Raw genomic sequence first — 143,585 nt, 5'->3', positions numbered from 1 at the left:
CGTCCCTAGAACATTTGAGGATCCACCTGTATGGACAAGAGCCCGAGATTTCTGGTCAGTGGCCAAGAAGAGCCTTCAATGAATTCAAAAGAATATTTTTCAGCCTTAGCGAAGCAGTCATGTGACTACGACCCAGATACATGACGGCTGACTTGTAGGAAAGTCTGAGATAAAGACACCTGGATAGAGAGCTACACTGATACAGCCACGGCAAGCTCTTGGGAGATACCTCAATAATCTAAGCAAGGGTTGAAGAGACAGATACAGCTGAGCTGTGGGGAGCCCGCCTAGCTCACACAAAGTCTGTTTTTGATCAACAGGAGAACATAAGTCCTAGTGGCACACACCTAGAATGCCAGCACTCAGGAGGCAGATGACCTAATCAGGTCATCCTTGGCTATGTGGTGAGTTCGAGGCAAGTCTGAGACTCAGTCTACAAATAAATAAATGAAAAGTACTTTAAGAGTGAAACTCACAGGGCTGGAGAGATGGCTCAGTGGTTAAGAGCACTGACTGCTCCTCCGAAGGTCCTGAGTTCAATTCCCAGCAACCACATGGTGGCTCACAACCATCTGTAATGAGACCTGATGCCCTCTTCTGGTGCTGTCTGAAGACAGCTACAGTGTACTTACATATAATAATAAATAAATCTTTAGATCAGAGTGAGCTGGGCCGACTGGAGCAAGCAGAGGTCCTGATTCAAATTCCCAGCAACCACATGATGGCTCACAACCGTCAGTACAGCTACAGTGTACTTGTACACTGTACATACAAATAAATATGTGTACATACAAATAAATAAATAAATCTTTAAAAAAAGAGAGAGAGTGAGTGAATCTCGTAGAGTGAAATGGAAGCTGCCAGAGACTGAGGGTGTGAGGCTCGAGGTGTGACCAAGAAGAACAAACCATCAGCTAGAAGGTGAGTGAGTTCTGAGCTCCATGCATGGCATGGAGACGAGAGTCAGTGCTGCTGCTGTTTTTTACAGCTCGTATTATTTGCTAGGAGTAGATGCTGCTGTTGTTTAGGGCTGGGTTCACACTCGGGGTTCATACATGTTAGGCAACATACTACTGTTCAGCTGTGCCCTCATTCCTCTTACACACACACACATAAAAACACACACAGACACAGACATATGTGCACATACAAGTGTGCACATACATACTCAGACACAGTGCACATACAAGTGTGCACACGCTCACACATGCTCACACACTCAGGCACACACATGTACGTGCACATATGCTTACACATTCATGTGCACACACAAGCGCAAACATACACACACTCACACACATGTGCATACACGCTACATACTCACCCACGTGCATGAACACACATGATATGGTGTGTATGGTGATGGTGGGTTGACTTAGTTTTGTCAATCATCTCACAATATGCAGAGTGTACATCCAGTCATCATGGTGTACACCTCTAGTACACAAGTTTTGTCAGTTCTATCTTACAAAGTCTAGAAAAGAGCATTCCCAGCAATGTCACCTGTGGTTACTGACTTAAACTGTGATGTAATTACAGTTACAGTTTCAAGCTGCTAGCTGGGGGCGGGGGGCTGACTTTTTGTATTGAAACACATGGCTGCTGCCTTCTCTGATTTTGGTATGTTACACTATACAGGACTTGGGGGTGATGGAAATGTAGAATATTGGCTTGCCTCTCCTGAAAAATAAGTCAGTTCCATGTAGGAAAGATTAACTTGTGCTCCAGAGGGTCTAAGGTATGAGTTCATGGGTTCTCCTTTTGTTGTTCCTGTCAGCTTGAGACCAGTGGGGGTCAGTCCTAGGGTCTCGTCCTGGGCGAACCTGCTGAAGCCCCACCTGCAGCCAGAAGCATACCTCCCCTTTCCCTATTTTAATGCACCATTTTGGGTTTGGAGTTTTTAGTTGTTTGTTTGCTTGAGACAAAGTGTCACTGTGTAGGTTTGGCTGGCCTGGAATTCACAGTGCAGACCAGACTGGCCTCAGACTCCGAGATCTGCCTCCTGAGTGTGGAATTAAAGACATGCACCATGTAATTACGTTTTTTAGTTAGCACAAAAAAGTTCCAGGACAGCAAGGGCCTCACAGAGAAACCCTGTCTAGTAAAAACCAGTTTCATTACAGCCTTTCACTTGTTCCTGTTATTGTTACTGTTGTTACTGTTGCTGTTGTTACTGTTGCTGTTGTTACTGTTACTGTTGTTACTGTTACTGTTGTTACTGTTATTGTTATTGTTGTTCATGTCTGTCCCCAGCTGCCCACCAACCTCTTTCTCTTCTCCTCCTCCTTCTCCTCTATGCTCCTTCCTAAGGAGTCTCCCCTTTTATGTCATCCATGTATAAATATATAATTTTTTTCCTATGAAAAATAGTGATATTCATCTACTTGTCTTTCTGTCTCTAGCATGCTTTGTTTAACACAATGATGGCTGGGTTCCTTTCTTTTCCTGAAAATGACATCTGCGTTCTCACCATTGAGTAACTGCTGTTAAGGGACCAGCCTGTAGCTCATGTGGGAGAGCGCTTCTCTAACAGGACAAAGCTCTGGGCTTAGTCACCAGCCTCAGATAAGCTGGGTGTGGTTCTGCAACTCTAACACCACAGAGGCTGAGGCAGAAAAAGAAGACTCCCAAGGCCATCCTCCACTACACAGAGGATTTGAAGACAGTTTGGGCTACTGAGACTCAGAGTCAAAAGCAAGAATGAAAAAGTTCCATTGTGCATGTGCACTACATTTTATTCATTCACTCTACTTCAATTGGGCATCGAAGCCATTTTCATATTTTGACTGTGGTGAAACAAACAGCAATAAACCTGATACACAGCATCTCTGTGGAATGCCGTCACAGACCACCACACACACCAGTGTGTCTTTTGTGTGCAGGGCTAGGGATTGGCCCTAGGGCTTCTGTATTAGTCAGGGTTCTCTAGAGTCACAGAACTTATATATTAAGGGAATTTGTTGCTGACTTACAGTCTGTAGTCCAATCCCCAACAATGATCAGCAGCAGCTGTGGATGGAAGTCCAAGTATCTAGCAGTTTCTCAGTCCCACAAGGTAAGCAGACAAAGAAGAGAGAGTGAATCTTCCTTCTTCCAATGTCCTTATGTAGGTCTCCAGCAGAGGGTGTGGCCCAGATTAAAGGTGCATGCCACCACGCCTGGATATGGTACTTGCTTTGTCCCAGTTTACCTTGAACTCAGAGATCTCTGGGTTTTAATCTTCTGGGATTCATAGCCACTATGCCTCCAGATCTCCAAGCCAAGATCCAGGTCAGAAACTTGTATCTCCCAGCCTCCATTTTAGGATCACAGGTGAGTCTTTCGATTCTGGATTGTAGCTCATTCCAGATAGAGTCAGGTTGACTCTGCACTTCACTACATAGCCACTACAGCTTCCTACACGTTAGGCAAATACTCTATCAATTGAGCCACAGGAAGTCTCTATGCCTTCCTTACTGGGCTAGCAGATGCTATGATAGGTGTTGAGAGCCATGGTCTCAGGCTTTGTAGAGATGGCCTTCTAGAATAAATAATGTTGATTATGAAAGACACACATCATGACTAGTCTCTGAACATGAGATTGTCACTGTGCCACGGTTGAGGACACACAGAGCTGGCAAGTTCCCAAGTGAGTGGTCAGCTCAGTTGCACAAGACTTGGAGAGGAAGCCATGACAGATTCTGAGACCTCAGAGGATTATCTACCTCTGGCCTATGAGAGAGGTGGGAGAGTTTGCAAGGTGGGGGAGGGGCACAGAGTGCAGTTTAGTGGGTGGTGGTGCGTGGCTCCCCAGGAGCCCATGGGGCAGAAGAGGCAGCGGAGGGCCTAGAGGAGAGCGTCTGGAGCCTTTGGAATGTGGAGTTTAGAATGCTGTGTGCTTCAGGCCTGCAAATGAAGGGCTGTAGGCCGGGAGGTTACAACTGGGGAAGGACGTTTCCTCCAGGTCAGGTCAGCGGAACATGGACATCCTGACAGTGTACAGATGCTGGAACAGTGTGCTGTGGGCTGACTAGCAAAATCCTCCTTAACGGGATTTTGCTCTCAAGGTCTGGTCCACAATTCTCCCAGCAGAGACACTCTTAAGGATAGGCTACAGTAAGAGTCAAGGGCCAGTGGCCAGGTGAGGGTGCTGGGCTGCAGGAGGTGAGCCCACAGGAGGTGAGCCCAGGAGCGGGGTCTCCTGGGCATCTCTGAGATGGGCAGAGAAAGGGCTCAGTTGCGTGTTGCCCAGACTAGTGAAGAAGTGTGGGACCATGTAAGGCAGTCTGTGGCCTGGTTGAGCAAGGCTTACTCCAGTCACCCAGTAGAACATTCTACAAGAGATGGAACCAGTGAGCCATGCTCCCACACTCCTGGCTTCTCAACTCCATAATCCTGTGGCCATCTTTCTGGCTGGACTCCACCCCTACAGTCACCTGGCTACTGCCAGGTTTTCCCCGCCCCACGGTTACCTGGCAACAGCGATGTAACCCAGTTCACTATAAAAGGAGGCTTCTTGCCCCTCCTCACGCTCTCTGGTTCTTCTCTTGTCTTTGCACCTGTCTCTCTGTTCCCCCTCTCTCCCCATTCTTTCCCCTCTTTCCACATGGTCATGGCCAGCTCTCATCCCTTTATCTTTTCTTTCTCTCTTTATTTCTCTATCTTCTTTTCTCTTCCTACTTTTCTATAATAAAGCATTGAAACTATGAACTGTCTCTTCTTATCAAACCTACCGAGTAGGAGCATGGACGCCACCAGGAAAGGACCCAGCCTCTCAGCCAAGCTTTCTCAACACGTACCTGGGAGGCCCATGCCGGAACAGCACGGCCTTCTCAGCAAGGACCCCCTCGCTGCTAGCCAGGCAGCCTCTCTCTATATATAGGTACTCGGGCGCCCACCGTCTCTACCCGGTGCAGTGTGTGGCTGGCCAGTTTTCCCTTATGCAGGCGTGGCTGGCCAGTTTTCTCTATTCGGGCTCTGCCTGCCAGTCTTCTCCAGCCTGTCCTGCAGACCTCCCAAGGCCACCCCACCTTTTGTTCCCACAAATAAGTACTAGCAGATATTCTCAGCCCCTTTGCCTCATTTTCTCTTTAAGTACAGTAGAGGTCAGAGGTTACCCTGGCAGCTGAGCGGTGGAATTGCTGTCAGAGCAGAAGCTAAACACAGCCTGCCTTCCTTTGGCCTTCCCAACCACAGTGGGCTAAGTCTTAATGATTCGTGATTTTTATTATTCCTCTGGGCTGGGAACAGTTAATTACTGCTGTAGTTTGTATCTTTAATGTCTCCCCTAAGACTTAGTGTTTAAGGCTTGGTCTCCACAATGGTGCTATTGAGAAGGCAGTGGGCCCTTGGGAAGTGGAGCCTGGGAGGAGGTCTCTGGGACATAGGAAGGCTGCCTACTGGCTTCTGTACTTCATATGATAAGCTGTTTCGGTGGTTCCATGCACACTAGTTTGGGCAGCTTTGTTCTGGAGCAGGAAACTTCATCCATTCATGGTCTAGAAGGACCACCATGAGGTGAGCACTTGTTTGTAAATATCCCTTTTTTTTTTTGAGTCCACAAGGTACTGTCATATTTGTCTCCAGGAGTATGGAAGGAGACACTGAGGATTACACTGAGCTGATGGGCTAAGGCAGCTGTCATGGGGCCAGTCCGTCCCCTGTGTGTGTGTGTGGGGGGGGGGGGACTTCCTGATGGGGGATTGTGTGACTAAAGATCAAAGCCAGTTTACATAAGGTAGAGTGAACGTGGAAGGAGCAAGCAGAGATACAGCCCAGGTTTCTTCACTCTGGCTTTGCTTATTGGATGAGAGACACACTGCCCAGACCACTCCTGTAGCCAAAGCCACTGGTATTTACTGGGTGTGACCTGGCCCTAGCATGAACTCTCAAATAACCTGTTCCATCTCCAGAGCCTTTGTATAAACCAAACCATATTTAAAGCTGGTTGTTTGGTTGGTTTGGGGTTTTGTTTGTTTGTGTTTGAGACACAGTCTTACATCCATCTGCCTCTGCCTCCCAAGTGCTGGGATCAAAGCCAGGCACCATGATTATGATTATGAATTAATTCTCATGACTATTCCAACTTGATGTCCCTAGGAAAGATCCTGGGGCCGAGGACATACCTCACTTTGCATAGTCCTTACTGGTGTGCATGAAGCCAGGGGCCATCCTCAGAAACTCACACATGAGGTGGGGCGGGGTGAGGGTGGGGTGGGGGGTGGGGGTGGATCCGTATATAACCCAGCACTGAGGAAGACAAGAGGACCTGGGATTGAAGGTCATCATCAGAGACAGAGCAAGTTCAAGGCTAACCTGGGCTTATTGAACTGTCTCAAGAGGAAAAAGTACTCTATGAGCGGGTCACAGTGGCACCAGCTTTAATCAAAGCACGAAGGAGGATGGCCTGGAGTTGGCAAGTACCTGGATGAGACCCTGATTCAGTAAACATCTGAGTCCATTTTGAAAGGATGGGTCATGGTTGTTCTGTTGACAGTAGTGGGTGGGCGGGGGTGTTCTGCTGTGTTAGCTCAGCTGCAAGAATGTTTGCCTAGCACGCGAGGAGCCTTGGGTTCGGTCCTGAGCACCACAGGCTTAGGATCGCCCACTACGCAGTAGGTTGAGGGGCAGCTTGGGATATGGGATACTCTGTCTCAAAAGGAAATAAATAAATAAACGGAAATCACAATTCTTGAGGGTTTCCCATAAGTCACACTGGAATAAGGATGCTTCGGGGCGGTGGACTGTGGAGCGAGACGCGACGGTGAAGGCGGCCTGTTCCAGGGGACTTCTTTGGGGTGCAGAAAGAGGCCATGGGAGGCCTGAGCAAAGCTTGGACACTTTTCTGCTCCAGTGTCCCACGCACGTCACCGCTGTGCTGCCATCAAATGCCACTGTCTGGTCACTAAGGCTCGAAATGAATGCCTATCATGCTAAGTACAGCGCTGGTGGAAATCCTCATTTTTAAAGCAAGAGAAATGTGGGCAGAATGAGCCAGCTCATCACCACCTCAGATGCTGCACCTGCTCTTCACAGGCGCCTCACGGTAGCCAGGGAGACGACTGTAGAAAGAAAGGTGGGGTCAGAGACTCTAGTCAGCATTGTTCCGAAACCTGAGCCCTTCCCTTCGGTCGGCACAGGTTGGAAGCTGATTTTACACAATATAGACAAGAACCAGGCCATGAGGTGCCCCAGAGATGCAGAAGGCCCTTCACCATCTGCTCTGTGAATGCTCCGGACAAGACGGCTAACTCCCAGGAGGCACCTGTCTCTGTTGTTTATGCAAACCTTCACCAGAGACAGGAGACACAGCTGGGCAGCCAAATTGAACAAGATTTAAATCACCAACAGCTTTCTGGCTTGGACAGTGCTTGAACAGTTTCACTAGGCTACAAGTTAGAATTCGTTTTTAGTTTGAGTGTGTGTGTGTGCGGTATGTGCACAAATATGTGTGTAATGTAGCAATGTGTATGTGTGTGTACATGCATGTGTGTGAAATGTGGTATGTGCACACACATGCATGTGTAATGTGGCATATGCACAGATGTGTATTGCATGTGTGATGTGGAATATCCATACATGTGTATGAGATGTGGTATATACACACATGTATATACATAATGTGATCATGCACATGCATGTATGCGTAATGTGGTATACGCACGTGTGTGCAAGAATGTGTGAGATGTGGTATATGCATACATGTGTTTGCATAATGTGATATATGTGTGTGTAATGTGGCATACCCACATATGTGTACATGTATATGCGTGCAGTACAGTATATGCACACACATGTGTGTAATGTGATATATGCACAGATATGTTATATGTACATGTGTGTGGTATATGCACAAATGTGTGTATATGTACAGATGTGTATGTGCATGTGTGTATGATGTGGAATATTCACATATATATGTGTGAGATGTGGTATATTCACACATGTGTGTATGCATAATGTGATATATACATACCCATGTGTGTAATGTGGCATACGCACACATGTGTGCATGTACGTGTGTATTGGGGTATATGCACAGATGTGTGTGCACGTGTGTGTGCGGTGTGTGTGTGTGCGGTGTGTGTGTGTGTTCAGGTATGCATTCTCACCCCTGAGTAGTATTACTCTCCCCGTTACTTCCTCCAGGCCTCATCCCCCCCTGAGCTGTGCTAGACTATCAGCTCTCGAGCTCCATGATCCTCCTGTCTCTGCAGACAGATTGGGTCACAGGCACATGAGCCACCGCACTCAGCTTCTCCTGTGGGGGTTGAGGATTTGAACTCAAGTTTGTGCTTGTACAGCTCGTCTACTGAGCTATCTCCCGACTGCAGCTTCTACATCTGTGGTTCTAATTTGTGGGTCTCGACAACTTTGGGATGGAACGACCTTTTCACGGGGTCACCTAAGACCATCAGAAAACACATTACAATTCACAATAGTAAAACTAGTTATGAAGTAGCAACAACAACAACAAAAAACCCATGAGGGACTGTATTAAAGGGTTGCAGCATTAGGACAGGCGAGAACCACTGCTCTATATATTTCTTATTAATGCGCACAATAATGGTGATCTAGGCCTCTAAACTAAACTTCTGCTTAAGTAAAGACAAAATTAGGATATGTCTGTTTTCTATACACTATTTGGAAAAATTAGACTAGCACACGATCTATTTCAGCACCTTGTATTTCTGTAGCGCCTTACAGCTTTTGAGAACATTTTAACAGATTGTTTGTGGGTTCTGCTCTCATAAATGGTTCCTTATTCCATTGCTGTTGTAAAGGGCCTGATGAAACTAACTTAAGGAGGAAAGGGTTTCCTTCGGCTGGCGCTGGAGAGAGCAGTCCATGAAGAGCGGGAGCGCTGTGAGAAGCGGCTGTCGGTGTGGCTGCTGAGGAAGCCGGCACAGAGAAGCACCCAGGCCCCCCTCACAGCCTCGGGCCCATTTGTCCTGGAACCCCAGCTGCCCAAGGTCAGGAAGGGTCTTCCTCCTCAGTTAAACTCTCTGAAAAACAAATCAGCTTTCCCCCAGGAGGTCTGTTTCCATGGTGATCTTAAAGCCAATCAAGTTGACTGTGAAGACAAACAAAGGCTGTGACCCAGGAGACCTTTCCCTGACCTCTGAGGAAACGGAAGTCTAGACAGGTTAAATACTTCATGGAGATTCCAGCACTAATAAACACACAAGCAACCACAACCACAAGCGTGCGACCTTCCTGGGTGTGGCGTGCGTGCCTTTCACCCTAGGGCCTAGGAGATGGGGGGGCAAGAGAATCTCTAAGGGTTCCAGGCCTGTTAGCGATAATCTGTGAGACCTTTGTTACAACCAACCAAGCAAACAAAACCAGCCATGACTGGGTGTGCTGACACAGGTCTTTATGCCCAGCGCTTGGGAGGCAGAGGCAGGCCCGTCACTGTTAGGTCAAGGCCATTCTGGTCCACATAGTGAGTTACAAGCCAGCAGGGATACACAGTGAGACCCTGTGTACAAACAACAAAAATAAAACAACAACAACAACAGCTAAGACGCCATTTTGTGGGGCAGAGGATGTAGCTCAGTTGGTAAGAATCGTTAAGAGTGCTGGCCCAGCATGCACGAAGCCTGGAGTTCAAACTCCAGTACTGCTTAGCACCCGATGTGCTGGCATGTGACTAGAATCCCAGCACTTGGGAGGTAGACACAGGAGGACCAGAAGTTCAAGGCCACTGTCTGCTGCATGACACCTGTCACAAATAAACACTTAATTTTTAAAAGATGTTAGTTTGAGGGACGTAGCTCAGTCGTCAGCGTAATTGCCTAGCAAGCACGAAGCACTGGGTTCCACTCCCAGCCTCCCATGGTGGGGTAAGCCTGTCATCCCAGCACTTGGGAGATAGAGGCAGGAAGGTCAGAACTTCAAGGACTTCTGTTTGGTTTACGCGATACCCTGCTGCAAAATGCTGTCTTTAATATTATTTATAAAATAGCACTTTTAATTATTATTTATTATTACTAAATAGCGTTATCACAGACGGTTTCTTTGTAAATCAGAATCCTCGTTCACATTTAGATTTAGATAAGTCATTGAAGCATTCGACACTAGAGGGCGCTCCGCGAGAAGGCTGGCTACACGGCTGCCCAGAAAGCCTGCTGGAGCTAGACGCCGGCAACACGGAAATGAAACAGGAAATGAGCAATAAAAAACTACAGATAGCATCTCCAGGCCAAAAGTCACGATCTGCTTGACGGGTTGTGAACGAGTGCTCTCCACTCACCCCACCCCCACCTCATCCCACCCTCACCCCAGCCCCACCCTAGTAATGGGAAAGACCTTTCTTTTTTGTTTTTTGTTTTGTTTTTTAGAGACAGGATTATTCTGTGTAGCCCTGACTGTCCTGGAACTCACTCTGTAGACCAGGCTGGCCTCGAACTTAGAAATCCGCCTGCCTCTGCCTCCTGAGGGCTGGGAATAAAGACGTGCACCACCATGCCTGGCCCTGGGAATGATCTTTCAAATATATACCATTTGACCATTTAGTCTCAGGTCTCGGTAAAGCAGGAGTAGGTATAATTATCTCTGCTTTATAGATTAAGAAACTGAAGTTTAGGGGCTGGAGAGATGGCTCAGCAGTTAAGAGCACTGACTGTTCTTCCGAAAGTCCTGAGTTCAAATCCCAGCACCCACATGGTGGTTCACAATCATCTGATGCCCTCTTCTGGGGTGTCTGAAGACAGCCACAGTGTACTTACATATAATAAATAAATAAATCTTAGAAAGAAAGAAAGAGAGAGAGAGAGAGAAAGAAAGAAAAGGAAGGAAGAAAGGAAGGAAGGAAGGAAGGAAGGAAGAAAGAAAGAAAGAAAGAAAGAAAGAAAGAAAGAAAGAAAGAAAGAAAGAAAGAAAAAAACAAGTTTACTAAAAGCAAGCGATGTTTCCAAAGTCCTAAGTACAGGAGCATTTTCCTGTCTGCCTCCTTCAAAAGGCCTGTTCAGAGCCTGGGACTTTTGATGTTTGATTCAGCGCCTGAATTTGCAAAACTCTTTAGGATTCCTGCTTTGAAACTCCCTTGGTCCTCACTTTTGTCTCCAAGCCAGCCAATCTCCCTGCAGTGTAAACACCTTTCTAAATTCCTCCCTTACTCCATTACACACTTGCTTTCTGGAAGTGCCTTCCCCCTTCTCTCTCCATCTCTGAAGCCAGTGAGCTCCCCACACACTCCACCCCACCCCGCCCAAGGTCTTCTTTGCACTCCTCTGTGTGTCTTTAGAGGATTCTGTATTGACCCTGACCCTGGGGCTCCCTTTGCTGCAAGGAAGGCTCCTAAATACTGCCTCACACTGGCTCATAACTCATCGCAGGGGTCAGAAACACCTCCTATTTGTAGGCGCCCAGGGGGTATGCGCAGTGTGATCCCAAGGCTGGGTAAACATCCTGTCCTATTTACTGCGCATCCTGAGTGGTTATATGGTGTTATGATTGCGGTGTGGGTAGCTGGTGAGCTCTGGGTGCACCGGTAGCTCTGCTTGCGTTCATTTGAATGTCTTCACACTTTGTATTATGTCATCCACCCAGATTTGCATTTGTTACTGTTGCTTCAAACATCTTCTCGGGATGCTTCATTTCGACACATTTGTTTCTCAAGAGTGGCAGTTGTGGGACTGGGGATGTCGTTGAAAGGCAGCTTGCCTAGAGTGCACAAGGCTCTAATTCCAGAACCTCATAAAACCTGCTGGAGAGAGAGCTAAGTGGTTAAAGGGACTTGCTGCCAAGCTTGGCAATCTGAGTTCAAACCCAGGCCCACATGGTGGAAGGAAAGAGCCAACCCCCACAAGTTGTGCTCTTTTCCTCACCTGTGCACTGTCTTACACACACACATGAAAAAATATCAGTGCTGGAAAAATTAGGTGAGACGGTGCAAGCCTATAAGCCCAGCACTTAGGAAGAAGAAACAAGAAAAGCAAAAGCAAAAACAAAAACAAAGCCATTTTTTGGCCATGTAGGGAGTCTAGGGCAAGCCCTGGATACAGGAGACCCTGTTAAAAAGCCGAAATGAACTATCTTGATTTATATAAGTACAGAAACTGTGCCACCCCTGTGGTCAGGGTGGGGCCCCCAGAGGAGCTGTGACATCATAGTTATTGACGTCACAGCTTTCATTTTCCCTGTCGATCTAGGGTTGTTGAGCTGGACTCTTCTTCCTGGTTGTCCTTGGATGGTCAGATGCTACGCTGGACCCTGGAGGATCAGGATGTGTATGCAAGTGAGACCACAGTTCACTGACAAAGCAGTTGCCTGCTGTGTGTCCTGGTTTGGATCCCTTGCATTAAAGAAAAATAATCAGGGGCTGGAGATATGGCTCAGCGGTTAAGAGCACTGACTGGGGCTGGAGAGATGGCTCAGTGGTTAAGAGCACTGACTGCTCTTCTGAAGATCCTGAGTTCAAATCCCAGCAACCACACGGTGGCTCACAACCATCCTTAATGAGATCTGACGCCCTCTTCTGGAGTGTCTGAAAACAGCTACAGTGTACTTACATATAATAAATAAATAAATCTTAAAAAAAAAAAAAAAGAGCACTGACTGGTCTTCCGAAGGTTCTGAGTTCAAATCCCAGCAACCACATGATGGCTCACACCCATCACCATTGGTAATGAGATCCCATGCCTTCTTCTGGGGTGTCTGAAGACAGCTACAGTGTAATTACACATAATAAATAGAGAAAGAAAGAAAGAAAGTGGTAGCGCACGCCTGTAATCCCAGCACTCTGGGAGGCAGAGGCAGGCGGATTTCTGAGTTCGAGGCCAGCCTGGTCTACAGAGTGAGTTCCAGGACAGCCAGGGCTATACAGAGAAACCCTGTCTCGAAAAAACCAAAAAAAAAAAAAAAAAAAAAAAAAAAAAAGAAAGAAAGAAAGAAAGAAAGAAAGAAAAGAAAAATAATAAAGTCACATGCAGTTCCTGAACTGAATGTGCAATGGTTATGATGGAAGCCATCTCAAGATCTATATGACGTTGTGTTTAACTGTTAGCAAGAAAGAAGAAATGACGCTGGTCCACTCTTAGGAGAATTCAGATGACTCTGGGTCTTATTGTTAGTACATTGTGTGAGGATGTAGCTTGGTCAATAGAGTGTTTGCTCAGGTTGCGGGAAGCCTGAGTTTGATCCCCACATTAAGTGTTGTGTGTATAAAAAGGCCTTCGGAAGCCCTGAAGCATGATGGGACAAACCATGCTGTAGCGTTCACAGAGCTTCTGCTGGGGTGCCTTAGCCTCTTGCTAATGATGCTACTGAGAGTCTGGGCTGCGTGTTCCTGGGTAGACTCAGACCATCGTCTGGACAATGTTCTGTGCCAGGGCCTCTGCTGAGCTCTCTGCTCATGTTACCGAGTTCAGTTCTCCCCAAATGTCAAGCGCCAGTCATTTCCATTTTACTGCAAAAGAACCTACTCATTATGCTAAATGCTTATGCCCCGCCCCCAGTTCCTACTCGGAAGTCCGAATCTCCACCAGTGTGCGGGTGTTTGAAGAAGGAATCTCTAGCAGAAGAACTGAGGCTAAACGAGGCTGTAAGGGTAGGACTAGTGTCCTCAGATGAGGCATCAGAGAACACCTCATGGCCAAAGGCCGTGTGGGGACACAGGGAAAAGCAAACATCAGCAACCTAAGGGTAGCGATGTCACAAGACCACAAGCCTCCTAGCAGGTTGATCTTGGACTTCGCCTTCAAAACTTCAAGACAGCCCGAGCCTGCTGTCAGGGCAGCCTTGTTTACGGCTGACTTTCTGTTCTAGCACCTGGAGCTAATTACAACTTAACCTGGGAGGGTAGTTTGCCTGACACAGATAACAGTGCTCTGCTTGCACTTAGGACTGCTAGGGAGTAAATAAGATAATGCAGATAAGTCAAAGCTGAGGCAGGAGGATTGCCAGGCTGAAAAGCTATGTAGCAAAATCCTTTCTCGAAATCAAAGCAAACGAACTTAAAAAAAAAAAAAAATCAAACACACACAGATACATTAGCACAACAATTTATATTGGAATACTTGTTACTCTTAAGTTCTAGAACCAATGTAGGTACCCAGCAACAGTGGGTGCATAAAGAAAATATGCTCTATATACACAGGTGGATTTTTTTTACATCAAAAAGAAGAGAAAAGTTAGAGGCAGAGAGATAGTTCAGCAGTTAAGGGCACTTGCTGTCCTTCCAGACTGAGTTTGGCTCCCACACCTACATCAGACAACTTGCAACTAACTCCTGTAATGCCAGAGGACCTTCTTCTGGTCACCAAGGGCACCCAAATACACACACACACACACACACACAAATACACATAAGTTTTGGTTACTTTGTCTTTTGTTTGCATGTTTTCTGTGTGTGTGGCTTTATTTTTATTTTATTATTTTTTTTTTATTGACATAGTATCTCTCTATGTAGCCCTCGTTGTCCTAGAACCTGATATGTAAACCAGGCTATTCTCAGACTCACAGAGTTCTGCCTACCTCTGTCTACTAAGTGCTGGGATTAAACCATCCTGACTCACATTTAGAAAAAAAAAATCTGGACGCTTATAACTGCCTAGAGAGACAAGGGGACACATGGATTGGAGAAACAGCAGAGTGACAGAATATGGGTGAGAATATGTTAAACGTACAATGAACACTTAGATGAAAACTTTAAAATGATTTAATTAAAGAGATACCCCAAGGGGCTGGAGAGATGGCTCAGTGGTTAAGAGCACTGGCAGCTCTTCCAGAGGTCCTGAGTTCAATTCCCAGCAACCACATGGTGGCTCACAAAGAAGGATGTCATGCCTTCTTCTGGTATACATGAAGAGTGCTCATAAACATAATATACATACATATATATTATATATATATATATTCATATAGGAGCTGCAGCCACTTGGGACTGGAGTCATATATGTGTATATATACATATATATGCCATATATATAATATATGAGTATATATGTGTGTGTATGTATATATATATATATATATAGAGAGAGAGAGAGAGAGAGAGAGAGAGAGAGACGGACAGACAGTTATCAATAAAATCCTGGCATGATATAATAAATTATAAGCACTTAAAATGGTTTCTAATATACTCACTTCAGTGGAAGTTGCACCCACAAGATTATAACTGTTGGGGTGAGTTACTCCGCAAGCCATCAAGGGGCCTGTGGCACAAGCCAGAGGCAAAAGGAGGTTGGGCTCCAGTCCCACCAGGCTGCAGCCCCTGCCTTCTGCTTCCAGAGACCCAGGAGCCAGCTCCTCTGGCACTGACGCCTACTTGGTGCAAGCAGAGTCTGCTGGGGCTCCAAGGACTCCCAGGCTCCCAGATGGGTCCCCAGACTGGCACAGGCACCCCCCCATCCCATCTGTCAAATGGCCGCCCCTGTTTAAATCATGACCTGCTGGGATAACATTGCTTGCTCTCTGGTAAGGAAGGCAGGGGTTGACTAGACCTTGGGTCACAGAAGTTAACCCTGGACACTTGAAAAATCTACACAACAACTCTGTCATAACTGTGCTGCAAAGAGGAAGACCCTAGACCTAGGGGACTACTGTGGGGGCTGGCATCACTACCAAGAGGCGACAACTGTCAGAGGAGAGCTGGATCATGAGGCTGCGTATGTACAGATTTGAGGCCACTCAGTCCAAGTGCCCTGGGTTCAGACCCTAGTGCGCTATACCACAGAGGCCTGGGGATGTGGCTCAGTTTGTAGGGTGCTTACTAACATGCAGAGTCCTGGGTTTGATCATTAGCACTGTACACAACGGCATAGGGGTACATACCTGTGATCTCAGCACTGCAGGTAAGAGGGTCGGAGTCTCATCCTTTACTACATGTGAGTTTAAGGCCTGCTTGGGAAACATCATGAGAACCAGAACCAGTCTCAGAGAGAGGTGGGGGGGAGGGAGAGGGAGAGAGAGAGAGGGAGGGAGGGAGGGAGAGAGAGAAAGAGAGAGAGAGAGAGAGAGAGAGAGAGAGAGAGAGAGAGAGAGAGAGAGAGAGAGAGAGAAGACAGGGGGAGAAGAGAAAGAAGACAGAGAAGGGAAAACAGGAGGGGAGAGGAGAGGAGGGGAGAGGAAGGAACAGGAGAAGATGGAGAGAGGGAAGAAAGACAGAGCAGTTTCCCAGTGTGACCTGGAAGCAGTACTCTACACTTGTGTGTGTGTGTGTGTGTGTGTGTGTGTGTATGGGGGGCTTTGTCCCATCCAGCAGGTGTGAATGGTGATTATGAAGCTGCCGCAGGCCTCGTCCTCACTTCCTCCTGACAGCTCTAAGCTTCTAGGACTTGTTCTTAGGCTATTTTTAACTTGTCCTTTCTTTTTAAAAATTACACTAGAGAAGCTTAATCAGCCCCATTTGGCTTTGTGCAGAGAAAGAAAATTTGCAGACATTACCCAAGAGCTGCTACAGAACCCCATGGCTGGCTGGCAGGCCTATTCAAGCAGCCCTCTGCCTCGGTGGTGGTGATAGTTTATTTTTGGATGGCGGCCTCCACACATCACACTCATGCCACACAGGGGTTCATTGTGAATCTAAAAGAAACTGGAGATGTAGGTGAGAGAGTCAGGAAAGTGGTCCCAGCTTCAGATGGCAAGGGAGCGGGGAGGGGCCTAGCACAGGGAGTTAGCACCGGGAGTGCCTGGCGCTGGCAGCTCCAAGCACCCCACACCTGCAGGTCGGGCAGCCCCAGGAATGGCGGGAGGCCACAGGAAGAGGCAACTGGCACCTCTGAATTTTGCTCACCAAAATACCAAGTGAAACTCACACATCTAAACAACCCTGACATCACCAACAAAGCCAATGAGAGAAAGAGTTTGTGTGCTCTTACAAAGGGTCAGACACTGTGACAACAAACACTGCAGAGCCCCCATCTGCCCAAACTCTGGAATCCACCCTGGTCAAAGCTGAATGACCTAGGATCCAAGTCACGAACTGCACTGCTACCCCCTGGATTGGCTTGCCACCTGACATGGGCACTTGCTCTCTGGACTTCGGCTGGAGTGTCCTCCAGCTCTTGCTGGGTAGGTTGCTAAAGCCCAATTGTTGTTCGTGCTCAGACTGTTCCAAAGTCCTCCGGCCACTCTTGCCATCGGCAGCTCCCCGTGCTTAACAGGGCCTGAAGTTGCTGACTGCAGTGTGTGATAGAAGATAGTGTGTATCAGCTCATGGGGTGTGTGAGGTCTGGGGAGAGGGATTTCCTTTCGTCATTGGAGGGAAGGCTGGAATAAACAGCCCATCCTTTGGGGACCGTGCTGGCATTACAAAGCAGCCAGCAGGACTTGTCTTCAGAATCCATGCTATTCTGAACACTCTTGTGCAGAAATGGGTTGCTCGCCACAAGGAGGCTGAAGGCTGCCTGCCTGGACCGTCTTGTTTAAAAGAAATGACTTTCAGAACGCTGAGAAATAAGGAGATGTCTGTGAGGGACGTTTGTGAGGGACAGTGTCGTTTTAAAGTTTGTGCCTGGAAGGCAGAGCTTCTCTGATGGGGTGCATGAAGTACGAATTACTAATGCATACAACTCTTCTATTTTTATTTTTTTTTAGATTTATTTATTTATTATATGCAAGTACACTGTAGCTGTCTTCAGACACACCAGAAGAGGGCATCAGATTTCATTACGGATGGTTGTGAGCCACCCTGTGGTTGCTGGGATTTGAACTCAGGACCTTTGGAAGAGCTGTCGGTGCTTTTAACCGCTGAGCCATCTCTCCAGCCCCAGTGCATACAACTCGAATAGTTAATAAACTGTTCGAAAGTAGATGGGATTAGGGAAGTAAAGGAAAAAGAAAAGTTTGTTTAGACTTTTGGTGATAGATTAAACAGTTAAAACAACAACAACAACAACAACAGAAACCCCTGGGCCTGGAGAGGGACATAGCTCAGTAGGTAGAGTGCAGTCTAGCACACACCAAGCCCTGGATTTGATCCCCAGAACTTTGTGAACTAGATGTGCGTCTCCCAGCACTGGGGGAGAAGAGGCTGAAAGACCACAACCACAAGTCCCTCTTGCCCATGTGGGGAGTTCAAGGCCAGCCAGAATCTGTAAGTCTCCATAAATGAGTGTCCTGAAGACCAGGTTTCAGGAGCTGACACAGGGCAACACAGAACCCAAACTCTGTTTCCCTAGACCCCCACTCAGTCAACACAAGAGTCATGTGACCTCACAGGAGTGGGAATCCCTCCACGAGCTAAAAAAATAAACGGCAATTACTTCTGCAGAGGGTCCCATGGATCAATGATCCCATTCAACTCACCCTGAGAGAATCTACACAGGTAGCACAGGATCCCAGAGGTTGGGGGCCCAGTTCCAAGGCTGCCTTGTGTAACTCTGGATGTCAGTAGCAAGTCTAGGGTTGTGGTCCATGCTGCTGTTGCTTCTTCTTCTTCTTCTTCTTCTTCTTCTTCTTCTTCTTCTTCTTCTTCTTCTTCTTCTTCTTCTTCTTCTTCTTCTTCTTCTTCTTCTTCCTCTTCCTCCTCCTCCTCCTCCTCCTCCTCCTCCCCCCTTCTCTTTTTTCTTTCTTTTTTTTTTTTTTCTTTTTGAAACAGGGTTTCTCTGTGCAGCACTGGCTGTCCTGGAATTCACTCTGTAGACCAGGCTGGCCTTGAACTCAGAACTCTGCCTGCCTAAACTGGGATTAAAGGCATGTGCCACCATTACCCAGCTGTGGTCCATGCTTCTAACTGAGCAGCTACAGGCTAGGACCTGTAGCTTGAGTTTAATTTGCCAGGACTCATGGACCTTGGGAATGTACTTAGTGGTGTATTGTGGAGGCAAAAATCCTATAACAACAGAGATTCATGGGGCAGAGTGGAGAAGTACAGGATCAGAACTTCTAGACCTCTGTAGGCATGCCGCCTTGATCCGGGAGCTCTCAGAGGAGTGTTTCTCTGGAGTTGGGGGTGGCTTGAGACTCTAGCCACACAGGTTTGTGGTTCAGCCATTGATCATTAGTGGGCATGCCACCTCTAGCTTCACTCGCCGACGTCAGGAAACACCAAGAGCGGAGTTCCAGCCCTCTAATTCTAACTTTCTTCCAGGTGACCAGCCCCCCATTTGGAAAGCTACTTAAAACCTCCCAATTGTCAGCTCACATCCCAGCATTGGCACAGAAGGAATGAAAGGCATCAGTAGGACTTCCAAGATTCCAAATGCTGTGGGTTGTGATCGAGGCCAAAGATGAAATACCTGTTTCATAATATCACACAGGTGGTTAGCATAGGCTATGACAGACTCCCAGAAAAAGGGACTTTCCTGGGCCTTTCTTGTGTATGAGTGGTTTAGACTCCTCTTTAACTCCATAAAACCTCGGTAAGACCATGTCTTTAACTCCTTAAGGCCCTATTAAGATCTTCCAGAGAGTTATGCACCATGGGCCACAGACAGATGGATAGATTAGGCAATGCATATAGCTAATTGATGGCAAATAAATATAGACAGATGACATAAGCATACAGATATGAGCATGCAGGGGTTGATTATGGGAGTTGGCTCATGTGACTTCGGAGGCTGAAAAGCCCCACGCACCACCTCTGCACAGGAGAGCAACACGGGGATCCACATGTAATTAGTCTTTTTTTGTATTGTCTTGTTTTGTTTTGAAGACAGGGTTTCTCTGTTCCTGGCTATCCTGGAACTCACTCTGTAGACCAGGCTGGCCTCGAACTCAGAAATCTGCCTGCCTTTGCCTCCCAAGTCCTGGGATTAAATGCATGTGCCACCACTGCCTGGCTTGTAAATTAGTCTTGAGTCTAAAGGTCTGAGAGCTTTCCATGTGTTGTATGACACTATTTCTGGGAAGATGTGCACACACATCTACTCCTCCCAGATAGGGTGCTGTCAACAGACCACAGTAAGGTCACCAAGAAAGTCCACATTGGTGAATCAGTTAAGTTTTATTGGGGTTTCCTTACAGAAATATGAGGTATTACCTACAGAAGCAGAAATGACTCAAAGATGGCTGTATCACCAAAGACCACCCCAGCATGGGCTCACAAAGGCCAGAACCTGGAGCACACTGCACAGCCTGCAGGAAGCTCAGCGGGCTGGCCTCTCCCAGACAGCCGGGCTGGTGTGAGTCTTCCAGGTCTGATCTGGAGTCTTCTCTGCAGCTTGGCTTGTCTGTGAGGGGTTCTTTGCTGCTCACGCTGGGAGGGAGGGGCCTGGTGACCCTGGACTTCTAGAAGCTATTCTGAGTGCTTACCTTCTGCTTCAAGGGGCTTCCTGGTAGGATGGAGTATTTCTAGAAGGAAACTTCGGCACAAGGGGATGGTACGTGAGGTCAGCATGGTGTCTGAGGAAGTGCTGCCCAGACACTCTGAGAAATGCTTTGTCAATTGTGTTACTGCACAAAGTGGTGTTTGTTGAGCTAAAATGCCTACAGGCGATAAAGTCTCAGGGAGTGGCTATTATTCATTCAGTTCGCTGTTGCTGCTTTACAGCCTAAGACTAGTTAGAAGGCAGAGGTAGGGGTGTGTGTGTGTGTGTGTGTGTGTGTGTGTGTGAGGGAGGGAGGAGGAGGGAGAGAATATCTGTTGCCGTGACAAGTATGTGAAGTTGTTTGAAGAAGGAAAGATTTGTTTTGGCTCAGGGTTCCAGACATGCATGCCTTGGTCATGTGGATCTGCTGCTGTGGGTTGGCGATAAAACAGAGCATCATGGGATAGCACAGATAGTAGAACAGAGGAGCATCATGGGATAGTAGAACAGAGCATCATGGGATAGCAGGGATAGTAAAACTTAGCTGTTTACCTCATGAGTGCTGGAGGACAGTAGAGGGACCGTAAGGAAGCCCAGATATTCCACAAGTGCATGTCCCCAGTGACCTACTTTCTCCAACAATGTCCCATCTGTTAAAGTCCCCACAAGCCTCCCAGAAGAATGTCACAGCTGCAGACCAAGGTCTCAGGGCACGAGCCTGCGTGGAACAGTTCATATTCCAGCCATGACAAGAACTAACAGATTTCCTGACTCTTCAGATATACACGGTGAGAGGAAATGTGGAGAGCCTGCGGTCCACGCAACACCGAGGGCTGACTTGCCATTTACTGAGAAGTGAAGAAAGCTCCGAGGAGGAATGGGCTCCGGAGGGAAACCAAAAGCGAGGTTTCAGGAAAAAAAAAATCAAGAGGAAAATGGGTAGCGTCGGGTATAGAGAAGCTCTTGAGGCGTTCAGATGCAAATGTGAAAAGAGAAACAGGTAGAGGAGGTAATGAGGAAACGTTTTATGCTCTGAACTGGTGTACAACAAGTGCATGTTCTTACTGAAAGCCTCTGCTGCCCCAGTTCCCACCTGGTCTCAGTGGCTATCTGTGACCAGGATCACCCTTCTGTTCCCCTCTCCACTCCAGTTTGCCACCACGCCACCATTCTTTCTTAGGGTGGTAGCAGGCAGGAAGTCAGAACCTGCAGGGATAGAACTGCAGGTGTCGGAATTTCTTCTGTTTTCTTGATGTGTTGTTTTCCTCTTAATTTACTGAAACAGTCTATTTACTTCAGGACTACAACTAAGAAGTGCCTGTTGGGGCTGGAGAGATGGATCAGGGGTTAAGAGCAATGGGTATTCTTCCAGAGGTCCTGAGTTCAAATCCCGACAACCACATGATAGCTCATGACCATCTATAGTGAGATCTGGTGCCCTTCTTGTGATCCACAGGCATGCACACATGCAGGCAGAATACTGTATACATGATAAGTAAATAAATCTTTAAAAAACAAAGTGCCCGTCCACCTAGACAGGCTGGCTGAAACCTGCCCATCTCGGAATCCCTTTGAGAAGGGCACAAATCCACTTCTCATTGTCTCTGGCTAAGACCCGTGCCTTAGTTTTTCTGGTTTCAATTTCAACACATTCTTTCTAACTATAGCAGTCAGGCAATGTGTTGCATCATAGGAAGTTACCCACCATGGTCCACACAGGCCCTCTTCCTTTCTGCCTCGGTCACAGCTACTCCGGCCTCCATCTCTGAACTGTCCTCAGCTGTGAAAACAGGAGGGGGTTTGTCACCTGCTTCAAGGCTAAGAGTTTATTTATGTAAATCTAAGAAGTGAGATGGTTTAAATCCACTTAAAGAAAAGTTAAGAAGAAAGAAGAGCTACCTCCAACAAGGAGAGCCCTGAGATAAAGGCAGGGGCGGTGGCCCTCGCCTTCCATCCCAGCTAGGGAGCCGTGGATGGGAGGATCAGAAGATGAAGGCCGCCCTTGGCTACCTGGGAAGTTTGAGGTCAGCATGGGCTATCTGTGTCCATCCGAGGAACTGGAGGTCTCGCTTTACCATTGGCTGAGGCTAAGCTCTCAGTGTGACAGCAACATCTGTATGTCTCCGTGGTGGTTTCTGCCATGGAGATCTACACATTAGCAGTGCTGTGAGGAGACTCACAACAGAGCAGACATTTTGTCACACTTCTGCTATGTAGAAATACATATACTAGATAACGCCCATGTTCTAGGCACCTGGCTAAGCCCTTCCACACATACTCTCACTCTCATAAATCACACCTCTGCCAAGGTCTACGACGTTTGTATGTGAACACCCAGGCATAGCCGGATTCAACCCTTTGCCCCAGCGTTCTTTTTCCAGCACATGTGGGACAAATCTGTAAAGTTTGATTTCCACATATTTTTTTTTAAAAGCCTGTAGATCATTAGTGTGTCTGTGGCCTATCACATTAGGATTTTTACTTGGTAACGGAAAAACAATATGAAAATCTCCCCTCTAAGGTGTGGGGGTGCCTTCTCTGGTCAGAAGGTCACTCACTCAGTGTTGCTGAGTCTTCAAGCATACTGCAGCACAGGTAAGGACAAATTACCTTTATAATTTAAACGAGGGGGGGGGAGAGATGTACATGGAATAGTAGGCTTACTATTACAGTCTCTCTCTGAGACAATGTTTCATGCGTGCTAGGCTCTTAGCCAAGAATGCCCTTCTATTTCTGATTCTGTCTTCTATCTCACAGATGCTAGGAGTACAGGCATGTGCCACCATACCTGGTATATTTAAGATCAAATCCCAAACTTCCTACATGCTAGTTAAACACAATTAAGCTATGTCTCCAGATGCTGCATGTTAAATATTTTTGACACGTATAACTTTTGCATATACGTACTGAAAGCAAAAATTCCTAGATGTGGAATTGTGCCGTCAAAAATGTTCATATGACTTTAATCCCAGCACCTGGGAGGCAGAGGTAGGCTGATCTCTATGAGTTCCAGGACAGCCAGAGCTATGCATAAACTGTCTCAAACAAACAAAACAAAAAATGTCCACATTGAGGGTCTGGGGAGATGGCTCAGTGGTTGCTTTCTCAGAGGACCAGAGTTTGATTCCCAGCACCTATGCCAGGCAGCGCGCAGCTGCCTGTAATTAGCTCCAGGCAGATCCGACAGCTCTGGCCTTCGTGGGCACTTGCCTCACATGTATAAAACCACACACAGACTACACGATGCACATAATTAAAAATAAATCTTTAATTGTTTTTCATGGCTTTGGCTGGGCATGGTGACTCACTTTCCTGCATCTTCAGCAAGAGCTGGAGGTGAAGTCAGGAGTCCCAGATACACCGTGAGTTCAAGGTCAGCCTGGCCTACGGGGACCTGCTCTCAAAATCAAAAACACAAATTTCCAAATTGTATTTCAGAAGAATTTGTCAAATTTGATCTCACATTCAGCGTGTGACAGTGTGTTCTTTCTTTCTGTGGTGTGTACATAGACTGGCTGCCTGAACGTCAGTTCTTTGCTTTCTCAGTTTATATCAGTTTTTTTTGGGGGGGGGGCAATTGGGTGAGAGTGGTTTTTTTGAGATAGGACCTCACATAACCTATGCTTGTAACCTCAAACTGGGTATGCAGCCAAGGGTAATCTTGATCCTTCTCCTGACTCCATTCTCCTGCTGAGATTATAATAGGCCTGAGTTGAGCCCCCATGCCTACCTAGCTTTTAATTTGGATTTGTTTTGGTTTTTTTTTGTTTGTTTGTTTTTTTTTTTTTTTTTTTTGTTTTTCGAGACAGGGTTTCTCTGTATAGCCCTGGCTGTCCTGGAACTCACTCTGTAGACCAGGCTGGCCTCGAACTCAGAAATCCGCCTGCCTCTGCCTCCCAGAGTGCTGGAATTACAGGCGTGCGCCACCACCGCCCGGCTTAGCTTTTAATTTATATCAATAATAAAGCCATTAAAAAAACCCAACTCTAGAATCAGCTTGAAGAAAAGAGAAGACAGGAAAAGCAAGTGGCTGTTCTGTAAGGGGAGAAACTTTTCCTTAATGTGTATATATATGCATATTTAATTAATGTATATATAAATATATAGTATATACACACATATATACATACATACATATACATACATACACACACACACACACACACACACTGTAGTGTACTGTACTGATGGTTGTGAACCATCATATGGTTGCTGGGAATTTGAATTCAGGACCTCTGCTTGCTCTGGTCAACCCTGCTTGCTCCAGCCTAAAGATTTATTTATTATATCTAAGTACACTGTACCTGTCTGAAGAGGAGGGCGTTAGGTCCCTTAACAGGTGATTGTGAGCCACCATGTGGTTGCTGGGATTTGAACTCAGGACCTTCATAAGAGCACTCAATGCTCTTAAGCACTGAGCCATCTCTCCAGCCAGGGAGAAAATTTTCTAAACTGATTTTAACAGCAGGACATTTTTCATCCAGGCATCTCATCACTAGCTGTCAGGAGCATGAGAGCCTCTAACCTCCTGGATCAGCAAACCCAGGACTGTAATTAGATCACCTGCCACACACTGGCTGCCCACACACTTCCTCCTTGGCAGGGTGTGGGGAATTGGAGAGGCTGCACTCCGGGAGGGTCCTGGAAGGAAACAGAAGGCAGAGAGTCCATCTTAAACTGTCCGGGCTGCTCAGCGGGAGGGTGTTGGCCCTCAAGGCTGGCCTCCTTGTCTGGGCGACCTACTTCCACCTTTTAGGGGCCTCTGTCACCATCTGGGAACCAATGAAAAACATTCTTCCTTTTGCCTCTCTGTAGAACCCTGGCCTTCCTTGTGTGGTGCTGGCTCCGTAAGAGCGTTGGATGATAAATGAATCTTGAGGGCATCTTTCTGGGGATGGCTTCCCAGAAGCACGGGGTTTTGGATGAAAGGATAAACTGAAGTATGGGGAGGAACCGTTTGCTTTGACTGAACCAAAATAATTACCCTGCCTGACTTGGTGTTCTGGCCCGTCTCTCCACAGAGAAAAAACAAACACTAACAAAACTTCACCAGCACGGCAACAAAAAACACACGGGAAAGCTATCAAGTTGAGAAACTTTTACAACAACTTCCCAAGTGCCTGTTTCGTAGCACGACCTTTTTTGGCTTAAAGAATTGGGACTGGGAAGTCCTGCTTCAGCTGAAAACAAAACCAGCGAGATAAGGCTTTGATGGCAGAGGTAGCTGTTCCCGCAGACATTCAGTTAGTTTCACGTGCCCTAAATCTTTCTACCTGTTGGAAGGCACTGGACGACTTTTAAATGCCCACTCCGCATCCTTTCTCCTAATCTCAACGATCAGCTTCTGGTGGTCAGAACGGTCTCCTGAAACTGAAGCACAGACGAAGCCTCCTGGCCCAGCCCGGTTGCTAACAGGGGAACAGACAGCTTGGCACCAAGCCCTGCCCAGGTGCGCTGGGAGGAGATAAGCCCTGCGCCTCCAGCGACGTTAGGCGGCCATTCTTCTCCGCCCAGTGCACCTGCTGAGCTTCAAGCAACCAGTCCAGGATCCAAGCCACCTCCCCGTCACCCAGCCCCTCGGGCCAGCCCGACGGACCCCCTAGGCAGGCGCGGCGGGGCGCGCGGGCACAGCGCAGGCAATCACATGGAGGCCCGGGCCCGCCCCATTGGCTGCAACCCGGCCAGTCGCGGCGCTCGCAGGCTGCGGTTGGTCCCAGAGCTGCGGCGCCTGCACGGGCCCGGAGTCCATGTTACGCTTTGTCTAATTCCCCTCGTTACAGAGTCATGTGCTGCTGCTCCCGTCGCCGCCGCTGCCGCCGCCCGGGGTGCCCCGGCTCCTCCGCCGCGCTTCGAGGTGGCAGCCGCGGGCGGGGCCGCGGACTCAGGGTCCAGGGCGCCGCGCGCCTCCGGGGCGCGTCCCGGTGCAGCCGCCGCCCGCCGCAGGTGATGCCGCCGCCTCCCGCCTCCGCCTAAGCTCCGGCACGCGCGGCCCGGGCTGCCCGCGAAGGTGGGTGCGCGTCGGTCCACCCTGGCCGGGAGGGCGCAGGTGGAGCGGCCCCGGGGCGCTCAGGCGTCCGGCCTCTCTGCGCGCGGCGCCGCGGGGGAGCACGGGCTGTCCCCGGGGCCGCGATCGGGAACTCTGGAGGGCTTCGGGATACCGGGGCGGGGAACGCGCCCAAGACCCCCACCCCGTGCCGGGACATTGTTTCGCTTTGGGCCCTGCGCGGGCCGGGTGCCGGCTGCCGCGCTCCCGCCTCGGCCTCCGTGCGCGCGATCGCAGGGGCGGAGATTGCCTATCGCGGCGGCTCCGAGTCCTCCCGGAGGTGGGTGTCTGGTGTCTGGCCTGGTTGGCCCGGAGCCGGCGAGAGGAGCCCTTGAACTTCTGCTGAAAAGCTTCGCCATCCGCCTCCGTCCCGCTCCGGGTGGGCCGCGCGGGGTGCTCGCGGGTTGGGGCGGGGAAGGGAGGGGAGCCCTGTGCCCCGCCCTCCGCGCCCGGGGGGAGGGCACTGGGGCCGCAGGTGCACCCTGCGCGCCGCGGGCCATCTCCGGGTTGGGTACCGGTATAATCCGCTTCTAGCTTGTTTGGAAGCGTGGGCTCTTGGGAACGGGACTTCTGCTTGATTCTGGTTTAGGGGCTTGAAAAAGGAGAACTGGGGTGCCTTCCCAGAGGACTGTCACCTCCAGTTACTGGAGAGTCGATGGGGGACTTTCTCTTTCTGTCCCCCTTTATGTGGGGTATCCCTAACAGATGAGGAAATGAGATTTTTTTTGTTGTTGTTCTTTGATTTTTTTTAAGCCATCCGCAGTGAAGGAGAACTGCTTCGGGTCGAGGGGAGGAGAGGTAGGTCCCTCTGGAGAGGGTTGGGGTATAAGGTCTCGCGGTTCCCACGCAGCTGGGGTGTGTGTGTGGCAGAAAGTGGGAAGGTAGGATTGCAGAACAGAAAAAGCAGGGTAAAGAAATGGGAGCAGAAGGAAGAAGGTGAAGAGATGAGACCAATACGGGCGTCCTTGCGGAACCGGAGCCCCAACTTGAGACTTTGGGGCTCCTGTCTGGTTTGTGTTTCCTCCCACGATTTCCTTCTCCTTGACTTTGAAAGTTTTCTTTTATCTTTAATTTTTTTGTATTGGGCAAGACCGCTGTGAAGACATGGTTTTTTGGAAGAGATAAGAAGTGAAGCACTGATTTCCAGAAACTTTACTTGGTCATTTAAATAATAAAATCCCACCCAGGCAGCGTTCATTGGGCACCTAATACACTCGCTCCGCGCTGGAGTGTGGAAGGAGTCCCGGCGGCAGAGCATGGAGTCTGGTCTCAGTAAGGGTGAGGGCTGTTTACTTAAAAGCCAGCCGGGGAGAGCATGATTCAGGCTTCCCTCCCTAAAGTTTCTGGGGCCTTGTAGGGGTCATGCAGACCTGGGGTCGGGGGAAATCGCTCTGTCTGTGAGGCCTTCAGACACCATCTGTTTTTTACAGCTCATGAACACAGCATATATATTATCAGCTAGGTCAGGGGAAGAGCTGACCTGACACCAACTGGAGTTAAAATCCCATGGCTGGACATGAAAAAGAATTGAAGATTAAAATAAGGTAGAGAGCCTGAGAGTGCTGACTGCCCCTGATTATTTAGGGAGCCCTCCAGAAAAAACCGAGGAAGTCAGTCAACAGTGCTGGACGGGATTCCACAGTGGTGGAGCGTTCCCAGCTCTGGCCACAGGAACATACTATATTACCTTAGGTTCCTCTAGTTTTTATTGAAGGTGTGTAAACTTTGTTGATTGAAACCTAATAGATTAAGAGGTCAGAGTGTGAGCTGTCCTCAGGTGACCCACGGTCCCCTCCCGCACTCCACACTGGGGGAGGGCGGAGTGCTTCTGATGCAACCAAGTATTGAGCCACGCCACAGCTTTCTTTGCCTACAGCATTGAAAACACTCAGTCAACATGTGGCCTTTCCCCTCCACCGAAGTTAAATCGTATATTTTATAGAGATTTCTGAGCTTTTCAACCCCCCTTCTTTTTTCTTAAAAATTTAAACTTTTTCTTTAATTTTTAGAACAGTTTGATGTGTTTGGGTTGTCTAAATAGTTTAACTGTTTTGTGAGCACACTCTGTTTTGGAAATTGGACTTTTCCTGATATTGTGGGCAAGTTGTAGATAAATTGGCGCAGACCATAAGGAGGTTAAGGTTTGGACGCATCTTTGTATTTATGGTCCTGTATGTTCTTTGCCATGGCGGGAGGTCTCACACAGGTTGGCCCGGAGCTCTCGGCTATCCTCTGTATAGCTCCCTGTGTGCTGGGATTGCAGACATGGCCCACCTTACACAGACACGTATGTTGCTGACATGGTCATTGGAAGGGATTTCTCATGCTGCTGGAGCTGCTGTGTTTGACCTAAGACCCTGGATAGTAGTGGCAATGCGCAGCGACCAGAGTGGATGCCGCGTGAACTTAAGGGGGCTGCGATCTCTGTGCTGCAAGGGCAGAGAAACACGCAGGAGTCCAATGGTCCAGTGTGTGTCTGGCAGAGGCGGGGATCCCAGTAGACTTTTGACAGTAGTTAGGGGTGGGGTTGCCTTAAAGGAGGGGATCAAGGGGCACACACACTTTAGTGGAAGCTTTGAGAAGCCTAGCTGGAGCAGGAAACACTAACCTATTAACTAGTTAGCAGAGTCTCGAGTGTTGTTAATTGTTTGCCTTAACCCAAGGTTCTACCATTCTACCTCATTTGGCAGTTGGCAATATGTGGAGAATGTGTGCTTATCATTGCCTGTGGGCAGGTGCCACTGGCTTCTTTCTGGTGGTTAGAAATGCCATTTAAACAGCCTTCGGGCCCTGGAGATCACTCAGCATCAACAGTGTTTAGTACCTGGAACCCACACACAGGGTGGAATTTGAGACTAATTCTTGTTTGATACATACCCTTCCCCCTAAGTAACTAATATAAAACAGAAGACAGGTATTCAATACATAGGACAGTGCTTCTAGGCCAAGGAATGAACTTGTCTATAATGTCAGGAGGGCCAAACCCAGGGCTGGGGGAAAATTAGTGGGTTAAACTCTGGGTACACAGGTACAAGGAAGCAAGTTCAGATCTCTGGCAGGCACCTTGGGAAGAGCTGGGAGTGGCACATGTTTATAGCCCCAGGTTTGGAGAAGGAGAGACTGGGGGATTCCTGGGTGCACAGCCCAGCCAGATTGAGATGGTGAGTCCAGGCTCTACCAGAGACCCTAATCTCAGAGTGGAGAGGGATAGAGTATGTGATTCCTATGCACGCACAGGCACACACTCACAAGTAGTGCCAGTGTTGACAGCGTCTGCTCTCTGCAGTGAGCAGGCGTGTTGGGGTCGCCTTCCCAGACGTGAAATTACGCCTCTGAGTGGAGGGCGGTGGTTCGAGACTTGTGAAGAAAAACACCAGGAAGGCCGGAAGCCAGTCTAGGAGAGCAGGTCTGCTTAGGCCTGAAATGACAGGGGTCTGAGCAAATGCTGATCAGGACACAGATCGTTCTGAGAGTGATTAATAGATGATCTTGTGTGCAGGGTAGCGCTGAGGTCAGTGGGGTGTCACCAGACAGCTGGTTTAGAGAGCCTCAGTCTGATTCCTTTGGCAAATTCTCACACTTGGTAAGTAGCTAATTTAAAAAACTTTTTTTTGTTTTGTTTTGTTTTTGTTTTTTCAAGACAGGGTTTCTCTGTGTAGCCCTGGCTATCCTGGAACTCACTTTGTAGACTAGGCTGGCCTTGAACTCAGAAATCCTCCTGCCTCTGCCTCCCAAGTACTTGGATTAAAGCAGTGTACCACCTGGCTGGTAAGTAGCTAATTTAAATATCCTACAGGGAGCTCCCCTTCTGAAGAGGATCGCTGTCTTTGGACCGTTTGGTTATTCTTGGATCTAAAAGCAGCTCCCTCCCATGGTTTCGTAGGAGTTTCTGGAGTGGTTCCTGTTCCCAGGGTGAGGTCTCCTTTCCCCTGATTAAATTTCACAGTGAAGTCTCCAGTTCCAGTCAGTCTTGCAGGGGACACTAACCCTTCATGTATGTTGTCAGCCTGCTCTGGAAGAGCCTGGGTTCAGTGTGGTGATTGAGATCGGAGACCAGCAGGCTGCTCAGGAGACCTACTCCATGTAGACTTCTGTCCTTGCTTCACCTCCCAACTGCCTTTCTGATAAGCAGCACCTACTGCAGACTCCGGGCTATAGGTAATCGGAGCTGCAGGAGTGGTTTCGGGAACTGCTGTGTGTTTGTGTGCATGGGACAGCATTTTTCTTTTCTTCTTGGGAAGTCGAGTTAAGCTTTCTGTTGTTACCTCACCAACCTTCTTGAATTTTGGTTCCATCTTGTATCCTGACAGGGAAAAGAAATAGGCCTCAGTGGAAATCCCAAAATGCCAGTTGCCATTTATCTGGTTGTAGTGAGACTCACAGAATTGGGGTACTCCCGGTTTTTGAGATCAGAGTGTGCTAGGGGTAGAGGGGGTTTAGAGGTTGATTAACCCTTTGGTGTGGGGTGTATGGGAGTCCGTTGTCCACCCGGCTGGCTTTGGACTTTCTCAGCATGCGCACCTTGCATTGCCATTTTGCTGCTGTCTGTCACAGGCCTCCAAGAGGCCGACTTTGTCCTCTGGGATTCCTGCCATTCTGCGTGGACATATGGAGGAGAGCTGCTGATGTTTTTCATGGGTTGGAAGCTTGCCAGATCGAAGTTGGCTTTTGAGCCTGTGAGGAGGTTGACGGTGTGGACTTGGTTCCCTCTCAAGCTCTGTCTCGTTTTCCTCTTCACCTAGAACACTGCAGACAGCTTTACGTCATGGGAGAAGAGACAACTGGGGTTTGGAACCGAATGTCTGTCCTGCCGCTGAGCTTTCAGAGGCACTGCGATTCTGTGTGTGAGGGGGGGCTTCATGGCTTTAAAGGAAAACAGGTCAGAAAACCTGGGGATTTAGTGCCAGGTCCTTCAGATATTTTGGATCTACCCAGCAATATTGACTGACTGATTGATAGAGACAGATTCATATATTTCAGGCTGGTCTGTCTCAAATCCCAATTCATTTTCTAGCTCCAGGATGACCTTCAACACCTGATCTCCTGGCTTCCACTTTTCCTAGTGCATTACAGGCATGCACCACCATGGCTGATGTGTGCTGTGCTGGGGACTTAACCCAGGGCTTTGCACGTGCCAGACAGGCACTCTACCAGCCAAACTAAATCCCCAGCCCCTAAATTGTGTGGTAGCCATCCCATAGTATCGAAGGCGCAAAATTCCAGATCTGATGCCCATATATGTAGCTTCTTTGTTATGCGTGTTCATTGTGTTCTGTCCCTCCCTGTGGTCACATCTATCCAAATAGTATAATTCCTTGCATCTCGATTCTGTTCTGGTCCACAGGGGAAACCTCTGTACAACTTCTGGGGATCAGGGATAATTCTATAAGAAGCACTATTTTGTGAACATACGGCGTAGGATATTGAAACCCCTTTGATACTGTCCGACATTGCTGGGGCTGTAGCTTGGGGTAGCTCAGGGCTTGTTTAGCGTGTTTGAGACCCTAGAGCCAGTTTTCTGGATAACTGGAAAAAGGAAGGAATAAAACCAGAATGGGCCAACCTTTGGATGTTAACGGATGCTGATGCCCAGCCAGGGAAGGTGGTTTAATGAAGCTTGCATTCGTAGTCTTAGGCCCCAGAGTCTTTCTTAAAGAAGACAAAGGCTCAGAAGAAAGATTTCTCCTCTGCACCGAGGTGTGTAAACAATTGAGGTCCCTCGGGTCTTATTTATATAATTGAACCAAAAGAAGGCGTGTGCAGTGGGATGTCTAGCTTCACAGGTGACGCGAAGCTCTCCTGGATTGTAAAATCTCTAACTAGGAGGGATTTGCTCTGGGGAAACCACACAGGCTGTGTTAGTCATGGGAAGGCTTGTAGGTGAGCTACAGGGCTGCACATAGATGGAGCTTCTAAGGAGAACTGGGCGCTGCCACAGGGCAGTGTTTTGCTGGTTTGTTTTTCGAGGGGGTGGCCATGAGGGAGCTGTGGGAAGAATTGCAGGGCACTGCCCTGCCCTTCCATGCAAGGGGGCAGAAATGCTGCTTTCAGAAAAGAGATTTGGGGAAAACACAACAGTCTTTATATATATTTATATATTTTGAGACAGTTGCAAAGTACGATCTGGCCTCAAATTCTGGTCATCCTCCTGCCTCCATCTTCCAAGGGCTAGAATTACTGGTGTGTACCACCAAGGCCAAAAAATGTCATAGTTTGAATTTCATTCCTATGAAATTCTTCCTTTTGGGTCATGGTCACTCTGCCTCAGGAAACACAAAGGTGTGATTCCCAGAAAGACTCAGAGGTCTTGGTGGAGCGGAAGCCCCATGGAGACAGGCTTCTGGCACAGCTTGAGGGGCGTTGTCAACGCCCGGTAGTGAGGATTCAGGAAGGAGCAGTCATGTGATTACAGTAAGTTTGTCAGTGGAGAGGAGACAGGGCCATTGCTATTTGTGTCTCAAGATTTTGTCTTTGTCTTGTGCCATGCGTGTGAGGGCCTGAAAGAATGAAGACAGGGAGTTTACCTTCAAATCTGTAAGACAGACATGAATTAATTCAGACCAAACGTTAAGAAATCAGGGTTCTCTGGGCAGTGGTGGCACACGCCTTTAATCCCAGCACTTGAGAGGCAGAGGCAGGTGAATTTCTGAGTTCCAGGACAACCAGGCCTATACAGAAAAATCTTGTCTTGACAAAACCAACCCCCACCCCCCAAAAAAGAAGAAATGACATTTCTATGAGGACCTGAGTTTGATCCCAGAGCCAGCTGTGGTAGTGTGAGCTCGGAACTTGCTTTCTGGGGAGGTATAGGTGGATTCCTGGCCAGCGGACCTAACCTTGTTGGCATACGCCAGGTCCCAGCACAAGAAAAACAGCAAAACCAAGATGGGGCTGGTGAGGTGGCTTAGTGGGAAAAGGAACTTGGTGGGCATGCCTAGTGACCAGCATGGGTCCCACAACATGCACTGTAGAAAAAGATAACCTAGTAGACAAAGTCACTCTCTGATTCCTATGTCTGTGTACAACCCCCCACACATTTCACACACAAACACATATGCACGCGCACATGTGTGCATGCCCCAATAATAATATAAAGTTTTGAAAAAACAAGGTGTTTAGGGAGTGACATGTATGTTGACTTGTAGCCTACACATGCATGTGCACACACAGGACACAGACATGCACACATACCAGAGACCCGTCCACATCCTTCACCACGTCTGGTGAGTCAGAATCTCTGGAGGTGGAGTTGTTTGTTTTTAGTTTTGATGTTATTTTATGGAGGTCATTCAGATGAAAGCCTTCCTTGCCTCCAAGTAGCTCTGATGTGCAGCCATGGTGGGCATCAGTGGGCTGAGGACACTGTAGGGTGTGGCTGGTGAGCTGTACGGTTAGGAGGGACTTGGAGGCAGCATTAGGTTCCTTGCATCGTGAGGACCAGGACAGCATATGGCCCTAGTGTGGCTCTTGGTGCTGCTATGACATAGGAGCCCTGGGCAGGATGGCTCCCGTGGTCCCTTCTCCACAGATTTTAATCTCCATAGTGAGGCTGTAGTTGGCCCAACCCTTGGGAAGCCAAGACTAGACAGGATGCAACAAGCTTTTCCTTTTAATTTTACTGCTAAGTGTATTCAGTTCCAAGAGGGCTTTGATTTTAAGTGCTCTTTCTGTTTCTCCGGTTGTTTTTCCTGCCAGTCGTATTGTTACTATTGTTTCTTGTGTGAAAGGATGATCAGGATTTGATTCTTGATGTTGCATAGCTACCCCCTTATCTATGTGTCTGTCTATCCGTCTATACATCCATCCATCCACCTATCTACCTTATTTCGAGTGTGTCGTGCAGCCTCTGCTGGCCCCCAAGTCAGCACGTAGCCAGGGGGGGCCTTGAACCTGTCACGTTCACATTTCTGTTTTTCCAAGTATTGGCATTATAACACTTTTAATTCGGTGCTGGAGATCAAACTCAGGAAGCATTCGACTACCTGAGAGTCATCACTTCCTTGATTTCTTCTTTTGGCCAAGGTCTTACTGTGTACATTAGTACAGGCTGGCCTCTAACCCAAGATCCTCCTGCCTCAGTCTCTCCACCATACCCAAGCCTTGGTCAGGTTTTAATCTGGCAGTGTCAGGATGGTCTTCTGAAATTATACTGGCATATGAAACCAAAGGTCTGAGAATTAGTTTCCAAGATGTCTACAGCCTTCTCTGACAGCTGCTATTCTCACAAAATGCTGGTGGTTTCTATTAAGTCTTTCAGGAAAGACAGTGTTTGCTGGTAATAGTGCCTTAGTCTGATCCTGTTGCTGTGAAGAGACACCATGACCAAGGTCTTTCACAAAAGAAAGCATTTAATTGGAGCTTGCTTGTAGTTTCAGAGGCTTAAGTCCCTTATCCTCATAGTGGGGAGACTGGGTGGTGTGCAGGCAGACATGGTGCTGGAGGTGTAGCTGAGAGCTATATCCTGATCTGTAGTTAGAGAGAGAGAGGGAGGGAGGGAGGAAGGAAGAGGAGGAGGAGGAGGAGGAGGAGGAGGAGGAGGAGGAGGAGGAGGAGGAGGAGGAGGAGGAGGAACTGGGCCTGCCTTGGGCTCCAGCAAGGCTGCACCCTCTAATCCTTTCAGACAGTTGCACTGCCTGGTGACTAAGCCTGTGGGGGCCGTTCTCACTCAGACCACCACAGTCTGGAGAAGTCTGCACTCCACACTACACAGAGACGCACTCACTGCTTCACCTGAGCGTCCTCAGGCAGGAATGCTGCTGTGAGCTCTGTAGGGTCAAGAGAAGAAAGGATGGCGTTGCTCTTCTCTCCAGAGGCTGTTGGCTGTTGAAAACCTGCTCCTCTCGATGTGGGGACAGCACAGAGTGGTCGGGTGGAGTATGCGCAGGCTGTCAGCAGTTGTGGGATACAGCTCAGTGCTGAAGCTCTTGCCCCTCGGGTCAGTCCCAGTGACAACAAGAAATTCTGCCGCCAGGCAGCACTCTCCTCACTGACTCTGCAACAGAATTTTAAGAGTTGGTAGACAAAGTTCTCGAGGAAACTGTCTCCACGTTTGCGCTGAGAGTCTTCGTTTAGCGCTGGTGACACGGCCCAGCAGTAAAGGACCTGCTGCTGTTCAGCTTGGCTGGTCTACATGGTGGAAGATGAGAACTGACTCTTCTGACCTCCACACATGGAGGTCAGGTATTCTCTGACCTCCATATGTGCTGTGACACGTATGTGCCCAACCAGTCAATGTGTTAGAAGTCAGTTTATCATCAGATGTTAGTTTTCCCCCATTTAGTAGACCAGGAAGTAATTGGACAACAGATTGAAAGCCTGAAGGTTTGTTGTGACAGGAACTGAACCCAGGGCTCCATGTGTGCCGGGCAAGAACTCCTTGACTAAGATATATTTCCAGTCCCCACAGTTCTTAATAATAACAAGTACTATTTTTGTGGCCTTGGTTAATCATCTACATATGTACTCTGAAATGTCTTTGTTCTTGTTTAATTCTTCGACCACCCTTAAGTTAGCAGCAGGCTCACTCCCCCATGACAGGTGTGGTGGTGAGGATGGGGAGGGCGTTTGCTTTTTCACATGTGGTTTTCATGTCACACCCCCCCCCCCATGCTGGGGGACAGGGATTGAAACCAGGCTCATGTGTTTCACAGCCTGTTCGCATGCATCCTGCCTGTAAGCTTCGTTCTCACGTCTCCTCTGTAATCACCTCATAAGCCCCATGATGTGTCTGTGAAAGGGAGACTGAGTTAAGGGGTGGTCGGGCTGTGTGTAGTTCCTGCTTTCCCTCTGATGGTGTGGCTCTGCTGGGTCACCCTTGTCATCCCAGGTCACTTTCACAGGGCAAGTATTTATCCTAGAATTTAGAGGGTAATTTTGTGTGTGTTTGTGTGTGTGTTAATGTGTGTGTATGCATGTATGTGGTGTGTGCTCCCATATGGTATGTGGGGCATTTGTGCATATGTGGTATTTGTGGTTTGTGTGTGTGTGTGTGTGTGAGAGAGAGAGAGATGGGTGTGGTCTGTATATACATGTGTGTTTGTGTGTGTGTGCTTGTGTATGTTGTGTACATGTGAGTGGGTGTGGTATGTGCGTTTTGTGTATATGGTATGTCTGCATGTGTGTGGTGTGTGTATGCATCTGTGTTTGCATGTGTGTGTATGCTTGTGTATGGAGTATGCTTGAGCGTATGTGGTATATGTGTGTGTGGTGTGGATGTGTGGTGTGGATATGTGGTGTGTCTGTGCATGTGTATGGTGTGTGTGTGGTCTGTGTATACACGTGTGTTTGCATGTGTGTGCATGCTTGTGTATGCGGTGTGTATATGTGTGTGGTGTGTGTGTAGAGGTCACTGTCTCTTATGTTCTTCATCTGCCACTTCATGCCTTGAGATAAGAGTTTACAGATTGGCTAGGCTGGCTGGCCCCCAGGGATCACCTGTCTTGTGCTCCTCCCTCTCTGTGTCAGCCACACCTGGCTCCTGTGTGAGCCGGGATCCAGGATCCGACCTCATGCTTGCACCCTGGGACACATGGGGCATGCTATGCTCCTCATAATTAGACCAAACCCCATAGTAACCACGGTAAGAACTATATTACAAAGCAATGCTGCTGTTTGCCAGCAGGGCACGTCTTTGCTGAATAAATGCTACAACAGACAGCTGTATTAAAACATGATTTACCACATGCCCAAAGTAAAAAAAACAAAAACAAAAACAAAAAAAACCCATGAAAAGTATATCTCCATATACCCGTATCATACTTGGGGTCTGTTTCATTTATATGGTTTATGCCTTTGTTGTTTGGATGCTATTGTGATGTGGTTGTGCAGTTTTGTTTTATTTATTGTGCATGGGCCTGTGTGCTGGTGGAGTGTGTGTGTGTGTGTGGGGTGGGGGGGGTGTCAGAGAACACCAGTTTTCTGTTTCCACTTTGATGTGGTTTCAGGAATCCAGCTCAGACCAACAGGTCTGTGCCGCAGGCTTTTACCCCAAGCCATTTCCGGCCTCTCAGATTTGTGGTGTTATTCATGTTCTTTTTCTTCCTTTAAAAAGTATTTACTTATTCTGAGGCTGGCCTTGAACCCTGATCCTCCTGTGTCTGCCGCTCAGCTCAGTTGCTGAGGTTGTAAACCAGCATCAGCACGCTCAGGTTATTTACACATGTGTTCAAGCATGGTTTCAGTGGGTTGAATTTCTACAGCTTACTTTCCTACTTCACCGTTCCTAGTCTTCAGACTACCATTTAGTCTGTGATGAGGTGGATGGCGTGTGACTGACAGAAAATGTCCCCTTTTTATACACACACACACACACACACACACACACAGCTTTTTCTCAGTTCTTTGTTTTGTTTTTCGAGTCAGGGTTTCTCTGTATAGATCAGGCTTTCCTAAACTCACAGAGATTTGCCTGCCTCTGCCTCCTGAGTGCTGGGATTAAAGGCGTACACCCCATGTCAAGGTTCTGTTTGCTTTTGTTTGTTTGTTTGTGTTTGTTTGTTTATTTATTTATGGTTTTTCAAGACAGGGTTTCTCTGTGTAGCCCTGGCTGTCCTGGAACTCACTCTGTAGACCTGGCTGGCCTCAAACTCACAAATCCTCCTGCCTCTGCCTCCCAAGTGCTGGAATTAAAGGCTTATACCACCACTACCCGGCTTGTTATTTTTTTAAATGCTCTCTCTCTCTGTCTCTGTCTCTCTCTCTCTGTCTCTCTCTGTGTGTGTGTGTGTGTGTGTGTCTGTGGAGGTCCGAAGACAGCATTGTGGAGTCAGTCAGTTCTTCCCTTCACCGTGGGCTCCCAAGATCTGAGTCAGGTTGACCCAGGCTTACGCTGATCCACATAGCCCCTCCTCTCGCCCTTTTAGTTAATTCCTTAATAAGGTTTTTATGTTACAAAACACTTTTCTTTTGCTTAGTTCTAAATTATATTCCTTATGATATTTTTTGGACCGGGTAGATTCTGTGCCAAATAGGAGCCTCATAATTACATTTTTTTTTTTTGTAATTTTTTTGCATGAAAAAGAAAGAGACACTGGTCTGTGTGTGAGGTTGGAACACGAGGTGTTTCAGGCAGGCGAATACCATGGCGTCCTCTAAGGCAACATCTCCAGAGGTGCTTTGTGGGAGTTAGAGCTCTGGGCCAGCATAATCTGGAGGGAGGGCTGAGCAGAGGCAGAAGAGGCCCCTCTCTAAGAGAGTCTATTTACAGCTGTTTGCCCCGTCAGAATGTGCGCCAAAATCTGAGGTTTTTGTTTTTTTTTTTTTTTTAACTGGAAGTCAAAATCTGGATTCTTTTGTAAAATCTGATTTTAAAAGGTTAGCTAATTCAACATTTCAAATAAGAACTTCCTGCAGACTAAACAAAAATAGCATTGTGGGCTGGGAGAGCCTAGGCGTTTCAGCCCTTAGTAGTAGTAGATAGCCTGCCCTTTCCAGCCAGATAATCCGAAATGCAGGATTGGAATAGGAGCACAGGACAGTATTCTTTAGTTTTCTAAGGCAGGGTGTCACTTTGTAGGCCTGGCTAGCCTGGGCCTCCCTGTGTAGGTCAGAATGGCCTTGAAGTGGATCAGACCTCTTGCCCACAGAGGGCTGCGATTATAGGTTCTCTCCAGCACACATGACTCACAAAAATCTAGTCAAAACTTGGTACCATACTTCTGTTATACCCTCCCCCCCCCCCACAGGCATACACAGTAAAACATAACTTGGAATGTGGTGTTTTCTGTCTTTACATCTGGGTATGCATTCTTTTGCTGGCCTGAAAGTGTAGCCGGCCCAGGGGAATATCCCAAGACAGTAGGTATGAACTAGAGGGAGACCGGTCCAGTCCATCCTGCCCCGTGGGTGCTTCTGTGCAAGATACATCCTCAGATCTGTGCTGTCACTAGCATGGTGCACCTCTGGTCGACGTTTTATCTGCTCGGGGCATCCTAATTCGGTTGAATTATGTGTACATCCTCTGGACCCGACGAGGTGGGGGAGTATTTCGGGGGATCTCTGCACTAGCCAAGTTCAGAATCCTACTGCAGGAATTTGTCAGGATACGCTTTGGTCTTCTAAATCTCAGTCCCCCAACCCCCGCCCCCCAGCGGCTAGTGGGAGTTACTGGAACTTCACTTTGTTTCCAGGAAGAGACCCTTCGTGCTCATCTGCACGTTGTATTCCTAAACTTTAGCAGTGACATCACAGTGTGAACTGAACCAATCCTCCCTGAGTAGGATAACGTTAAATGACCTTTCTTCTTGAGACAGTCTCATGTAAGTCCGTCTGGCCCCCAAATTGAGGCTGATCTTGAGGGTTGTTTTGTGTTGTTTTTTAACTGTTGTAAACGGTTTTTAATTTTATGTGTGTCAGTGTTTTGCTTGCCTGTATGTCTGCATACCACATGCATGTCTGCTGCCCTCTGAGGTCAGAAGAGGACAAGAAGGCTTCGCATCCCTTGGAACTGGAACCGCAGAGGGTTGTGAGCAGCCAAATGGGTGCTAGGACTTGAACCTGGGTCTGCCTGAAGAGCCCTCTTCAGCCCTAACCTTGAACTTGGAAATGTGGGATCTTTCTGCCAAGCGATACTGTTTCGGGTGTGTGCTGCTAACACACCCTGTTTCTGGGGCTTGGGAGTGTTGTGGGGGATAGCTCTAGCCTGTCAAGCTTTAAGTTTCCGATGTTTTGAAGGTTTTAGAATGGCTGCATTTAAAAGACCCTCTGCAAATGCTTAGCCACAGTAAGGATTTGGCACGGGTATTTTTGTCTCTCTCATGGAACAAGTCGGTGCTATCAGGAGAATGGGTACGTTCTTCAAACGCAGGAAGTGTCTTGGCAGTGGTTTGGGACATGTGGACTAAAAAGCTATACAAGATGGTGTGTTTGTTTTTTGAGAGAGTTTCTCTGTAACAGCCTTGACTGGCCTTGAACTCACAGAGACCTGCCTGGCTCTGCCTCCCAAGAAATGTTGGGATCAAAGACGTGCACCACCACTGCCAGGCTCTCCCCACCCCCTCAAGATGCCTTCCTTAAGCTCCTAATAAAGCGAAGTTGTGTGAAGAGAACGCACCCCCGTGCCTATCTGGAAGCACCCAGAGGAAATGCTTCTGCAGCTCCCCTGGTGCCGGCCATGGCGGGAGCGCTTCATTACGTGCCTTAGCTCTTTTATTCTGCATGGCAGCCCTGTTTTGTAGCAAAGGAAACCAAGGTCAGTCCCTGCTCCTCCCAGTCACAAAGGACAGCCAAGTAACTCAAGGTCACATAGTTTGGATTATAGTTAAGTGGAAGGCAGGTGGTTTGAACCCAAGCAGGCTGGCTACTTAGCATCAGGACCTACTTGGCTTGCTTGGTTTGTTCCACATGGCTTCCCCCCCCCCCCCCAAACAGATCTCATTCTGCTCAGGCTTGGCCGCCCTTGCACAGTGATTCTGCTATGTCTGCCTCCCAAGTGCTGGGATTCCAGGTGTGGGATACCGTGCTTTGCCTGCAAATCTGTTCTAGAAATTTCTTTAACTTTCCATATCACTTCAGTCTTTGAGATCAGCATCAGGGTTTGACTAGAAACAAAGAAAATCCTGAACAGAGAGCCCAACTCCAGCCTTCCTGGAGCCATGTCCCAGACAGTGGACTGACCAGTCTAAGGCTGTACCCAGAGCCTGTTGCTGTGACAACCCTCATCCCTGGCACCAAATTATTTTCAGGAGCACAAACCCTGCCTTGTTTTACCTGTCCTTTGCAGGAGTGTGTTTGGTGAGCTTCCAAAGCATATTTTAAAATCACCTCTCACAATCACTGTGAGCTGTGGTACAGACGTCGGGGCTTAAAGAATGGGAGTTCTGAACTTGCTGTCTCTTCTACAGCCTGCTGTGTGACCTTGGCTTTCTCAAAACCCGAGGTTCCGCCCCTGTGCGTGGGGGAGGGGCCCATCTCTGCAGCGAAACTGGTTCACTGTGGGTTAGGAGCTTCTACATGCAACAGTGTTTCATTTACAACAAAAGCCACGTGTGTTGGATAATGAGCTGCCCATCACAGCCCTTTCGAGCCTTGGAATTCATTTTCCATAGTGAGTGGGGAGGTGGGTGGGTGGGTAAGGCCTGTGCTGGTCCGAACTCGTTTTCTTTCAATGGCTTCTTACCTGTGTAAGTGTGGAGAGCAGTGTGGGCGTTGACTCCATGTCTGGCCCCAACTCTTTTTTTCTTGGTTTCTCTCCCTTCCTTCCTTGGGCTGGCTTCCAGTTTCCCCACAAAGTGCTATTTGTTTTAAGGGTGAAGCAGGCGATTCTCTGGGCAGCAACCCTGGCTGCAGGCAGTGACTGTAGATCATCGCGGAAAGTCAAGCTGGAGTGGGGGGAGACGGAGGGGCTTGTTCCTAAAACTTGGTACATTGATTATTTTTTTTTGAAGGAAAGCAAAGGATGGATTCTCAATAGAAATATTATGAAATGCCCTTCACAGCAGAACAGAACCGAGTAAGGAGAAAGGGCTTTCAAAAGTCCCTGTTTATGACTTTAAAAGCCCTCTTCCTCCTTCCCTTCCTTTTTATTTTGAGAAAAGATAACCCTTTTGAGTATCACTCTGTCTACCATGCACTTCAGCAGGAAAGGAAGTACGTGGAGATCCTATCGCTGACTGCCACAGTCACCGCGTAATGCATTGTGTCCAAACTCTCTGAGATTTCTCCCCTCAGTCGTGAAGGTCACCGCCATTACTGTCCCATACCAGAGATTCTAAAACCGAGGTTTAGCGATCCAAGGTAACACGTCAGCTGGTTGTAGCTCTGGGAAGCTCTTGACTCAAGCCCATTCACTCACGGTGTGTAATTCTGTCTGTTCGCCCTGCGTCAGGGGGACAGCCGGCATGAGAGCAGCTGTGGAGGATTCCGCACTCGGCAGTCTGCCGTCTGCTGTGCTCTCCCATGAGCTGCACTTTGGGGCGGTTTCTCCAAGGAGGAGACTGATTTTGACTGCAAAGTCTGGAGCTGACCAGGTAAAGGAGATGGTGACAGGTAGAGAGAGACCTGGTGAGAGAGGGAGGGACTTTGAGCAGACTATAACCTGGTTCTGTGGGAGACGGGGGTTAGACGCAGTGTGGGGTGGGAATGGAGGATCAGCAGTACGTCTTGCCATGGAGCGTGGACTTCTGACCGAAAGGCTTTCCATTCGAGGTTCTTTTAGTTATAAAATAATTAATTTATTACGTATCAGAGATGATGGTTACGTGCACGGTACATCCCAGTCACTGTCTGTGCTCAGAAGACAGCGTTTGGGAAGCAGCCCTGTCCTTCTGTGGCGTTGGTGTGGCAAGCATTTCACCAGCTGACTGAGTCACGTGACCAGCTCTTCTCATTTTGTGAGGCAGAGCCTCTTGTAGCTCATGCTGGCCTTGAAGTCCCGATGCTTCTGCTTCTGCTTCTGCTTCTGCCCCTTGTGTGCTGGGACTACTAGCCCAAACCACGCCCTCTCCACCCAAGGTTCTTGAGAGAGGAGCTAATTTACTCTGGTACCCACCAGCCTTCATCATTACAGTGGGAGAGGAAGCAGTGGTGACTCTGCGGCAGGGCCTGAGCAGCTAGGGGGCCATTCTGTAGGGGAGCTGGGAATTATCTAAATGCACAGCTTCCACAGACTCCCCTGCTGTCTCACTCTGAGGCTGCAGATCTGGGGTCACGCCTGGGAAACTGTTTTAGGAGGGGGGGGCTGCGTGTGACTGTACACTCTGGTGAGGGCTTTAGGACATTTAGGAGAAGAGTCTGGGTTACAGCCAATTTGCAGTTTGTATGGGAGATTTTCAAACCATGGGAAGAGACCAGTCATCAGACCTTGCGTGCATGCACGCGCACACAATCATGAGTGTGAGCATATGAATGTGAGCCTGTGAGCGTGTGCTCACCGGTATGAGGCCAGCAGTCTGTTGGCGTGGTCTTTCTCTCCATTGAGCTCCACCTATCTTTTGAGATAGATAGGGATTCTCCGTGATTTGTTGCCCACAAATAGTCTGGTTGTGCCAGCAAATTCTAGAGATCTAGCTGTCATGTCTGCCACCCCCTGCTCCCCACCCTTGCCCCAGGATTACAGATGTGTGACTGACTGGCTTGTGTGTGTGTTGAGAAACTGAGATGTAGTTCTCACACCTTGAACCACCTCCAGCCCCACAGTGGGTTTCTGTTCCCTGTGAATAAGTAGTAACGTCAGAGCTTTGTCACTGGACAGATGTCGTCCGTGCGTCTCTCCACTCCTGTCTAGAACTCAACGTGCTCTGCTTTCCAGACCATTGTGTAAAACTCCTCTCCTCTTTTGTTTATTAGAAGGGAATAGAAGATGGATGGCTTACTGTTGGCTGCATGACTCCCTTGACTATCACACAATATAATATGCCTTCTGGAGCCCTGCCTACATTTTAGTCCCACTGTGTCACCAGCTGATAAAGTCACGGCAAAGTGACATGACTTCCTTTTAAGATGAAGATGTGAGTGTGGTTAGCGGTGAGGATAATTTGTGTAAAACGGATGCAGTAGTTCCTGGCTCGGAGTTAGCTGCTGTTATTGTCGTAACTGCAGCCCAGAGGTTGTCCTTCTGTCCTTCTGTCTCTGTCGAGATCTGCCCTTTTGAAAATAGCTGCCCAGACCACAGATGAGAGTCTGGAGAGTGACTGACGTATCAGGAAGTTTCAATTACGCAGGGTCCCTTCTTTTAAGGCCTTTTATTTTCTAGAAGCATGCCTTGCTTACACAAACAAGCTCGCTAGGGTATGGCTGGAGCCTGTATCCCCTGGGGTAGGCGAGGCTTTCCCCACGTTCTTATTTCTCAGTCCACTCTTTGGTCTTTGTGGAGCTCTGAGATGGTCAGTTGCACATTTCCTGTGACCTACTGAGCAGAGGCCATTACAGGGCCACCCTCCCTCCCTTCTTTTCTTTTCTTTCTTTCTTTTTTTTTTTTTTTGCTTTCTGTTCTTTTCTGTCTTTCTTCCTTGACAGGCTCTCCCTGTATAGCCCTGGCTGATCAGAATCAGACTGGCCTTAGACTCACAGAGGTCTTACCTCAGTCTCCTAAGTGTCGGCACTAAAGGCGTCTCTGTGACTGGCCCACTTTTCTCTTTTAAACTTTGTAGCAGCTGCTAACTTTTGAGGCAAGGTTGTAGCTCAGTCTGGCCTTGAACCTCTTTTGTAGCCATGGGCGTTGGTGAACTTTTTATCGCCTTACGTCTAACTCCCAGGGTTTAGATCTTACAGATGAGGCCCACCCTGCTTGGTTTATTCTCTCTTGAGGACCAGGTGCAGCAGCCGCATGCACCCAACTGAGGAATGGCCCCAGCCCCTCGACTGATGACTTTTGAAGTATAATTTTTTTCTGTGAAGGTAAACAGTTCTGTCAAGGGAGAAGCTATTTTTTTTAGCATTAAAGACATTAGAAATGATAATTTATGCTTAAAAAAACAAGGTTAGTCCAAGTTTTAGTTCTCCTCTCCCCGTCTCTGCTGTCCTCGTCCCAGCACGTATCAGCAGACCATTCTCATGACCTCCAGCCCCAGCCATGTGTGTCCTGGAGCCAGAGTACAAACGCGCCACCGGCTTTTCATCCGAGCATCAGAATTCAGCTTCTGAGTCCTTCTTCCCGTTGGGTTTTGGTAACCAACTCTTTCACTCAGAGGATGACATTTGTCATGGAACTTTAAGTTGATGGTGATCAGCCTCTGGTCCTAGAGTTTCAAACATATTCCCTCTGTCCCTGCCATCTTGGGGCTAGAGGTAGTTACTGCGCAGGGATGCCTTCAGGACCTCCCTTGAAGATTAAAGGGAGCACAACAGTGTAGCACCTTGTCTGCCATCTCTGTTACTTTGACTAAACCCTTTGTTCACCCTCATTTGCCCTTCCCACGCCTCCCAAATTAATGTTATATGCAAATTTGATTGTACCATTGTGAACAATTTCTGTTACTTCTGAGTAGAGATAAATGGTGTTCCTTCTGGCTCTTTTCTTCCTCTTGCTGGTAATGTATCCACTGTCTGCTTCTAGGCTCTTAGTAGCTCTGTGGTTCTTGGGGCCACCGAAGTTGCAGTCGATCAGGGCTCCTGGCTTCTCAGGTCACTGTATCAGCTGCCTTACTAAGATCTAGATGCGTGAAGTGCATTGGGTTGGTCCAGCTCCCTCAGGCCAGGCCGTCCTGCAGTCTGGACACCTGCAGTGCTGTCAGGTGGGGGACGCAGTGGCTCTTCCTGGTTTGGTTTGTTGCAGTCTGTGCACTTTCTTGTAGTTGTTTTTTATTCTGTAACTTTTATCAGACTCCGGATTCCTGTTGTGCTGCTGCTCTCTGTAGTGTGACGACCAGTGGTTACACTGTTGCCATGGAGAAGAAGCTCTGAAGATTTAGCTGTACTTATAACCATGACTTTGGACCCCTCAACTGGGGAAGGCACACCCTCAGGTGTCCTGCTGGTACTTTGTTAAAATGATACTGTGGCCAGTGTCTAACTGTCTGGAAAAAGGCAGGCAGAGGCAGGAGGATCTCTGAGTGTTGGATGAGTCCAACAACAGCCTGGTCTACATAGTTTCAGGCTGCTGGAGTTACACAGTGAGGTGCTGTCTCAAGAAAACAGAGATAAAATAAAATATAGCTACTGTGGTCAGCCAGGGTGCCAGTAGGATGTGCTGGCAGTGACTGGGGAAAACTTAGATTTCTCTGTTTCCTGGCAGTTTATCGAGATAATTCTGTAGGGACTGGTGGAGGCCGGAAATTATGTCAATACATGTGTCATGATTGACATTTTCTTGAGCCAGAGTTAGTGTTTAAAACATTGACCATCAGGCTGGGTGAAGAGGCACTCTTTAATCTCGGCACTTGGGAGGCAGAGGCAGGCAGTTCTCTGTAAGTTCAAGGCCAGCCTGGTTTACAGAGAGAGTCCCAGGACAGTCAGGGATACACCCTGTCTTGAAAAAAATAATGAACAAACCATTAATCATCAGCTTTCAAAAGTGTATAATGTAATTTCTGGATTTATTTTGCAGGGGGCGGGGCACACACACTTATTTTTATTTCTCTCCCTTTACATGGCTGTTACATTGAAAGGAAACAGAATGAAAACTCAAACTATTTATCTGCACCACGCAGATAAATATGACCTGTAGTTTTCGTTACAGTAGGTGATTAAGAGTGGCTGTTGTCGAGGCAGCATGTGTGCCTTATTCCCTGATGGTTTCTGCATTTTCTAACTCCTGCCTCTTATGTGTGTTTGACTACATCAGGTACTTGTGTGTGCACAAAGTCAGGCTTTTCCCCACTGGGGATTGCTAAGTATCTGTTTCTGAAACTGCCTCCAGTGCTAGGATGTGTGACCTGGTCTCCACCCCCTGAGCTGACAGCATGTGCAGGCGCTGGCTGCTTTATAAGAAAGTCATTTTAAGAGTATTCCTGCCTTAGTAATAACCATGAAATCTGTTAGAACTGTTAGGACAAAGTACTTTTAAGTTGCTTGGGTTTCAGATACATCACTTTACAAGTAAGAGTGCACGGAGAAAATGAAAACAGTTCTCTAGAGAAGGAGGCTGAGGTATCAGCATAGAAGCTGCTTCCCAAAGGAAACTGCCCATTGCACGTGCTCAGCGGTTGGTAGACAGTCAGCGTCCTCTGAAAGTTCTCTGCTGGGAACATTTTTAAGAGGCCTCACTTGTTTGAAGGTATTGGGATTTAGTCAAGCCTCTGTGACGTCTTTTTTTGTCGCTGCTGCTGGATTTCTTGCTGTTTTCGAAACAGACTCTCATGCATCCCACGCTGGCCTCAGACTCAGAGTTGTAGTAGAGAATTAATCATGAACTCCTGATCATCCTGTCTCTGTCTTCCAAGCACAAGGATTACAGGGGTGGACCGCCATACCCTGTCTAACTTTTTTGTTTTTTTTTTTTATCTCTTAGCCTTCCTGTGTATTACACCCAAAAAACACAGATATTGACCTACTAGCTAAAGAATAAGAGGGTGCACAGAATAGTCTATTACAATTCTGCCCACCACGTTTCAACCCAGACCTTGTCTAAATGATTAGATAAGATTATGCTTAGATGCTGCTTGTGAGCTCCTTCAGCCACATCTACTACTGGGAATGTGTTGTGGGCGGTTTACAATCGCTGCCGCCTTTGCCCAGGAAGGGGCGTGCTCCTGTCTTCCCTTTCTACCCGGCCTTGGCTCAGGGAGGTTTCGGGAGGTTTCGGCACCACCAGCCCAGTCCCAAGACCCATAAATCATTGGATAAAAGACACACACACAGACGGTAATTCCTTTATATAATTTGCCTTCTTGGCATAATTGTTGGGCACAGATATCTACAGCCTGGAAAAGCGTGTCTTTACCATTGTATTACCTCCGTCTCTCCACCTGCCCTAAACTTAATGGTTCATCCCACCTAGACCCTACCAAACATCCTTGGCCACCCCACCCATAGTGTAGGTCGCAGGCCCTAGCTCTCCCCAAGGTCTTACGTGATTGTGATTGTTGTCTTTTCATTCCAAGCATGGTAGAAAAGTCCCTGTCCTCCTCCGTGTCTGCCTTTTTCTCCAGAGACGTGGAAACCCCATCTTTACCTTCTGCACAACAATTTGTCCTCTGGCTTTCTTTACTGACAAATCAAGAACCAATTGGAGAACAGGGTGTTACTATCAGAACCTCCCCTTACACCACTATGACAACTATAATCAGTTGCGCCTTACCATTAGCAAAATTTGGGGGGGACTGAGTAGTTGAGATGCCATTACAAGTTAATATGTAATTATGTGCACTTTTGTTTATGTTTGAGGTGAGGTCTTGCCCTGTATCCCAGGCTGGTGAACCCTAGAGCAGACTGTCTGACTTTGTCCCCCAAGAGCACCCCCAAGCCAGCTGATGGATTGTGTGTTAAGAATGAGGGTTTTAATTCCGGAGTAAAAGACACACGGCTGCAGACAAACCACACCTGCCCACTCACTTCTATTCTTTTAGAAGGTAGAAGAATAGCCCGCAAGTGAGTGTTCGCTCATTTACCCTCTGCCTTAGAGCACGACTACGCTGAGCACACACAGCACCCTCTGCCTTAGAGCACGACTACGCTGAGCACACACAGCGTGCGCGCGCACACACACAGGCACACAAGCAGACACTCACACGACATAAAACTAGGTTAAATCTGCACCTGTGCTGTCTGTCCTGCTTCTGCTGAGCTCGGTGATTACACCTGCCCCTGCCCGGGCAGTTGGGAGAATTCTGTGGGGTAGGTTGGCCTATTGGGGGTATTGTTAATTTTTATTTTTTGAGGTTCATGACTATGTGTTTGGAGGCTGAGAGTACCCAGCTCAGACCCTGGCATGGTGCTTCTGCTTTCGGGGCCACGGAAGCCATGCTTTCCAGAGCCGCCCAGAGATGGGTCCAAATGGGATCCGATCCCATCCTGCAGCCAGATGCTGAGAAGATGACCCGCCTGCAGCCCCGTGTTACATTTTGCCGTGAGACGGGACACTCATTCTGGCTTTGCAAAGATGGTAATAGCTCTCTGGGGGACATGCCAGTCGAACCAGCCAGTTGGCTCGAGAACAGCTTCCTTGAAAGCCATAGGCTGCGTTTTAGAGACTCAGTGCCAGGGTCCACCTTTCCAGGATGTGCTGTGCGCATTCCCCTGGAAGGGAGGGCTGAGTCAGGAACATCTGCTGAGAAGGCTGTGGGTGGAGGGCATCTCTTAGGGAACCAGGCGGCTTGTCAGCGTTCGTTCTCCTGCCTGCATCCATCTGCAGACATACTGATCTGCACACACAGACCTTGTGGTAACCGGTTTCAACCTTCAAAGCTGTGCCTCTCTTAAAATGAAGAGCAAGTGGCCATGGTTTGAGAGAAGGAAACTTAATTTGGAGCCTTTAAAATAGCGTTTGCACAGCGTGTACTAGGTTGTGATACTGAGGGAGAGGAGGTCTCTCTCTCTCTCTCTCTCTCTCTCTCTCTCTCTCACGCGCATCCTTTCTAACATCTGTGTTTTGAGACTTAGGAAGGCCCCAAGCCGACCGCCCTTCCTCCACCTTCGAAGTGCAGGGATTTACCGGAGTGCACCGCCCTGTGCTACTCCACTTTCAGCTTCTGCCCACCAAGACAGCTTTCCTCTTCTCGCCACACTGTTTTTCCTCCGCACGCGGTTACATCCGTGTGGAGGCCCGCTGCCAGCTGGCCAGCCAGCCGTCTTCAGCAGCCATCCACCTTGGTCTTCGAGACAGCCCAGCCTTTCAGTGGGACTTGAGGGTTGCTGATTCTCCAGGCTGGGTGGCTACAGAGCCCCAGGTATCCTCCTGCCTGCATTCCCCAGGGCTGGCATTACAACCTCATGTCCCTGACCTTTGACATGAGCAGAGAATGCAACTCAGCTGCTCAGGCTTATGTGGTAGTCACCGTGCTGCCAAGACGTCTTCCTAGCCTTTCTTTGTGTGTGTGTGAAAAATTTTAAAAGGATTTAAAACTTTTATTTCATATGTGTGTGTGTGTTTTGTCTGCATGTACCATGCTCATGCTCAGTGCCCGAGGAGGCCAGAAGAGGGCATTGGAGCCCCTGGAGTGATGGACAGGTGTGAGCTGCCATGTAGTTGCTGGGAACCAAACGCGTGTCTACAGAGCCAGTGCTCTTAACAACGGCTGGGCCGCCTCTCTAGCCCCTCTTGCCTTTGTCTAGGAGTAGGAACCCTTTCAATCCCAGCACTCTGAGGACTGAAGCAGGCAGGCAGATCTGCAAGTTCTAGTCCAGTCTGGTCTACATAGTGTGTTCTAAGCTAGCTAGAGCCAGTGGCTCAAAAAAAAAAGTTTTATTTTTCTTCAGAGATTGTCCTTCTGGCTTCTTGGGGTTCTAATGAGTAACTGGAATACAGGGATAGAGAAAGGTATTTTAAAAGTGGAATTATGTCCTTTGAAGCTGATGATTATTGACAGGTTTAAAACTGCAGGACGTAGCCGGGCAATGGTGGCACACACTTTTAATCTCAGTGTTTGGGAGGCAGAGGCAGGCAGATTTCTGAGTTTGAGGCCAGCCTGGTTAACAGAGTGAGTTCCAGGACAGCCAGGGCTACACAGAGAAACCCTGTCTCAAAAAAGCAACCAAACAATCAAACAAACAAGCTGCAGGACCTTTTGAGCTAAGGCTTTCCTGACTTTCCCACTCTCTGGGGACTTTTGAGCCCTTTGGGAAGAAGCATTTTGTTTGTCAAAATCGTTGAAGGGCTAGGAGCTGTTGGGTAGCCCTGGGATACCACTGGTGGGCAGAACAGGACCTGAATGGATTCAGAGCCCTTCAGGAGACTTGTAGACCAATTGCTTGAGACTAGGGTGAGCGTCACTGATTCTTGAGGCCTCTCTGCCCCATCTCTGCCAAACCTAAATCCATTTGTGTGTCTACTGCTCCGGTCTCTGCTGCTCTGTCACCTGAAGGGGAAGGGCAGGGCGGAGAGATGCGGTTTGTGTGTTCTGTGTAGGTGTCTGGAATGTCCCTATTGTCAGGACTCCTGACTTTTAAAGATGTGTTCCATTTCTTAGCCTGTGTCCAGGGAGTAATAGCTACATGCTATGGACAGATGAGCGTGGTCAAGTAAGTGCTAACGCGGAAGGATATGGACAGTGGGGAATGGCCAGTCGTTTTCCTGAAAACCTCAGGCAGGCATTAGCGTTTCTGCAAGCAGCCTTTGCCCGCTTAAACCTGCCCTGGTAGGCAGAAACCAATCCATGGGACAAATATTAGCTAGTTAGGTTCTGCACTGGACAGACTTTGTCCCTTGGCATATGGGTGGCCATCAGAACCTGTTGAACTTTTGTTACCAAGTAACTCTGAAGAGGCTGAAGGAGGCAGTGCAGCTCCTGGATGAGCGTCGCATGCCCCTCCCCCCCATTTAAGTCATCGAGGTCCTTGCAAAATCAGACGGGTGCCTCAGTGGGCGCCTGTGAATTACAGGATCATTCTGAACCGAGGTGGATGGATGGATCCCAGCTGGTCTCTGGCCTTGACTTATCCCCTAGAACTCACTATTGTCCTAGGAATTCAGAACATAGAGGAAATGACCCAGATTTTATACTTAGCACAAACCTGTATCCAGCTCTCCAGTGGACCACTGTGTGGCTGAGACATCGGGCCAGTTACTTAACTTCTTGACCCTGTTTCCTCATCTGGGAATATGGGAACAAGGTTTTTATAGAGCTGTTGGGAAATGGTAAGACCTAGCCGAAGTGAGATGAGGCGCTAACACTGAGTAGGACCTGAATTTGTAGCATTATACATATCATAGTTTGTTGTTTCTGTTCTGTGTTGGGTTTGGAAACAAGAGCAACTTAATTAAACCATCAGACGGAGTCATCAGTTGCGTGCCTATGGCCTGATAGTTCCAGGCACAGGGGCAGGCAGGTTGCAAACTCTGGCCAACTTCTGGAGTTGGTGAGATCTGCCTTGGGTAGATTTTGAGCCACCTGCTTACAGTTGTTTATTTACATGTTTGTGGGCACTTGTGTGCCACTGCAGTCGTGGAGGTCAGAGGACAAACTGTGGGAACTGGCTCTCCCTCCTTCCATCCTGTATGTCCTCTGCTTGGTGGCAAGCCCCACCCACACCCCGCCACTTGCGCCTTAGTTTACTACTCTGAATTTACTTTTAAGTAGGTGCCAGCCTGTAAAGGCACCTGTGATCAAACCTCACCATGTAAGTTAGAGCCACAGGACCTACGAGGTCCAAGGAGAGAACTGACTCTAGAAAGTTGCCCTCTGTCCACCACATATACACCCAGGTGCCCACTCCCTCCCATAAATATACTCCCACCTCCCTCGACATAAATATATTGAAAAAAAAAGGAAATTAAGTCGGTTTGACCAAATTGAACGTCATCTCTGTGATTCATAATCACATGGAAGAAAAGTTGAGGGTTATGTTCCTACGGAGGGACAGGCGGTTGGTATATGGTAAGTGGGCTGGTGATCCCGTTGATCTGAATGGAGAGACCCTAGGAGGAACGCCGAATATTCGTAGCCGCCCCCCCCCCCCATTCGTGACAGCTCTATTGTGGTAGCTGTGCACACGCTTCTCTTTTGAGTCAGCAAGGCACAAGACAAGTAATTTCCCATCCTGAAGCTCCCTGCTGCGCGTGGATCTGCTGGGATGTGGCTGCAAACTTTCCAGATTTGCATACTAGCTGCCTCCTCTCCCTTGGCAAGGCTCAGGTCTTTATACCTTCCCGGAGGTGATTCTTCTCTTGGTTGGCGGAGGCAGAGTAGGGAGGTGAGGCAGGAGGGAGGCGAAGGCCAAGTGCCCGCTGCCCACCCCAGGGAGCCTGAGCGTGAAGTCTGCGCGGGGAGGTGCGTCCTGCAGCTGGGGCTGGACCCGCGGCCGGCAGGGGGAGGCCGGGCCGGACCAAGCGAGCCATGTGGCCGCGGACCCCAGCGTGTGATCACTGGCTGGATGGCTGCTTGTGCGTGCGTGTGCGAGCCGCTGCCCCTCGCTCGCTCCATCCGCGGCTGCTCTGCCAACACGCTCTCTCTTGCTCTCTTTGAAACAGGAAGTGCACTGCTGACTGCAACGTGCTGCCGGCTCCCAGGATGGAGGAGTGAAGTCTCGCGTCGCAGCGGTTCCAGCCCCCGGAGCCTGCCCGCAGCCGAGTCCTCGAGAGCGCCCTGAGGGAGCAGGGTGGCCACCTGGTCCAGGTGCGCGGGCTGGGGCGGGAAGGACGGGTCGTTGCTCGCGGGGACTCTCTTGATCGCCTGTGCCTGCCACCATGTCCTACTCCAGGAGTCTCCGCCACTTTGTCGCCACCGCCCAGGTGTATGGGACAGGGCTGGAAGGTTCTGGCAGTGCAGGTCGGGACCTCCCGGTATTCCCCTAGAGTGGTGCTCTCCAGGCTGGGCTGCCCTGGGACTGTCTGGGCTGCCTCCTGGAGTCCCTAGCTGCCCTCACCACCCTTTCCAGCTGCTGCCCGGAACAGCTGCTCTTTGCTCCTCACTCGTTGGCCTGCGGCTGTCTAAATACTGCTCTGGGAAGCTGGGGACTGTTGGGTGTTGCTGAAGTTGGTATGAAGGCAAAAGTGGAGCGGGAAGGAGGAAGCTGATGAGCTCTGGGCGAAGTTTATGAGAGGCTTGACAGCTAGGCTGGGAAGCTGAGGAGCTGGGTTGCTTGTAGAGCCAGGCTATCACAAACTGAGGGAATTGGTGGTACAGATACATACACACACCGGAAAGGTAGGGACCACGAATGAGTGACAGCAGTGAGTTCTGAGGTGTTTAGTCTGGTGTCTGGCTGGCGTTCGCTGCTGTGGTTTCACTGTGTGGAAACATGGTCCTTTATAAATACGAGCCAGACATTTTAAATTTATTAAACTTCAGTTGTCACCAAACTAAAATAGAGATGACTTTTTTTCTGAGACCAGGTAGACATGGTTTTTTAACCTTGTCTTGCTTGGCTCCAGATGTCAGCAGGAGGGGAATAAATGCTCGGGAACAGGTGGGTTTACGGTGTAGACTTTGCACCTTTATTTCGAGGATGTTTCTCTGTAGGCTTAGATGGCTCCCTCAGTGGAAGAAGGCCTGGCTGTATTTGACTGTCTTTATTTATCCACGGGGGAAGGCCATCTCGCTAGGGAACCACTTTGGCGGAGAAGACTCTGTTTGGGATGGTTGTTATGACAAGCTAAATGTCTGAGCGCTGGAGAAGTCAGCAGTACGTCTTGCTGCTTTTGGAAGCTGAGGTTCGAGTGAGTGACAGGGGAGAAGAGGGAGACTCTGCCAGGAGGAGAACATGGCTCTGTACACACTCCAGTCCTTCATGTTGGATGTCATGCTTTCTCAAGAGGCAAGCTGCTTACTGGATTTAAGTCCATGCCCCTCAGTGGCTACCATCCCTTTCAGGGTGGGGCAGGGACCGGGATCCTACCTTGTAGCACTGACTGGCCTGGAGCACAGATTTGCCTGCTTCCCGAATGGTTGGATCAAAGGCTTGCACACCTAGTCTAACTGTATCATTCTAACAGCTATATTCTAACGTCATAGTAAAATGTTATCTTGGCATAATCAATTTTGCTTTGAGAGAAAACTCTTAGATTGGTTAATAAGTTTGTGCCCCGTCTTTTTAGTATCAGCAGTCCAGAGAAGATTTCAGTGACAGAATCTCCTTGTTTCAGAAATTCTTTTGAACAGTCATTTATTAAATACCTCTGTCACATTTATTTTTCCTGTGTGTTTGTGTGTGTGAGTTCACACACGGCATAGCACACATTCGGAGGTCCGAGAAGGAGTTGCAGGAATCAGTTCTCTTCTTCCACCATGTGGGTCCCAGGGATGGATCTGTCTACTCGGACGATCCGGCTGGACCATTTAGCCAGCCTCAGAACATTGATCTCTTAGGTATTTTGAGCACCTTAATAATTTCAGCAGTTGGTATAATATAGTAGCAGTAGCTGAGACACTTTTTATGGACTGAGCAGTTAATTTCCTCCTTGCTAGATAGATATGCCTTGACCTAGGTTTGAGGTTAATTGTATATTATCTGCATTATGCCTCTTCTTTTCCCAGAGACTCCCCAAGAAGAAAAACAAATGATTCAAGAAGTCCCTCACCTCTTTCTCTCCTCTTCTTAGTTCTGCTGAGCTTTGAACTCAGGACCTTGTGGCCAAGGTCCATTCAGTTACACTTGATGACACACACAAACCACCTCTGAAGGATCTATGTGGCCATATTATTATTCATATTTCAGGAGTATGCACTGCCCTCCGGTTTATTAATTGCTCGAGGACTTTGGTGTCTCTGTCAGTCTGCTTTAAGATACAGTGGACTGGTTAGGGTTTTGCTTCTCTCACTCTCTTAGCCTCTCTCTTGCCCTCTCGGGCTCTTCCCTTCCCCCTTCCCCTCTCCCCTCTCTCCACATGGTCATGGCTGGCCTCTGCTTCTCTGCTCTCTCCTTCTCCCTGCCTTTCTCTGCCTCTACTTCCCCCTTAACTCCCTTCCCCATGCCCTAAATAAACTCTATTTTATACTTAAAACAAAATAAAACAAAACAGTGGACTGGCTTTTCTGACCCTCTGCTGGAACACAGGAGAGTGTGAGCTAGAAGGAGTTCAGCCTTGGGCATCCTTCTGTGTTCGCAGGACTACTTTCTCCATCTCACATGCCAGTGGGTCCGGACAGTAATGAGGTAAGCGAGTCCATTTATGGAGAGAGTAGGGCTGGTAAGAAGGTTGTCGGCCCCTGTCAATGGAGATGCTGGGACCCAGACAAGGGCCTTGGGATTTGTGGCTCTTGAGTCTTTCAGCAGGGTAGTATGGGGACTTGTTGCCTTAGGATGAGAGAGCAGTGCTTTATAAACCAGGTAGGCCTTTGCTGGTTCGAAAAGGACCGGCATCAGGTGCCTCCAGTCCTAAAAAGGACCAGCACACAGGATCAGGTGCCCCCCTCTTCCCCCGCCCACCCCCAGTTCAATTCTCCTCTTTCTCTGAGTAGACTTGGCCAAGAGCTTGACTAAGCTTCTTCCTTTGTCTGTCACCGGGTTTAATTGCGTTTACATGAATATGATTTATGTTCTGCCAAAATTCTTATGGCGTGTTTTAATCTGCAGCGCCTCATGTCAGGTGCTAGCAAGCACGTGTCCTTTCCGGGAGTTAGGCCGGCACTCCACAAGCCTTCAGTGTGAAGAAGGACTCATGCAGATGGTCGCAGTGGTGTATGCCTGTCATCCCCAGCATTCAGGAGACAGAGGCAAGGGGATCTCTGTGAGCTCCAGGCCAGCCAGGGCAGTAGCACAGAGAAACCTTATCTCGGCAAATAGACGGATGGATGGATGGATGGATGGATGGATGGATGGAGAAGTAAAATAAACAAATAAAAGGACTCTCTGATTTGTATCTCAGGATGTAATCAGTTCATACTTGGGGTGTGCAGGCAGATCTCTATGAGTTTCAGGGCAGCCAGGGCAGTTGCCCAGAGAAACCCTGTCTCGAATAGATGGATGGATGGATGGATGGATGGATGGATGGATGGATGGATGGATGGATGGATAATAGATAAAGTTAATAAGACTCTGGGGGCCTGGAGACATGGCTCAGTGGTTAAGAACACTTGCTGCTCTTTTAGAGGTCCTAAGTTCAATTCCCAGCAACCACATAGTGGCTTGCAACCATTTTTGTTTATTGTTTGTTTTTTTGAGACAGGGTTTCTCTGTTTAGCCCTGGCTGTCCTGGAACTCACTCTGTAGACCAGGGTGGCCTCGAACTCAGAAATCTGCCTGCTTTTGCCTCCCAAGTGCTGGGATTAAAGGCGTGCACCACCACTGCCCAGCTCACAAACCCTTTGTAGTGGGATCTGATGCCCTCTTCTGATGTGTCTGAAGACAGCTACTTATATATATCAAATAAGTAAATAAATCTTAAAAGAAAAAAGACTCTGGTTTGTATCTCGGGATGTAATCAGTTCATACCTGGGGTGTGCAGGCAGATTTCTGTGAGTTCCAGGACAGCCAGGGTGGCTGCACTGAGAAACCCTGTCTCAGAAAATCAGTCAGTCAGTCAGTCAATCAATACAAAAGACTCTGGCTTGTATCTCGGATGTAATCAGCCCACACCCAGGGCGTACGCTTCTCCCTTGTGTGCCAACATAGTCTCCTACTCTCCTAAGTACCGAGAAGTCACACGAGGAACACAGGGGCAAGCTCATCCACCTCTGCATTAACACATGAAATAAGTTTGTGACGGTCCGGGGATGGGAGCTAGGGTGCAGCCTAGTTGGTAGAGTGCTCGCATACCGTGCATGAAGTCGCAGGGTTGATTTAGCTCTGTGTTGACTGTGTGTGTGCTGGTGCATGCCTAGAATTCCAGCCTTCGGGAGGGCCGGACGGCCTGAGCTACACAGTGAGTGTGAAGCCAACCTGGGGTACGTGAAACCCAGTTTCAAAAACAAAAGTTGTTATGTGGAAATAAGCTTATTTTATTATCTTTGCATTACTTAAATTTGAGGCATTCGAAGGTATTAATTAAAATTTGTGGAACATTTTCTATGGAAAATGATACATAAAACACTTGTTTTCTTTTTAGATTTTAGAGCTTTTAGTGGTCTAAAATCCCAACCATGTAATTCTTTGTCAAAATGTTAGGGAGAAGATAGGAAGAACAAGAAGAAAAGGGAAAGATTTTGTTTCTTTTCTAAGGGAATGATGAATTGATACATGCAGGTTTTCTTAAGTGCCACAGGCTGCCATTTCTGTCTGCACTGAGGACTTGCCTGAGCAGTGGGGTTTGTCTCTTCCAGCAGAGGCTGAGACTGAAGGGTGAGCGGCTTTGATGTTAAATGCCAAGGAGAGTTAGTGGTCGGCGGGGCGGGTCTGCAGTGGAGGTCAGCTTAAGCTGAGGTTCTCATTGTTTCCAAACCCTCCAACTTTTCCTCATGTGGATAAAGTAAAACTACCATCTCCGCCAGGCGTTGTATTCCACTGGTTCTCAGCTCTTAAAAATTAGGATGCTTTTATTTACTAATAGATTTCAGAGGTCTTGCCTTAGAGTTGATTTTTGTCATATCTGGTGACTAAATTACTCAGGTACCTATCGAGTAATGACTATACACTGTTTGTCTTAGTACTTCTGAGTGTGGGGCAGGGAGTCGGGGATGGGGATTCTCCCAGGACTTTAATCCAGTTCAACCCCAAAGCAAGCCTGCTGTGGACTGAATGAAGCAGTCAACCTCCGCGGTACGTTGCCATCAGATGGTAATGACTCCTCAGTGGGGCCTTTCTTCTGTTATACAGTAGATTGGTGATGTGTGGCGTCCTGCCTCTGGATCTGATCTTGTTTCCTGGCTGACTGTTTTTCCCGGTCAGCTCTGAGATCTTAGAGTTAGTCATAGGTAAAGGGATGCTCTCTTAGACACCCCAGCCTAAGCCATGGGCACCCCTTCTTTTCATCTGTCAGGACTCAGACACCAACTACAGAACCACCACTGTGTCAGCTGCTGCGCCCTCCGTGCCAGCCTGTCTTCATTTCCCACAGGCCAAGAGCGGCCATCCTTAACCTTTACAGTGTGTGATAAGCATGAGGAAAGGGACCTGTTAGCTATCTGTGGTCTGCAGTGTGGAAAATGCAGATATTTATATTGAATCAGCCTCTCTGGTAGTCATTCCAGTTGTTAGAACAATCCTGTGGACTAGGGTTAGTCCACGCAGTTCTTTATCTAGTTAAAAGGGAAAACATGTTTTAGGCCACTGAGAGTGAGAGTTGGAGGCTAGCTTAGAGTACATACAGAGATCTCGGGGTGTGTGTGTGTCTTATATGTCTCAGTGTGGTGAGTATGTATGCTGTGTTTCTATGTGTGTCTCTGTATGTATCTGTATGTATATGTGTGGTGTGTCTCTGTGTATGTGTCTGTGTATATATGTGTCTGTGTAGTGTGTGTTATGTGTGTGTCTGTGTATGTCTCTGTATTTCTGTATATGTGTGTATGGTGTGTCTGTATGTGTCTGGTGTGTGGTGTGTGCCTATCTATGTGTCTGTGTATATGTGTCTGTTGTGTGTGTGTCTCTTTGTGTCTGGTGTGTGTGTGTGTGTGGCGTGGTGTGTGTCTGTGAGTGTCTCTGTGTGTGTCTAGTGTATGTGTGTCTAGTGTGTCTGTGTGTGTGTCTGGTGTGTGTGTCCTATTCAGTATCTCATATACTTTCCAGACACTTGTGTGGATGACGTATGGGTCTCTTGTTACTGTGCATTCAGGATAATGACCCTTTTTATGAAAAGAAACTGAGGCAGGCACAGATTATGACCTATGTTGACAAAGCCTGGTTTGTTCCAGAATTGTGCAGGCCCGAGTCCTTAAACATTCCCCTCGCTGCCTACGGCTCTCTCTCTTCTTACCCCAACCTGATGGTGAGCAGTGATGACGGTTTGTCTCATCTGACTTGCCATTTCAGTGAAGTTTAAGTTGAAGCCTTGGAGATTGTACAGACGTTAGGAATAGAGATGTGGGAGAATCAGCATTTTTGTAAATATTTTGGGTTTTCAAAGACACATCTCCCTTTTCTCTAAGGAGCCTGGGTGCATAGAGTTATTGGCTTCAATTTTCAAAAGACTTGTTATTATTTTTTACCTATGTTTACGTCTGGTTGACTGTATGAGATGCCCTGGAGTTACTTGTGATTGGTTGTACCCTGTGTGTACTGACCTAAATGCTGAGCCATCTCTCCAGCCCCGTGAGCTTTTTAAACAGGTGTGCACAAACATTCTTACCGGATCACAATACATGCTTGTGCTAATGTTATTAGGGATTGTGTAAAATGTCAATTTTTTATCTCCACCAATGCCCCATAATGACTTACTTGCTTTTGGGGAAACGGTCTCATTTGTTGTGCATGCCAAGCTGGTCTTGGACTCACTGAGATCCACCCACCTCTGCCTCCTGAGTGCTGAGATTAAAGGCTGCGCCGCCAGGCCTGGCATCACACAGTGTCTTAGTTTCTCTGCAGGTGTGTGTGAGTGTCCTTCGTCACCACAGCCTCACTTCCCGGGCCCCTCCCGCTGATGCCATTCATTGCTCTGAATAGGTTTTCTTCTCCTTCCGTGTCATAAGTATAAAGTGATTTTATGTCTAAGAACCATCATGACTTATCTCACTAACGGATTTCCTGTGGTTACTAAGTGGGTAGGTCTAATTGGCCCCCACAGTTTAACTTTTCCTTTTGGGGATCACTGTTGAAGTCGAGATTTCTTTATTAATTGATTGCCTTCCCCGAGTATCTTTACATGTCTTTGGCATGTCTCTCTCTCTTTTTTTTTTCTGTTGAGTCTCCCCTTTCTGTGAAAGTATTTTTATAGAGTATCTCATGTTCCATGAATTAATGCTTTGTTGTGCTTCAAAAATATTTTACTGTCTTTAAAAATCTGTTTGTATCTGTGAATAGGTATGTGTACATGCCTCGTTACTTTCTAGAACTATGTCTACTTATATGGACGATTCTTGAATCTTACCCTTTGATGGCATCTTAACAGTTAACATGGAAACAAAGTTAGATCCGAAGCCAGATCTAACCAATTTAATCTGTATCACCAATTTAATGTACAGCAGAGGAAAAATGTCACCCAGTACTGAAAAAGTGTCCCTGGAGGCCAGAGGCAAGTTCAAGGCTAGCCTGGGCTATGGGGGAGGGCCCTGACTCACTCAAAAGAACTAAACCCAAACTGTACAACTTCTAAGTTGGATTTATACTTTTTCTTATTTCCCTCCCTCCCTGCCTCCCTCCCGCGCGCACGCGCACACATACAGGGACTCATAGCTAGTCGTGGTGGCACAGGCCCTTAATCTTAGCACTTGGGAGACAAGAGCCAGGTGAATTTCCTGAATTTGGGCCAGCCTGGTCTACTGAATGGGTTTTAGGATAGCAAGGCTATGAAGACAAACCCCGTCTCAAAATAAGTAAAAGAATGAATGAAGCTGGGTGGTGGTGGCGGCGGCGCACGCTCAATCCCAGCACTCTGGGAGGCAGAGGCAGGCGGATTTCCGAGTTCAAGGCCAGCCTGGTCTACAGAGTGAGTTCCAGGACAGCCAGGGCTAAACAGAGACACCCTGTCTCGAAAAACCCAAATCCAAAAAAAAAAAAAAAAAAAAAAAAAACCAAAAAACCAAAAAACAAAAACCCAAAACAAACAAAAAAGGAAAGAATGAATAACTCAGGCTAGCCTTAAACTTTATATGTAGCTGAGTATGATCCTCCTGCCCACAGCCCCGGAGTGCTAGGGTTACTGATGATGCCATCCAGCCCAGTTTAGCATGAACCCATTTTGATACATTTTTTTAAAAAGATTTATTTATTTTATGCATATGAGTTCACTGCAGCTGTCTTCAGACACACCAGAAGAGGGCATTGGATCGCATTACAGATGGCTGTGAGCCACCATGTGGTTGCTGGGAATTGAACTCAGGACCTCTAGAAGAGCAGCCAGTGCTCTTAACCACTGAGCCATCTCTCCAGCCCCCTTTTTTGATACTTTTAAAAGGGTCATATTTTGAGTAATTTCCTTCAGTATTACTTTATCATCTAATCCACCATCTGCAGTTCTGGAGCTGTGGCTGTGGCAGGTTCTGTTCAATTGACTTACTTGTGTGTTCCTGAGCCTTTGATACATTGTTTCATTGATACAGATACATTTATATAATCAATCTTGCTTACAGAATTGACATATTAATGTAAATTAAGAAGTTCACAAATGGTTTAAATTTGATATTTTCAGATTTTTGTGATACTGGGGATCAAACCCATGTGCTGGCAAGCCTTCTACCCCTGACTTAGACACCAGCTGCAGGATTATTTTACAGCTGACTTCTTGCCCTTGTTTGTGTGTCTTAAGTCTTTTATTATAGTTTACTTGTGACGGGCTCTATTGTATCCCCAACTGGCCTCTAGCCTGCAGCCAATGATAAATTTGGACTTGTAATTCTCCTGTCTCCACCTCCTTAGTGCCGAGATTACAGACGTGTTCTACCATGCCTGGCCTGTGCAGTGCTGGAGATCAAGCCCAGGGCTTCGCGCATGCTAGGCAGACACCTATGCCAGTTAAGCTGTGGCCTCGGCTGCCACTTAAACGTCCGTACGCACAAGTGCATTGTGTAGCGTGTCTCCTGAGGTGGAACGTGCTGTAGCTGTCATTTGAAGGCAGCCTGCTTTAGCCTCTTTATGTTCCTGCTTGCCTGCTTGCAGCCTGGCTTTCTTTACCCCGGGCCCCGTAGCAGGGCGATGGTGTCTTCGGTTAGAGGTTTCTCTTTCTTCTTCAGTGCTCTACATGAGCTTGGGAGCTTGGGTGGTTTTGAATGTTTTATGAGATGTGATGTGGTAATACTTGGTACATACCATTGAAAGCCTATGAATTATAGATGTCTCTTTATTACCCGGGAACAGCATCAGTTTCAGTTTGCTCTGCGCCAACTTTCCCCGCTCCAGTGCATTCTCAGTACACAGGGTCTCATTTCTGCACCTTATATTACACTGAGTACGGCATTATGTCACATTAAGTAAGCTTTTGCGTATCTGGGCAAAATGAATGTGCGTTGCTTGGATTTTTATTATAAATGAACTTGAGATCACGGAGTAAATACATTTGGTCTCAGTGAATATTTCGGGGCAGGGTATTGTAGTCCAAAAATGGTAGCATCCTTTTCCGTCTGCTTTAGGGTTATATGGATATGATAGGCCATGGTTTTTGGTTTTGCTTGTTTGTTTGAGACTGGGGCTCACCCTGTAGCTCTGGCTGACCTGGAACTATGTAGACCAGGCTAGCCCCAAACTTCGCAGAGATCCACGTTTGTACCTCCCGAGTGGTGGGATCAAAGGCACGTGCCACCATGCCTGACCTTAGTTTTTGCTTTTAGAGCACAGTCTTGTGTAGCCCAGGCTGGCCTCAAATTCATTATGTATCTGAAGATGACCTTGAATTTCTGATCCATATGCCTTCATTTCTTCAAGTCCGATATTATGGTAGTGTGCCACCATGCGGGTTAGCGCAGTGCTAAGGTTTGAACACCTTGATGCTTTTTTTTTTTTTACACTAAGCAAATACTCTACAGGTGGACTACATCGTCAACCCTTTGTCTGTAGTTCTTAAGGTGATATAAGAGAGTTCCAATAAGAGAGAACTTGAGTTTTATTTCATTACTGATGATCACTAAGCCTGTATTAAGTCTGATGAAATCAGGTGACCATCCCGCCTCCAGAACCCGATTCGACAGATAAACCCAGCCTCTGCTATTCCAGCTGCTCTCCCGACTCCCGTGCCTTAAACGGGCTCTCCTGCCCAGCTGACTTACCGCTTATGGAAGACTAGATCAATGTCCCATTTTTCATTCAGATTCTTGTGGGCTACCCTCAGCAGCCATCAGACCCACCTTTCCTACTGTACTCTCCCCTGGCATTATCCTAATACGATTGGCATCCAAGGTACGTCACCTAGTATTTGCCAAGCTCCAGACTGAAGTCTCAGGTCCCCTTCCGCCTTCCCAGTTAAGTTTGGAGGGGATGCTGGACAATGGGCAAGTGCCTGGACTCAGGACAGGCACAGAAGCACGGTCTAAAGTTCAGCTCACAAGGTAGACAACGCAGCACTAACCAGAACTCCAGCATGTGAGACACACGGGTAGAATACACAGGGACAGGTGACAGAGAACAGGGCCCAACGAACCCGATTTTGTGCCTTCCCGTTTTGTGAGGGAAAGAATTCCTGGTGTTTGGAGTGGGTGCAAGTTACGGAGCCGAGGAGGACAGAGCTGTGCTCATGGAAGCTGCGGCCGTGGTTTAGAGCCGGAGAAGCCAGTGTGACCGCGACACAGGCAGGGTGGCTGGGGTGAGGGACAGTGGAGGTGCCTCCATGGTCTCCTGGAAATGTGGGCTTATCCCGACGGGATTGTGCCATCTCAGGACTTAAGAAACTGCTCAATTTCCTTTCTTAGGTGTGGGGAACTAGACACAGAAATCCTGTGGTTCTGCAGTGGTCCAGCTGAGACTTTGTTTCTCTGCAGCTGAAGTGACAGGAGACCAGAAAGGAGAGATGTTTAGGGAGGAGAATTGTATCTAGGTAGGTGGAAAGTGGGAGGGGAGTAAAGAGGGAAACAAAAGAGTTAAGGGGAGAGTTTCTTGGTTGGGCATTGCCTCTGGGCTGTCCTTAGTAAGGACTGAAAGCCAAAGGACAGGTTAGAGAGGATACTGAGTTTGTTTAGAAAACTTCCTGGCACTCATTTATGTGCCTAATAGGGGTGGGGGTGGGAGGCCACATGGTCCACAGTGTACACGCAGAGGTCAAGGGACAGCCAGCAGGTGTCAGTTCTGTCCTTTTGTCTTCCACTTTCTGGGGGCGGAGGTGCTGAACTCAGTGAGTCTTGGCAGTGTGTGCCCTTACCTACTGAGCTATCGTGATGGTCCTTTGAGTCTGTTTGAGATGAAGCCGGGGTGTCTGTAGAGCACCGTGGAGTGTGCACCCCAGGAGGAGTGTGAGGACAGGGCTACGCACACGTGGCTGGATCAGCATAGCCACGGATGTAATTGGCATCCTCCGGGCATGGCCAACAGATCAAAGACTGAGTGAGCAAACAGAAAGGAGTTAGTCACCTAATCCTTCCAGTCACCTCTGTGGAAGAATTACTGCTGTGGTCCTTTTCATACATGGTAAGGAGCCAGGTCGCCAGGTGGGGAGCAGCTGTCCTGGAGGGAACAGAGGTGACTAGATTTAGCCAGGTATTCAGTCGGTGCTTAGATCCTGTCAGGGGAGGAGGATGTAAGAAGCGGGATGGAGGGGCGGGAGGTTGGCTGTGTGTGCATGCACTTGTGTTTATGTAGCACGTGATGGTGACTGACAGTTTTTCCTTTTTTGTTTTTGTTTGTTTGTTTGTTTGTTTGTTTCTGAGGCAGGAACTCACTATGTATTTCTGGCTAGTATTAGACTCCATATGTAAACCAGGCTGGCTCTAATCTAAGAGCTGTTCCTGCCTCTTGCTCCTGAGTGCTGGGATTAAAGTTGTGGATGGTTAACCCTTATGGTGGATTAGTTGATTAAGAAGTGATTAAAGAGCAGTGCAGTGGTGGCGCACACCTTTAATCCCAGCACTTGGGAGGCAGAGGCAGGGGGATTTCTGAGTTCGAGGCCAGTCTGGTCTACAGAGTGAATTCCAGGATAGCCAGGGCTACACAGAGAAACCCTGTCTTGAAAAAACAAAAACAAAAGAGAGAGAGACAGAGAGACAGACAGAGAGACAGAGGGAGAGAGACAGAGAGAGAGAGGTGATTAAAGGTAGGAAAGGGAATAATTTTACAGTTTGAGAAAACATGGGGCAGAGGAGGGGCATGATCATGCTCGGGAGTCTAAGGGCGGGGGAGGGCATATTCAGGTATATGGGGAGGAGGGGAGGACATGCTCAGGTATATGGGGAGGAGGGGAGGACATGCTCAGGTATATGGGGAGGAGGGGAGGGCATGCTCAGGTATATGGGGAGGAGGGGAGGGCATGCTCAGGTATATGGGGAGGAGGGGAGGACATGCTCAGGTATATGGGGAGGAGGGGAGGACATGCTCAGGTATATGGGGAGGAGGGGAGGGCATGCTCAGGTATATGGGGAGGAGGGGAGGGCATGTTCAGGTATATGGGGAGGAGGGGAGGGATGTTCAGGAGTACTCATGGGCACAGTGGGTTTCTCCTGGAAGGCAGCCAGGACGAGAGCTCCACGTGAACGTGGGTGTGCGGGCAGGTGGGTGTGTGTGGGAGGGCGCTGAGGAGTCTGCTCCTGTTGCTGGGAGATGATTAGCAAGGGAACAGCTGTGGCTGTCGGTGTCTTTGAGACACAGATTCAGAGGTTACCTCAGTAATGGGAGCCACTGGATCGGGAGCAGCAAGAGTGGGACATTTGCTTTATTACACTTACTTATTACGTGTTTGTTGGGGCACTGCGGAGGTCAGGGGATGGTTGATTGAGGGAGCTCGCGCGCCCCTTCCCCATGGGTGTCTGCAGCTGAGGTCTTCAGGCTTGGTGGCCATCGCACCCACCCCAAGCTGCACAGTTTTTAAGCATCCTCTCAGTTCTCCCGGGGGGCATTGCTGATGACTCTGGTCCGATTTCCCGCTGACAGAGTGTTGTGCTGACGTTGTGAGCTTCCGACTAGGACCCCGCAGCCTTGTCTGGGTGTCGAGTTGGTGAAGCTTGAAGATGTGGGGAAGGGAGCTGAAGACTGGGCGTTAAGGGACCGGGGTGCCGGCTGTAGGGAGATCAGTCACCTAACCGGGCTTCCGTTTCCTGTCTTGTAATGGAGGAAATTAGAAGTTATGTCTTCTCGCATCTCCTGCAGCTCTCGGGACTCCAGGGAGACTTGTGCACCGTTAGACAAAAACTAATGGCTTGGATCAAGACAAGCCGCTGTGCACAGTAGCTCCTGGGCCTGTGTCCTTAGCGGGTTGACCACATGAGATCGGGTGGGGCGGGTAAGTTGTTTGTGGCCCCGGGTGTCAGTTGTGGCCAGGGAAGGAAAGGAGACAGGCAGAAGGGAGAAGCTGTGGCTGTTGTCTGTTCCCCTTCTGTGACATGGTCTGCTGGAGCCACCTCTGAAGAATGGGGCTGACCCTCTGCGGCCCCAGGGCGTGGCCGGCATTACAAGGTGAACCCAGGTCAGGTTAAGTGGCTGCGGAGATTATTGTAATCGCTTAACAAGCTACGAAGGTGATAGGACACTCTTTTTACAAGTAAGCCTCTAATCTTTCTCTAGGCTCTTAGAGAGCCAGAGACCTGGCCACTTCCTTCCCCTGCATTTTGCTGTTATACCGCTTGGTGCTTGGAAAATTCTTCACAGGAAGAAGAAACTGGGTGTAACGGACTCAGTGAAATGCTTTTTACAAAATTCACCCTTTTAAGGCTGAGAAGACTTTCCCATCTCCACGCCTCTTCTCTAGTTTTTCAAAGTCTTTTTCCCCTCATAATTAAATATTCTTCAAAGTGAGATGGCAGGGCTAAAAAAATGAAAACCATTCATCTTGAACTTAGGCCGTAGTCTCTAAATGCCTTCTCCCATTTCCTGAGAAACAACAGGAAGGATACGCTTCCTCAAAATAAACCCAGTAGCCCGAGTGTGAACTCAGGGCAATGGAGATCAAAGATTCCAGCACCTCACCCAGTAGGAGGTTTCCAGACGCTTCTGTAAGCTCAGAAAGTTGAGTCTGATACCACAGTTGCTGTGTAGGTTTTAGTTTGGCATGAAGTATGAGAATGTGTGTGTGTGTATGTGTGTGTGTGTCACTTGGAAGTGTGTATCACTTGGACATGCCCTGAGTGTGCTGGAGCGACTCTTGGTGTCAGTGTCCTCTCTCCTGTGTCCTGGAGTCTAAGATGTAGTTGATTAGTGTGGCATGCTCGGCGGGGACCTGACATCACATTTAGGAAGACAGAGCACCTTCTGACTCTCTGCATTGTGCTTTGAATCAGAATGGCCCCACAGGCCCATGTAGGTCAATGTTTATTCAGAAGAATGGTTAGGAGGTGTGGTGTTTTAGAAGAAGTGTGTCGCTAGGGGTAGACTTTAAGTTTCAAAAGCCCATGCATGCCAGACTATTGTGTCTCTGTCTGTCTGTCTGTCTGTCTGTCTGCCTGCTTGCCCGCCTGCCTGCCTGCCTGCCTGCCTGTCTGCTCATACATCAGGATGCAGTTCTCGGCCGCCTCTCCAGCACCATGCACTCTGCCGTGATGATCATGGACTGACCTCTGAACCTGTAAGCCAGCCTGTAGTTAAATGCTTTCTTTTATGAGAGTTCCCTTAGCCATGGTTTCTCCTCACAGCAATAGAACAGTGACTAAGACGCGCATCAGTTTGAAGGTGAAAACCCCTGTAGCCCAGGAAGCTGTCCCATGCTGTTCTGGTAGAAAAGGGTCAGCAGTTCACACACTGAGCTCTGCTGGAGATGAGGTCTGTGACAGTGATTATATATGAGTCAGTCTGCCTGCCTGTCTGTCTGTCTGTCTGTCTGTCTTCAGGTGGGAATAGGGTGTTAATTAGTACTTATTTCCAGAGATAGGATTCCATGTAGTTCTCCATTCTGTCCGTGGTGTACGATAGGTCAGTTTATTTTGTATAATTAGCACCTTTGTAGGGTTATACTCTCAACAGACTAAATCCCCCCACCAACCGCACCCAGCACCATTTGTCTCTTAAGAAAAGGTACAGAGAGCCGGGCAGTGGTGGCCACGCCTTTAACCCTAGCACTTGGGAGGCGGTGGCAGGAGGATCTCTGTGAGTTGGAGGCCAGCCTGGTCTACAGAGTGAGTTCCAGGACAAACAACACACACACACACACACACACACACACACACACACGAGGGATAAAAAGAAAGAATGGGCACAGTTCAGCGGTGCAATACACGAGTCACCTGCATGAGGCCCTGGTCCGTCCCAAGCATGGAGAACAAAAGTGATCCCAGGTGAAAGCGGCGGCAGAGAGGCCCAGGGCCATTGTGTTCCGCGGCTCGCGGTCTCTTTACTTTTGACCCCAGTCTTTGTATTTAGTGGGTGTCTTGTTCCCCTACTTTACCAGTACATAGTTTTAAATGCATCCGAGTCTCACATTGAGTGGGGTCAGTGGAGGTCAGTGCTTGCCGTGTTAGAAATGGCTGTTAGTTGTTGCATCGGACCTGGCACCTCTTTGTTGACTTCTGTGGGTTTTGTTTATTTGATTGTTTTGTTGTTTCTCACTGTATTGTTCAGGTGCGTGTCTGCTCACTCTCGGTCAGTCCTCAGGTGGGTGCTCGCTCTCAGTCCTCAGGTGGGTGCTCACTCTCAGTCCTCAGGTGGGTACTTACTCTCAGTTCTCTGGTGGGTGCTCACTCTCAGTCCTCAGGTGGTTACTTACTCTCAGTCCTCTGGTGGGTGCTTACTCTCAGTCCTCAGGTGGGTGCTCACTCTCGGTCAGTCCTCTGGTGGGTGCTCACTCTCGGTCAGTCCTCTGGTAGGTGCTCACTCTCAGTCCTCTGGTGAGTGCTCACTCTCAGTCCTCAGGTGGGTGCTTACTCTCAGTCCTCGGGTGCTCACTCTCAGTCCTCGGGTGCTCACTCTCAGTCTTCAGGTGGGTGCTTACTCTCAGTCTTCAGGTGGGTGCTCACTCTCAGTCCTCAGGTGGGTGCTCACTCTCAGTCCTCAGGTGGGTGCTCACTCTCAGTCCTCAGGTGGGTGCTCACTCTCAGTCCTCAGGTGGGTGCTCACTCTCAGTCCTCAGGTGGGTGCTCACTCTCAGTCCTCAGGTGGGTGCTCACTCTCAGTCCTCAGGTGGGTGCTCACTCTCAGTCCTCAGGTGGGTGCTCACTCTCAGTCCTCAGGTGGGTGCTCACTCTCAGTCCTCAGGTGGGTGCTCACTCTCAGTCCTCAGGTGGGTGCTCACTCTCAGTCCTCAGGTGGGCATCTGCTTACTCTCACAGTCCTCTGTTCTTTCTGTCTCTGGGATTGCAAACACATGTTGACATGCTAAACTATACTTTCTTTTTAAAAAGCATTTAGTGATTACCTAAGAGTTTATAACAGACCCCACCACCTCAATAATAATAATAATGACAATATAATAATAATAATAATAATACTTCCTTCCTCCCCCCTCCCCTCCTCGTTATTATTAGTGACCCGCACAGCTTTGGGACTGACCTGACTGGGGTCAGGGACTGAGGGAGTGACGGGCACCTACACACCTTATGGAAAAGCTGGGATCGGGTGGCCTGCGTTCCTGACGGCGATTCATTAGCAGTCCAGGAACTCAGTAGTTTCTCAGTATGAGCTGGAGGAGGCTCAGGTCAGCGCATCCATGGAGGGTCCCTGGAGAGAGGAGCAGTCTTGAGCTGTGGTCCTCCTGGAGGAGGAGGAAGGGACGGCTGATTCTCTGTAGGATCTGCTGCTGGGGTCATTCGGGTTTGGGGCAGTTAGCGTGGTTCAGTACCGATTGCAGCTGTGGTGGGCTGAGGGTCAGCCTGTGAGCGATGGGTGGGTGGGGGCTCCATCGGCTGCCGCTGTGCAGATTGACTCGGCCTCATGAGTGACAGACAGCAGCCCACTGCTATAGCCTGGGCTCACATATATGGGTAACTGTAACCATTTCCTTTAGAATACTTTGGCAGCAGATGTTTTACAGGTACACGAGCTCTTGGCGTCCTTCAGGAGAATATCGAAATGTTAGTGAGTTTTTGTTATGTGTAATAAAATCCTCTCATATCATTCAGTAGATAGGAGGGTAAGGGGGCGAATTTGACTTCATTTTCATACTTGGTCCTGAATAGAGACAGGATTGTGGGAAGGTTGTATTACCAGAGGAACATGGGTGAGGGTTCTAGGCCTTGCTCCTGCCTCAGTTTATCTTTGGAGCTGTGGGGCTGTGCTGATCTGGGTTTCTCCTCTCTGTCTCTAACCTGCTGTTTGCAGCTGTGGTGGGCTGAGGTCAGCCTATGAGCGAGGAGTGAGGAGAGAAATGACCTGTTGTCGCGCATCAAATGCAGAGCAAGGGGATAATCTGCAGCTCTCTCGCCTCCGAGGAGCAGGAGCACACTTTGCTTTTGTATATGTGGAGGTAATGCCTTAATGACCACTCCGAGGACAAGATTGGCAGGCGCTCATTTCCGAGTAGCCTTTCATGGGTTACCTCACAGTCGCCTCCCTGCCTGTTCTAATCCTTTGCTCTTTGAAGGAAGACATCTTGTGGTCCGCGCTGCCACAGATGCCCACTGTGAGCCCTAGATGTAAGTAGAATAGCACATTGTGAACGGCGGAGTGAGAGACTCTTACATGACTGGAATGACTTCAGCGGTGGCTCCTCGAGAGTGCACCCAGAATAGTGACTTTAATATTCTTTTTATAAACTTCACTCACATCCAGTGTAATAAAATAAGCTATTTTAGGTAGTTTCGGAATTAAACTCCTTTGCCGCTTTCAGTGTTAACTCTAATTCGTGTATTTGGAAGTGCAGAATGTTTTACGGTTTCTAAATATATACTCACCCAAGTTTTAATCCTATTTTGTGGTCGAGCCCAGCATGTTGGGGCCGCTTGTTAGCCAAACTTTCCGTTGGTGCTGGGCAGGCAAGTCTGCAGAAGCAGCGCTCCAGGTGGGCCTTACCGCGCCAGAAAACATGCAATGTAAGCTTTTGTAGAAGACATTAGAACCTCTGCCTTCTCTAACCTCTTTTCAGTCAGTAGAATTATGAATTAAGCCTTTTATGTTAAAACTTAAAAGATTGACACGAATTTGGCTCTAGCTCTCCCGTCCCCCTCTCCCTCCCTCGTGGAATGATTGACAGACAGGCCAGCCCCCCTTCCTTCTCCTTTTCCTGCGAGGCTTTCAACTCCAGAACTCTTTCTTTACTTTTCTGGACAACTCCGGTTATTTGGCTTTTATTTTTGAGATACAGTCTTACTCTGTAGACCAGGCTAGCCTCAAAATCAGAAATTCACTTGCCTCTGTAGGGGCTAAAGGTGTCTGCCACCCCCTACCCACAGTGTTTTATTTGTATTTGTTGATTAGATTTTCTTTGAAATTCTTTCAATATTGCTCATTTTTCCTTTTGAAGTTACTTTGGAGAACCTCATCTGCCACAGATGATCCTCTGGGGTAAGGCGGGTGAAGAACAGACAGAAAGGAAGGAAACCCGGCTGGTAGATCTTAGCTCCTTCTCTGAGGACCGGTCAAGCACAGGTGTCCTGGGCAGCTTTGTGAAGCTCTGTGTAGTTACCTCTTCTGCATGGCCTTGGGATGCTAAAGTTTCTCATCCTGCGCACCCCTCCCCCCATCCCTGAATACTTTTTTTTCACAATCTATTGCTATTTTGAGATTAATACTTGGCTTTTCAAGAATATGTACCACAAAGTGACAGCGTGCTTAAGGACAGTCTTGGAAGTCAAAGATTCTTGGATATTCTGTCCTAATCCCAAATGAAAAATCCATGTGACAGTTTTCATAAAACTAAAGCCAGCAATGGAAGCAGCTGTGTTTAAAGCTAGCATTCTAACAGGATAACATTCACAGATAGACGAGGGTGGTATGCACTGAGTAGTGGGCGGGAAATGTTAGAAGTCCCACTGGCTTCTGGGCCCGAGCATTGTCTCTGTAAGGGCGGAGTGCTCTGTGTATCACTGCGGTTCACAGCATGACTGCCGCAGAGGGGAGTGTCTCAGGCAGGGTTTGCTTGTTTTGCATGGTGTGACAGACTAAGGCCAAATTTCTTGGGGCCATTACTTTTCCTTACTTAACCCCATGATGGGGTAGTTTCAGAAACTGTGTAGAAAGCAAGCAAACATATACATTGTAGCAACTTGTTGCTAGTGATAGGCTTGCCCACTGTAGGAGGTCGGGAGAGATTCTCAGTGCCTCAGTGCCCTTGAAATTTCTGCCCTCTTTAACAGTCTTCACTGCCTGTCATGAGGAAGCGGGTGTGGCTTGGAAGGTCTTGGAGCTAGCCGGCCTGCTCCTGCCTTCCGCTGGACAAGCTGTTTTTTTCCTAAGATTTCATGGGTGTCATATTCGAGGCCATGTTTCTATTTGGTTTTTATAAAAGTTTGCTGTTTCAAAATAAGGAACTTTCATTTGGTTCTTCGTTATGGCAAATAATAAATATCCATTTAATGAAAATATAGGAAATAGAGGAAGCAATGGAGATGAATTGCGTTGCAGACGCATCTCAAGCTGATTCGGAGTGGATGTGGGTCTCTGTAGCACTTCCTGACTGCTCCATGCCCCTCTAACTCCATTTAAGGCCACCCTCAAGTCCTCCTGGAGCCGGGGTCCCTGGGGTCTCTGTGCCTCTGACCTCCAGTGCCCTATAGACCCTGAAGCTGATATGCCACCACCTGCCTGAGCCCCCAGTGTTGATCTTTGCCCTCAGATTTCTTAAGTAAACAATGTCCTTGCACGTGGCCTTGTATGAAGAAGTCCCTGCCTATGTCTCCAGTCTCAAGCTGTTGCCCCTCACACACACACACACACACACACACCTGTTCCCTGTATAGAACAAAAGCATCAGCGCTGGCCCAGTGTGTCATGTCGAGTGTTTGGGGACCTTTGGGAACTACATGGCAAATGTAACACATTTGAGTGTCGGTTAAATAGAGCGGATGCTGACATGTGCATGGACTTCCCGTCCGTGCCTCTGGAGCAAAAGAAGGAGAAGACCAGAGGATTGATGCTCAAGGAATGCAGTGGGCTGTTGACTGATGGCTGCTCTGTGGAAGTAGGTGTGTGTGTGTGTGTATGTGTGTGTGGGGGGGGCGGGGGATAGCCGCCAGAGTTATTGCCTGTCTGCCTAATTTGAATCTGGATACCTGGAATGTCGTTGAAGGTCTCCTGTCTCTGGCTTGCTTCTGTTGGTTTCCGGAGGCTCTGTTTTTCTTTCTCTTCTCCTCTTGCTTAGCCCATGAGGACTGTCTATTTGAGATTTGTCTGTTACAGACCAGGCCGGACATGACTCTCTGTTCATGTGATGCTTTCTGTGCTCTGTGTTAGTTTAATTTTTCCCCCCTTGTTTTTCTGCACTTTGGTGTGAAGATGCTCTGTTTATGAAGAGAGCCTCTGCGCCTTTCATGTGTTATGCATTCTTAAACCAATCCCAGCCAGCTCTGACCCTCTGAGATTTTAAAACAGCTTTGTTCCGGTTTCTGAGCATTTTTGAAATATTGAAAAAAGAATGTTCTTGAGGGGGTGGGTCATGGGAAAAATTCTCAGGGTTGTTTGTTCTTAGAAAACTGTAATTTTGCATAGAGAGGTTTTATTCAGGGTTCAGTTCTGCCAGGTGTGTGTTGCCTTGAACACAAGCCCCCCAGCTTGTTTGGTATTTAATTTTCTGTTTTCGGAGACAAAGCCTCTTCGAGTTAACTGTCTTCAGTTCTTCCCATCGTCCCATCAAAGAAAGGTCTGGAAGCCTGGGTCTGTGTTGGAGCCACATGTCAATAAATGAGGATCAAAAGATTCTTCTGTTCTGTTTTTTTGTCTTTGAACCAGGACTTTCCAGAAAGAACCCAGAGTTGTTTTGAATATTGCCGCCTCTGGGTGTGATTATGCAAGTCAGTAGTATTTTTGATTTTTTTAAAACCCTGTTCATAATAGTTGCAGAGGTATGAAATTGCAAGGAAAACAAAAATACTTTTTTTGTTTTTCTCTCCAAATAACTTGTACAAAGCAGCCTTTGAGTGCAGGTGGTTTACGAGGATCTGTAGTTCTTCCACTGCCGAAGATGCTTCCGTAATAGTTCCTTCTCATTTAAATGACACCTGCAGTAAATTGCCCAGTCCACTGGAGTCTGCCCCAAGCTCTCATTGTTAACTGACTATAGGAGCATACTCGTGCGTGCGTGTGTGTCTATGTGTGTCGTAGGCAAATGTATATACATGTGTGTGTCAGTCTTCAAATGTAAGTACACCTTGCTTTTTGAGACAGCCTCTCTCTCTGGCTTGGAATGTCCCTAGCAGCAGGCTAGGCTGATGGCCTGTGAATACCACGGATCTGTCTGTGTCCGCCTCCCCAGCGCCAGGATTAAGCAAGTCCAGCCTTTTTATGTTGCTCTGAGGATACAGCTCAGGCCTGAAACACTTTACTGATGAAGCCTTTCCCCCAGTCACAAAAGTTTTAAGTTCCATCTGATCCTTGGATGTTCCCCATGCTCTAACTCCATTTAAGGCCACCCTCAAGTCCTCTTGGAGCCGGGGTCCCTGGGGTCTCTGTGCCTCTGACCTCCAGTGCTCTATAGACCCTGAAGCTGATATGCCACCACCTGCCTGAGCCCCCAGTGTTGATCTTTGCCCTCAGATTTCTTAAGTAAACAATGTCCTTGCACGTGGCCTTGTATGAAGAAGTCCCTGCCTATGTCTCCAGTCTCAAGCTGTTGCCCCTCACACACACACACACACACACACACACACACACACAACCTTACCGACCCGCCATAGGCTCTTCCAGTCTGTGCCCCTGCCTTCAGCCTGCTCTGCCCTCAGCGCCTTCACATTAACCTAGCTTTCTCCTTTGTCTTCCTTTGATCTTACCTTAAATGTCATCTCCATCATGAGACCTTCACCAACTCCTAACCTGGACTAGGTCCCATATTGCATGTGTTCTGTCTGTTTCTTCTGATAGATTTCAAATTCCGTGAGGCCTTAACTATGTCTGTCTCCTGCCCATGTTTTTCCCCTGAAGTTGAATACACAGTAGGATCTCAAATGTTCTTTAAGTGAGCAGACCCAGACCACCCTACAGTTTTGTCTGGCAATACATGCCAAATGGTCTATGAATGACCTTTCTTAAAAAGGAATTTTTAAAAATACAATGTATCCAGCTGGCTTCCTTTGTTGACTTAACTTTGCCTATTGTACCAAATGTGTACAGATATGAAATGCGCATGCTTGTCGTCGGAGTTGTTGGAAAATTTGAAACCAGGTATGCACCTGCACCTGTATACAGCACTTTGGGAGACTGAGGCAGGGGGAAGAGGATGGGTTCGAGGCCAGCCTGGGCTACATAATAAGACCCTACTCCTATTCCCCCCCCCCCCCCATAAAAGAACAGGGCTCAGAAGGTTAAAGAGGCCCTTCTGAGACAAGTCTAGTGACTGAGTTCCTCTTCCTTCCATGTATGTGTGTGTGACTGGGTCTGGGTGTGGGTGTGTGTCTAGGTGTATGTACATGAGTGTGTGTGTGTCTGGGTGTGTGTCTGGGTGTGTGTACATGAGTAAGAGAGTGGTGTATGTGTGTCTGGGTGTATGTGTGGTCCACATTGTGAAATCAGAGAATCTACTATTTAATCTACTATCTTACTATCTTAAGTTGCCATCTGACCTCCAAACCAGTCGTGTTATAGCATTTGCACAAACGTGTGTGCATACAGACAGAATCAGTATATGTAATAAAAAGAAATAAATGAGAAAATTTGTAAAATCAGATTAAGCGCAAACAATTTAAAACCATTAACATGGAAGCAAATGTCATGTGACAGTGCACTTTTGGAGGGGGAAAGGCCACCACACAGCCACCACAGGTATGGGAACTGACCCTAGAAGGCCACGAGTTGGGAAGTGGTTCAGTAATCTTCCATCTTCAGGAGCCTCCTCCTTTGTAGCCCTGAAGTGTGGTTGATACCGCCGCTGACACTCCATGGAGAAAACTTTACCTTTGCCAGCAGGTACAATGAATGATTATTATGCAGATCGCCCACAGGGTGCACATAAATGTATACAGGTGCACAGAAATGCACACAAGGAGTAACTACATGGATCTTTTAACAAACCCTTATTCCCTGCCTCGGAACGCTTGGCGCAAACAGCCAGCTTGTCCTGTCCCTGGAAATGTTTGTTTTACATCTCTTTAGCTTGTCCAGCCCTGTGTTTTACAAAGCCCCCGCCTAGTGAGAGAGAAGAGGAAGTTTTGCTTCCTGGGATCACTCAGGCCACGCTGTTCTCTGTGGACCTCTCTCATGGGCTGTTTCTGCTCACCTGAGTAGCCATCTCCCACAGTAGCCAGGAAGCACCTGCTGTGGAGAAGAATCAGCCTAGCAGAGCAGTCAGAGCCCAGTCAGAGTCAGAAGCCGGTGGGCATATTAGGTGTGACTGGGGCCGGTGCAGATCTCAGAGTTGAAGGCACTTTCTCTGCCTGAATATAACCATGATTTCAACCTGTGGGTCCACGGGAAAAAGTCATTAGGTCACTTCCATATATACAGACACAAGGGGTTATTTTCAGTATACATGGACCACTTTGTTGAAGTCTCACATCAAATTATTGGCCATTTACAGTGTGCAATCCAGTACCGTTTAGTACATTTGTGGAGTTGTGAAACCACTGCCACATATTTAGACATGATTTCCACCTGTCGACCCAACCAGCCTCTGGCAAATACCAGTCTTTGTCGGTTTGCTGATAATGTTGAAAGAACTCAGACTCGAGCAGTTTATCGTATTCTCTGTCTGGCTTTGTTCACTGAACATGACGTTCTTATGGTTCATTGATGCCCCCCTGGATCAACACATCATTGCTTCATTGCCACAGAACATTCCATTATATAAACATGCAGTATTAGACTAGACAGTCCTTGGGGCTATTTCTCTGTAAAATTGAAACTACATATACTATAGTGAGTTCTGTCCATGTTGACTGGCAGGTGTTTGGGGAACTTTTCCCATCTGGACTGGTGTCTCTGATACTCTGTTAACAAGCTTTGCAGTATGTCTTGGTGTACTTTTCTTGGTGTATCCTTGGGATAGAATTGATAGATCTTAAGTGCTTAACATGCTGAGGAACTGTGAAACTCTTTTCTGAAATAGTGAGGCCATCTTGCATTCCCACTAGCAGAAGCTTGGGTTTTGTTCATTCTAGCCACATCCACAGGTATGAAATGGTGTCCCACTGTAGGTTTTGATTTGCATTTCTCTGATGACTAAGGAGGCAAAGCATCTATTTATGCAAAGACAACTTTAGTTAGAATTTATTTTTTTCTCTTCTTGAAGTTTTCCTAGATTCTCAGAATTACAACTTAAGATAATGAAATCCTTTGAACTCTTGAAGGAGATAAACTGGGAGCCGGTTAATAAGAATTGGAAGACGGAGGGGGAAAGGCCGCTGTACAGCGGCCACACGGCCACCACAGGTGTGGGACCTGACCATTGGCAAGCCACGAGTGGAGGAGAAGGGGTTCGGTAACTCCCATCTTCAAGAGCCTCCTCCTTTGTCGCTCTGGGGTGTGGTTGATACTGCCGCTGTCACTCCATTGGAGAAAACTTAAACTGCTTTCGTCAGCAGGTACTGATTACAAACAGGCGTGGGACCTCATGTCCGCTTGCCCCTCTTAGTGCAGGGACCTCATGCTGAACCCGTGCAGGTGTTTTGCGTGATGCCACGGCCTCTGTGTACCTGTCCTATTGGGTCTCAAAGGCTGTGTCCTTGGCAGCACCCACCACCTCCCATTCTTACAGGCTTTTTGTTTTGTTTTGGGTTTTTGTGTTGTTGGTTTGCGACAGGGTTTCTCTGTGTAGCCCTGGCTGTCCTGAAACTCACTCTGTAGACCAGGCTGGCCTCAAACTCAGAAATCCGCCTGCCTCTGCCTCCCAAGTGCTGGGATTAAAGGCATGTGCCACCACTGCCTGGCAAGCAGTCTTTTCTTAAATTATATTTATTTATTTGTGCGTGGAAGAGTCAGAGAACAACTTTTAGGAATTGTTTCTTGCCTATTATACATCATCGGACTTAATGACAAAGTGCCCTTACCCACTGAGCCATCTTGCTGGCCCAGATGTTTTTCTAAGAAGTACAGGATTAAAACACAGACACACAGGAGAGGCCATGTTCAGAGTGATGGAGAAGAGGAACATCCTCTAAAATGGGAATCTGTTAGTAACATCCCAGTCTCAGCCTTCTAGACTAGGAACTTCGAGAAAATACGCTTCTGTTGCTTTAGCTGCCCAGGCAGTGGTGTTTGTAATGAAAGTCCCGCAGACTGATACAGATGGTAACAATGTAATAATAACTAGCCTTAGTGGTTAGTGCTATACTTCAAACTTAACTCCCAGCTACTTGACTCTTTTTATTATTATTATTATTATTATTATTATTGGTTTTTTGGATTTGGTTTTTTCGAGACAGGGTTTCTCTGTGTAGCCCTGACTGTCCTGGAACTCACTCTGTAGACCAGGCTGGCCTCAAACTCAGAAATATGCCTGTCTCTGCCTCCCAAGTGCTGGGATTACAGGCGTGTACCACCACTGCCCTGCTCTGTTCTTACAGTCTTTATACCTCCTTGTCCACATAGATTGCTAGTAATAGTAACTAGCTGGTGATAGTAACTAGCTGGTAATAGTAACTAGTTGGCGATAGTAGCTAGGAACTAATTGTTTCATTCTGGTTTTACACTAGGCATTGTGCTAAGTAGTTTGCATTGCTGTCTGATTGGCACTAATCGTAATTCAGAGAAGATGTTCTCACATTAGGTTCACATTCCTGGAAAAGAAACTTGAGTCTAATCTCTCCAACCCAGCTGTTTGCCTGGTATTGTACACTGCATGGATACAGCACTCGAGCCTCTCCTGGACAGACAGTGTGTGGAGCCTCTCAGTACGGAGGTGTCCTAGGCTGCCTGCTTAGTCTCTGCTTGGGGGAATTGAGATGCTAAATACTGGTCTTCAAATTGTGCTGTGCTGTTTGAGGCTTTGTAAGTACCGCCGTTGTTGTGATTGTCGTGTTGTGATTGTCGCCCAGCTCCAGAAAGACCACACCAGGCCAAACAGTTCCACGTGATGTTTATTGAGAGAGAAAAGGGCATCAGAAAGAGAAGGTGGCATCAGAAAGAGAAGGGGGTTGGGGGAGACAGATCAGAGGGGCTTTCCTCTTAGGGATGGTGCCATAGCCACAGGTAAAGGTTGGAGTGAGCCAAGTGGATTCTGGGAATATGGTGGCTGTTGCTTTGGCAACAGGTGTGCAGGTCACGCTATTGCCTATGTGATGTCACCGGTTTTGGAGGTCCTGGTACCCAGAACCATGGCCTGCTTACAGAGGTGCAGCCACCAGTGGCAGCCACCTCCCAAGATTTGTGGCTGGCCCTGAAGTCACGGTGGCAGTCTCGTCCAAGCCTTGCAAAGTTGGACTTGCACCGACTTGCAGAGGATTTTGGAGTCACAGTTATATTTTCATTTTCTCTAACAAAGCACACATGGCGCCATGGAGGTTGGACAGAGCTCGTGGAGATGGGGGATGGGGAATTGCTTTGTAGTTGAAGGCTAGATTGAGACAGCGGGTAGGAGAGAGCCAGGCTGAATGGTTTCCGAGGAGAGACCTTGGAGATGCTGGCAGGAATCGTAGCTTGGGCCATGTGAGGTACAGGGCTGGGAGGATGCCGTGTGTGCAGGGGAACTCTGAGCTCTGGGAACACTCTTCACATTGCTTCATCCTGAGGGTGCATCTCCTTGCCTACGCAAGCCTGGGGCTTCCTAGAAAGCTAATGAACACAAAGTGTCCAGTGGCCTCAGGTAAAGTTCAAAGTCAGGAAGTAGGTTTAGTTAAGCGGCTGAGAGATTCTACTACAGTTTTCTTTGTGTTTTCTCTTCAGGTACATTTGGAAGGAAAACACAGACACCTGTTGGTACTCAGGCAGTGAGAGGCAGGCTACATGCCCTGACCCTTAGGTCCAAGGGAATCAGCCTGGCCATGCAGAGCATTTCAGACTTGTCTGGTCCTAACCTTGGCCGTGAGATTCCTCACTACCTAGATTCATTGTAAGCAAACGGGCCTTGTCAGAAGCAGAGGCGGCCAGGACCAAGGTTCCACTCCAATTCAGTTCATGAGCCTGTGTTCTCCTAGGTAATTTTTAAAGAAACTAGTGGTGTTCTGGGCATTTCAGTTTTGGAACGTTTAAACCTGAGTAATTTAGTTTTTCCTGCTCCTCCTTTCTTTCCTTCCTTCCTTCCTTTCTCTTATATTTTATTTATTTATATATTTTATTTATTTAGGTTTTTCAAGACAGCATTTCTCTGTGTAATGCCGGCTGTCCTGGAACTCTATTTCTAGACCAAAATGGCCTCAAACTCGCAGAGATCCTCCTGCCTCTGCCTCCAGAGTGCTGGTTTAGTCCCAGCCATGACACCAGGCTTAAAACTGCGTAATTTCTTTAAGACACTCTACCTTCAACATAGGCATCGAATGTGACATGAATTGTGAACTGTACTCTGGAAGCCACCTGTGGGATGAGAAGCTTGGTGGTGAGGCGCTGAGGGCCGGAGGGAGCCGTGACCTGCCGGTCCATTCATCCCCGCGGTCACTGTTATGTAAGCTGTTTACAGCGAAGGCAGGGTCATTAGCCACTGGCGGGGATGGACCCCAAGCCCGGGTGTGATGGTTATCTTTAGTCTCTCCTCGCAGATGTCGTGTGTTTACAGAGTGAAATTATCTCCTTTCTATCTAGGGTTAAATGTCACGGGCTCATGGGTAATATGGTGTAGCAGAGTTTGTCTTTTGCACTGTGTTGAAGAGACTGAGTAGATGGTTACCTGGGGTTTAACTGCTGTCATTAATCATTAATTGAAAACACAGTAGCACTTTTCTTGCTGAGTGTTGTACAAAGCAGTCCTTTTTTTTAGGTCTTAGTTTTTTTTTTTAATAGCTCATGCTGGTATCAGACTTGGTGATGGTCTATGCTGGTATCAGACTTGCTATGGGGCTGGCTTTGAGGTCTTGCTCCTATAATTCCACCTTACCTCCCAAGAGCAGCAACAATGATAGGCATGTGCCCCAGCATCCCAACTACAGCGGCACCCCAGCCACAATGCTCCTCTGTGATTCAAGGACTAGGAGGAAGATGCCTTTCTGCTTTCTCCCTGAACACACATTGTGTGTGTGTGTGTGTGTGTGTGTGTGTGTGTGTGTGTGTTTCAAAGCTTAAAATTTATCAGAATGCAAAACCTAGGAATTAGTGTTTGTATCTAGTTTACATAGGGCATAACAACTCTTGGGTTTCTGATCACAGTAGTTAGGTTTTGCTTGTTTTTTAGTTTGTTTTGTTTTGAGGGGGTTTCCGTTTGTTTTTTGTTTGTTTGTTTTCCCCCTAGTAAAATTTTGTTTCTGGGGGCTAGAGATGGCTCAGCAGTTAAGAGCACTGACTGCTGTTCCAGAGGTCCTGAGTTCAATTCCCAGCAACCATATGGTGGCTCACAACCATCCGTAATGGGATCGAATACCCTATTCTGGTGTGTCTGAAGACAACGACACTATACTCAAATGCATAAACTAAATAAATAATTCTTTTAAAAAAAACAAATCTTGTTTCTGCTCCTTGCAGCCTTTACCTGTCATCTCAGACTAATCTATCTGACTAAGTCCTAAACTCAGTGATTTACAGTAGATGTTGACAAGCAGAATTTGACAATCTTTGAATCTTTGTACCTGTGTATACTGGTTTCTAATCGTGATGCTATCCCAAAGTAGCTGCCCGAAGCAACTTAGAGAGGGAAGGGTTGGACTTGTGGGTGTGGAAGGCTTGGAGGTGGAACTGTGAGGCGGAGGGCCTGTGAGGTGGTGGGCCTGTGAGGTGGTGGGTTGTGAGGTGGTGGGCCTGTGAGGTGGGGGTTGTGAGTGTCTGCAGTCAGGAAGCAGAGGGAGGAGAACTCACTGCTCCGCCCACTTTGGATTCTGTCTGGCACCCTAGCACTTTCACGGGCATACCCGGAGTTGGCTCCTAGGTGGCTCTAAGTCCCACCAACATGACAGGCAGGATTAACCCTCACACTGTGGCTTAGCACAGATGATAAATACACTTATTTTAATATCAGGATCTGAGAGATGGCCCAGCTGTTAAAAGCACTGGCCACTCTTCCCGAGGCGGTTTCCCATACCCTGCACAGCATCTGCTTCCAGTCCCAGGGGATCCAGTGCCTTCTTCTGACCTCCAGAGCAACAGCCACATGTGTAGTACGTAGACACAGATATGCGCAAATCACCCACACACATAAATAAATAAATACAACCTTAAAGAACACTTCCATACCTTGTCTCTGCTATGGTAAGATTCTGTTGACCATTCTGGGAACTTTACCTTCCCACCATCATTTTGGTCTGTGCTTTCGTGGCCAAGTTTTTGGTGTTTCAGTTTTTTGTGGACACTGGGAGCTTTTGCCCTGGTTGGTATGGGAGTGGCCATTTTCCTGCTGACATCCTATTAATAAGGGTAGTAGGATGCGCTTCCGTAGCATCAGCAATCTCTTAAAGAGTTTAAAGTCTGTACATTAGACATCGAGGGAACCCACGACTGAAGTATATCGCATCTCCACGGTAAATACAAGTTCTCTCAGTACAAAGGGCCACGGCAGTTCTCCCCTGAGCGCGTGGCGCTTACTCAGAACATGCTCACTGATTGCACGTCCTCCTGAGCTCACTGTCTGGGAGTGGAACGGAGATTGTCCTGCCGGGTGTCATTTTGGGATATCCTTCCTGGCCTCGCCGCATGTGTGTCAGGAGACAGACCACCAGTGAGCTAAGGGCATGTTCTTTACTCTTAGTTTCCCTCCCTCCCTCCCTCCCTCCCTCCCTCCCTCCCTCCCTCCTTCCACCCACTTACCCATCCAGGTCTCGCCATCTTGGATGGCCTGGAACTCACTGTAGATCACGCATGCCTCGTGCTAACAGACCTCTGCCTGTCTAGCTATGCCTGGCCCCTTTAGGTTTGTTTTCAAGTTTATCAGTTTACTGTTCGAGCGCGCGCCAGTGGCTGCTGATGTTGGACGTCGTATTAAAGGCAGGTTCTCACTGAAGCTGGAGCCCACTTTTTGGCCATTCTGACTGGCACACTGGCATCTTCCCGCTCTTCCCTCCATCTGCCCATGGCTCTGCCATGTTGGGCTGTCCTACATTGGAGCGGAGGATCTTCATTCTTGTGTGGTGGTCACTTCACCCGCTGAGCCATCTTCTCCACCCCAGTCTGCACGCCTCCTGGGACTCCTGGGACTCTGGTGCCATGACACGCACCTTTTCTCTGGATCCCCAACCTAGAGCACCTTCATCATCTGCGTTGCTTTCCCAGTGTCTGTTTCTGTGTCCACACCCCCAAGAGAGCATCCCCAAGGATAAGGAAGCGTCGGGCTGGGTCTGATCGGCTCTGTATTTAGCTGTTAGCCTTTCTGTGGGTTCGTTTACTGCAACTTCATTTCCGTGAAGTGAAAGTGGGTGAATGATCCATGCTTTGAATTCTGTGAAGCTTCGCACTTTGATTAACTTTCCAGCCCCTCCCTTTCCTGCCGCACAGGTGACCTGGAGTATCCAGTATCCTGGCACCTTAGGCCTCCTGTACTGGGCCACTCGGATAGTAAGTGCTTGGTGAGGTGTGTGTAAAGCTTCTGTGAATATTTTAAATAGTTAAATAAATACATTTTGTCTGTTTTCCATACGTTTGGGGGCAGGTTTGTGTCACATTGAACTGGATTGGAATATTGGGAATTCTAGATGGGGAGCAAGCACAACCCAAGAAGAATAAAGAATTTTAATAAAGGCCAATTTTTTAGACTACGAACCCAAAGATTTACTAGTTCCGTCCAGACTGTGAACAGTTGTCTTGTTCTCACCGAAGGCAACTGTGCCGAAATGTTCTTAGAAACAGCGCGTACAGGCTTCTGTGATTGTGCGGGGAGGGAGGGAGAGAGAGGACAAGACTCAAGGAACAGGAAGCCAATGATTCAACCTGTCCATCGTCCCCCCCCAGAAGCCGCTTGCCACTCCCACTGCACCACGGACTAACTCTCTGTACATCGTGTAAGTGTTCAGATGCAGGTCCTGCATCCCTGCCTCATGGGAAGACGATCAGGTAACTGTTTCATGCGTGATCACATAGGTGCTCCTTGGACGTCTCATAACCAGGTGCCGTGGATGGGAGACACCCATCTGTGAGACGGGAAATCCAGGGGGAAGTCGTGAGGGGCGCGGGGTTGGTTTGAAGTTCCTGGCTTCCTCCCTAGAGATGGGCTTCCACACACCAGGCTTCTCTGTCTTCACCGTGGACTGACACAGTGTGAGTAGCTTCTAAACAGGGTCTGGAAATTGCCTACCTGGGACATTGGCATCAAGTTACACAATACTGACAGGCAGTGGTAGCGCACGCCTTTAATCCCAGCACTTGGGAGGCAGAGGCTGGCAGATTTCTGAGTTCCAGGCCAGCCTGTGGCTATACCGAAAAACCCTGTCTTTAACAAACAAACAAACAAAAAAGTTACACAGTACTGAACCTAGGAACTAAAATTGCTGCCTAGAGCTAGGGAGAAAAGGGATGCGTGGGCGGGTGAGCTCGGGGTAAGGAAGGCCTCCTGAGAGAAAGCCCTTCTGTTGTAGGGACGAGAACCTTCCCAGAACAAACCACTACACGGAACCAAGCGCTTAGCTTTTCCCCATTTTACAAATAAGGATTTTGAAAAACCCAAACAACAAACAAACAAAAACCCCACACTGGAAAATGATAGAAGCATTGAAATATGAAACATATCTTTGCTATGACAAACAATTCCAGGTTCCTGAGACTTAAGTGATTGAGTTAAATCATTGATTGGCACAGTCCTCACAGTCCCCAGATTTATAATCCTGCTAAGTTTGCTCCTGTAAGTTCTTGGTTCCCCCCCCCCCCATTTGTTTGGTTTTCGTTTTGGTTTATAGAGACAGGGTCTCACTGTGTAGACCTGGCTGGCTTGGACCTCACAGAGCTCTCTCCCTGCTGGGATTGAAGTTGTGGGTACTACGCTCCACGCCCGGCCTAAGTGCTCTTGGCATAGAAGTACGAAGTTCTCCCTGTGCGTCTCCTGACAAATGCACCGTGAGTGCCTTGCTGAGTTTAGTCCTTATAGGAACCGCAAACCAGCAGACGGTGGCTTTTGTTGCTAAAATGAACTTTAGGACCCAAGTGCCAGCTCTGTGGAAGCTTTTGCCGCTCGCTGACCTAATCACTTACTAATCTCTTCTGTGGACAAATGTTTTCCTCCTCATCTGCCTAAAATATTTGGGCAGCTCTATCTTGTGGGAATTGCCATTCATCAGGAAATACTTGTCCATAGATGTAAGCCAGACCACACGGAGCAGCAAATGTTATTTATCACCATGGAAACCAGCAGTCACAGGAGGATCATCTTAAGCGGCGAAGCTTTCTGCCTCTTCTGGGGACAAGTAGAGTCCAGCTTTGGTTTAGTTCGCTCCGTCACAGTTATGCGGCTCATGCAGATGTTTCAGGGCACTTAGCATTTGTACATCTGTGGCAGTTTGTTAAAGGACTAAATTTCACACACGCAAAGGCAGCCCGGTCATTAACAGGGAAGAGCTAGGAGACCGTGCGGAGGACCTCCAGAGGCAAGCTAAAGCTACTTGGCTTTGACTAAGCTCTTAGCATTTTCATTGATAAGAAGACGGTTGGTAGTGAATGTTTCTCTTCATTGTTCTTTCCTAAGAAATAAACTATTTTGTATTTAAAAAAAATTTCTGTTACTTTATTTGTTGTGTATATGTGCACACCATAATTGGTATGTATAAGCCAAAAGATGACCTAGGAGTTGTCTGTCTCCTTCTGGTGTGTGGGTTCCGAGGCTCAGGCTCAGGCTCAGGCCGGCATGCTTGGTAGTAAATGCCTTTATAGCTCCTGAGCACCTCGCCCGTCTAGAAAGTGTTTATGTGAGCGTACTGAGAGGTGCAGTGTGGGTGTGTCCCAGAACAGGAGCCACGAGGGTGGGATAAAACGAAGAGGGCCCTTCAGTTAAGCCACAGACACTTCCTCATTAGGGGCATTTGTAGATGAGATTTGCTGCATTGGTGAGAATGTTTACGTAGACAGCCATTTCATTTTCTTTCTCTGCTGACAGAGAGTCCCTGTGTTTGACCCTCCCTAGCAGCCCCCACCCATGCCTGACCCTCCCCTCCCCCCTGCATCCCCCACCCATGCCTGACCCTCCCCTCCTCCCCGCAGCCCCCATGTCTGACCCTCCCCTCCTCCCTGCAGCCCCCATGTCTGACCCTCCCCTCCCCCCACAGGCCCCATGTCTGACCCTCCCCTCCTCCCCGCAGCCCCCATGTCTGACCCTCCCCTCCCCCCACAGCCCCCATGTCTGACCCTCCCCTCTCCCCTGCAGCCCCCACCCATGCCTGACCTTCCCCTCCCCCCACAGCTCCCACCCATGCCTGACCCTCCCCTCCCCCCCTGCAGCCCCCACCCATGCCTGACCCTCCCCCCCGCAGCCCCCATGTCTGACCTTCCCCTCCCCCCCACAGCCCCCATGTCTGACCCTCCCCTCCCCAGCAGTCCCATGTCTGACCTTCCCCTCCCCCACAAAGCCCCCATGTCTGACCCTCCCCTACCCCCCACAGCCCCCATGTCTGACCCTCCCCAGCAGTACCCACATCTGACCCTCCCCTCCCCCCGAAGCCCCCATGTCTGACCCTCCCCCCCAAAGCCCCCATGTCTGACCCTCCTTTACCCAGCAGCCTCCATGACTGACCCTCCCCTCCCCAGCAGTCCCCATGTCTGACCCTCCCCTCCCTTGCAGCCCCCACCCATGCCTGACCCTCCCCTCCCCCCACAATCCCCACCCATACCTGCTTCCCCCCCATAGCCCCCCATAGCCCTCCCCATAGCCCTCCCCCCTGCAGCCCCCACCCATGCTGACCCTCCCTTCCCCCACAGCCCCTGCCCTTGACTCCATGACTGACCCTCCCCTCCCCAGCAGTCCCCATGTCTGACTCTCCCCTCCCTTGCAGCCCCCACCCATGCCTGACCCTCCCCTCCCCCCACAATCCCCACCCATACCTGCTCCCTCTCCATATCTCCCCCCATAGCCCTCCCCCCTGCAGCCCCCACCCATGCTGACCCTCCCTTCCCCCACAGCCCCTGCCCTTGGCTCCATGACTGACCCTCCCCTCCCCAGCAGTCCCCATGTCTGACCCTCCCCTCCCTTGCAGCCCCCACCCATGCCTGACCCTCCCCTCCCCCCACAACCCCCACCCATACCTGCTCCCCCTCCATATCTCCCCCCATAGCCCTCCCCCCTGCAGCCCCCACCCATGCTGACCCTCCCCTCCCCACAGCCCCTGCCCTTGGCTTCAGCACCTTTCTACAGTCTCATACATAGACTCTAAATCCTTGGGCTGCGCCCGTTCATCAGGCCTGATAAGGAGAAATACATCTGATTTCCAGGTGGTTTCTGACCAGGTTGTGTGGCTGAGGAAACCTTTGTTGCCTGCTTTCATATTAAGAGTGGAGTAAAACTCTATTCCGTCCTTGCCTCTCAGGAATATTCTGAGGGCAAAGAAAATATGTAAATGAAGCCATAATCCAGTTTTATATAGGTCAGGCATCTAGTTGGAATCATTGGACTTGATTTGGAAATTATGTTTCGGGGATGGCCTTTGATTTTTTTTTTTAAATATGGAAAGAGTATAGTATTTAAATATGCATGCAATTAAAAAGTCAGAGGCCATAAAGTACTTTAGTGCCTGGCCTTTACAGATGTCATAAGATGGAGCCAAGTGCTATTCAGTCACTCTGAATCCCTCCCCGCCCCCATGAGACAGGGTCTCACAGCATACCTTCGGCAGTCGAGGAACTCACTGTGTAGACAAGACTGGCCTCGAACTCACAGAGATCCACTTGAGACATAACCGTAATCCTGAATGCTGGGATTAAAGGCTTGGATACCACAGCCAGCTTCATCTTCTCTCTCTTAAACCGCCATTAAACACCACTCACTGATTTAGAACCCAGAGAACCCAAATACATTGTTGCTTGTGCGAGGCCATTTAGTGATTGAGCCCAATAAGCTTACATTTGGGGGGGGGGTTGTCAATTAGGTGTCCAGTAATGTTAATAAGGGTTAGGATTAGGAGACAGGGCGGTGGCATAGGAGTGTCAGGTGTCAGGGAAACTCATACTCTGCTGTGTTTAAGTCCCATCTCTTCCCACCCCTCTCCCAAAACACGGGAGTGGGGGTTGGGTTATGCTTAAATGCTCCTGGCTTTGTTTGTTTGTTTGTCTGTTTGTTTAACAAACACTCAACATTTAATCTGGGCTAAGCGGTGTTTTAACACTGGGTTGTTATTAACTGTGACCTTCAACAAATCCCTTAACAATTTTGCTGCCTCAGCTCCATCATAAAAGTAAAAAAGTTTACCTGGAAATCAAATAAAGTAATGTTTGCAAACACTCAAAACACTGCTTGGCCCAGGTTAAATGTTGAGTGGATAGATCTCTCCAGATGGGCAAAGGATGCGAAGATATTTGTGTCCCATGTAAATGCTCACCAAAAGGTGACTTCAGCTGAGGAGGAGTTCAGTAATCAAGTGGATAAGATGACCCGTTCTGTGGACAGTCAGCCTCTGTCCCCAGCCATCCCAGTTATTGCCCAGTGGGCACAGGAACAAAGTGGCCATGGTGGCCGAGACGGAGGTTATGCTTGGGCTCAGCAACACGACTTCCACTCACCAAGGCTGACTGGGCTACAGCTGCTGCTGAATGCCAGATCTGCCAACAGCAGAAACCAACACTGAGCCCCAGATATGGCACCATTTCTCCAGGTGACCAGCCAGGAACCTGGTGGCAGGTTGACTATATTGGACCACTTCCCCTGTGGAAAGGACAATGATTTGTTCTTACTGGAGTAGATACTTATTCTGGTTATGGATTTGCCTTTCCTGCACGTGATGCTTCTGCCAAAGCCACCATCCATGGACTCCCAGAATGCCTTATGTATCATCATCAGGATTGCTTCTGACCAGCAGACTCATTTCACAGCCAGAGAAGCGCAACTGTGGGCCAACGATCATGGAATCACTGGTCTTACCATGTTCCCCATCATCCCGAAGCAGCTGGTCTGATAGAAAGATGGAATGGCCACTCCTAGCCTTTTTCTTGTGTTAAGGAATTCCAGGGTGATTTGCATGTGGACCTGGCTAGAGTATCCTGTTATGCCCAGTTTGGAGACCAGCTGTGCCAGCATCCTTCAGCGTAGGCTGATACAGAGGCCACAGAGGGAGCTACTTACTGGCTTGCTCCCCATGGCTTGCTCAGCCTGCTTTCTTATAGGACCCAGGACAACAGCCTCACTGTGGGCTGGGCCCTCCCCCATTGGTCACTAATTGAGAAAATCCCTTACAGATGGATCTGAAGGGGGCGTTTCCTCAGCGAAGAATTTCTCTCCTCTCTCTAGCTTGTGTCAAGTTGACACATAAAACCAGCCAGTACTTATCACCAGCCCTGAAAGTCCTACTAACAACAGGAAGGAAGCAGGCTCCTGTTTTATCTGAGACTTGCCCGGAGCTCCTCACACAAGTAGGCCTCTCGCCTTCCCCGTTCTAGGAGGTGAACGGGGTGGCAGGAGGGTGCTGCGAGGTGCTGCTCAGTTACTCGTGTGAATGGTGGAGAAAAGGACACACTCAGAACCGATACCACGGTCCCCTGATGTCCTCAGTCCTGAGCCCTCGTCATCAGTGCAGCCGTATCCTTACAGAGGCAAGCAGCAGCGCTTCCGGACATCACATAAGCCGGCGAGTCAAACTCCTAAAAGCCCACTTTCACAGGCAGGGCTGGAGAGGAGCTCGGTGGTTGAGAGTGCTTAATGCTCAGTTCCGAGGAATAGAATACGGATCAGCAGTGGGCGTCTGTGCCTGTCACCCCAGTTCACCCCAGTTCACCCCAGTTCAAAGTGGGGTAGAGAGGGGTGATTTCTGGAGTATGTTAACTTTCAGCTAGCCTATAACAATGTATACACACACACACACACACACACACACACGAGTGAATGAATGAATGAGTGAGTGAATTAATGAGTAAATGAATGAATGGATGAGTGAGTGAATGAGTGAAGTCATTTTAGGATCTGCTCACAGACTCTGATATGCAGTGCTAAGACCCACATCTGTTCTCTGAGGTTGAACATTGTGGTGTCTTAGATGCTTTGTACCCAGCAATTGCTCCTGAGGTGTCTTTTGGGAGGAGCAGGTTACTGTTTGGTTTGGTTTGATTTGTTTGTTTGTTTTTTAACATAGACTCCAGCCTGGCCTTGCGCATGCTGTGTGGCTGTGGCTGTGGCTGGCCTTGAACCGTCCCCCACCTCCCAAGAGCTGAGATCGCCCGTATGTGCCACTTCCTCTGGCTCCAAACTGCATTTTTAAAATCAGTAACACCATGCCATAGACCCATTGACGAGAAAGTGATATTGAGAAATAAAGGCCTGAACGGTTGGGCCGATTACCATGCAGCTCTGTCTGATAGCTGTAGTACTCTGCGTGTTTTCTGTTTTATAGTTCTGAGATGGAGCTGAGATTATTTATTTTTTCCTGGACTGTGGGTGAGTGAGACATTAAGTCTGTGCTCTAGTATTGTTGATGTCATTAGCCTAATGGTGGGTGTGGTGGCTTTAAATTCATTTTCTAATTAAGGACTTAAACTGGTTCTAGTGTACTTGATTCTTGAACACGCTGAGAGTTTGATGAATTTTTTTCCTAAAGCTGAAAGAATGAGAAAAAAATGGCCAGCTGTTTATGTCCCCTGGTTTAAAAGCATAAAACCCCTAATACTTGGGTCTGCAGGGACAGGAGGGCATCTGATGGCTCTGTGGCCCTCCGTCACATACCAGATTGGACTGTCAGCACAGCTTTTTGGCTGCAAGGTTGGTTTCTCCTGTTCACAGTCCCACCTCCCTGCCCAGCATCTCAGTTCTGTTTGCCTGGTAGAGTTTTTTCTTAGAGCGTTCCTGTCAGCTGCCTTGCCACACATCTGATCACTTCCACGGAGGACACAGGCGTTCCCCTGCTGTCTTGTTTCCCTTCTCCCTTTGTTTGAGGGAGGTTTGCAGCTCGCATTTGAGAAGACTGTGGTTCCAATTATCAGTTTCCTGGGGGTATAAAGCTCATAAGTTGCAGAGCTTGAATTAATCATTAGGCGTTCTGAGAAGACGGACTGGTGCCGGAAGTAAGAACCATTTGCTAAGAATTAGGGCTGGCCAGTGTCCTGCTGGAGAGAGGCTGCACGGGAAGGCTCTGCTAGGCTGGGGATGCAGTGGAAACGCTCGGGTAGTCTTGTCGCCATGCATGCATAGCGTTGGTTACCTCGAGAGAACTGCACTGATAGTCGATGTTTCCTCGTGACCTCTGTGAGGTGATCATATTGATGACACAATGTACTAAGCCAACTCTCTTTTTTTTCCTGCCTCGTGGCTGAGACCTCAGATCTGGCACTCTGGTACATAGCTGTCATCGGCCGACCGCATCAAGTTTGTTTTAGACTCAAAGACTCGCTGGTGATAACGAACCTCCCTGTCTTCGGCAGTTGGTTGTCCTGGGTCCTCACGGCTCTGTCGGCTTCACCGGGATCTGGATTGATTATAGAGCTGCCACATCTGCCTTCTCACTGGAGGAGCAGACAGGAGTCCAAGGGCCTGGACATGGACGACGTGGCGTGGGTGTTAGAATCCAGCTACAAAAAAACATAGGGCGACAAGCCGCATCGTTCCCAGAGCAATCCAGAGGGGTGTGTGCTGTGTTTTATAAAAAAGAAAAGGGAGCCAGGAATATGTTTGGCAGAAGCAGATATGCTGAGGTGGAAGGGGGTGCCTCTGCGGGTCCATGTGGAGACAGCCCTTCCCCTGAGGTACCAGCCACACAAGGATGGATAGCAAAGAATAGAGTTTATTTAGGGCATGGGAAGGGAGGGAGAGAGGGAGGGGGAAGGAGGAAGGGGGAAGGAGGGAGAGGGGAGGAGAGGAGGCTAGCAATGAACACAGAGAGGGAGGAGAGAAATGGAGAGAGAAGGTACAGAGAAGCAAGAGAATGAGGGGGGGCGGTGAGCAGCCCTTTTTATGGTGAATCAGGGGCACCTGGCTGTTGCCAGGTAACTGTGGGGCGGAGCCTAGAAGGAACAGCGTGGACAGCTGTTAAAAGATAAATGTGGCCTATGGAAGTGGCTCCTACTGTGATCCCTGCAGTCTGAGCTACCTTGAGAGATGCGGTGTCAACAATAACAAGGAAAGAAAAATAACAATACAAATTACCGTTTCTTACATGTAAGGTACTAAATGCAAGTTTCTACGTGTTTTGAATGGTTTTTGTTGTTCTGGCCTGTTTGGCTGTGTTTTGCCTGTGTGTGTTGTGCACCATGCGTGTGCAGTATCTGCAAATTCCAGAAAAGAGCACCGCTCCCCTGGCACTGAAGTTATGGGCAGGTGTGAGCTGCCGTGGGATGCTGGGGATTGAACCCGGGTCCTCTGGAAGAGCAGTCAGTGCTCTGGACCACTGAGCCATCTCCGTCCACCGTTCGTTTTAAGATGGTTCACATTATGTTGCCCCGACCAACCTCACCTCTCTTGACCAGCTGGCCTCACATTTGTGGGTGATCCTTCTCTCCCTCCAGTGTGCTGAGGTGGTGAGCGTGCCACAGCCTCCATACCAGGGGAGTGCTTGGCATGACTTTTGGTGTTGTTATTTTCGTTTTACAGATGAGGAAATGAGTTAGGAATAAAGGATGAGTTTGGTGAGGGTGTGTAAGGACAGGGCTGTTGTAGCCTGGTGTGGCTGGATGTTTTCTAGGAGGAAGGGAACTGGACAGCTGAGAATAAGGAAGCTGGTCAAATTCATTCAGATTGAAAAGCCGACTTCGCAGCATCACTTCCGGGATCCTTCCAAGGCCATGCCCACTGGCAGTGCTTCACGCCCCTCTGCTAGGTTATACTTAAGTCCCACCGGCTTGTTTTCTCTCCTGTACTTTACAGAGGTTCCGTCCCGTTACCCATGGTACAAAGGGCTGTGAATTGCGCTGGGTACGTGAAGGCTCCAGCCCGATGCCTCACTGCCTCCCGCCCAGCTGGCTAGGTGCCTCCCCTTCACGTATGTACACTTCCTTCCTGTGCCCACCAGTCTGATTTATTGTCTCGTTTCTCTCTCTTCGTGGGCTGTTAGTTCTCTTCTGTGTTAATGCATGGCTATTCTCAGCATAGAATGTCAGCATAGAACTCTTCTAAAGTCCGATGTGTGTTATTTCCAGAACGCCTGAGATGGCCATCTGACGTCATCCCACGGAATGACGGAGTCTAACCTGTGAGCACCCACTCCTCTCACCTGTGTGTTTCCTCATCTCCAGCTCTCTCTCACACTAACATCCTGGTCCAGTCAGGTTCCTCCATCCTTTGATGCTTGCTACATCTCTTGATATGTATATTTGTTTATCATTTTCCCCATTCGCCCACATCTGTGGCACACTCTGCTAGATACATATTCTCATTTTATCCACTGAGTGTGACAGGTGTGTATATCCTATCGCTTCTAGACCATTAGCTTTTGAGGACTAGAGGTAACGTTTGTACCTTTCTACAAAGCACTAGACACTTTGCATCTGTGATAGAGATGCATGGCCGAGTACTTACTAGGTTCTATGCGGTCACCCCATCTTATTCTACAGAAATCTAGGTGTGCTGTGGAATTTTCAGAGAGCACGTGAACCGCTCACTTCATTGTGATATGAATTTATCATCCCTCTGTAATGAAATATCTTGGGAAATAAAGTCACCAACAGAATACTGCTTTAAATTAAAGAGAAAGGAGAGAGAGACAAAGACAGACTAGATCAGAAGATAGCTTCGGGCTGGAGAGATGGCTCAACGGTTAAGAGCACTGACTGCTCTTCCAGAGGTCCTGAGTTCAATTCTCAGCAACCACATGGTGGCTCACAACCATCTGTAATGGGATCTGATGCCCTCTTCCTCTTCAGGTGTGTCTGAAGACAGTGACAGTGTATGCATATAAATAAATTAATCTTACCAAAAAAACCCCTTTATATTTAAAAAGAGATAGCTTCGAATCTCAAGTAGTTTATAAGGAAGAATATTCAGTTGAATTATGTCAATATGATGTGGTAAAACAATGCTTTTATTTAAAATTTATTTACACATTTAAAAATGATAAAAACAATTATGGAAAGGTTTTGTGAAGTAACTTTTAAAATCCCATCGAAGCCACTACTAATATCTTTCTCTCTTTCTGAGATTTATCTTTTTCTCTTTGTATGATGCAGTTAGCCCTGTCCCGTTAGTGTGTTTAAAGCACTGCATTAGTAACCATACCGTCTCATGATTATATAATATTCCAGTTAACAGGCACCGCCCCTTTATGTCCTGAGTAGTGAGGTTGTCCTGTAGAGTTTTAAGTATTTTCTTCAGTTAGATGTACTAATCGGCTGGTCTTCTTGCAATACAACAGCCAGGCCATGGGATGGAACAGGGTGTTTTCAGAATACATTGTTTATTTTGACACCAGTTTACCCCAAGCTGCTTAGGGGGGAACAACATTGCATCACGTTACCGGGACAGTAGTTTGAACAAAGTGCTGACTGTGCTGACTAAGGCTTGAGAGGCCTGGGTGGGGGCGGGGCTGGGGAGGAGCCCGAGCTGAGCCGTTCAAAAGATGTCAGCTTTAGAGGGATTGCCATATTTGATCAAAGAGAGCTCATGGTAGGGTCTTCACAAGTCTGCGTCACAGGTATGGACTGTGCTTAGGTGGTGTTCACGTTGGAGTGACACATTTAAATTGCTTCCTAGAACTTTTCCCAGCTACAGCTATGTCTCCTACAGGAAGGAGATCATAATCGAGTGTAAATTACATGTACATCAAAAACATTCAAAATGACTGTATGGATGATGATAATGGTGGTGGTGGTGGTGGTGGTGTGTGCGTGTGTGTGTGTGTGTGTGTGTGTGTGTGTGTCTGCTGCATGCTTCTGGCCAACTGGCCCTCAGGGTCCTGGACCCATCTCTCATCTCTGTAAAAGTGCCAGGTGTGTACCGCCATATCTCGATTTTGTGTGTGGGTTCCAGGGATCAAACTCAGGTCGCCAGGCATGCGCAGCAAGTGCCTTTGCCCACCAAGATACCTTACTGGTCCAAATCATATATCTTCAGCTATCGGCCTCAACACAATCCTGGAAGTATTCTGTGACCTTAGAAGACAAATAAACCACATGAATGTAAATACCTTCCGCAATAGTGACATTAAAACTTCACGGACTAACAAGGCAGAGAGGCGAGGGTAAGATGGGTAACAGACAAATCTTTCTAATACGTTGTGCGTGTTCCCTGCTGTGTGGAGAAGTAAAAGGAGAGGCTGGGGGTGCCCAGCTGTATTTGAGAGGGGAGCGTGGTCAGCGGCATGAGCTGTGGGACAGTGCATAGCCACCATGTGGCCTCCAGAGAGGAGGAGGCTGGTGTATTTGAGGACCAGCAGTGATGCTGTGGTACTGGTAGCGGATATTCTGGTCCGGTGTTGGGGGTAAGTCTGATTAGGCTGTGTTCTTGGGAGAGTCGGCACATGTGGAGCATCTCTTTGGGAGCCACTTCTCTATGAAAGGGACCAGAGGCGTGATGTAGAACCTGGCGGAGTCACTGGTCGGGAGAGCAGGGAATGCTGGTGACTTGGGAAGCCATTGCTGGAGAAACAATGGTGTAGAAGCTGGGATCTAGCATTCGTTCCTTTAGGTGGGGCTGGGGGCGGGGGGGGATGGGTAGTTTGTCCACAGAGAGAGGAGAATCTGTATCAATGAAGAGACACTGGTAGAATGGAGGACAGAAATCCTCTACTATCTGCATTTTTTTAAAAGGGAAAATAAAAATGTTGTGTGTTTTTGGCCAGGGACAAAAATTTTTAAAAGAAAGGAGCATGCATATCACAGACATCTAGGAATGGGAAGATTGGGGAAGCCAGGAAATACGTGAGTTTTGCCGGACTGGCTAAGTACTCACCTGAGATTAGTGTTCAGATTGAAAACAGTCGCTGTCAGCATGAATACTGCGTTCTCTGGCCAAGCTTAGCAGCCCAAATCAGAAGCAGACCAAGCTCAGGTCGAATTGCAACAACAAAAGGGCAGATAGGTTTGGAGGTTCTGGTCCCCTTGCTTGTGTGAGCGGTGGGAGTGCCTGGTTGGGGATGCTCGGTTGCCTCAACTGGAAACAAGAGGGGGAAGGAAGGGGGACGGACAGGTCCGCGGATCAGAGACCTGGAGGCTTAACTTCAGGACACACAGTTGCACGCTCTCAATGTCTGCTTGCCAAGCTGGGGTCTACGCCTTCATCAGTGAGATGCGAGGCATTGGGGTCTAAACCATCTCTATAAGATGAAGGGAAGCTGTGGGAGGAAGGGAGAGCAGGAGCAGGCGGTGTGGACAGGTGAGGGGGAATAACGTTAGGTAAATAGACCGCATGAGGGGGAGGGGTGGATAGTGTGAGCGGGTGGGAGGGGTAGCATGATAAGCTAGCGGAAATAGAATACACCAGGGGGCCGACAGCTGCCTCATCAAGTTATGTGAGGCTCGTTCCTGTAACCCACCTGACCCACACCACTGGAAGAAGAAAGGGCATCTCGGCTCACAGCTTGGGGTACAGTCCATCATAGGGAATGAAGGAGTACTGGCTGGTTTTGTGTGTCAACCTGACACAAGCTGGAGTTATCACAGAGAAAGGAGCTTCAGTTGGGGAAATACCTCCATGAGATCCATTTGTGGGATCAAGGAGGGAGGGCCCATTGTGGGTGGTTCCCTTTGTGGGTGGTGCCATCCCTGGGCTGAAGTCTTGGGTTCTATAATAGAGCAAGCTGAGCAAGCCAGGGGAAGCAAGCCAGTAAGGAACATCCCTCCATGGCCTCTGCATCAGCTCCTGCTTCCTGCCCTGCTTGAATTCCAGTCCTGACTTCTTTGGTGATGAACAGCAGTGTGGAAGTGTAAGCTGAATAAACCCTTTCCTCCCCAGCTTGCTTCTTGGTGGTGATGTGTGTGCAGGAATAGAAACCCTGGCTAAGACAAGCCAGGAATTTGAGGCATCAGATCCATCCTGGAAAGCAGGGCCTCCACTGACTTTATCTTTTTTATCAAGTCCAGGATCTTAGCCCCTGGGATTGTGCCTCCCACCGCCAAGATAGGTCCTCCCACTTCGATTAACTTAATATAGATAGCAGAAGCAGTGTCTCGCAGGCGTGCACAGAGGGCTATCTCCTAGGTCGTTCTAGATCTGCAGGCTTGACTGTCAGTATGAATCTTTGTATGTGCACATACACAGACAAGCAGGTAGAAATGCCAGGGAGTATGGAGACAAAAAATACAAAACTAGGTGCTAAGTCTGTCCAGGCCCCAGGCCCCAGGCCCCAGACTCCAGGCCCCAGGGAATTTTGGGAAAGGGCCTGAGAGAAGTCAGAAGTCCAGCTACTCTGGGACCCCTGTGCTTTCTCCTTCCCAACAGAAGGCGAGTGAAGTGAGAGTTATCACCTGTGGCTGAGAGCAGCGAGGCCACACTGAGGATGTGTACTTGAGAGAGCTGGCCTTGCTCACTTGAAGCCTTGAAGGCTTTCTGTGAACTAATGCTATGTTGTACTCAGGAAGCGATTTGCCTTGGGCCTAGGTGATGGGTTTGGAAGGCCAAGTCGTGTGAGGAGGAGCAGCTGCCAGGAAGGGTGGGGAGAGGCTTTATGCCCATTGTAGCAGGATGCAGGACGGCTGTGTGTGATTACAAACCGTTCACAGGCCTTTCCAACGCACACCGGGACCAGAGACTGACCTCCCCACAGTTGAGAGACAGTGTCATCTAGAGTACTGGCTGTTGGCAGATGTGTTACACCCATTGTATACCCAGGCCTGTGTGGAGCCCACAAACACAAAGGGGAACAGAGGAGACACCCCTGTGCACCTGGTGGATCATTCATTTATTCATTATTCATCAGATTACTGTGTGATTATTTTGCACCATGTATTGAGCAAACTTTGGAAAGCTTATTTAATTGTTAAGGTTTATTTTTATTAATTTTGTGTGTGTGTGTTGTATGTATGTATATACGAACACATGTGTACTGGTGCCTTTGGAGGCCAGATGGCATTGAATCCTCTGGAACTGGAGTTACAGGTGGTTGTTGACTGCCCACTGTGATGAGGGTCCTCTGTGGGAGCAGGACACTCTTAACTATTAGCTGAGATATCTAGCTGGCCCATAGAAAGTTTTCTAAATGCATGTGAGGGCATGAAGAGATGGCTCAGCAGCTAACAGTGCTTGCTGCTCTCCCAGAGGACCCGAGTCTGGTTCCCCCGTACGCATGTCCGTCCAATCACACACAGCTGTGTGTAACTCCCGTCAACAGGGAAGTCTCCACCCTCTCCTGGCCTCTCCAGGCACTGGTATAAAGCTGGCAGACCCAGAAATAAAAATTAGAATAAATCTTTTTTTAAAAGTTATAGTACTATGTTCGTTATTTCAATGTAGCTGTGACCAAATACCTGAAACACCACTGATACGGTGGCAGTGGGCATCTGTATTCCTGGTGGTGGTGGGGGTGGAGACCTGTGGACACCCGCTGTTGGCAGCCTGACCAAATGGATGAGACCCTTCATAGTCAGTGAGAGGCCTCACCTCTAAAACGAGGTGGAGAGTAATTCTGGAAGACAGTTTCTCCTCCAGTGTGTGCACATCTACACACACGTCTACACCACCCATAGGAACATGTGTAACACACACACACCACACACACACACACACACAGACATTCATTTTGTGCCCTTAGGAGACATTCATGCACATTCTATAATGTGAACTTTTTACTATGTGATAATTTTCATTGTAGCAAAATATCCCATCTGTGTGTTCCCAGTAAAATACTGGTATCAGAAATTTAATGTTCATTGAGTTCTAACTATTGATTACAAGATAGAAATCAGTGTACAGTTGTGATAGTGATTCTTGTAGAATGAGTGACATTTAATCCAGCTCTGGGAAAATAGGCCACAGGAGCAAGGAGGAGGCAGGCCAAGCACCAGAACGGCCCCAGAAGTACTCGGGGCTTCTGTTCATAGGTGCCCCTAAGACACATGGAGGAAAGACTTGAGGTGAGGGCTTCCAGCCCTGAGAGTCTGAACTAGCTTTAGAAAGTACTGGGGTTTGTAAAGGCCCATCCCAAAGGCTGCTTCCAGAAACTGCTTTTGATGGTTTTGTGGTGTTCCATTGGAGAAGTTGTGGGATCACCACAGGGGTTCAGGTTTGAGAATGAAAAGAAACTCACACCCAGGTCAAAGGTCAAGGTGAGACAGAAACCAGTGGGCTCTTGGGTCTTTTGAGATGCTAAAGGGGGAGGGGAGGAATTGCCAAAATCCCCTCAGTCAACCTTTTGCTAGAGCGAGGCCTGGAGGTACTGGCCTCTGCTGTGAATTCTGGGCTGTGGGGACTAGTTCTGCTCACAGGGTTTGTCTGGAAGACAAGTAGGAAATCAGAGGGGGCAGATGGATACCCCCAGTGTGCTCCACAGCGTCTTATATATAGTGCTAGCGGCATTGCTGGCATGGTGACCGTGAGGCAGATGCAGGTCTCTAGGGGCCTTAATTACTTCCTTTGTAAAAATAATTCGTCAGTGTCTGTTCCACACACAACTGTGTGTGGCTGTCAGTGAGGACAGGACTTTGGAAAGCAGGGTGCTCTGGAAAGCCCTGATGGCCGCCGCCTCTAGCATCGGGCTCTCGGCCGACTGCAGCCCCGGCCAGGGTGGAGACCTCTGCCCCCTCTCTCTAGTCGGTATTGCTTATGGTCTCCAGGTATGGTTTGCAGGAAGACAAAGCAGCAGGCTGGCGGTGTATGCTAACCTTCCTGTGCTTCCTCACTGCTGGGAAAGTAGGTCATTGTGTTGGAGGAGCGCCTCCCAGGCCGCAGCCTGCACCTGAAACTATGGGAGCGATTTTCTCCCAGGCCCAGGAGTGTATGCACAGTTCTTGTTTGTTTGTTTTTTAATCCTGCCTTAAGGGAAAATGTTCTTACAGGAAGCCTTTATTTAATAAGTTCATCTTCAGAGTGGGCTACAAAAGAAGTAGTCTAGGTGAGGTGGGGCCCTTTCTATTTCCTGATATTAGTCATTGGAGGAAAACTCCCACTTAATAATTAAAAATAATACCAAACACCTGCGTAGCACTCCTCTAAGTGCTGTGTTTATCCACATCCACATGTCAGAAGCTGCATCCTAGGATGCTCCTGCCCTAGTGGAGGCAGGGCGGGGCGGGGCAGGGCAGGGCGGGGCAGGGCATCCAGTGCAGTGCCTTTGAGGTGCTGCCTGCCTTTTCACACTTGACCCTGGGGCAGCTACTTGGGGCGTTAGAGCCTTGGAATTCAGCAAATGAGCTCTGGTTCTAAGCTTTCCTCTTGTCTGTATGTCCGAGTCTCCATTGGGAACAAGAATAGTTATTCCAAGAATTGGAACTAGATAGTTACTCCGAGAGCTGGGAGGGTGGAGAGAGAGTGCGGCTTATTAAGCCCCAGCACACACAGCCTCACCCCAGAAGAGCAGTCTGCAAATGAATAACTAGATAACACACTGGGATTCCCGCTGCACCCGGTGCGACCTTGGTGTCCCGGACTTTGTTTCAGTTTGAAGCTATCACAGTTCCCGCTGAGATGGCCCCTTTGGAACACAACCTTTGCTGCTTCTGCCCCAGCCCCACCTTCTCCTCTGCCCCACAAGCTCCCCCACTCTCCTGCCTCATGCTCCGGCTTCACCTTCACCTTCACCCTCCAGAGTGAAGCTTCCAGCCGACAAGAGCCACCATGCCCAGCTTTTCTGTCTCAGAGCTGGGACTTTTACTTTCTAAAGCTCCTTCCTGTCAGTGAATCTGCACTCTCTATCACTCTGCTAAGTGAAGGTGAACTCCCTTTGGGTTTCCCTGCCCTTTGACCCCTCGCTAAATAAACCTTTCCCTGCACTTCATTTCCCATGACTACTTCGCACAAGCGCTCCTCAGTCACACCGGGCAGTGGTCCTTCTGACCTAAGACACAAAAGGCGCAGAGTCAGCATTGTGTATGTGAGGCCCACTCACGTGGGTCTTCCCGCCAAAAGCGCCACACACAGTGTTTATTCTGTCTGAAAATACCCCTCTCGAGAGCCCGGGGATCCGTCTTCCTTTAAGGAATGACCAAGAAAATTCAGATCTTGACACAGACCCTCTTCCTTCATTGTTAACGGTTGGGAATTGAACCCAGGACCTCAGCCATGCTCACTAGTGCTCTGCTCCCCCATTTTGTTTCTCCCTCATACAAACGATACGATGTTAGGACTCAGTAGTTTTATAACTGTATCCGTGTGTTCTGGTAGCTGCGTATTTGTCTGCTGGAAGGTCTCGCTGTGGTCCAGCCTCTGGCAAAGGACATCAAGTGGCGATACCCAGCAGCACCAAGTGTTCCCAGCTCTGAGGACCCTCCTGCTGCTGTTTTGGGTGCATCTGTCTGTCCTCTCTGATATGAACCCTAGCCCTGGAGAGGAAAGCGCCTCCTCCCTCAGGCTTCAGATGATGGAGGCCGAGCAGACAAACAGTCACAGGTTTTGTCTTCCAGTTTCTGTTACATGGGTCTTTCTAGGGTGGAACAGGTGTTTTCTTGGACATTTAGATGACTTCTCCTTGACTTGGTCTTCACAGGAAATTGTGCTTTTAAGATGGCCTGTCTCCCAGGGACAAGGACGGGGACATGGGCGAGTGTCTGTCACCAGCTGCATCATTAGTCCCTTTTGACTTTTATTTTCAAACAGGGTGTGTTCACAGCCTGTAAAATGACATGCGTGCAGCCCACTTAATGAAGGGAAATGTTTGAGGTTGACCAGATGACATACACACCATACATACATCATACATACATCATACATACACCATACATACATACACACCATACATACACCATACATACATACACACCATACATACATACACCATACATACATACACACCATACATACACCATACATACATACATACATACACACCATACATACATACATACACACCATACATACATACACACCATACATACATACACACCATACATACATACACACCATACATACATACACACCATACATACACTATACATACATACACACCATACATACACTATACATACATACACACCATACATACATACACACCATACATACACCATACATACATACACACCATACATACATACACACCATACATACACCGTATACACCATGACTTTTACTGCAAAACAAAGCCACACGTTTGTTCGTAGCCAAAAGTGGGGTGACCTTCCACCTCCGGAAACTCAGCCTTAGACAGACCTCAGTGGAAGGTCTTCCAACAAAATTCCTGACCAGTGCTTCTCAAAATGGTCAAGGCTATCAAACGGAAGAAAGCCAAGGAATTGTAGGACACAATAGGAACCTCAGAAGAACACAGAGGTGAACGCCGCTTGCCTTGTGCGGGATCCTGGATAAACAGTAACCTTAGGAAATGAACAGAATATGGACTGTGCCTTGCTTTTTCTATTGAATGCATTTTGACAAGTACACTATACTGACTTGAGACCTTAACTATAGGGGAGACCGAGTAGAAGGTAAATTGTAACCCTTGGTGATACTCATATAAGCTTTCTGTAAGCCTCAAACTGTATTGTATTTTCTTAAATGTTTATTTTTAAAAGGAGGCTCCAGAAACTCACAATGCAATGAAAACTGAGGCAGAAGGATTATGCATTTAAGGCTAGCCTCGTCTAAACAGTGAGACCGCAGTCCCCTCTCCTCTACCCTCACCCGAAATGCTCCGGGAGCACTGGAGGAGGAGGAGGAGGTGTACCACACCCTAGACATCCAGGCCTGGGGCCTCCGTGTTGCAAGGACTTGTTAGCGAATGCTCTTAGCTCTGCAGCTGAATCACCAGGAACTGGACCAACTCCACCCTAGAGCCACTGCTCAAACCAGAACAGTCCTCCTTCTGGGGAGAGTCAAGGTTCTGGTATTCGTAGCCCTGGGCTCTGCACACTTTTGTCTATTTTCCTTATGTCCTTTGGCCTAGAATCCCAGAAGCCAAAATTCAGGTCTGACTCAGCTTCTTCTCATCCCCTGTATCTCTGTCAGAATCTCCAGTTCCTGGCTCTACTACATCCAGTATTTCAGTGTTTGGTTTTGAAACATTTTAGACTTAAGGAAGAGTCACGCATGGAATTCTCAGATAACCTTTTACCCAGCTTCTCTTGAGGTTAGTGTCACGTGTGTTTCGAAATGGCGGAAGCGGAAGGTAGCATCCATGTTGACCAATCAGGTCATCTTCAAATGTAACCAAATTTCCCATCAGTCCTTGGTCTGTGCAGATTTCACACAGCTCCTCACCTGCCCCCTCCGCCAGGCCTGATAGTTCCTCAGATTGTCTTGAGGCCTTCTGGCCAGCGAGGTATTTTGTACCCTTGCGGTTCGGGCATTCTGGTGTCCCGTGCTTGGATGGAAGCCTCACATTTTTAGCTAAGAGGCCACACAGGTGCCATTGCCTCCCCAGTTTATCGTATTAAGACACACAGCCGGAACGCTGATGGATCTTGTCACTGGGGACGGCACGTAATAGGGACTGAGCTCAGTCCATTGTAAAGCTGCTGGTTTCCCTGCGTGGTAAGTGTGTGATGGACAAACACTGTGGGCCCTGCTGGTGCCTTGCCTTTCATTGTCCGTCTGACCACTGAGCTCCCTCGGCAGCCATTTCCACGGCGTTTGCCTGATGGCGGGTTTTCTATTTTCACTGCTCAGTTTTCATGTGTTAATTGGAATACTTTGCTAGGAAAACATCTGATGGAGGGTTCTCTTATTAATAGTCATAGTAACCATGATATCAATTATAATTACCATAATACCCAACACTATTGCAGTGTCTGGTGCGGAGCTAAAATCCTGCTTTCCATCAGATCTAATGGCTCAGCTATGAGTTTCTGGACAGGCGTCCTAGCCTGTCCTCGTGGCTTGAAGAACCCTGCTCTAGAACGCTGCTGTTATGGTTACTCTCCTGGCCTGTGCTCTCTCTCCTACAGTGGCCTTTGACCTTTGGTCTCTTGTCCCCCATCTCCCTGTGCGGAATGCTTGTTACCTGAGAATTGATGAAAAACTGAGTGCCACGAGCGATGCAGCTTGTTGCCCAGGTCTTCCCCACCCTGGCTCCAAACGGGAGGCTTCCAGCCCGTCCGCCATGAGTCCTGGCTGGTAGGATGCTCAGGACACAGAAAGCACTGGGCCCTTTTAAGTAGGGCTGCTGCCGCTAAGCCAGGAACCTGAACTCCACTTGTACTGCACTTTACAAACAGGCCAGCAGGACATGATTCACACACACACACACACACACGCACACACACACACACACACACACACACACACGCACACACACACACGCCTTGGATCCTAGCCGCTGAGACGTACTGGTAGGAGACCTTTTAGCTTTTAGCTAGAGGCCTGCCTGGTCTAAATAGAAAGTTCTAGGACCGTAGAGACAGAGTCCAGTGTGGGTGTTTTGTTTTGATGTAAAGGTAAATTACACAGAGACTTTGGGCACTCTCCTGCATGCTAAGGTCTTACCTTTTGGATACACAAGTGGATTAATCGTTGAAGCCTGGGCTTCAGATGGTTACAAGGGCTATGAAAACATGGCAGTGGGCAGAGGCTGGCTGGGAAGGGATCTGTGGGAAGATAGTCGTTGAGGGAGACTGAAGTGGAGAGACAGCAGAGGGGGTAACAGGATCTGTGGATACAGCCCCGCAGAGGGAAACACTGCTGAGGTCCTGAGGCCTGAGGCTTGGCACACTTCAAGAGCACAGGGCTTTCTGTGGCCTAGAGCATGGATACAAAGTTCAGGTGCTTGACAGATAAACTCAAAGCTATCTATATATCTATGACTTTTTTTTAAAGACAGGGTTTCTCTGTAGCCCTAGCTGCCCTGGAACTCACTCTGTGGACCAGGGTGGCTTTGAACTCATAGAGATCCACCTGCCTCTGCCTCTGCCTCCTGAGTGCTCCCCCGGGAGCAGAGAGTGTCACCTGCAAACGAAGTGAAAGAAGACCTGGAAATATTCTCCAGAGTTGGTGGGGGTCGTTCAGTCCCCAAGCCAGGCATCCTCTCCCTGGAGTAGATGCCAGGCCCTTGCAGTAGAAGACCCATCAGTGCTGTCAGGGGCAACATTTTTAGATACAAACAATTGATACAAAATGTTGTCCTGGGTTCTGCTCTAGGTCCCTGGCGATTTAACTCTGTAACCTTAGTAAGAGGTGATGGGAACTGACCCTCTGGGGTACACCTGTGGAGCAATGTCATTAACAGTGTGGGTTCTTGTGCGTTGGTAGCAGAATCGGTGTTGTGAGTTGTTGATGCCTTTCTGAACATGCTGAACTTCTTATTGAGATAATACGTTCTGGAAGCAGATGGACTCCCGTTCCCGCCTAAATCTTTATGTTCTACACCAGATGTCTTTGTTGAAACCTAAAGCCAGGGACCTGTTATTAAGGGAAGGGCTTCGTCCTCACAGGTAAGACACATACCCTTGTAAAAGGAGCCCAAAGAGCTTTCCTGGCCTTTCCTGCCTGCACGGGCACAGCCTGGAAGAGCCCTCACCAGAGTTCAGCCTTGATGGCGCCCGACCTCAGACTCTGGCCTTCAGGACTGAGAGAAGTGTTTGCTGGGTTAGGCCACAAGCTGCATCCTTTGCTGTAGCAGCCCCTGTCTCCTTCTCATCATCTCTTACTGCTGCTGTCTCACAGGGAGCCTTGGCATCAGTAGTGGCAGGAGGGTCCAAGAGGAGATGCTTGGAAGGACATCTGGGAGGAGCAGGGACGTGTGATTCTTGTTTATCTGTTGAGTGTCAACGTTCAGAACCTGGAAAAGCTCCACACACCCTTTCTCTAAATACTGGTTTTTAGGCAGGTCCGCTGACCCTGAATTTAGGAGTTGTGAACAAACCCATTTTCTGTTGGATTTAGAAAAATCAATAGTCATTGATAGTGATAAGGCAGGGCAAGGGCTGGGTGGCTCATGCTTCTCATCCTCACGATTGAGAAACTGAGGCAAGAGGATAATGAAGTCAGTGCCAGCCTGGGCTACAAATTGAGACACTGTCCTAATGGACCCGAACCAACCAGCTAGGAATCACATCAAGAAAAAGAATTTGCCAGAAGTGAATTGAGAAAAAACGTGTAAACCAAAGGCATAAAGTTAATGTCTGTTTCCAGCACAATAGTAAGTAAATGGCATTATATAAAAATTAATGGTGTTATATGTTTACTGTTTGTGTGCGAGTGGTATAAATATGCTTATAAGGGCATCTAAGTCACCACATATCCTGTAGGTCAGGGAATCTATTCACTTAAATGGCCTAAGAGGTCCTGTCAAAGACAAAAGGAAAACACTGCATTTCCAGTAACAGGTGTCCTCAGATTGTCCTCCCTGGAAGCCATGTGTGTCTACAGATGAAGACCTCTTATAAAGGAAACCCCAGAGGGCTCCCCGCACCCCCTCCACTCAGCTCTAAGTCAGCAGTTTCAGGGGCTGTGTGCTTGCCTGGGTAACTAAGGAATAGCATGTTGATCCTATAGTGACCATATTTGACAAACGATTATTATGTATTTTTAAAAACGTAGAAATATGCTTAGATCACGAGGTGAACTTTTTATGCTACCCCCCAAAAAAGTAGGTCCAATATATCCACAGAGTGGCCCTCTGTAAGCTGGTATTTAAGTGCAATTTATTTTTTATTGTAAGACCTGGCAGAGTTAATATGTTCTCTCCATATTGTTTAAACATTACTTGAGGTTACTTGTCAGATACTCTGCCTGCGTGCACGTGTGCACACGTGTTCACACACCAGCCCACATTTGTAGCAAGCAGCTCTGAGCAAGCAGGGGGAAAGGTTGAGTGGAGGTGTGACGGATTTACACAGAGAGAGAGTGCCTACCTCCTACCTATTATGCCCTAGCTTATTTTTAGTTCCTAGATTTCTGTGTGAACAGGTTCCACCTTTGTGATTTTTAACTATAAAATATGTCTATCTACAAGTTTCTATTTATAGATGACACATTTCATTTTGCGTCGCAGTTGGACTTCTAAAGAGCTGGTGAGACCTTGAACTTCTGTTAAGCCAAATTATTTTTAGGAATCTTCAAAGCGTGTTACAAACGTACAAAAGTGAATAATCATGCCTTATTCTTTTATGATTCTAGCGATCTCGTGCGCGCGTGTGTGTGTGTGTGTGTGTGTGTGCGTGTGTGTTAAGCACTGTGCATCCGTATATAATGGTAAGGCTCAGGATAGACTGTCTCCAAGCCTGGTACTGTAGAATGTCACTCATCTTCATGGATGTAACTTGCCTGTGGGAAGTTACCAGAAACAAAAGCTGTGTCAGCAGATGTATATTAACTGCGTTTCATAGTGTAGCCGTTACATCTCCAAGAGACCAGTGTTGAGAGCAGTATTGTACACTGTGGCCTTAATGGACTGTTACTGCACTTTACTGAAGCCTTTTTCTAATAGAGCTGCATAACGTGCACACCCATCCACCCGTGGCCGTGATGGCTACACCAGGCGGCCGGCTTTTACAGGAAAGGTTTATTTGGGCTCATGTTTCTGGTTTCCAGCTATTGGCGTTTGGCCTTGTGCTATGTGAGTGGCCGCTCTCTGTTTCATGGTGGAGCATGTGATGGGAGCTGCCCGCTCACCTCTGCTGTGAAACCAGAAGGGAGGAGGACAGAGGCAGAAGCCGCAGTGACCTCTTCTCAGGAAGACCTCCACTGACCCAGCTTCCTTCCTCCCGGCTCAGCGCCCGAAGGCTCAGTCCCCTTCCCTCAGGTGTGTATCTGATGACTTGCGGGTCTTGAAGCGAGGGTCATTTTAGATCCAAATTAAAGAATGAGATTTAGGTTTCCAGACTACCTGCTCTGCTTAGCCCCTGACCCAAATCTGTGTCTCACGTGATCTGTTATAAATGTGTGGCCACCAGAAGTAAACATTCAGGGCCTGAGAGAGAGGTCAGCATGCGGGGATAGGTTAGCGATAGACAGCTCCCCCAGGAGTTAGTATGTCCCAGGTGAGGAAGAAGGCGGAGAGGACAACCAGAGAACAGGACAGCCATGAAGAGGCAGAGAAGATCGGGTCATAAGCCTATGGATCAGAAAGAGACCTTAGAAACCCTGTTATCTCGGCTGAGGAAGTGGTTCAGCGAGTGAAAGCATGAAAGCGGTTATACCCAGGCCTTATGACCTGACTTGAGTCCCCAGGAGCTACCTGGTAAAAGTAATGAGTTAGCTAGAGCTGGCTCTACTCTGACCTGTAATGCTTGCAAATGCGTGTGAACATGTGTGCAAATGTGGGCACACACAAACACACTAAAAACATGATAAAAAATATTTTTAGAAAGAAACCATGAGAGTAATGTCATTACCTTACAGAAAGGGGGGCAGAGAGCCTGGCCCAAGGCCCTGAACTCTGCACTGACCAAGATCTAGAATGCAGGGCGGGGACCCTTGACACAGTTTAAAATAAGTACATACCCTGGGGCTGGAAAGAGAAGGCTGGGGATGGTGTGAGGATGGCCAGGCCAGGCATAGGAAAATCAGGTTTTCCAGCCCCGAAGGACATTCCACAAACAGGAAATTACCATGTCACACTAATTACCATCACCGTGTAATGAGTACCCACTGTGTACTTGACGGTGGGCTGGGTATTTATTGTAACATGTTATTTTCACAGAACTTCCTAGGAAGATGCGCTGTTTCCATTTTGTGGGCTTTGTTGTTTTGGATTTTAAGAGGAAGGGACTAATAGGTGACTGGTCTGTTCAGAGTGACCTGGTTTGCCCCTGTCTGCCTCTAGACACTCTAGAGCTATCTCTCTTTGGATTTCTGTGGTGGTGTGCTGTCAAGGCCAAGTCACAGACAGAACAGCAGAGAGAGGAGCAACCTGTGTGTGCCGGATGCAGGGGAAGGGACGGTGCAGATCCAGCCACCCCTCCTGTCACACACAGTAGCAAAGGGAATTGCCATCCAGCCTCCACAGCTGTCTCTGAGGAGCATAAAGACCTGCCAAACATAGGTGCACTCTGATTGTGGTTCAGGGCCCACGGGCTGGCAACTGATACTGGCTGGGCTCCTAAAAACCTTTAAACTCTTAGCACGAGCTAGCTAGTGGCCGCTGACGTGATGCAGTCACCGTAGCAAAGTCCATCGATAAGATGGAAGTGAGAGCATTCCAGACATTCAGCAAATCTGAGGAAAGCTGGAAGAGTGGCCGCAGACACCTAGCCCGGGGCTGGGCATTTGGGTCTGGGTAAGCATGCTTACCCTGCATACAAGAAACTTCAGGCTCCGTCTCTGGTGCCAGAGGCGTCAGACTGGTGGGGCGAGCCTATAATCACAGCATTCCCTATGGAGGCAAAGGCGGAAGAAGGCTGTGTGTGTGTGTGTGTGGGGGGGGGGTCTGGAGGAGTGGAGAGATGAGGGAGGGAGGGAGCGAGGGAGGGAGGGAGGGAGGGAGGGAAGATGAATATGAATTAGGGGTAGGATTGTGCCTCGCCAATGAGAAGCAGAGGGAACCCAAGCATTATTCATTAAAGTATCTTGGAGTTTTCTAGATTTTTCCCCCCAATTCTCACAAACTGAAGAGAACACCTTCCTCCTGTGAGTCAGGAGCTGAGATTGAAGATGAGTCTGGCAGGTCATTAGCTGTGGGTCACACAGGCTGTCAACGTCATCAGACCTGGACACCCTCAACCCAGAGTCAAGCAGAAGAGAAACTAAACTCAGTCTCTAGCTCCAGGAATCCACCAGAACCTAGTGCAGAGGTTAATGTTTCAGAATGACCCCTGGGGCACTTTATTGTTGCTTATGAAAGAAATTACTTTTAATAAATAACTATCCTGAGGTAAATTGATACATCATCATGCTCACCTGTTCTAAACACAAAATTCCTAAGAGCCTTTTAAGGAAGCCTGCTCCTGGTAGTTGAAATGTTTGGAGAGGCCAGAAAGTCTCCTGGGTGGAGGAACACTTCCAGTGACTTAGGCATGGGGACTTCCATACCCAAGGTTTTTGCTTAAGTGTCTTAACCCAGGCACACACAGGTTCAGAGTTCTGACTAACTGCACATCTTGGCTTAACTTGTAATCAACAGGTGAGCTACTTTGAACATAGCTGAGGCCCCACTTGTGGCTGCATAGAACCGAGGAGAAGCTGTTGGAACAGCTGTGTCCACATACAACACACCCCAGGCTAACAAGGCAGCACCTCTTGGGGGTGAGGCCTAGTGTTGGGCAATCTTAAGGTGCAGATGCCCCCAAAGTTTACTTCCTAGGCTGAGAAGTTCAGATATTCTGGCGGGTCATGGAAGGTCAAAGACTCAAACTCACCCTGTTCTGTCAGCTCCTGCCCTTCGTGGTTCTCCGTGGGCCCTTGTGGGGAATCAGCCACGTCGAGTTCCGCAGAGTCTGTCAGCTGCAGTGGCTGTCCTGTGTTCAGCTCTTTCAAGAGTCCCAGGCAGGGCAGGCAGCTAGCCAGAGACTTTGTTTCATGACCTTATAATCAGATAAACTACGTTTGGATCTAATTTGTGTCTACCAGACGTTTCTGCCGAGCTCTGAAAGGCCCTTGAGAATGTAAACCCTGACTCCATCCCTGTCAGCTCTCTGCTCTCAGAACGGCGAGCCTCCCGGGGTCAGAAAGTCTCTCAGACTTGTTTTTCATGTGCGAGTCGCCGTTTGTCCGCACAAGAATATCTGTTCTCCTCTTCCCTTCGTGTACTCTGCTAGAGACAGCTGATGATAATGGGAATCCAGTCTGCAAACTGGGTGTCAGAGAGGATACACCCTGGGGCCCCACAAGCCTCAGTTTCTCAGTCCATAAGATAAAAACAATTTCAGTTAACAGTGTTGCTGTAGAAATCCAGCCCAGAGAGCAAGAAAGGACTGAAAATGTAGGTCAGTTGGGAGAGTGTTTGCTCCACTGACTCTGGGCCCTGGGTTCCACAGCACCACAAAAACCTGGGGGCGGGGGGGAAGGGTACACCCTGTAATCCTGGCATTTAGGAGGCAGAGGCAGGAGGATCAGAAGTTCAGAGTCATTCTTGGCAACACAATGAGTTCCAGGCCATCCTGAGATACATGAGAGTTAGTTGTCTTTTTTTTTTAAATCTTTTATTTATTTGTTTATTTATTTATTTATTTATTGGTTTGTTTATTTATTTATTGGTTTTTTTTGAGACAGGGTTTCTCTGTGTAGCCCTGGCTGTCCTGGAACTCACTCTGTAGAACAGGCTGGCCTCAAACTCAGAAATCTGCCTGCCTCTGCCTCCTAAGTGCTGGGATCAAAGATGTGTGCCACAGCTGCCTAGCTAGTTGTCTTTTTTAAAAAATAAAAAAATCCAGCTAAAAAGTGTGTATTTGTGATGATGCTTTCCACTGACAACATTTATCCTATGTGCTAGAAAGGTACTAGACCCTGGAAACGCAACCATGCATGTCATGAACCCCTCAGAAGCTGAGTTAGCGAAAACCAAGTAATTGTAAAAAAAATAAATAAATAAGTGAGAAAGGGCGGAAGTGCCCTCGAAGGTCTGGGAGCATCAAGGCGTGTTAGAACAGCCACTGGCCAGGGATCAGGGGGTGTCCCTGTGGGTACTGATGGCAGGAACAGGAACTGGCAGGACGGAGGACCAGAGAGGAAAGCCTCGGGGTGCTTTCTTCAGCCCTCTTTCCCTTGGGAGGTGTGGTTTTATTTTTGGATTGGTTAGAACTCAAGGTAAGGAGAGCAGATCTTAGTGTCTTAGGTTTTACTGCTGTGAACAGGCACCATGACCAAGGCAACTCTTCTAAGGACAACATTTGGTTGGGACTGGCTACAGGTTCAGAGGTTCAGTCCATTATCATCAAGGCGGGAGCATGGCAGCATCCAGGCAGACAGAGCTGAGAGTTCAACATCTTCACCTGAAGGCAGCTATTGGGAGACTGACTTTTAGGCAGCAAGGATGAGGGTCTTAAAGGCCACACCCATAGTAACACACCTACTCCATCAAGGCCACACCTACTCCAACAGGGCCACACCTTCTAAAAGTGCCACTCCCTGGGCTGAGCCCTTATAAACCTTCACACCTAGTAGAAGAGCCACCTGCTTCATCTGCCTAATTATATGTAGGTGCCTGAGATGAGGAAGAGAGATGAGGTTGGATGGTTTCTGCACGTCAGAAACCCCTGGTTAAAATAACATGTCCAAGTCACACTTGCTCTGTGTTTAGCGGATGATAAATTGCAGGATCCCCACCTGTCAAAGTTTGCATGTCCTAACAGCTGTGGAGGGAACCAGGGCTGGTCCATCAGCCATGCAGGGCCCTGACCAGAGATTCTGAACCCCCTGGGTTTGTGTGAGCAAAAGCACTGCAGCACTGGCCAGAGCTGACCTTTGACCACCCCTCACCCCATTTCCTCTGTAGTCTCTTTCCTAGAAATCAAAGACTCTCAAAGATAAGTATCCAAAGCCAGTTCCAGCCCTTCTGAGATGAGATTTGAGAGCAGGGGTGGCAGGGAGCAGGCATGCAGAGATCTTGTGCTGAATGCTTGCCTGCTACAAACTATCCAGTGCAGTGGCGGGCAACCTTACTAATGCTGTGACCCTTTGATACAGTCCCTCATGTTGTGGTAAAGCTCAGCCACAAAGTTATTAGGTTGCTACTTCATAGCCATAATTCTGCTACTGTTTCGAATCCTGGTATGAATAGGTGGCCCCCAGGTTGAAAACCACTGGCTTGCCTGCTAGGCCGGCTCGTTCTGGGCCCTATAGATTCCTAGCCCAGCGACAGGCCATGAAAAGCCCATGTGGGCTTCAAGAGTAGCACAGTTGGGTGAGAGTGCCCATCCCTCAACCTCAGTGGGAGTTAGGAGGCCTGCCTGCAGTTCCAGCATGTGGAAGCCACAGACCAGGAGTCCCCAGAGGAAACTGGCTGGCTGGTAGGCTGTGGATTTGAGAGAGAGAGAGAGAGAGAGAGAGAGAGAGAGAGAGAGAGCGCGCTCAACTATGACACCTGAAGTAAACCCTGCACCCATAAATACACATGAACCTGAATACGCATGTGAGTGTACACTGTGTATATGTACAACGCAGCATGAGAACGAGGGTGTCTGTCTGGCCTCTCTGTCAACACATGGCACTGGCCAGCGGTTTGCTGGGCTCCCCTTGGCTGGCTGAGTCCTGGTGTTGGTCAGCTGCGTCCCACGCCCTGTGAGCACAAGGGATGTGCTCAGTGGCGAGAGCGCTCTGCCTGGACAACCAGGAAACCCCGTTTCGGTTCCTGCTCTGCCGCTGGCAGCTGGGCCTGTGCCAACCTTCCTCACCGGGCCATAGCTTCGTATAAGTGAAGGTGCAGTTCAGGGTGCGTGTGAAGGTCACAGTGAATCCTGATGACTCATCTGCCTGTGTCATCGCTGACCCCCAGCTGCAGTGGCCACTACCCCACCCTCGCTCCTACCGCCTTCCCTACTTCCGGTTCCACTTGGCCCACCCTCTGCTTTCATAACAAGCCTCTGTGGACCTGGAGTGGCTCCGCGGTGCCAAGCTGGGTTACCAGATAAACAGAGTAAACATGCTTTAAGGTCACCTGGAACGCACAGCCACTACCAGAAACTGTTTGTAAAAGAATTCGATACGCGCGGGTTAGAGCAAAACATCCCAGCTGTTGTCTTATGCTTATTTCGCGGCTCGTCGTGTCTTGAGTTTCTGTCGGGGGGGGGGGGATGCAATATGATCTTTGGAGCACTTGGGCCTCCATTTTCATAATTTCAGTGTCTTGGAATTGACTCTTTCACCAGGGCCACACAGACTTTGGAAAAATCCAGCATGGCCGCTGGCTTCTCAGTCTTTTGGCTGGCACCATGTTGGGGTAGAACAAGAGAGAGGTGGCGGTTTGTACCTGAAATCCTCCTGATTTAATAATAATAAATAATGATAAATAAATAAATAATAATAATAAATGAGTTGAGGCCCGGGATTTGTGACGCAGGAGTGCAGAGGAGCCGTCTGTGTAAGTGGCCACTGAGGACGGAGATAGAAGCTTCTGTGAACAGGCCGTGCAGATCTGGAGGGCTGGGTCCTTGATTTCTAAGCTTGGAGTCCCACGGCTGCACGTCATTGGGTGCTGTGCGTCATTGGGTGCTGTGCGTCATTGGATGCTGTGCGTCATTGGGTGCTGCCCGTCATTGGGTGCTGCCCATTCTCAGAGTTGCTGTAAAGCAGTTTAACCCAAACTTGGGCATCCTCTTTGTGTGACGTATCTTTCCATTCCTGGTGTGGGTCCCAGGAGTACAGCTTCCTTGGTAAACTACGATGGCTGTTAAGGAATGAGTAGGCTGTGGTCCTCAGGGTCCAGAATAAAAGGAAGTTTCTCTAGAGGGCTCTGTGTGTGACTGCCTAGGGAAACGGCTGGCTTCTGCAGGCCATTAGTAGTCCCCAGGTCATATTTCCACCATGTAGTTAAGTGTGCATTATCACTGTCAAAGTCACTTACAGTGCTTGTGTGCCGGGACTGAGCTCCAGGTGCACATGTCTGGATTAGTACATCTTTACCCTCGTTGTCTCTACTATGGACAGATATGGAAAGACAGGGACAGAGTTGGTAAGTGACCCTGCTTAGGCTACTCGGCTTACCAGTGGCAGGTCTAGGATTTGCCCTTGCACAATATATGTGTCCATAGTGCCACAGACTGTGCATTACACTCTAAAGAACCTCAGAGAAGGGAAGGTGGGGTGTAGACATCACAAAGAAGGCCAGAGTACCCTTCGTGTCACCCCTAACCCGTAACTCATCTGGTGCTCATCTTGGCTCCAGGTGCTTTCACTTGGTTCTCCCGGCATGCTACCTGGGCCCTCTCTGCCACTCCTGCAGTGACCAGGTCTGGGGACCTGGCCTGTCAGAACTGCAAGGAGACATGGAATACCATTTAAGTGGGACTTAAATAGAAAACACTTGTTTTTATTATTGGAAGACTTGCGTGTGCACCTTAGCACCCTTCTGAGACAGGGCGAATTCTCCCTTCACACGATGACACAGCTACCGACCGTTAGCCTTGCGGGCCAGCTTCCGCCCATAGCTGCCTTTTTCATATATTGAGTTATTTTTAAATAACTTGTTTTAAAGGGATGGTAGTTTCGAGTGTTAGGTTGTGAACGTGAGGAAGAATTTGTGTAGAGTGTCGTGATGCCCTATGCATTTCTCTCTGCTTCAGAAAACAGCAGCCTCTGCCTTATATCCTCACCTCCCATGGCACATAAAACATCTGGGAGAAACTTTCCGTGACGTCAGAATCCCGTTTCCATGTGCTAAGTCATTGGTGATATTTGAGTTGTTTAAGAATTCACTCACAGGCTGGAGAGGTATCTCGAGGGGTTAAAAGCACTGGCTGGTTTTCTAGAGAACTTGAGTTCCAGTCCCAGCCTCCTTGTGAGAGAGAGAACCCACAACTGCAGCTCACGTTCTATCTAAGCAAGTGAATGGCTTCTCCTCTACAGGTAATAGTCATGTACACAGTACACAGATGCACATGCAGACAAAATGCTCACACACAATGGATGGATGGATGGATGGATGGATGGATGGATGGATGGATGGATGGATGGATACAAACACAGACAGACAAACAGATGATAGAGTTCTTAAAGGGAAAAATGCCCAGAATTTCATAGATAGACAGACAGACAAATACAGAGACAGATGATAGAATAGAATACAATAGATAGATAGATAGATAGATAGATAGATAGATAGATAGATAGATAGATAGATAGATAGATGGATAGATAGATGGATAGATGGATAGATGGATAGATGGATAGATGGATAGATGGATAGATGGATAGATGGATAGATGGATAGATGGAATGGATGGATGGATAATGGATGGATAGATGGACAGATGGGTGGATAGATGGATGAATAGATACAGAGACAGATGATAGATGGATGATGCATGGATGATAGATGATGGATGGATAGATGGGTGGGAGTGGATGGATGGATGGATGGATGGATGGATAGATAGATAGATAGATAGATAGATAGATAGATAGATAGATAGATAGATAGATAGATAGATGTCTTAAAGAGAAAAATGCCCAGAATTTCTTGGATGCCTTTGACTATGTTCCCAAGAATTTGGTGGAGAGTCAGCTATCCACTGTCAAATAAGACCAAGCAAATTATTTAGCCTCTCTTTCACCGTGATTATGCACTCCTGTCTTGAACATCCGCTGTAAAAACATAGAAGACAGGAGGTAAGAACCCCAATCCATATTCAGGACCAACGAGGAAGGTAAAGGGTAGGGCTGCTTGTTAGCCACCTCCCCCTTCCCCACCCTCACCCCCCCACCATTTTAAACACTGACACTTTCTGTAGACTGGACCTTGTAGAGGGACAGCAGAGCTGGCAGGCTACCAACAGGAAGAGCTATCTCTGTCCCTCAGGCTGAGTCCACAGGCAGGGAGGGCCTCCATAGAGGGTGGGCAGAGAAGCAGCCAGGTGATTCCTTCAGGGATTCCCCAGGTGAGATAGCAGGGTGGTAGAGGAGCCTGTTCAGCTCAGCTGCTGCCTCAGGTCTCCCAGGCCAGCTCAGAGCCCTGTGAAGTCCCACTTGCAGATGCAGCCAGGGCTGGGAGCATGCTTCCTCTGCACAGACCTCTCCTCCCTGATGTTTTCACTGCAGTGTCCCAAGCCCCTTTTAATAATTAATTCCCATGTGACTAAAACAGAGGAGGGAAACGTGGGTCTGCTGCTGTCCATCTGTAGGTGAACACAGTAGCCCAAAGGTGAATTTTACACTAAATACACGCAGAGTAGATTGCATGGCTGCCGGCAGCCGGGAGAGGAGTTAGTGCATCCTGGCTTCTGGAAAGCGTGGAAGTCAGCTGCTGTCATCGCCCAAGCCGGTCCATGACGCCCGGCATTGCTAACAGCTCCGCTTTGGAAGTGACCGTGTATAGCCAACAGAACCACACAGACACCCCAACCCCCACCCCACCCTTGCCGTTCTTGGCATCTGAGTCCTGTCTCAGGACCACAGTCTGACAGGACAGCTACTGGCTGGGTATCTGCCTGGGCTTTTTGGCTGATGTTCTCAGCCAAACCTTGGTAGCTAGCTGCTTGCCACCCACGACCAAGGGCTGACTCTCGTGAGAAAAACCTGTCTGTGTATTGTGACTGGTTGTGTTACTTGCGGTCCCTCGGTGGCTGCTGGGTTTAGACCAGTCTGTGCACAAGCGTCTGTAGCAGGCGCTGGGTAAGAGCGCCTTCAGTTCAGGGTCACAGCCCCAGCTTGCTGAGTCATCTCGGTTCCACCTAGCTGGCTAGGACTTCCTAGCTGAGTTCAGTTTGCCTTTCCTGCCCCAGCATTCAGCCTGTCAACAGCTCTTTTGTGCAGGTCTGTGGGGGTTGAAGTGGGCAGGTTTGAGGGAAGTCCTGCTCGGCTGAATTCGGGTGTTAGGTTGCAAGAAGCCAACATTTGCTCAGGCAGAAAGGCTGCGGTGAACACAGAGGCTCAAAGGCTTCCCACCGTCTTGCAGGTGCCAGGCTTCCTGTCTGCCACTCTGCTCTTAGGCCAGAGAGCCAGAAGCTTTCTTACCACCTCGGTTCCTATTCGCTAGGGATGAACTGAGCCGGGAAAATAGATACAGAAGAGCAGACAAGTACTGCATAAGCCTTCGGTTCAGAACTTGAAAACTAAACACGTTCGAGCCAAAGACATCTTTACCCCTTCCTTGTTTGCCTCAGCCTGATGTAACCCCCTACTTAAATTACACTGCTTTGTTAAAAAAACATTTCTAATCTTCCACGACCTCTCCCACTCCCTCCAAGTAGTTTAGTTTTTTCCAGGTTCTGCCCCGCCCAGCTCACTCTTTATTCTGAAAAGTTGAATTGTTAAAAATGATGGTGGTGGGATTTGTGCCCACAACCAGAGAGCAGAGCGAGTGATGGGCAAACCGTAACTAACGGCTCTCCAGGGTGAGTCACAGACCTCACACACCGGGAACAGGTTGTCTCTGTGTCTACTCGCTACTTAAAGTGTACTAAATTTTTATTAACATATACCATCCACAGGAGTCGTCCCCTGGTTTTTAACTTAAAAATGTTTCATGAGAAAAATGTTTCATGTTGGTAAATCCTTAGAATACAGTACCAGCACCCCCCCCCCATCTCATCCAACAAAGGAGTTTTTGATGCTTTGATTTGGAGAATTTATTTTACAGCCATGTGTCATGTGTCTTGTATCCAGGGTGGTCGGAAATGTGCAGGGACTAGTAACACGCATTCTCTCCTCTGAACTGGCTGGGTTCGTTGAGTGAGCAGCAGTTATATCCTGGTGTGTTCACACTAATAACTGCGGGTGATGTGGTACGGAAACTCAGAGGCAGCCCGGTTCACTCAGCCTTGCGTGGTGGGTGGGACGGAAGACCAGGACATACTGGAGTTTGGATTTCTTTCTTTCTTTTTTTTTTTTGGTTCTTTGGTTCTTTGGATTTGGTTTTTTCAAGACAAGGTTTCTTTGTATAGCCCTGGCTGTCCTGTAGACCAGGCTGGCCTCAAACTCAGAAATCTGCCTGCCTCTGCCTCACCGAGTGCTGGGATTACAGGCGTGCACTACCACTGCCCTGCTGGAGTTTGGATTTCTAAGTAGGAACTAAATTTTAACAGTGTCTTAAGTCAGGGTTTCTATTCCTGCACAAACTTCATGACCAAGAAGCAAGTCGGGGAGGAAAGGGTTTATTGAGCTTACACTTCCACACTGCTGTTTATCACCAAAGGAAGTCAGGACTGGAATTCAAGCAGGTCAGGAAGCAGGAGCTGATGCAGAGGCCATGGAGGGATGTTCCTTACTGGCTTGCTTCCCCTGGCTTGCTCAACTTGCTCTCTTGTAGAACCCAAGAGCACCAGCCCAGGGATGGCCCCACCCATAAGGGGCCCTCCTCCCTTGAGCGCATGAAGGTGCCTGCAGGTCCATCTATTCAGGCGTCTTCGCCACTCGTGGAAGGCTTGGAGACACTAAGTGATCATGCTGGGACTCTTCTTCCTGCTGCTGGAAATTGATCCTGGGTCACATGGAGGTTCACCCCATAAGAGTCTTGGGGTGAGAGGTCAGCTTTTGGGTTTGTCTTCTCCAAAATGGCCTGTGATGTTATAGAGCTACCATACAGGGGCTGTTGGCTGGCTTTTGGCTTTGAAGAGTCTCCCTTAAATGAATGCCTGTATTATCTAACTAACATTTAATGACAAAGGGCAGGATACTCCAGACACCTTGGGACTGGACTCGTGTGTGGCTCACGGGGAGTCTAAGAACACCAAGTACACCAGAGTGTCATGTAATATAATTTAGCACAGGATAGACAGACTGAAGGAATCGTTTTCATCTGTTTTTCTGAGCATAGATTATGTTAGACTACAGAGTTAATGATTTGCATTGGATTGTTGGGTGTTGAGCACTATCACAGACTAACATCTCCCATCTATGATTGTGTCACCGCTGTGCTGGTTAAAAGGGGGCTGGCATGGCCGCCTGACTTCACACAGGTCTGTGTAAAGTCTTGGTGTACATGTATTCTAAAAAGTTTATCCACCAAGCATTTAGGAATTTATTTGCTTAGTTTTTGCTGGCTGACTGGTTGGTTGGTTGGTTGGTTGGTTGATTGGTTGGTGATAGAGCCTTGATATGTAGCCCAGGTTGGCCTGGAAACAACTCTGTAGAGCAGGCTGGTCTGGAACTCATGGACAGTCTTCCAGTATCTGCCTCATGAGTGCTAAATTATGAGCTTTCCCCACATGCCCAGTTTTTGTATTATTGCCTTGTTTTGTCTTTGAGATAGTGTCTCTACCTTTGAGATAGTGCTGCCAAGGTTGCTGTTCAAATCATGATTCTCCTGCGTCAACTTCCCGAATGCTAGGATTCCAGGTGTGCACTACTGCATGTAACTTGCAAATGTATCTTGTTCTGTCACTGAGTCTTGTGATTTATGGCACTGGGCAGATTAGTCTGATGTCCTGACCAAGAAACAAGTAAATTATAATAAATCATAGCTTGAATTAATTTGCTTCATTTCCTATGGACATATTTATAAAGCATTAAGAAGAATAACAAAACTGTTTGAATAAAAAAACTATTCTTTCTAAACTATAATAAGAGTATGATAAATCACCACCACCACCACCACCACCACCTCTTGATTCTTTTAGAGTTCTGGTAAGTCCTTTCTCAGCACCGGCTTTTTAGTGATAGATTTTGATGTTTGAACCTAAATATTATTGACCAAGGGGGAAAAAAATACCACAGGCCCCTTGAGTCAGGAAGTGTTGATTTTGGTTTAAAGCCAATGGGTGAATGATGTTTAATATATTAAATATTAAATACAGAATCTTTCGGTTTGTTGAGTGCTGCTAATGTTGCCAATTAAAACATCCAGTTTGATTTATAGAAGTTTAATTTGATCTGGATACAACCCGTTTCATCTGACAATTACCATATCATAATGACAACATTTTGATAACAGTCCAAATAATTCTCATTGTGAGTGCAGTGAGAGAAAAATAGAAATCACCAAGTCTAGGGAGATGGCTGCTCTGGCCAAGGACCTGGGTTCAGATCCCAGCAGGCACGTGGCAGCTCACATGAGCCTGTGGCTCACGTGATCACACATGTAATAGGCCCCTGCACACATGTGATAGACATACATACATACATACGTACGTACATACAGGCAAAGCTAGTGAAAACAATTTTACTTAACTGCCTATACTTTGATTGGGTGGCCAAACTTGCCTGCCTCTTCAGTGGTATAAAGAATGATTTAATTTTGAAGTATTGTAAACCAGATTTTAAAGATAATCTAAAATAGTGTAGAGTTTCGGTGAGATTGAGAAGGTATCTCCTCCTTTGGTTTTGCTTTTCTGTGATTCCAAAGTCTTTAGAATTCCTGCTGGATCAGTTTAAAAGCATATCGTTTTCCAAAATACGATGCATTATCCTGTTACCTTGAGCCTATATTCACGGGCACTTCATATTTACAACTGGAAAAGAGTTTCATGTTGTGCTTACTTCCTTTACGGTTCTATGTCAGTGTACATGAAACATGGGACCTGATGCCGTTACCGACTAAACGAACCATCTGTTTGCTTCTAAAAAGGTTAAATCTGGAGCCTTAGCACACAACTTTAAAACTTAAAGGCATGTTTTGTGACTAGCAAGCAAAGAAGTTGTCATTTTAAATTTTTTATTTTTGTCATTCACGGTATTTTGTTTAAGGGATCTCTTGATAGGACAACTCAAGCTCTTTCTGTAGTTGAAGATTTCCTTGAACCGCTGGCCCTCCTATCTCTTTCCTAAACGCTGGGATTAAAAGGGTGCATCACCCAATGCTTTTCCTGGTCCTGGACACGCCAGGCCAGCAGCACTCTACCACATAGCTCTACAGAGCCACATTCCCAGTCTGAACAGGAGCACCTTCCCTCCCCCACAGCAGCTCTGCAGTCAGCTCTGCAGAGAGCGGGTCTGGGTGCTTCTCTGGGCGCATTGCATCTTCCTGTTGACCCTTTGAGGCAGTGGCCATTGCTGCTGGGATTTTTATTACAGCCAGGCCTCTGACTATTCCACAGTCATGGAAACAGGCGCAGAGAGAGACCAAGCTCCCGCCTTCAGTAAGCTAGCAGTTGCAGGCTTCTATCAGGGTTCTGGTGTTTAGCCCCATAACTGGGGCATGTTGGGTAGACACATGGATCTCAGCCTAAGATGAACGTGCGTGTAGTCCGCTTCCCTTCTTTTCCCAGTTTACAAATTAAAGTAATTCTTCCCTGAGGTCCCCAGAGTTAGTCATTTCCTGTCCCGGGTCCCACGGTGTTTTCCTCAGACTCCGTATTTTGAGTGAGTACTGTTTTGTAATTAGTTTGTTTATATGTCAAGTCTTTCCATCCCCCACCGTTGCCTCCAACTGAGTTCTTCAAGAGCCGGACCCAGGTCTAATCTGTTTTTTTCTGACAGCAGCCCAGTGCTGGTGACAAGTAGATGAATCATGTTGCCCAAGAGGCGAAGGGGCTTGCCCGGAGTGCAGGCCCGAGGAATAAGGGGCATTCATGATTCGCCATCTCATGCTTGGCGTGCATGTCCTGCCAGATGCGTTTCAGATGGTTTGAAGTTGTGTGGGTGTGTGCATGCCTCTGTGTGTGTCTGTGTGCATGCATGCCTCTGTGTGTGTCTGTGTGCATGCATGCCTGCGTGTGTGTCTGTGTGCATGCATGCCTGCGTGTATGTATGTGCATGCATGTGTGTGTACATGTCTGCATGTGTGTGCATGTGTGTGTGCCTGCGCTTGAGTGTGAAACCAGAGGAAGATACTGAGTATCCCACTCTGTAGTTCTCTATCTTTTTTTTTTTCTTGAAATGGTGTCTGTCACTGAATCTCCAGCAATGTTAATGTTGCAAGCCCCACGGAACCCCATCTTTCTTCTGTCCCACTGGGATTGCAGCCTTGTCTGGCATCAGAGCCAGCATTTTACATGGGTGCTCGGGAAATCAGCTTTGGATCCTTTCATTTAACTCCACAAGCAGTTTAACTCGCTGAATGGCTTCCCCAGCCCCGTCTTGGACTTTTGCTGAGGAGTTGGGGCACAGTTTTTTCCCATCACAGTGATGATGATGATGGTGGTGGTGGTGGTGGTGGTGCTGACGGTGGTGGTGGTGACGGTGGTGGTGCTGACGGTGGTGGTGGTGGTGGTGGTGCTGACGCTGGTGGTGGTGGTAGTGCTGACGGTGGTGGTGCTGACGGTGGTGGTGCTGACGGTGGTGGTGGTGGTGCTGACGGTGGTGGTGGTGGTGATGGTGGTGGTGGTGGTGGTGGTGGTGGTGGTGGTGGTGGTGGTACCACACTACTACCCCCTATCCTGTATATCTGTTAAGGCTCAAATGAAATGATATTATTTGTGGAAATATTTAAACTAGGAAGCCCCTGTATTATTAAGAGTGTGCATTACTGTTACTCTAGTCTGTTATTTCAGGGTGACTTAAAAAAGTCTCTCATGGTCATTGTCTCATTAACTCATTATTACTCTATGAAGCGGGTGACCTCACTGCCATTTCACACAGGAGAGAACTGAGGCACAGTGAGATTGAGAGCCTCAGCTGTAATCCTGGGAGGTGGCAAGAATCCTGGAGCCTGTATCTTCCCAGCAGAGGCAGGGGGCTTCGGTGTGTCCAGGCTGCTGTCTGAAGCCTGGCTTCAGAGTGAGCAGAAGGCAGACCATCCGAGACGGGGAAGGGGGTGGGGTGGGGTGGGGGGTGGAGAGGCTCTGCTGGGTCCAGCTTCTTGCTGGGGCCCTGGAGCTGCAGGAGTGACATGTGCAGTAATGTTTGATGTGACCAGACACCATCTGCTGTTGCATCCAGCTCTGGCACCCTGGTGCAGGGAGGACTGGGTCGGCCCTGCCTCAGGGGCTAACCTCAGCACTGCTTATGTCTCAGTGGAGAGTTCCTCAGTGACTCTCAGAGGAAATGAAGACTGCTATGTCCAGCTGCTGCTTCCTGTTCCATAATCCTGACTTTTTTTTTAAAGCGGCGAAATGCTTTATTTTTAAACCAATGGAAAACTATCAACCTGCTCTTTAGTATTTTCTTAAAGACTGGATGTTTTGTCTGCAGTTTAAAGGGGTGTGTGAGGCAGTCGGCCATATTGCTGCCTGGGGTGGCAGGAGCCAGCCAGCTCAGTGTCTGCCTTTCCACCGCAGAATGAAAAGCAATTACGACAGATCTGATGGGGCAGGAAGCCGGCTGAGGTTGATGGCGGCTTTCAGGGGAGGCCTGTAATTTACGTCTGTGGCTCTGTCTCTGGCTGTGCTTGTGCAAGCTCAGGCCTGCTGCTGCTGCTGCTTCTTCCCGTGACATTGGCGAATCAGGCACCTGAGACATTTAAGCAGCCCCGGGTCCTCACCTTACACTGAGGACAGAAGGAGCCGTTGGGCGGAGGGGACTAGGTGCGGCCTGGTAAAGGATTGCTTGCATAACCAATGGCTCCGTGACTAAAAGCAACAGGTAGAAATATCTCCACGCGTATGGGCCCTCGTGGCTTCATCTTTGGAGGAACACTAATTTAGGAAATGTTATTTTGCAAAGCAGACTTAAAAAGAAAGAGGTCCTAAGTATGCCAAGTTCTAAATGAGAATCTTGGCTCTGATTTTAGCCCTTAGAGGGTGGGGGCATTTGGGGTGGGGAGGCTAACTATTTAAGATTGCCCTGTGAAGATGCCCTGCATTCAATCTCCCTCCTCACCCCACCCCACCCCACCCCACCCCCACACACACTGTAACCAAGGAAATAAAGAGCAAATCCAGCTACTTAGGTCGCCGACATTCTCCTTAGGAGGAGTAAACATTTCTTTTCATGCTTTCTTCCTCCCAGTGAGCTCTGACTCTGGATGTTCTCTGGATGACTCTGTTCTCTGGATGTTTAGGCTTCCCAGAGAGTGGCCTGGTGGGAGAGCCTGACCCTGTTTGCATTATAAGATATTCACAGAGCCGTGTGTATATGGGGGGGGGGGGGGGCGGCGTATGATTACCTGGAATTACAACGCACCCTTTCCCTCCCCCCCACCTTTGACTGCAGAAAGGGACCCTTTAAGGTTTTACGATTGGGTGAGTGAGATGGTGGTTGGCACAGTTAATGTTTGCTGGAGTAGTAAAGGGAAAACAAACACTGGGAAAGGGGCTTTCACAGGGTCAGGAATTCCCTCCTCTTTATCCCTTCGTGAAGGTTAAACAAATGTGTGTGTGTGTGTGTGTACATGGACTCCTAATCAGAATGTATTTGTGTGTATAATTTGATGCCTCTACCATTTCTCAGCTACTGGCAGTCTCCCACCTCACTCCTTTTCTGGTCTAAAGGTGGGCCCCTTGCCAGATCTCCTTCACTCCTTGCTGCAGCCCAAGCTGGGCTTTTCCATCCAGGCAAGTTGAAAGAAACAAATATTCAAGTTTCTGCTTGGGCTGACCCGCCTGAGCCAGGTTTCCTTGTTGCAAAGCCTCTCAAGTTAGCTTGCTCTCAGCGGACTCTCACCTGCAGATCCTGCTATGGCCTTGACCCCTCCCCGTGGTGTGTGTGTGTGTGTGTGTGTGTGTGTCTGTCTGTCTGTCTGTCTGTCTGTCTGTCTCTGTGTGTCTGTCTGTTTGTCTGGTGTGTGTCTGTGTCTCTCTGTGTGTATATGTGTCTGTCTGTGTGAGTGTGTCTGTGTGTCTCTGTGTGTGTATCTGTGTCTGTGTGTCTGTGTGTGTCTGTGTGTCTGTGTGTATGTGTCTGTGTGTCTGTCTGGTGTGTGTCTGTGTGTGTGTGTCTCTCTGTGTGTGTATATGTGTCTGTGTGTGTATGTGTACATGTGTCTGTGTGTGTGTCTGTGTGTCTCTGTGTGTATATGTGTCTGTGTGTGTCTGTCTCTGTCTGTCTGTCTGTGTATGTGTGTCTCTGTGTGTCTATCTGTCTGTGTGTGTGTGGCGAGTCCCTGTGCTGGGTTCCATACTGACCCCTTCCTGGTGCCTTCTCTAACCTCTCCCCATTGCCCATCTTTCCTAGCTCTGCCATGTCTGCAGCATTCTGCCATGTCCGTGGCATGCTAGTGGTTCTGGATCTGCATGCTGGTGGTTCTGGATCTGCATGCTGGTGGTTCTAGATCTGCATGCTGGTGGTTCTGGGTCTGCTCTTGCCTGTGTCTCCTGGATCAGTCTCACCTTGCACATGCTGATTAGTTTGTGGGTCTCCCTCTGGTCTTCATTTTGAATAGTAATGTTAGTTCCACCCACGTCTATCTCTGCTTTAGTGTGTTAGCCAATCCAAGCTGCCCAACCTGAAAAACCAGGCTGTCCATTCTGCTGCTCCAGACTTTCCTCTCCAGTGTTTTCCTGTGCCAGACTCCTGGAAAATATCCCTGTATCCTTTAAATTTTCCAGAAGTTTCCCCTCACTCTCTGAGGGTCTGAGGAGCTACAGCAAACTACTCTCCTCTTGACATCTCTCCTTTCTCCCATGAGATGCCGTCTTTATGAGGCCAGGCCTCTCCTTTTTCGAGACAGCCCTCATTATTGGATGTTTTATTGCAGCGGCCTGAGTTGAATCACTTCAACTGTCCCGTGTAAACCTCTCACGGATTTACTGTTAACTTTGTTAGAGTTATTATCATACTTTATTTTAATGTGATTTTATAGTATATTAATTTGCTCTTAGAACTGGTCAGGTTTTGGTCATGTAAATTCCTATTCTGTATCTTCCATCTGAGACCTTTGATGGTGTTAGAGGAAATACTAGCTATATAAATAAGGATACAAGTCTGCCCAAATCCGTTTCTAAATGCTTTTTCTTAGTAAGCATTTAGTCACAGATTCTTTTGATTATGGGAGTTGTTAGGTTCCTATAACAAAGAGATTCCATATAGGATGATTTGAGTAGGTTAGTTGTTTATTTCCTTTCCAAGGGGCAGATGTGAGTTGTCCGATCGGAGTGGTCTTTACCACAAGAACGAGGAACTGTTTTTGTTTAAAAGTTAAACCTGGGAGGAAATGAGGGTTTTGTTTGTATTTTGTCTCGTATCCATCTAGACCTGCTCCATAGCTTCAGCCACCACTGCGTACAGGTCAGGATCCAGAGCCCCAGAGAGATCTCGGCTCTTCCAGCGTGGAGATGTATGATGAAGACTGGTGTGTTAGACAGAGAAGCTGATGGACAGATGGGAAGCGTGGAATCTCTCTGTTTTCTGCCTCGCCACTCATATTTCCGTATTTCTGCATTTACTACAACTGTGTGTGTATGAGTATGTGTGTGAGAGAGTGTGCAGTGTGTGTGTGTGTGTACATGAGTATGTATGAGTGTGAGCATGAGTATATGTGTGTGATTATATATCTGTGTACATGAGTGTATGTATGTGATTATGTACATGTGTGTGTACATGAGTGTGCACTGTGTGTGTACATGAGTATGTATGAGCACAAGTATGAGTGTATGTGTGATTGTGGTATTTATATAAGACACACATTCCTAAGCATGGATATCTTTATATGTGAGAGATGCTGTTTATGTATATGTTTATGCATATACATGTACATGTATGTCTGTGTACATGAGGGCATGAGTGTATGTGTGTGATTATGTACATGTGTGTATCTGTGTACATGAGTGTGTGATTGTGTACATGTGTCTGTGTACATGAGTGTACATGGGTGTGCATGTGTGATTGTGTACATGAGTGTGTATGGGTGTGGGTGTGTGCATGAGTCCGTATTGTGGAACTTTGACTTCAGGGCTTTGCACTTGCTATGGGAAGTACTTTTCCATGAACACACAGATGTACATCATGTGTCCTCCCAGTCATTCTACCTTTAAGTCAAAGAATTCATGTTCATTTCTCACCGCCTTGCGTCTCTGTCCTCAGAAGTGGATGCAAGTGTGCTGGGGGAGCAGCGTGCCCTGTCACACTGTCATAGAATGAATTCCTGCCTGTCAAAATACACATCTCAATGCACACAGCACCTGCTGCTGTGTACCGCCTCTTCTCTCTCTCCGTCTGTATGGTATTTATATAAGACATACATTCCTAAGCATGGATATCTTTATATGTGAGAGATGCTGTTTACATGGTTGTCACTTGGTGATTTTGGATTTGTTTTTTTTTTTCGAGACAGGGTTTCTCTGTGTAGCCCTGGAATGTACTGGAACTCACTCTGTAGACCAGGCTGGCCTCAAACTCAGAAATCCGCCTGCCTCCGCCTCCCAAGTCCTGAGATTAAAGATATGCCCTACCACTGCCGGACTCATGTCGCTTGCTTTTAATTCAGGATTGCTTGCTGTGGACTGGCAGGGTAGCACAGTCACAAAGGTGCTTCCAACACAAGCCTGGCAACTGAGGTTTGAATCCCAGAACCCATGTAAATGTAAGAGGAGAACTGGCTCAACAAAATTGTCCTCCAACCCCCACCTCATGCTCACACACACACACACACACACACACAACCTGAAGAGTACTTACTCTAATATACAAGATATGTACCATACAAAGACTCTGTTTATAAGGTAGCAAAGCCTGTCCTGAGACTTTAGCCATGTAGAATGGGCTAGAGCTGTGGAGGACAGGACAGACATGTCTATGGGTTGCGTGCCCAGCAGATCTAAGCTTGAATTTGTACATCAGCCTGGTGCCAGCCATTTCTAGCCCTCGTGGGTTACAGAAAGGCTAGTTTTCTCAATGGCCTGTGTCTGTAGCTTACCCTGACATCTCCTTGTGATTAACATGAATCATTCTCTGACATTTCGCCAGAATATGGAGTCAGTTGTTTGTTTACCTTTCCGTTTCTTTTTGTAGGGACTTAGCCTTGTGTGTGGTGTACGAATGTTCCACCGCTGGTTGCTTGTGCTGACCTCATGATCCCCCTGCTGTGGGTGTGTGGCCATACCTGTATGCCTGTTTTTACTGATGTGCTTGTTGTTCTCTGTAATCATTTTCTTGCTGTTCAGGTGCATTGTCATTTTAAACATCCAGAGCATCTAAACAACACTGGGCTGAATTGTCGTGGTCCAGAATATGTAAGGGAAACATGGGCAGGTGGTTAAACTGTAGGAGGGCAGAGGATCTGTGTGTCTTGGTAACTGTATAAGCCCAAGACCAAACACATGTTCTAAGACAATCATTGGCTAAAAACGTGGATATTAGCAAGGCATGGTATTAATCTCACCAATCTCTGTGAGTTAGAGGCCAGCCTGATCTACAGAGTGAGTTCCAGGACAGCCTGGAACTGTTCAGAAGAAAAGAAAAAGGATGGATATTTGTAAGCCTATAACTGTATAGCAAAAATGTTTTGTGCCATCTGTGATGACCAAGACAATAAACAGCGACTCAAGGCCCAGACCTAATACAGTATGTGATTCTTGAAATGAGTGAATGAAAGGACCCTTAACAACTTTTGCAGCTTCAAATATTAGTCTACTGTAACTTTAGATACTAATACAACCTTAGTTCTGATGTGTTATGTACAAAGTTCTACAAAGGAGCAACTTGTCTTTTTTGTCATCTTTGGTTGTTGGATGGATGGTTGGTGGCTGGGTGGTTGGTTGGTTGGTTGGTTGGTTGGTTGTTGGTTGGTTGGTTGGTTGTTGGTTGGTTAGGTGGTTGGTTGGTTGATTGTTTATTGGATAGTTGGTTGGTTCTTGGTTGGTTGTTGAATGGTTGGTTGGTTGGTTGGTTGGTTGTTGGATGGTTGACTGGTTGGTTGGTTGTTGTAAGGGTTGTTGGATGGTTGGTTGGTTGTTGGATGGTTGACTGGTTGGTTGGTTGTTGTAAGGGTTGTTGGATGGTTGGTTGGTTGTTGGATGGGTGGTTGGTTGTTGGATGGGTGGTTGGTTGGTTGGTTGGTTGTTGGATGGTTGATTGGTTGGTTGGTTGTTGTAAGGGTTGTTGGATGGTTGGTTGGTTGTTGGATGGCTGGTTGGTTGTTGGATGGGTGGTTGGTTGGTTGGTTGGTTGGTTGGTTGGTTGTTGGATGGTTGACTGGTTGGTTGGTTGTTGTAAGGGTTGTTGGATGGTTGGTTGGTTGTTGGATGGGTGGTTGGTTGGTTGGTTGGTTGTTGGATGGTTGACTGGTTGGTTGGTTGGTTGTTGTAAGGGTTGTTGGATGGTTGGTTGGTTGTTGGATGGGTGGTTGGTTGGTTGGTTGGTTTTGAGGCTGTGTAACTACATAGTCCAGGCTGGCCTTGAACACTTTTATGAGGTTTGCTTGTGAATGCCTCCCTCTATCCCAGGATATAAATAAATGCTGTTCTGTATGAGTTTACTCAGAAAGGAGTTGGAAAAGTTCATTATTGACCTCTACAGTTAAAAAGGTTGGTGCTTAAACAGATACATTGACGCCATTAACACAATTAAAAACAGTGTTAATGTGGGCCAGCGAGACGGCTTGGTGGGTGGAGGTCCCTGCTGCCAAGCCTGAAGACCTGAGTTGGACTTTTCAGACTCGTGTTGGGAGGAGAGAATAGACTCGCACAAACTGTCCTCTGACTTCCACGTCCATTCTGTGGCACTTGTTGGCACACAGAGATACACTCATGTGCGAGCGCACACATGCACGCACACAAACACACACCCTGCAACCTGCATGTATACCAAGTAAATTAAACGTGATAAAATCATCATTCAAAAATGATACTTAAAATATGGTGTGGTTTGTATATACTCAGCCTATGAAGTGACACTGTAAGGAGGTGTGGCCTCGCTGGAGTAGGTGTGTCATTCCTGCACCGTGCCTGCCCGGCAGATGTCATGCTGGCACCTTGGTGATACTGGACTGAACTTCTGACCCTGTGAGCAGCCCCAGTTAAATGTTGTCCTTATGAGAGCTGCCTTGGTTGTGGTGTGTGCTCACAGCAGTAAAACCCTTAACTAAGACATATGTTCTCTAGGACTATTCAGAGGTAAACTTGTGTTTATCAGAAAGCAGATACTCAGAATTATCCCAAATCAAAGATCTCCATGCAGTCCTCTGGGAGGCAGCATATCCTTCTGAAATAAATGTGTGGATAGATGCTGGCTGGCATGTGTACCTTGTGCTGGTCCATCTCTAGGTTTAGTTTTTGTAAACTAAACTAAAGCTGCAGTTCCACTAGTCCATAAGAGCTTCGGGAAATGCTTTGAGTTATAATTCAATGGTGCCTCTTTGTGACATGTTCACTGGTGTCCACTGCAGGGACAGGAAGGTGGCTGCTCATTCCACACGTGCCTTAGCTAGTGGGCGCTGCAAAGAAATAACCTCTGGGCTTGCTAAGACCATTTTTTATTTTTTTGGTTTTTAGAGACAGGGTTTCTCTGTGTAGCCCTGGCTGTCCTGGAACTTACTCTGTAGACCAGGCTGGCCTTGAACTCAGAAATCTGCCTGCCTCTGCCTCCTAAGTGCTGGGATTAAAGGCATGCGCCACCACTACCCAGCAATCGTAAGCAATTCTCCAGAAGAGCCGCACACATACGTAGATGCTTTGGAAGCACAATTAGATAAATTCCCTTTGACAGGAACATGTCTTTATTTTTATTAAACCCTTAGAGATAGAGCATAGGTAACATTCATCCAAATTCACTAGTTTATCAATGATTCTTTAAAAAAAGGCGTTACATGTACTACTTTGAAAGGCCAGCCCTTGCAAGAATTTTCAGTGAACACGGAGATGTTTCCTAATGTCGGGATGAGTTCTGTTAGGAGAGAGGTGATTATCAGAGGTAATTAATGACTTTCAAGAGTCTGTCAACTGTAATTTCTGCATTATTTGATTGATTTATATCCTTATTAAAATCCTTTCCTTAAACTATTGTTTTTCTTGATTTTTCTTCCCTGTTTTTGTCTTTGATATATTTTTCTCTCCCTCAGTTTTCGTGACCCTCTCCCCACTTTAAAAATTGCATGTTTGTTTGTATGTATGTGGGTGCATGTGTGCCATGGCCCGCACGTGGATGGCAGCTATAGAGAGCTGCTTCTCTTCCACCATCTGGGTGCAAGAATTGAACTTAGGTTGTCAGGCTTGACAGGAAGTGAGTGCCTTTTACCCACGAGCCATCCCACCAGCTCCCATGATCCTCGTTGGTCTTCTTTACCATCACCACTTTGCAGACCCTGGTCATGCCTGCCCCCACTCCCCAACCCTACCCCGTGTGTTTTCACACCTAGAGGCCCTTTGGGGAACTGTTCCAGTGTGAGTGCTGGGTGTGTTTGCTCTGTCACGTTTCACCCCCCCCGTTCATCGATAGGTCAAGGAAAGGCCTAGGTGTCCTGGGAGATAGCCAGGCTGTGAGTGCTCCATCTTATAGTTAGTGTACGAGGTGATGATTAGGATGAGGACTGAAGCTGTGAGTTCTAGCTCAGCTAGAGCCTCTGGGCTGTGAGGGGCTCTACCATGCTGTCAGTTCTAGCTAGAGGAGAAATGAGTAAGTGGATAGCTGAGCGAATTCTCGATGCCCGGTGTAGCCCACACACCATTTAAATGAACTCTGCAGAAGCGAATGCCAGGTCGGGGATCGCCTGGGCTCTGAGGCCCTTTGTGCCAGCTCATTGTGAAAAGCAGACTTAGCCCCCAAGTCTGTACCGGCAGACACTAACACAGCTAAGTCTGGGTGCTTACGACGCACCAGGCACTTGCACAGTACTTTAACACAATGTGCTGCTTTATCGGCTGCAGTAAAATGTGTGCACAGAGGGAGACAACATTTACTGCTAACTCAGCCACTCTTCTCCTTCACAGTTCCTGCCTCACTGCCTGTGTGGAAGGTTAGAAACTCCATGCAGGACCCGGAGGATGCCAGAGGCAGGAGGCTGCCTCCTGGAGGTCTCCTCCTAGCCTTTGGTGTGGTGTCACCTCTCATGTGCTAAGTCTATTGGCTTCTGGCCCAGAGATTATGGGCTTACCACTCTGTTGGGAGTCAGGACTTGGTCTCCTCGCCTGAGGACGTGACTGCGCTTACTTCTGTGGTTTCTCAGGCTGCCTGCAGCTGGCTGGCTGCAATGAGTTAGCCTCAGAATAACCTGCTGCAGAGATATGTAACGGGCTGTCCATTTGGACGTTGAAAAATGCCTGCCGTTTGTTTCCACCGATCGTTTTCACCTTGGCGTGATTACTGGTGACCTTTTCTTGCTGGCGGTGTTGGTTTGGGTTCAGTATCTAATGAGCCTGCTGTTGGATGTCCACGTGGTTCTTTCTGCACACCAGCCTGTATTAAATGCTCATCCTGGGCTGTGCCCTGGGGACATGCAGATTAAAGAAGCTACCTGCTAGGAGAGGAGCCCAGGCCAATGGGGAGGGAGCCAGCAGGGCACCACCGGCGGCCACTGTATCTGCTTTGTGTTCATTTCTGTCGCTGTAGTTATGGTTCCTAACACACCACAGGAGCCTTTTTGACTTAATAAATCCCTCTGGGTGGAGCAGAATTTCTACCCCCATCTGTCTTTCTCTAACCTTCCTTGGAGAAGTTTTTAAGGGCCAACAGGATACGTATCTGGCTGGAAGACCTAGGCACTGCTTTCTAGCAGTCTCCCACACCTGGAGATAAGGGTTGGCAGGCTCAAAGGTCGGTATCTGGGCAGAGATCCTTTGATGAGTGAGCAGAGAGGCTTCCTGCCTCAAAGAGAGGTGGGAGAGAACGCTGGGGACCTCCGGGACTGTGGACCTCTGCCCCCACCGTCCCCACCTGCAGCCCAGCTTCAGGCACACACTCTGTTTACTTAACCTTAGGCACACAAGGTGAGGGAACATAAGGGGAAAGAAATGTTAGCAAAGTTCCCTAACAGGCCCCTTAGAAATGTTCTCTGGGCGTGGTGGCACACACCTGTCATCCCAGCTTTTGGGAGGAGGGTAAGGAGTTCAAGGCCAGCCCGGATTTTATGAGATTCCCATTTCTTCACCCTTGCAAAATAAAAAGGGGAGAGGGAGAGGAGGAGGGTAGGGAAAGAGATAATACTGTAACCCTGATGAAGTTAGAATTATAAGGGCTGGCTCGAACTCTTGGCTTTAGTTAGTAGCATCCTCCCCTGGACTCTTTGTCAAGGTAGGACGGAGGCAGTGGTGGTGCAGGCCTGTAATCCCAGCACTCTGGGAGGCAGAGACAGGCTGAGTTTGAGGCCAGCCTGGTCTACAGAGTGAGTTCCAGGACAGCCAGGGCTAAACAGAAAAACCCTGTCTCCAAAAAAAAAAAAAAAAAAAAAAAAAAAAAAAAAAAACCAAACCCAAAAAACCAAAGCAAACAAACAAACAAACAAAAAAGGTAGGACCACAGCCACTGACCCTGATCTTTATATTTCTGATAGGACATTTTCTCAGCAAGGAGACTTTTTTTCTCTTAGTATGTGTATGAGTGTTTGGCTTGGTCACTGTACTCTGCAACAGCAGAAGTAACTAAGACACAAAACTCTGAACTTCTCGTAATAGGTTGGTTTTCAGAAACAGGTTCTGTACAGACTGGGGGACCACAACCTGTGTGACTGGGGTGACAGTGCTTGGCACAGTATGGAAGGAAGATGGCAAGTCTGCCGGTTCATGGCCCACCCAGGAGTCAGGGCGGGTCAGGGTGGACACCGGTGAGTTAGGAGCTCAGATCAGAAGCCATTCCTGTTAGTCAGCGTGCTAGGACCCGGGAGAGCGTGGCTGTGCTTCAGCCGGTGCTAATGAGTAAGCCCAGCAGGAAGATGAAGTGCCACAGAGGAGGTCATGTCTGTCTGAGCGTGGAGTTGATGCTGCTCTTAGTTTGGCCTCATCATCCTTGCCGGAGAGGAGAGGATGGCGGCTGGTGTGAAGTCGCGGTGTGCTGTTGGTGTGTCCCCTGCTGCGACCTTTCTGGCTTTCTGCTCTGTCTACTGAGAAAAGACCTGGCTCCTGTCTCTCCTCCCCAAATGAAGCCAGTTCCTAGGATGAGATGCTTGAAGCAGCACTGAAGGTTTGACCACTCTGAAACAGCACGTAGAACCTCACCGATTCCTGTACTCTGCCATTTACTTTTTCCTGCTAAGGCCTGTCCTGGAGTTTCTGTTCTTGCACACTAACAAGGTGCTCTGCAGGGTGACTCAGCTTCATAGCTGTTCCCCCACCCTATGCTATATAGATGCAGTTAATGGGTGCTCCCAGAATCTTTAAAACCCCATGTGTTGCCTTGTCCAAGCACCCGCTATGTCTGGTATCGTTCGTAGGTGCAGAACAAGGAAAGGACTTGACCACACAGTCCTGCCCCTCGCTAGGACAGTAGTGTGGACGGGCTCAGACAAGCGAACGGTGTGAGTAGGGCAGTGTCGGACAGAGGCCCCGCAGCCTGCAGGAGCACGCCTCAGGCAGGGACTTGGGGAGGAAAAGGAGGCGGAAACTGAACAGACTGGAGGAAGAGTTCCAGGAAGAGAGAACTGCAGGGAAGGGGCAGCTAAGTGGAAATTACCTCTGAGTGTCGGGGCAGACCGGGGATTGTCAAGGCAGTGATGGAGGTGTTAAAGACAAGGCTCTCAGGACAGTGGCCAAGGTTCAGTCCTTACTCAGTCCTGACCTGAGCTTCAGCTGGATGTCTTTACTCTGGCTTTCTGTTATTCCGGGAGCCATTCTTCCTGCTTGGATTCCCAAGCCAGTCATGAAAGGAAAAAATACATTAGATAGTCACAGGAAACTCAGAATAAAAGGGAGAGGGATATGCCATCACCCATACACCCTGCTGTGTACTGGAGAGAGCGAGCGCCAGACAGGCATGTCAGACTCAGTCCCTGAAGTCTTGGGTGTATATTTTCTCGAAGAGCATTATAACTTGGTGGTTTAGGCGTTTATGGTTCTGAGTTGTGTACTGACATAATTACATAAAAAGTATATATCACTTATAAAGCCACTGCTCATCCCTGCACATGGGGAGGGGAGACCAGATGGGGAGAGACTCGAGCAGGGTCTGTGCTTGCAGCTCTGCTGGTATACTGCTTGCCTGACGTTCCGTCCCTAACAGCATAAATCACGTGCGGTGGCATATGCATGTCAGAACACTCAGAAGCTGGAGGCTGGAAGACCGTGAGTTCCAGGGCGCTCTAGGAAACTAACCGCACCCCCAGCTGAACTATGCCTGAGTTGTAGATCCTTAATGTCAGCTGTCTGTGGAATCCATCCAACAAGGGGGCAAACTGCTAACAGATGCTTGTGGTTGGAGCTGTGGGGAAGAGCTATGTTCGTTACCTAGTTTAACCTTTGTAGCCATCCTTGGGCATTCTTATCCCCTGCAAACAGACATGGTAAACCCAAGGCCTTGAACTAACATCTTTAGGAAGTGACGGGGCTCAGTTGGGAACATACAGGGTTGCATGGCGTGTTAGACAAACAGAAACCATCGTGTTCCCTGCCCCAGTCCTTGAGTCCTAATCAGAGCTTGCCAGGTCTAATGTATAAATGGCACCCCCTCTGTTCATGTCCAAGACCTCCATTACGTCTTATTCCCAACGCAGTCCTTCCTTTTTTTCTACTCCAGCTGCCGTGGATACAATATAAGACCGGGGTGAGAAGCCCATCAGTTAGAGCGAGCATGGGGTTTTCCTCTTTCCTGGTACTTCCTGCTCTGTGATGACGTCTGTAATGACACTTTTTGTGGGGTTTCCCTCGGTTTGCTACCTGCTGCTTTGCAGTGACGTCTGTGGTGACGTCATGGCGTCTGTCGTGGCGTGATGGCGTCTTGGTGACGTCATGGCGTCTGTAATTGGTCCCACCGCCCACTGCTCTGCAGTGACGTCTCTGGTGACGCCTTTTGTTTTCTTTGTGTTTTTCAGGAATGTTTACCCTTGCGGAAGTTGCTTCACTTAATGACATTCAGCCAACTTACCGAATCCTGAAGCCATGGTGGGACGTGTTTATGGATTACCTGGCAGTTGTTATGCTGATGGTAGCCATCTTTGCAGGGACCATGCAACTTACCAAAGATCAGGTGGTCTGTTTGCCAGTGTTGCCGTCGCCTGCAAATTCAAAGGCGCACACACCACCGGGAAATGCTGATGTTACCACCGAAGTCCCCAAGATGGAAACAGCCACACACCAAGACCAAAACGGGCAGACGACGGTGAATGACATTGCCTTTGGCACATCTGCTGTGACGACGCCTGACGTACCTCTCCAGGCTACCCGTTCTCACGGAGAGTCCACCTTTCCCAATCAGGAGGCGAAGAAGGAGAAGAAAGATCCAACGGGCAGAAAAACCAACTTGGATTTTCAGCAGTACGTATTTATCAATCAGATGTGCTACCATCTGGCCCTTCCTTGGTACTCCAAGTACTTCCCATACCTTGCCCTGATCCACACCATCATCCTTATGGTCAGTAGCAACTTTTGGTTCAAATATCCCAAAACGTGCTCCAAGGTTGAGCATTTTGTTTCGATATTAGGAAAGTGTTTCGAATCTCCCTGGACTACTAAAGCGCTGTCAGAGACAGCCTGTGAAGACTCTGAGGAGAACAAGCAGCGGATCACGGGCGCCCAGACCCTCCCAAAGCACGTGTCCACCAGCAGCGACGAGGGGAGCCCCAGCGCCAGCACCCCCATGATCAACAAAACCGGCTTCAAGTTCTCAGCAGAGAAACCGGTGATCGAAGTTCCCAGCATGACAATCCTGGACAAGAAGGATGGGGAGCAGGCCAAAGCCCTGTTTGAAAAGGTGAGGAAATTCCGTGCCCATGTGGAAGACAGTGACTTGATCTATAAGCTCTATGTGGTCCAGACGCTCATTAAAACTGCCAAGTTCATTTTTATCCTCTGCTACACTGCGAACTTTGTCAACGCCATCAGCTTCGAGCACGTCTGCAAGCCAAAAGTCGAGCACCTCACAGGGTATGAGGTGTTCGAGTGCACGCACAATATGGCCTATATGCTGAAAAAGCTTCTCATCAGCTACATCTCCATCATCTGTGTCTATGGCTTCATCTGCCTCTACACCCTCTTCTGGCTGTTCCGGATCCCTCTGAAGGAGTACTCTTTTGAGAAAGTCCGAGAGGAGAGTAGCTTCAGTGACATCCCAGATGTCAAGAACGACTTTGCGTTCCTCCTGCACATGGTCGACCAGTACGATCAGCTCTATTCCAAGCGCTTCGGTGTGTTCTTATCCGAAGTCAGCGAGAACAAACTGAGGGAAATCAGCCTGAACCACGAATGGACCTTCGAGAAACTCAGGCAGCACGTGTCTCGCAATGCCCAGGACAAGCAGGAGCTGCACCTGTTCATGCTGTCGGGCGTGCCCGACGCCGTCTTTGACCTCACAGACCTGGATGTGCTAAAACTTGAACTGATCCCCGAAGCAAAAATTCCTGCCAAGATCTCTCAGATGACTAACCTCCAAGAGCTCCATCTGTGCCACTGCCCTGCGAAGGTGGAACAGACTGCCTTTAGCTTCCTTCGAGATCACTTGAGATGCCTTCATGTGAAGTTCACAGACGTGGCTGAAATCCCCGCCTGGGTGTATCTGCTCAAAAACCTGCGGGAGCTGTACTTAATAGGCAATTTGAACTCAGAGAACAATAAGATGATCGGACTCGAATCTCTGCGAGAGCTGCGGCACCTCAAGATCCTCCACGTGAAGAGTAATCTGACCAAAGTCCCCTCCAACATCACCGATGTGGCTCCACACCTCACGAAACTTGTCATCCACAACGACGGCACCAAACTCTTGGTCCTGAACAGCCTGAAGAAGATGATGAATGTGGCAGAGCTGGAGCTGCAGAACTGCGAGCTTGAGAGGATTCCGCACGCCATTTTTAGCCTCTCTAACTTGCAGGAGCTGGACCTAAAGTCGAACAACATCCGCACGATCGAGGAGATCATCAGCTTCCAACATCTGAAGCGGCTGACTTGCTTGAAGTTGTGGCACAATAAGATTGTGGCCATTCCTCCGTCCATTACCCACGTCAAGAACCTGGAGTCCCTCTACTTCTCCAACAACAAGCTCGAGTCCTTACCAGCGGCAGTGTTTAGTTTACAGAAACTCAGATGCTTAGACGTCAGCTATAACAACATCTCCACAATCCCCATAGAGATAGGTCTGCTCCAGAACCTGCAGCATTTGCACATCACAGGGAACAAGGTGGACATTCTGCCCAAACAGTTGTTTAAGTGTGTGAAGTTGAGGACTTTGAACCTGGGGCAGAACTGTATCGCCTCCCTGCCTGAGAAAGTCAGTCAGCTCTCCCAGCTCACTCAGCTGGAGCTGAAGGGCAACTGCCTCGACCGCCTGCCGGCCCAGCTGGGCCAATGTCGGATGCTCAAGAAAAGCGGGCTTGTTGTGGAAGACCAACTGTTTGACACGCTGCCACTGGAAGTCAAAGAGGCATTGAATCAGGATGTAAATGTCCCCTTTGCAAATGGGATCTGAACTAGGTGAAGGCAGGCACGTCCACGTGCGGGGGGACACCTTCCTAGATTGCAGATGCTCACTCGCCAGTTATTACAGGATAACGCATTTTAGGAGTAGATAAGCCCTTTTAAACAGGATGCAATGCACAGAGGCTGGTAGCAGATGAAAGCGAATGTTCAATGTTTGTAGCGTTTTAAGTCATTCATTTCCAAATCTTTTCTTTACTTTTTGTTTTTTGGGTTTTTTTTTTTTTCTTCTGGGGAAAGGGAAGAAAAAAATCACAATCACTGATCTCAGTTCTTTTTAAATTGTAAGTTGGATGCGGCTGCTGGCTGAATGTTTACACATTGCTTGCCTGCTAAAGTAAATGATTAAATTGACTTTCTTCTTACTACATTGTGGTTTTCTTTTTGAGGTGTTGTGATTTATTTTTGCTTAACTGGTGCATTATTGCTTAACCTTGGATTGCTGAAGACACAAGGGGCCAAACTCATAAATTTAGATTTGCTAAAATATTGACTCCTTTACTGTTTTAACTTAAAGCAAATGAAAGAAATGGAGTGCTTCCTGAGCATTTGAGGGTACTGTGCCTCTGGGGATCCCACGGCAGGCTTTACAGTCTTGGCGGCCGGGAATGAAGCAGAGTGCGCGGCCTGTCAAGACTGATTGTTTCTTAAAACAAATGCTAAAAATAAAATAATACTTGCTATAATAGCCACTTTAAGTGCATAGGCTGGAGTTTTGGTTATACGTGGTACACTTTTGGGCCAATATAATAGGATTTCCAATGAATAGGAAATGTGTCTTAAAAATAAATTTATAACAATAAAATAAGTTTATCTAAATCTAGTGGTTCACAACCTTTCTTGGGACCAGCATTTGGAATATAAACAGATCTATCACCTTTTTTCATGGTGGTGTCAGTGAGGGGCTGTCGGAAATCGGGTGTGAGAGAAAGGACTTATAATTCATTGAGCTGGAAGATATCTGGCTTTCATTCACAGTTTAGTGACAAATTGTATTTCCGGTGTTCGTCTGGGAGGAGGAGGAGTGAGGGGATTGTCTGCTGCAGGTTATCATTCTTTAACTCACAGAACGTCTGAATCAGCCTGTTACTCATTTAGAGATTAGCTGGGTAGCTCACGGACCTTCTATAAGGGTGGCCTTTCCCTCCCTCTCTCCCTCCCTTCCATCCCTCTTTTCTTTCCTTGACAGGGTCTCTTTTTCTCTCCCTGTCTCTATCCTTCCTCCTAGACCGTGTCTTGAAGCAGACATTGGCCTCAGGCTCTTTACCTCCGAGTGTTTGGATTATACCACTAAGACGCCTGGTTCCGGCTGTAAGGAGGATCAGATCTAGGGTTCTGTGCATGCTAGGTAAGCGCTCTGCCCAGGGATCGCCATTCCCAGCCTGCTCTCTGGAACCTGGCTAGCCTAGAATCGCTTGGGTAGACTAGGCTGGCCTCAAGACTTGCATCTGTTCGGCTGGTGGTACATTATATAGATGTAGCCACTTCAGTTGGCAAGAGCAGATCAGTATTCTGTCCTTTCCTGTCAAGCTAGACTCTCAACAGAGACACTAGGCTGCTCCCTGACTGATAAACCTAGCTCAAAAGCTTCTGACAGTGGCGGGAAGATGGGCTTACACAGATGTGTTCCTCCACAAAAATGAAACATTTGTGGCATCCTGGAGGAAATGGCATACGCCCAGGGGGCATAAATCTGTACACATTGGAGAAAATAGTGCCTTATTCACATGTCAGTAACCACTGTCGCTGAGTTAGGAAATGTTTGCACCCAGGCTGTCCATTCTCTCCCTAAAAGACTTGAGGTATGGGGTTTACAAAAGGTAGGTAGAGCTTGGAAAATCGGAACATCCGTATAAGTCATCTCTGCGCGCGCGCGCGCACACACACACACACACGCGCACACACACACACACACTCCTTCCAGTTTGCTCGGTATTTACCTGAGTCGCCTGTGCCTGCTTGTGCTTACATGATACAAGAGTCCATGTTCCAGGAAGACACGTGCCCTGGTTTCCTGGAGTCGGACAGGAGATAAAATGGCAGTGTGTAGCCAGCAGTGATGCTGGATCACAGCTGCTCTCCAGAGAACGCACAGGACCAGAGTGCATCCGTGGAGCTTCTGGGAAGTATGGTGCTGGTCAGCACTTCCGGGGTCGCCCTCCTGCTGCTGTTCTTCCGCTTAGTAAGCACCCGAAGTTGGCGGATTATTCCGTTTTCTTTCATTGTTTTGTTTTGGTTCAGTACTTTAAAGAGGGTGCCACAGAGTCCAGATGGTGACATCAGCAAGCCAGATCTTAGGATTTTTGCCTCAAGAGCTAGAACACGTGCCTTTTTTTTCCTAATGATACTTTTTAACATGTGTGTGAGTGTGAGTTCACACTAACGGTGGTGACTGTAAAGAGATGACCGCTTTGGGGCTTCCTTCAACTGAGTTTTGGATGTTGAATTTCTCGAGTGTAATGGTGCACATCTCTAATCCCAGTGCATAGGAAACAGAGGCCGGCAGATATGTGATGTCAGTATACCAAGTTCCAGCTAGGTAGTGAAACCATGTTTCATTTTGATTTTACATTTTGAAAAATGTTAATCACAATGAAGGATACACTCATGTTGGAGTTTCCATATGTGTGGGTGGGCCAGATGTTGGCATGGGATGTCTTCCATAGTCTTTTTTTTTTTCTTTGTTAAAAGTTGTCTTTGACCATTTATTTGTTCTTGGTTGGAGATAGGTGTCATGCAGCACAGTGTATAGGTCAGAGTCGAATCCGTTCTTCTTTATGTGAGATCATAGGATCGAACTCAAGCTACCGGGCTACAAAGCAAGAGGCTTTACTGGATGAACCATCTCACCAGCCTACTGCCTTAATTCTTCTTGAAACATGGCCTCTTGCTGAACCTGGAAGTCATGGTTTAGGCTAAGCTGGTTGGCCAGTGAACTCCAGGGACCCACTTGTCCCTGTCTCCACAGAGCATGCCACTGTGATCAGTTTCTGTGGGTGCTGTGGATCTGACCTGTGGGCCTCAGGGTTACATAGTAAACATTTCAATGGCTGAGCGATTTCTCCAGCTCTCTGTGCTGACTGTAAAAAGCAGAAATGGCAGGATGCCATGGCCGGCTTGCCTTTTAGCAAAGAGCCAGTCTACAGAGACTGTAATCAGCACAGCATCCAAAGCTGGGCATGGCCTCTCTGCCTCAGGCAGCCACTGCCTAATCACTCAGAACTGATGGGCGCTAGATGCCCTCGAACAGTGGCGAGGCCTACCTTTTCTCTTACCCAGTTTCTATTAGCTTTATCAGCTCTTAATAATGCCCCTGAATTCGCAAGAGCTCACGGTCAATTGATTTAAATGCCACCTCTCCTGGCTGTTTGCAAACAGCAACATTCTGGAAGAGACTTCACTGGGAAATGCTGATTCATCTAAAGACTTCAGTCGCACTGGGCTGTGGGTCTCAGTAAAACGGGAGGAAACCAGGCCTCTGTGTCTTGTGAGTCCATGAATCCTTGTGACCGTGTGTTACACCAAACATGGGGAAAGCAAGTCAGACATGTTTTGGCTTAACAGTGTTTTGTCTTTCTCCCTTGAGCTCCCTTCTGAAGAACTGGTTTTATCTGACCCTTGTGCATCCTTGGCAAGCAGTGAGTGGACCCTTAGCCGCGGACAGAAAGGACTTTGAAGTTTTATTTTGCTTCGAGACAGGCTCTCTGGCTCAAGCTGCCTTCTAACTCACAATATAGCCAAGAATGACCTCGAACGGGGCTCTTCCTGTCTCCCCCTCCCAAGTTCTGGGGCTACAAATGAGCCCCTCAGACTTAGTGGTGTGGGTGGCATGCGTGCTAGGTAAGGACTCCATGTACATCTCAGGCCCTAAGGTGTGTTTACATAGTCCGTGTTTAAGTAAAGCCTACAAAGTCTTAGAGAACATATGATTCTCCTGATGACCCACCCCTATCCCACCCTGAACACCAGACTGGCTTTCTCAGTTCAGAAAGGTAAGCTTCGAGTCATTACAGGGGCCCCGATTTTAGTAATGAAGGTTGAGTAACCTATGAACAGGCAGAGAGTTCATTGTTTAGAATTTGTGGCCAGCAGGCCCTGACATATGGACGTTTTCAGGTACGAAGCGGGCTTTGTCTTGTCTCTGGTGCCTTTTGTAACTGCCTCCCCTGGTTTCCACGTTAACCAATAACCAGACCCTTCAATTTGCTGATGGCAGCAAACTCCAAAGTGCCCTTGACTGCAGCGCCTGGGAGGCCTTGTTCCAGTTTACCTTGCTGCAGAGAGGCCAGAGGGCTGTCCTCCCACCGATCCCAGCGGGACTTTCATCGGTCATTCATTCCAGCAAAAAGGCCCCTTTATTAGTTGAACTCCCCAAACAAAGGCCTTGCAAAGCAAAAGCCTTTTCATAAAGAGAAGGGAACAAAGCCCTGTGGAAATAAGTTCCCCAGTGTCCTCTAACTTGGGACTGCCGCACAGCGTGGTCCTGTCTGGTCCTGACCAGCTGCGGCTCTCTCTCCTAGAGAGGTGTACCTGCTGGAGGCTGGCACAGGCTGGCATGGGCTGGAGACCAGCAGGCAGCGACGACCCACCTGGCTCGTGGGGCTTTGTTGCTGTAGTTTGTTTTGAGTTTTCAGTGTTGAGGGTCAGGCCCAGGCTCTCTCCATGGTAAGCACATTCTCTCCCTCGTGAGGCGTCCGACAAACTCCTTT

The 143,585-nt window shown here is 48.2% G+C and overlaps 1 protein-coding gene across 5 annotated transcripts; it reads left to right on the top strand.

Moving 5' to 3' along the window:
• Window positions 1-26,092: 26,092 nt before the first annotated feature.
• Window positions 26,093-139,241, top strand: Lrrc8d (leucine rich repeat containing 8 VRAC subunit D). 5 transcript variants are annotated; one of them, XM_052198205.1, is made up of 3 exons: window positions 26,093-26,181; window positions 52,718-52,862; window positions 136,284-139,241. In XM_052198205.1, the coding sequence occupies exon 3, from the start codon at window positions 136,286-136,288 to the stop codon at window positions 138,866-138,868; it is 2,583 nt and encodes an 860-aa protein (XP_052054165.1). In that variant the 5' UTR covers window positions 26,093-26,181; window positions 52,718-52,862; window positions 136,284-136,285; the 3' UTR covers window positions 138,869-139,241. The 5 variants fall into 5 exon arrangements, with proteins under 5 accessions (XP_052054165.1, XP_052054168.1, XP_052054166.1 ...); XM_052198206.1 differs by lacking the exon at window positions 26,093-26,181 and adding an exon at window positions 26,747-27,015; XM_052198207.1 differs by lacking the exon at window positions 26,093-26,181 and adding an exon at window positions 41,184-41,260.
• The last annotated feature ends 4,344 nt before the right edge of the window (window positions 139,242-143,585 follow it).

This window comes from Apodemus sylvaticus, chromosome 11 (genome assembly GCF_947179515.1).
Source record: "Apodemus sylvaticus chromosome 11, mApoSyl1.1, whole genome shotgun sequence".
Classification (NCBI taxonomy): domain Eukaryota; kingdom Metazoa; phylum Chordata; class Mammalia; order Rodentia; family Muridae; genus Apodemus; species Apodemus sylvaticus.
This window is presented reverse-complemented; position numbering and strand designations above follow the sequence as displayed.

Bases quoted from the DNA above. Each gene is read 5' to 3' on its own strand.
- Lrrc8d (XM_052198205.1), top strand. From the start codon at position 136,286: ATGTTTACCCTTGCGGAAGTTGCTTCACTTAATGACATTCAGCCAACT.